General features: G+C 45.8%; 4 protein-coding genes across 4 annotated transcripts; 3 read left to right on the forward strand and 1 right to left on the reverse strand.

Annotated features, from left to right (window-relative positions):
• The first annotated feature begins 5,924 nt into the window (after window positions 1-5,924).
• On the forward strand, window positions 5,925-8,006 carry LOC121557172 (zinc finger BED domain-containing protein 4-like). Its single transcript, XM_041871012.2, has 2 exons — window positions 5,925-7,446; window positions 7,601-8,006. The coding sequence occupies exons 1-2, from the start codon at window positions 6,266-6,268 to the stop codon at window positions 8,004-8,006; spliced, it is 1,587 nt and encodes a 528-aa protein (XP_041726946.2). The 5' UTR covers window positions 5,925-6,265.
• Window positions 8,007-9,504: 1,498 nt separating this feature from the next.
• Window positions 9,505-86,551, reverse strand: LOC121557174 (iron-sulfur clusters transporter ABCB7, mitochondrial-like). Its single transcript, XM_041871013.1, has 16 exons — window positions 86,418-86,551; window positions 73,108-73,185; window positions 72,914-72,988; window positions 69,160-69,279; window positions 57,619-57,751; window positions 56,785-57,053; window positions 51,835-51,923; window positions 51,575-51,662; window positions 50,544-50,718; window positions 44,498-44,655; window positions 44,032-44,195; window positions 22,217-22,346; window positions 20,105-20,276; window positions 17,388-17,491; window positions 16,401-16,508; window positions 9,505-10,262 (listed from the first exon to the last, which is right to left on the reverse strand). Exons 1-16 carry the CDS (start codon window positions 86,544-86,546, stop codon window positions 10,044-10,046), a joined length of 2,211 nt encoding a protein of 736 aa, XP_041726947.1. The 5' UTR covers window positions 86,547-86,551; the 3' UTR covers window positions 9,505-10,043.
• A 1,258-nt stretch (window positions 86,552-87,809) lies between these two features.
• LOC121557175 (E3 SUMO-protein ligase ZBED1) lies at window positions 87,810-89,246 on the forward strand. Its single transcript, XM_041871014.2, has 2 exons — window positions 87,810-88,075; window positions 88,230-89,246. The coding sequence occupies exons 1-2, from the start codon at window positions 87,849-87,851 to the stop codon at window positions 88,894-88,896; spliced, it is 894 nt and encodes a 297-aa protein (XP_041726948.1). The 5' UTR covers window positions 87,810-87,848; the 3' UTR covers window positions 88,897-89,246.
• A 135-nt stretch (window positions 89,247-89,381) lies between these two features.
• Window positions 89,382-103,323, forward strand: LOC121557177 (uracil phosphoribosyltransferase homolog). Its single transcript, XM_041871015.1, has 7 exons — window positions 89,382-89,896; window positions 90,006-90,048; window positions 90,136-90,205; window positions 94,282-94,344; window positions 94,466-94,627; window positions 100,143-100,241; window positions 102,976-103,323. The coding sequence occupies exons 1-7, from the start codon at window positions 89,622-89,624 to the stop codon at window positions 103,080-103,082; spliced, it is 819 nt and encodes a 272-aa protein (XP_041726949.1). The 5' UTR covers window positions 89,382-89,621; the 3' UTR covers window positions 103,083-103,323.
• Window positions 103,324-144,179: the final 40,856 nt, after the last annotated feature.

Genomic DNA, 144,179 nt, shown 5'->3' on the forward strand with positions numbered 1-144,179 from the left:
GGATACGGCCGCTCCGTGGCATCACCAAGCAAACTAGACTGGTAGGGAGGAAGGATACGGCCGCCCCGTGGCATCACCAAGCAAACTAGACTGGTAGGGAGGAAGGATATGGCCGCTCCGTGGCATCACCAAGCAAACTAGACTGGTAGGGAGGAAGGATAGGGCCGCTCCGTGGCATCACCAAGCAAACTAGACTGGTAGGGAGGAAGGATAGGGACGCTCCGTGGCATCACCAAGCAAACTAGACTGGTAGGGAGGAAGGATATGGCCGCTCCGTGGCATCACCAAGCAAACTAGACTGGTAGGGAGGAAGGATATGGCCGCTACGTGGCATCACCAAGCAAACTAGACTGGTAGGGAGGAAGGATAGGGACGCTCCGTGGCATCACCAAGCAAACTAGACTGGTAGGGAGGAAGGATATGGCCGCTCCGTGGCATCACCAAGCAAACTAGACTGGTAGGGAGGAAGGATATGGCCGCTACGTGGCATCACCAAGCAAACTAGACTGGTAGGGAGGAAGGATAGGGCCGCTCCGTGGCATCACCAAGCAAACTAGACTGGTAGGGAGGAAGGATAGGGACGCTCCGTGGCATCACCAAGCAAACTAGACTGGTAGGGAGGAAGGATATGGCCGCTCCGTGGCATCACCAAGCAAACTAGACTGGTAGGGAGGAAGGATATGGCCGCTACGTGGCATCACCAAGCAAACTAGACTGGTAGGGAGGAAGGATATGGCCGCCCCGTGGCATCACCAAGCAAACTAGACTGGTAGGGAGGAAGGATATGGCCGCTCCGTGGCATCACCAAGCAAACTAGACTGGTAGGGAGGAAGGATAGGGCCGCTCCGTGGCATCACCAAGCAAACTAGACTGGTAGGGAGGAAGGATAGGGACGCTCCGTGGCATCACCAAGCAAACTAGACTGGTAGGGAGGAAGGATATGGCCGCTCCGTGGCATCACCAAGCAAACTAGACTGGTAGGGAGGAAGGATAGGGACGCTCCGTGGCATCACCAAGCAAACTAGACTGGTAGGGAGGAAGGATATGGCCGCTCCGTGGCATCACCAAGCAAACTAGACTGGTAGGGAGGAAGGATAGGGACGCTCCGTGGCATCACCAAGCAAACTAGACTGGTAGGGAGGAAGGATATGGCCGCCCGTGGCATCACCAAGCAAACTAGACTGGTAGGGAGGAAGGATATGGCCGCCCCGTGGCATCACCAAGCAAACTAGACTGGTAGGGAGGAAGGATATGGCCGCTCCGTGGCATCACCAAGCAAACTAGACTGGTAGGGAGGAAGGATATGGCCGCTCCGTGGCATCACCAAGCAAACTAGACTGGTAGGGAGGAAGGATATGGACGCTCCGTGGCATCACCAAGCAAACTAGACTGGTAGGGAGGAAGGATATGGCCGCTCCGTGGCATCACCAAGCAAACTAGACTGGTAGGGAGGAAGGATAGGGCCGCCCGTGGCATCACCAAGCAAACTAGACTGGTAGGGAGGAAGGATAGGGACGCCCGTGGCATCACCAAGCAAACTAGACTGGTAGGGAGGAAGGATAGGGACGCTCCGTGGCATCACCAAGCAAACTAGACTGGTAGGGAGGAAGGATAGGGACGCTCCGTGGCATCACCAAGCAAACTAGACTGGTAGGGAGGAAGGATAGGGCCGCTCCGTGGCATCACCAAGCAAACTAGACTGGTAGGGAGGAAGGATATGGCCGCTCCCGTGGCATCACCAAGCAAACTAGACTGGTAGGGAGGAAGGATATGGCCGCTCCGTGGCATCACCAAGCAAACTAGACTGGTAGGGAGGAAGGATATGGCCGCTCCGTGGCATCACCAAGCAAACTAGACTGGTAGGGAGGAAGGATATGGCCGCTCCGTGGCATCACCAAGCAAACTAGACTGGTAGGGAGGAAGGATAGGGACGCTCCGTGGCATCACCAAGTATGTGGCTGCACATCGGACTGGCTGACTTACTGCAAATTGAGAAATGATGTGACTAAACTCAATAAAAAGAAGAAGAAACTGTATTATGAAGCCAAGATCAATTATATAAAGAATGATGGAAAAAAACTTGAGTACTTTAAATGAAATTATGGGCAGAAAGACTAATTCAACTCCATCTTTCATCGAATCAGATGGCTTATTCATCACAAAACCATTTGATGTTGCCAAATATTTTAATGATTACTTCATTGGCAAAGTGGGCAAACTTAGGCAGGAAATGCCACCAATGAACAGTGAGCCAACGTACTCATGTATAGAAAAACAATGAAAGAAAAGCATTGCAAGTTTGAATTTTGTAAAGTTAGTGTGTGAGGTGGAACAATTATTGTTATCGATCAATAATGACAAACCTCCTGGCATTGACAACTTAGATGGAAAGCTACTGAGGATGGTAGCTGACTCTATAGCCACTCCTATCTGTCATATCTTTAATCTGAGCCTAGAGGAAAGTATTTGTCCTCAGGCCTGGAGGGAAGCCAAAGTCATTCCGCTACCCAAGAATAGTAAAGCAGCCTTTACTGGTTCTAACAGCAGACCTATCAGCTTGCTGCCAGCTCTTAGCAAACTGTTGGAAATAATGGTGTTTGACCAAATACAATGCTATTTCTCTTTAAACAAATTAACAACAGCCTTTCAGCATGCTTATAGAGAAGGGCACTCAACATGTACTGCACTGACACAAATGACTGATGATTGGTTGAAATAAATTGATAAGAAGACGATTGTGGGAGCTGTACTGTTAGATTTCAGTGCAGCCTTTGATATTATTGACCATAACCTGTTCTGCAGGCTCTTGTTTAGTCTAATCTTTATTATTGTCCAGTCATGTGGTCCAGTGCTGCAAGGAAAGACCTAGTTAAGCTGCAGCTGGCCCAGAACAGAGCAACACGTCTTGCTCTTCATTGTAATCAGAGGTCTGATATAAATACTATGCATGCCAGTCTCTCTTGGCTAAGAGTTGAGGAGAGACTGACTGCATCACTTCTTCTTTTTATAAGAAACATTGTGTTGAAAATCCCAAATTGTTTGCATAGTCAACTTACACACACACTTACCCCACCAGACATTACATTTCAGTATTTAGCAGACGCTCTTATCCAGAGCGACTTACAGTTAGTGAGGGCATACATTTTCATACTGGCCCCCCGTGGGAATTGAACCCACAACCATGGCGTTGCAAACCAAGTAAACTAAACTGGTGGGGAGGAGGAACCATACAGAATGGATGGTGTGTTATCCATAGAAGACCCAATGTATAATGATCTAGAATATGGTGATTAGCTAGATCCCCCAATGACCACCCAGCAGGGCGGGGGGGTTAGGGATAGTGGGGGGCGCAAACCTCAGCCTGACCTTTCACCTCACAGAGAAGAGCTCATTCAGGGACAGAACATTGGGGGCATGATGTCACCTGACCAAACTGACAGATTGAAATAACAGACTTCTTTCAAAGGGTGGATGACAGAAATCCTACATTGACCCAAATGGTCTTGAATGATCAGTCAACATTAAGACATATCCCCTTTATCAGACTGACAGACAATAGGAACAATCTACTATAGGCACTAGAACATCACTGCTCTTTATTCAGGTTTTCACACAAAAAGCCCATATACTTTCTCCAGTACGTTTATATAATTATACATATTACATTACTGCTGGACATTTACATGTTTGGTAATTTAGCAGGACATGAAAGTGAATTTGTACAACAAGCCCAACCAGTGTTCTAGTCTAACAAACTGTACATGACATCATGCAACATGGGCACTGATCTGACCAATAACAAGGAAATACAATACCTAACCCATGTGAATATCAACATGTAATACCTAACCCATGTGAATATAAACATGTAATACCTAACCCATGTGCATATCAACATGTAATACCTAACCCATGTGAATATAAACATGTACGTGGAGCCCTCAACACCATTGTCAGACATACAATCTTTAAAATAAAACATAGTTGTTAGACAATCCAAAGATACCATAACATGCTTTTAAGTAAAGGTAGAAAATATCAATAGGATGTCCTCAGCTTCTTCAGACCAGCTTTATTCAAAACGCAAAAGGCTGTGATCAATGTAGTATTATACAACGGGTGGGTCTAATCCTGAATGCTGATTGGTTAAAACGGTCTACTCCACAAGTTACCACCGGCTAAATCTATTATGTTAAAATGCCTGTTTACTCGGTTCCATCTGACTGCCCAATCCACTGCCTCTTCAGCCCAGCCAGGCAATTTATAAACTTGATCTCCACTATAAAAAGCATCTAGACATGATCTCAACAGCGGAGATTTGTATAAAACTGTCGGTCTCTCCGACATTTATTCAAATTCGATCTCCAGCTGTCCCATAGTAATGAACGTGTTGGGAGACGGGACGAGACAGACAGGCAGCGTTTCTCAGCCAGTCGAAATCATGAATCAGCTGGCATACTTTTTATGGATATATTCAAACAAATGTCAAATCAAAACAGGTAAAAAGAAACAAAGTGCAGCTGGTTTGCATCTTTCCAGTGATTGTGTTAGCTGGGTAGTTGGTATACCAGGGTGAAATCGCGCCTCATTAGCTAATTGTTATGGATGTATCCAAATAAATGTCACTAGAAAACAGTTTAAACAAACGCAAATGCAGCTACTGTTGTTATTCTGGCTGCACTGTTTGACGTAACTGTGAGTTATCCGTAGCTGGCTAGCTAGCAAGCAAGGGATAAGAATGTTGACAGCCAGTATGGCAATGGAACATTTAGAATGAACGCCTGGGACGCATCCCATAGATACAGAACAAAAAGACTGAACGCCTGGGTCGCGTCTCTGGTGACCGAACCGATAGAACGACCAGCCGGCTTTGGGTAGCAACTCTAGATTTGTGTCGGGACTATATCTTGTGGAAGGATGAAATAGTATGAATAAATTCATTGAAATAACATTTTTAATGAAAATATGCCAATCATTATTTGAATAGGATGGTAACCCGTTGTATAAAAGTGACAATGCCCTCGAAGCCGGTGTTTGGAGGATATATTGGCATGGTTTGGCAGGCCTGAGAAGACACCCATGCCAATATATGAACCAAACACCGGCTTCGAGGGCATTATCACATAAATGTAGTACTGTCATGTTTCCATTCACACAAATAGGACTCTTCAGTCAAGAACTACAATTATAGCCAGCCAGTCTTCAACATACTGTCACTGAAAAGGAGCTTGATGTTCCTGACGGTTCTCTGATGTGCTTATATTTAGAAAGATCTCTACTTTCAATAAAACATACAAAAAGGGCTATTAAGGACAAAGTCTAATATTAATATAATTTGTAATAACTTATCTTTAGGTAGGTGTGTGTTTTGTTCTTGGCGCAACCTTCAAAATGATTGAACCACCCAAGTAAAGAGTATTTTTGAGAAAAGGTCATTTTATAGCAATAGATATACCTGGACAATGTGCATCTAGTTTTAGTCAGAAGCCTTTCAAATCCTGATATAGATGGAGATATATACACAAATCCTTAATATAAAACACCTACCTACACCTCCCAATGATATGGAAGAACTAGTTAAAAATGTATTCAAATCAACATCAAGGCATCCATCTTCCTACAGAAAACGCAGTCAGAAATACTCAAATATCTCAGGCCGCATCCCAAATGGCACCCTATTCCCTATATAGTGCACTACTTTAGACCAGAGAATGGCCCCCTATTCCCTATATAGTGCACTACTTTGACCAGAGAATGGCACCCTATTCCCTATATAGTGCACTACTTTAGACCAGAGAATGACACCCTATTCCCTATATAGTGCACTACTTTAGACCAGAGAATGGCACCCTATTCCCTATATAGTGCACTACTTTGACCACAGCCCATAGTGTACTATAACTATATAGTGCACTACTTTGACCATAGCCCATAGTGTACTATAACTATATAGTAGTGATGGGTCATGCGCACAAGCATCGGCTCTGAGAGCCGGCTCTTTGTAGTGAATCAGAAGAGCCGGCTCGCATCGAGTGAGAGCCGGCTCCCAGTTTTTTGCCCATTCGCTGCTTAGGTTTCACTTTCACAGAGGTCTGTTATGATTGGCCAGCATGGCGACCAGCATGCGGCATTCACGTGAGAATTAAGGATGTGTAAACAGAGAGGGGGCGGGGCAGACACACCACTTGACTCCACTGCAAGTGAAGAGAGAGACAGAGCGGACTGAGGAGCGTGTGTGCGTCTTGCATTGTCGTGTCGTTTAACTATGAGTGACACTAGAAAGCGAAGCAGCATCTGGCTGCAGTTTAAAGATATTGGGAACAAGAAAGCAGAGTGCCTTCACTGCAAAACGAAGGTCACTATAAGAGCAGGTTCCACCACAAACCTGCATAGACATACAAGAACTGTCCATCCTACAGTGCAGTTAGAGGAGAGAGGGCAAGCCAGCTCACCATCTACTGATCCTGGTGTGTCTCATACCAGAACAACAGCTGCTGTAACGTCTACTGCCATCCCCATGCGTGCAAGTATAACCTCTCCTACTGCAACTCAAAGCAAAATAAGTCAGTTTTTACCTAAACTGATGACCCCAGCCAAACAGCACAGTATTGATGATGAGTTGGCTAAAATGGTAGCTTCTGATTTTCAACCCTTTTCCATTGTGGAGGACAAAGGAATGAAAAACTTTGTCAAAGCCCTAAATCCCACATACACTCTACCCAGTAGAAAAACACTTTCCCAAACAATGATCCCAAAACTATATGACACAGAACGTGCATTATGGCAAGAAAGGGTGACAAAAGCTCCATCAGTTTGCCTGACAACTGACTGCTGGACCTCCAGAACAACCTGCTCTTTCATGTCTGTCACTTGCCACTTTATTGAAGATTACAAGATGACATCTTGCCTTCTGGACTGCTTCGAGTTCACCGACAGACACACTGCAGAAAACTTGGCAGTGGAGCTACTAAGAGTGGCAAAAGAGTGGCAAGTAGAGGACAAAGTGGTGTGCTGTGTGAGTGATAATGCTGCAAACATCACCAAAGCCATAAAAGTTTTGAAGTGGACCCATCACCCATGTCTGGCGCATACACTAAACCTGGTGGTTAGAGATGCTCTGAAGGTGATCAAAACAACCGTGGATAAGGTGAAGGCTGTTGTGGAGTTTTTCCACAAAAGCACAGTAGCAGCACAGAAGCTAAAGTCCACACAGCGCCAAATGGGGATTCCTGAACTGAGGCCCAAACAAGAGTGTGCCACCAGGTGGAACTCTACATTTGATATGTTGAAACGAATGCTTGAAATAAAAGATGCCATCATCTCCACCCTGGCCCTCATCAACGCATCTATTGAGCCATTAAGCCAAGAGGAATGGGAGCTGGTGAAAGAGGTCTGCGCCGTCCTGCAACCATTCCAGGAGGTGACTGTGGAGATAAGTGCAGACAGGTACCTAGAACCATTGAAGCATTGTTTTCTCTACTACTATTCAGTCACTATTATACATTGCAAACACAACACATACAGTATAATGCATCACGTATAATATGCCACATACTTTTAAAAAACTAAATTCTAAAAGTTGCTGTTTTCTCTCCTTCAGCTATGTCACAGCCTCGAAAATGCTCCTGCTTTGCAAAGGTCTGCAGCTGGTGACAGCCGAGAACCAATGGACAGTAACTGTGCAGAAAGTGAAGGAATTAGTTGCAGCTCTTTGTTCAGCCATGGACCGCAAATTTCTGCGGATGGAGTACAACACTGTCCTTTCAGAAACTACCTTATTGGATCCAAGGTTTAAAAAACTTGCCTTCAGTGATCGTAGAGCTGTTGATGAAGCTCTTCAGAGGATTAGTGCAGCAGCAGCAGCAAAATGCACCCCCAGCAGCCAGCCAGCTCCACCATTACAGGGCCAAGTGGAGGAGGAGCAGCAAACCTCTGCTGTTTGGAGGCTTTTGATGACAGAGCTACAGGAGATGCTTCAAGGAGAAATCCGACAGCTGATGCTATAATGGAGGTGAGGAGCTACCTTGAGGAGCCCCTCATCCAGAGAGCAGAAGACCCACTGAGCTGGTGGCAGGCCAAGGCCTCAGTCTTTCCACTCCTGGTGAAGGTGATGGAGGGGAGACTATGTATTGTTGCCACATCAGTTCCTTCTGAGAGAATCTTCTCCAAAACAGGGCAGATACTCACGGAGAGGCGAAATCGTATCAGGCCTATCAGCCCATCCAAGCTGAGGCATCTGATCTTCCTGAATGCCAACCTGCCCTGAGGACTAATGCTGTTTGCTGGAGTTTGGTTCTGGTTTTGATTCTGTTCTGTGGATTTGTTTGAAGTTTATTGTTAATTTGTGCAATAAAAAAGTTTAATTGAAATAAACAAATGTAAGAGTGGTTTTGTCACAGAATAAATGCACAGAATTAGGCATTATAAGGTCTCTCATAAAAACACTGAAAGCAAAAGGGTTTTCAACACATAAACCATGATTTTTTTTCAAAGTTAAGGTAAAATATAGGCTACAAAAGATCCTAAATAAAGAGCCGTTCGGGAGTCGAAAGAGCCGGCTCTTCTTTGGGAGCCGAGTCAAAAGAGCCGGCTCTCAGAAAAGAGCCGAACTTCCCATCATTACTATATAGTGCACTACTTTGGCCATAGCCCATAGTGTACTATAACTATATAGTGCACTACTTTGACCACTGCCCATAGTGTACTATAACTATATAGTGCACTACTTTGACCATAGCCCATAGTGTACTATAACTATATAGTGCACTACTTTGACCATAGCCCATAGTGTACTATAACTATATAGTGCACTACTTTGACCACTGCCCATAGTGTACTATAACTATATAGTGCACTACTTTGACCACAGCCCATAGTGTACTATAACTATATAGTGCACTACTTTGACCACTGCCCATAGTGTACTATAACTATATAGTGCACTACTTTGACCATAGCCCATAGTGTACTATAACTATATAGTGCACTACTTTGACCATAGCCCATAGTGTACTATAACTATATAGTGCACTACTTTGACCACAGCCCATAGTGTACTATAACTATATAGTGCACTACTTTGGCCATAGCCCATAGTGTACTATAACTATATAGTGCACTACTTTGACCACTGCCCATAGTGTACTATAACTATATAGTGCACTACTTTGACCATAGCCCATAGTGTACTATAACTATATAGTGCACTACTTTGACCATAGCCCATAGTGTACTATAACTATATAGTGCACTACTTTGACCACTGCCCATAGTGTACTATAACTATATAGTGCACTACTTTGACCACTGCCCATAGTGTACTATAACTATATAGTGCACTACTTTGACCACAGCCCATAGTGTACTATAACTATATAGTGCACTACTTTGACCAGAGCTCACAGGAAATAGGTTGGCATTTGGGACAGAACTTTACATTTTAGTCATTTAGCAGACGCTCTTATCCAGAGAGAGACTTACAGTTAAGTGAGTGCATAAATTTTTCATACTGGCCCCCAGTGGGAATCGAACCCACAACCCTGGCGTGGCAAGCGCCATGCTCTACCAACTGAGCTACACGATCTTCAGAATGAAACTGACTCATGTTGATCAGTAATGTTCTAACAACATGATGTCATCATATACAACACGATGTCATCATATACAACACGATGTCATCATATACAACATGATGTCATCATATCCAACATGCCATCATATACAAGGTCTCTTATGCATGGTTTGGGCTGAGGATTGGCAGACGAACGTTGCCACTCTGTAGACATGAGCCAATGGCAGACAGCCTTGCTCCTCAGTCTCCTCTTCGGCCACCAATCGCCTTCTCAGGAAGAGCAGGGGGAGGGGCAGCCCGCCGGGAGTGGGTTACAGGGTTTGGCGTGGCAGGGGTGAGATGGAGAGAGATGTAGGTGTACCCTCCCCTGAGTGCAGGCTGTGAAGGAAGGAGGAGGGAGGGAGGGAGGAAGGGAGGGAGGACAAGTATTGAAGCAGGTGGGGAAGAGGTGGCCTCCTGTCCTTGTCTCTCCTCAACAGGAGCAGTTCCCACAGCCCTTGACACTGTTCATGATCTCCTCCTGTAGTTTCTTCCTCTCCTGCTCCTTCTGGCTGAGTCTCTCTGGCTGCAGCTCCACTGGGCTGTTCCTACTGTTCAGTATCTTACTGTTCTGAGTGTTCCACAGGTCAGCGTACAGAGACCCTGGAGTAGCCAGCAGAGAGTGGTGGTCTCCTCGCTCTGCTATCTTCCCCTGGAGGGGAGAGGGGAGAGGGGGAGGGGAGAGGGGAGAGGGGGAGGGGAGAGGGGAGACAGATGGGGAGAGGGGGAGAAGGACAGGGGGGAGGAGGAGGAGGAGGAGGATTATGCTACTATAAAGTCTAGTTGAGTCAGACCAAAGTCCATGTAAAAAGGACTGACACAGAATTAAGTATTGAATGGGAGACATACAGAATGAATGGTAATGTAAACTCTACAGTGATGAGGCAACGCTCCCTCTATGAAACCCCCCCTACCTCCCTGATGCCTCTACAGTGATGAGGCAACGCTCCCTCTATGAAACCCCCCCTACCTCCCTGATGCCTCTACAGTGATGAGGCAACGCTCCCTCTATGAAACCCCCCCTACCTCCCTGATGCCTCTACAGTGATGAGGCAACGCTCCCTCTATGAAACCCCCCCTACCTCCCTGATGCCTCTACAGTGATGAGGCAACGCTCCTCTATGAAACCCCCCTACCTCCCTGATGCCTCTACAGTGATGAGGCAACGCTCCTCTATGAAACCCCCCTACCTCCCTGATGCCTCTACAGTGATGAGGCAACGCTCCCTCTATGAAACCCCCCTACCTCCCTGATGCCTCTACAGTGATGAGGCAACGCTCCCTCTATGAAACCCCCCTACCTCCCTGATGCCTCTACAGTGATGAGGCAACGCTCCCTCTATGAAACCCCCCCTACCTCCCTGATGCCTCTCGCACTACTGTTACTGTTCCCTACTGACACCCCCCCACTAATAAAAGTATCCCAACCCCCAGGGAGCTAGGCAGAAGTGTTGGCACCGCGGGCATGCACGTAACTATACCACGCCTATACCAGGCACGTAACTATACCACGCCTATACCAGGCACGTAACTATACCACGCCTATACCAGGCACGTAACTATACCACGCCTATACCAGGCACGTAACTATACCACGCCTATACCAGGCACGTAACTGACGGTTTCTAACTCTGTGACTTAACGAGCCGACACCATGACAACACGGCATAACAGGCCTCCTCGCCACGACGACCTTCTGATCTCTCCATCTGACGCTCTGCCTACGTTCCTGGGGGAACATAGGAAACACCACCAACAGCTTTCAGAGCACTAAGACGCACCACACGACAAGCAAACCAAACCCCCTCTCCTCTCTATCTATTCCTCAGTCCTCTCTCCTCTCCCTCAGTCCTCTCTCCTCTCCCTCAGTCCTCTCTCCTCTCTATCTATTCCTCAGTCCTCTCTCCTCAGTCCTCTCTCCTCAGTCCTCTCTCCACTCCCTCAGTCCTCTCTCCACTCCCTCAGTCCTCTCTCCACTCCCTCAGTCCTCTCTCCTCTCCATCTCTTTCTATTCCTCTCTCCATCTCCTTCTATTCCTCTCTCCATCTCCTTTTATTCCTCTCTCCATCTCCTTCTATTCCTCTCTCCATCTCCTTCTATTCCTCTCTCCATCTCCTTCTATTCCTCTCTCCATCTCCTTCTATTCCTCTCTCCATCTCCTTCTATTCCTCTCTCCATCTAATCCTCAGTCATCTCCATCTAATCCTCAGTCCTCTCCATCTAATCCTCAGTCCTCTCCATCTAATCCTCAGTCCTCTCCATCTAATCCTCAGTCCTCTCCATCTAATCCTCAGTCCTCTCCATCTAATCCTCAGTCCTCTCCATCTAATCCTCAGTCCTCTCCATCTAATCCTCAGTCCTCTCCATCTAATCCTCAGTCCTCTCCATCTAATCCTCAGTCCTCTCCATCTAATCCTCAGTCCTCTCCATCTAATCCTCAGTCCTCTCCATCTAATCCTCAGTCCTCTCCATCTAATCCTCAGTCCTCTCCATCTAATCCTCAGTCCTCTCCATCTATTCCTCAGTCCTCTCCCTCTATTCCTCAGTCCTCTCCCTCTATTCCTCAGTCCTCTCCCTCTATTCCTCAGTCCTCTCCCTCTATTCCTCAGTCCTCTCCCTCTATTCCTCAGTCCTCTCCCCTCTATTCCTCAGTCCTCTCCCTCTATTCCTCAGTCCTCTCCCTCTATTCCTCAGTCCTCTCCCTCTATTCCTCAGTCCTCTCCCTCTATTCCTCAGTCCTCTCCCTCTATTCCTCAGTCCTCTCCCTCTATTCCTCAGTCCTCTCCCTCTATTCCTCAGTCCTCTCCCTCTATTCCTCAGTCCTCTCCCTCTATTCCTCAGTCTTCTCTATTCCTCAGTCTTCTCTATTCCTCAGTCCTCTCTATTCCTCAGTCCTCTCTATTCCTCAGTCCTCTCTATTCCTCAGTCCTCTCTATTCCTCAGTCCTCTCTATTCCTCAGTCCTCTCTATTCCTCAGTCCTCTCTATTCCTCAGTCCTCTCTAATCCTCAGTCCTCTCTACTCCTCAGTCCTCTCTCCATCTCTTTCTATTCCTCAGTCCTCTCTACTCCTACCTAACTAGATTAATGTTGTAAGTGAGAACTCTTCCTCAATAGACGTAAGAGCCTAAAGGAGGTACATAACTAAACAGGGCCCGGTTTCCCCATAGCCATGGTATTTAGGCTAAACAGGGCCCGGTTTCCCCATAGCCATGGTATTTAGGCTAAACAGGGCCCGGTTTCCCCATAGCCATGGTATTTAGGCTAAACAGGGCCCGGTTTCCCCATAGCCATGGTATTTAGGCTAAACAGGGCCCGGTTTCCCCATAGCCATGGTATTTAGGCTAAACAGGGCCCGGTTTCCCCATAGCCATGGCATTTAGGCTAAACAGGGCCCGGTTTCCCCATAGCCATGGCATTTCAGCAAACAGGGCCCGGTTTCCCCATAGCCATGGCATTTCAGGCAAACAGGGCCCGGTTTCCCCATAGCCATGGCAATTAGGCTAAACAGGGCCCGGTTTCCCCATAGCCATGGTATTTAGGCTAAACAGGGCCCGGTTTCCCCATAGCCATGGTATTTAGGCTAAACAGGGCCCGGTTTCCCCATAGCCATGGCATTTAGGCTAAACAGGGCCCGGTTTCCCCATAGCCATGGCATTTCGGCTAAACAGGGCCCGGTTTCCCCATAGCCATGGCATTTAGGCTAAACAGGGCCCGGTTTCCCCATAGCCATGGCAATTAGGCTAAACAGGGCCCGGTTTCCCCATAGCCATGGTATTTAGGCTAAACAGGGCCCGGTTTCCCCATAGCCATGGTATTTAGGCTAAACAGGGCCCGGTTTACCCATAGCCATGGTATTTAGACTAAACAGGGCCCGGTTTCCCCATAGCCATAGTATTTAGGCTAAACAGGGCCCGGTTTCCCCATAGCCATAGTATTTAGGCTAAACAGGGCCCGGTTTCCCCATAGCCATGGCATTTAGGCTAAACAGGGCCCGGTTTCCCCATAGCCATGGCATTTAGGCTAAACAGGGCCCGGTTTCCCCATAGCCATGGTATTTAGACTAAACAGGGCCCGGTTTCCCCATAGCCATGGTATTTAGGCTAAACAGGGCCCGTTTCCCCATAGCCATGGTATTTAGGCTAAACAGGGCCCGGTTACCCCATAGCCATGGTATTTAGGCTAAACAAGGCCCGGTTTCCCCATAGCCATGGTATTTAGGCTAAACAGGGCCCGGTTTCCCCATATCCATGGTATTTAGACTAAACAGGGCCCGGTTTCCCCATAGCCATGGTATTTAGACTAAACAGGGCTCGGTTTCCCCATAGCCATGGTATTTAGACTAAACAGGGCCCGGTTTCCCCATAGCCATGGTATTTAGACTAAACAGGGCCCGGTTTCCCCATAGCCATGGTATTTAGACTAAACAGGGCCCGGTTTCCCCACAGCCATGGTATTTAGACTAAACAGGGCCCGGTTTCCCCATAGCCATGGTATTTAGACTAAACAGGGCCCGGTTTCCCCATAGCCATGGTATTTAGACTAAACAGGGCCCGGTTTCCCCATAGCCATGGTATTTAGACTAAACAGGGCCCGGTTTCCCCATAGCCATGGTATTTAGACTAAACAGGGCCCGGTTTCCCCATAGCCATGGCATTTAGGCTTAGAAGTGTTTTAACGATGCATCTTTCCTATAACGGCCGAAGATGTAACGTGTTTCACAAAACACCACACAGAGAGACGAAGATGTAACGTGTTTGCCAAAACACCACGCAGAGAGAAAGTTCGCCATATGCGTTGTGGCATTTTTCGATAGGATAGAGAGAAAAGGAACCACTGATCTCGGATCAGATTTCGCCATTCAAATCTTTCCATAACATTATAATTATTCCACAATACTGACGACAGATCAGGTCCTAGAGAGACATTAGGCCTACCACCGATAGCAGCTAATATTGAGGCAGCTTATTCTAATACCTAGCCTACCCTATAGGTATGTCCTAAATCATTGTGCACGTTACACATCATGAAATATATTTAGGCAAAAAAATTAGACAGTAGCCTACAATTAGCAAAATAGACCTCAGTTGAATGAACATAAAATGTATTTCAATATGATTTAAATATATAGGCCTATATAGCTATCCTTCAATCATCCTACAGTCATCTTGGTTTCCATTTCAAGCAGATTTTATTCCTCCGCTTGTTTGTAACAACTGCAAAGACATTGGGACTTTGTACGTAGACCTATTTGTAGTCAACTTTGTTCTGAAGTTATCAGCGGTCACATGGAGACAGATAAACATCTTGATTGTGTGTAAAGTGACACGAAGGGGCAAAAAAGCATCTAACGAGGCACTTAGCTGTTCTAGTGGTCTGAGGCAGTCAGTAAATAACGAGTGTTTTCAGGTGCAACTTTACTAACAATGGTTTTAACGATGCTCCTACGATGGTTCTAAAGATGAACATAACATGCTTCTGGGAAACTACCACAGTATGTAGCCATTACACATCTCAGGCTGATACTGTGGAGGTCTCAGGCTGATACTGTGGAGGTCTCAGGCTGATGCTGTGGAGGTCTCAGGCTGATGCTGTGGAGGTCTCAGGCTGATACTGTGGAGGTCTCAGGCTGATACTGTGGAGGTCTCAGGCTGATACTGTGGAGGTCTCAGGCTGATACTGTGGAGGTCTCAGGCTGATACTGTGGAGGTCTCAGGCTGATACTGTGGAGGTCTCAGGCTGATACTGTGGAGGTCTCAGGCTGATACTGTGGAGGTCTCAGGCTGATGCTGTGGAGGTCTCAGGCTGATGCTGTGGAGGTCTCAGGCTGATGCTGTGGAGGTCTCAGGCTGATACTGTGGAGGTCTCAGGCTGATACTGTGGAGGTCTCAGGCTGATACTGTGGAGGTCTCAGGCTGATACTGTGGAGGTCTCAGGGTCTGTTCTGGTGGAGGGAAATTAAGCTAGTGCGCTAGACAAATGGACCAGGCCAGGGACATTTTGGCATGGCCCAGATTTGGGACCTGAATGTTATCCGAGGTAGAAGAAATCGTGGTCTGCTAGCCGAAATCCTTAAACACGTCTTCCAGTGATTTTTGAACTTTGAACTTTTCCTGTTGACAAGTGATATTCCAAAGTATGGAATTACAGTAAAGTAATACTCCTTGTGTGTACTTTACTGTATTTATACTTGGCATATTGCTTTTCAACAGGAAAAGTTTTAAAAAGACAAAACGATCGCTGGAGGACGTCTTTAAGCTCCCTCCCTGGACATATCACTATGAGAAGGTCTTCTTACCCTGGACATATCACTATGAGAAGGTCTTCTTACCCTGGACATATCACTATGAGAAGGTCTTCTTACCCTGGACATATCACTATGAGAAGGTCTTCTTACCCTGGACATATCACTATGAGAAGGTCTTCTTACCCTGGACATATCACTATGAGAAGGTCTTCTTACCCTGGACATATCACTATGAGAAGGTCTTCTTACCCTGGACATATCACTATGAGAAGGTCTTCTTACCCTGGACATATCACTATGAGAAGGTCTTCTTACCCTGGACATATCACTATGAGGTGGTCTTCTTACCCTGGACATATCACTATGAGAAGGTCTTCTTACCCTGGACATATCACTATGAGAAGGTCTTCTTACCCTGGACATATCACTATGAGAAGGTCTTCTTACCCTGGACATATCACTATGAGAAGGTCTTCTTACCCTGGACATATCACTATGAGAAGGTCTTCTTACCCTGGACATATCACTATGAGAAGGTCTTCTTACCTTGTTGAGTACGATGATCTCGTCTGCGTCTACGATGGTGGACAGTCTGTGAGCGATGAACACCGACGTCCGGTCCTGAACCAGACCCTTCATGGAACTAAGAATGTTCTAGAAGTACACAGAATCACCATGAAGTATTCAAAATAGTTCTAAACGTTTTACAACACAGGAACATCAAGTGTTAGAAATAGTTCTAGAATGTTGTAGAGAAACAACACAGGAACATCAAGTATAGATGCGGTTCAGGAGTTAATGGAACACAGACATTCCATTGACTAGATTGGCGCACATTCAACAAATCTGACCTAACAAAGTCGATATGTCAAATCCGTTATGATTTATGTATATAACAGGCCCACAATTTGGTTAATTAAGTCCGAGGTGGATATATTTGGCTGTTACCGAGCATAACACGTAGAAGTGGTCCCTTTTCAGGTTTAGAAGAAGTGGCTGCTAAATGCTAACTCCCATTCGTATAAGCTGGTTAGCATAGCTAGCATACAGAAATCGATGGTGGTAGTCAGTCTTTTTTAACTGTAATGCGGTTGATTGTTAACAATGGCTGAACATGTGTTGGTGTTGACATCCCATACAAGCATTATACTCAGATTTTGACTTCAACAGTGTGAAATTCACAAACAATATCCTAATTTTGCTGAGGGCAATGAGGAGATTTGGGACCTTTCCGCCACACGTTTCCATGGCAATTCCATTGTATTGGTCGAGTTCGATTGACCTCTTTACCGCATGTATTAGAAATAGTTTTAGAATGCTGTAGAGAAACAACACAGGAACATGAAGTATAAAAAACTTTACAATAAGAACGCAATAAAAATGGACATGTATAATATGATGTGGTCTATCCTCTCCAAGTTCAGGGCAGTTACTCTTTCTGTCCCCCTAACATCTACTGAGCTGACAGGTTGGTTGGTACACTGAGTTGAGCTGCAGAAGAGACAACAGGAGATTGTGAAGTGTGTGGGTTACCTCCTCAGTGATCGAGTCCAGTGAGGACGTAGCTTCATCATACAGCAGGATAGGAGGGTTCTTCAGTATGGCCCTGGCTATGGCCACACGCTGCTTCTCCCCACCTGAAACACACCAAGTACATCATGCAGTCTTGACACACCCGGCAACAGAGACAAAACAGGAAGTCAATAATGCAGTCTTGACACACCCGGCAACAGAGACAAAACAGGAAGTCAATAATGCAGTCTTGACACACCCGGCAACAGAGACAGAACAGGAAGTCAATAATGCAGTCTTGACACACCCGGCAACAGAGACAGCACAGGAAGTCAATAATGCAGTATTGACACACCCGGCAACAGAGACAGCACAGGAAGTCAATAATGCAGTCTTGACACACCCGGCAACAGAGACAGCACAGGAAGTCAATAATGCAGTCTTGACACACCCGGCAACAGAGACAGCACAGGAAGTACATAATGCAGTCTTGACACACCCGGCAACAGAGACAGAACAGGAAGTCAATAATGCAGTCTTGACACACCCGGCAACAGACAGGACAGGAAGCATACACATATCTAGAGCCAGGTCAGACTGGTTGATATAAAACACCCCAGTAGTAACAGTAGAACAACAACTAGCTTCAGTCACGTCCTCATCAACACTAGATACCAGGCTGAAGCCCTCTCCAGGCCCTTCTCCACTAGACAACTAGCTTCAGTCACGTCCTCATCAACACTAGATACCAGGCTGGAGCCCTCTCCTGGCCCTTCTCCACTAGACAACTAGCTTCAGTCACGTCCTCATCAACACTAGATACCAGGCTGGAGCCCTCTCCTGGCCCTTCTCCACTAGACAACTAGCTTCAGTCACGTCCTCATCAACACTAGATACCAGGCTGGAGCCCTCTCCTGGCCCTTCTCCACTAGATACCAGGCTGAAGCCCTCTCCTGGCCCTTCTCCACTAGACAACTAGCTTCAGTCACGTCATCATCAACACTAGATACCAGGCTGAAGCCCTCTCCTGGCCCTTCTCCACTAGACAACTAGCTTCAGTCACGTCCTCATCAACACTAGATACCAGGCTGAAGCCCTCTCCTGGCCCTTCTCCACTAGACAACTAGCTTCAGTCACGTCCTCATCAACACTAGATACCAGGCTGAAGCCCTCTCCTGGCCCTTCTCCACTAGACAACTAGCTTCAGTCACGTCCTCATCAACACTAGATACCAGGCTGGAGCCCTCTCCTGGCCCTTCTCCACTAGACAACTAGCTTCAGTCACGTCCTCATCAACACTAGATACCAGGCTGGAGCCCTCTCCTGGCCCTTCTCCACTAGACAACTAGCTTCAGTCACGTCCTCATCAACACTAGATACCAGGCTGGAGCCCTCTCCTGGCCCTTCTCCACTAGATACCAGGCTGAAGCCCTCTCCTGGCCCTTCTCCACTAGACAACTAGCTTCAGTCACGTCATCATCAACACTAGATACCAGGCTGAAGCCCTCTCCCTGGCCCTTCTCCACTAGACAACTAGCTTCAGTCACGTCCTCATCAACACTAGATACCAGGCTGAAGCCCTCTCCTGGCCCTTCTCCACTAGACAACTAGCTTCAGTCACGTCCTCATCAACACTAGATACCAGGCTGGAGCCCTCTCCTGGCCCTTCTCCACTAGACAACTAGCTTCAGTCACGTCCTCATCAACACTAGATACCAGGCTGGAGCCCTCTCCTGGCCCTTCTCCACTATACAAACACTGTCGGTTTTCTCTAAAGCACTGGCTGTAATTCATTGTCTTTGAATGGTGTTAGGAAGATTATCAAGGTTAAAGTTGAATCATTTTAAACAAAGATTATTATGGCTTTACAAGCAGTCTATTACCATGTTATCTGTCCAAAGACAGCGGTGCGCCAAGCATCTCTCCCCGTCCCTACCTGACAGTTTGAGTACCCTCTCCCCGACCCCTACCTGACAGTTTGAGTACCCTCTCCCCGACCCCTACCTGACAGTTTGAGTACCCTCTCCCCGTCCCTACCTGACAGTTTGAGTCCCCTCTCCCCGACCCCTCCCTGACAGTTTGAGTCCCCTCTCCCCGACCCCTACCTGACAGTTTGAGTCCCCTCTCCCCGACCCCTACCTGACAGTTTGAGTCCCCTCTCCCCGACCCCTACCTGACAGTTTGAGTACCCTCTCCCGACCCCTACCTGACAGTTTGAGTCCCCTCTCCTGACCCCTACCTGACAGTTTGAGTCCCTCTCCCGACCCCTACCTGACAGTTTGAGTCCCCTCTCCCCGACCCCTACCTGACAGTTTGAGTCCCCGACCCCTACCTGACAGTTTGAGTACCCTCTCCCCGACCCCTACCTGACAGTTTGAGTCCCCTCTCCCCGACCCCTACCTGACAGATTGAGTACCCTCTCCCCGACCCCTACCTGACAGTTTGAGTACCCTCTCCCCGACCCCTACCTGACAGTTTGAGTCCCCTCTCCCCGACCCCTACCTGACAGATTGAGTACCCTCTCCCCGACCCCTACCTGACAGTTTGAGTCCCCTCTCCCCGACCCCTACCTGACAGATTGAGTCCCCTCTCCCCGACCCCTACCTGACAGTTTGAGTCCCCTCTCCCCGTCCCTACCTGACAGTTTGAGTACCCTCTCCCCGACCCCTACCTGACAGTTTGAGTCCCCTCTCCCCGACCCCTACCTGACAGATTGAGTACCCTCTCCCCGTCCCTACCTGACAGTTTGAGTCCCCTCTCCCCGACCTGAGTGTCGTATCCATGTGGCATCCTGAGGATGGCGTCGTGTATCCCTGCCAGCCGTGCAACCTGGTAAACCTCCTCTGGCGTGGCGTTGATGTTCCCGTACTGAAGGTTGTAGAAGATGGTGTTATGGAAGAGCACTGCATCCTGGGTAGGAAGGAGGGGGGTGGGGAGAGGGGGGGAGAGTGAGAGACAGACAAAGAGACAAGAGAGCGTAATGAGAGAAGAGAGTGTAGAGAGGAAACAGTACAGTCAAATCAATACCTTCAGCTCAACTTGAGGAGAGGAAACAGTACAGTCAAATCAATACCTTCAGCTCAACTTGAGGAGAGGAAACAGTACAGTCAAATCAATACCTTCAGCTCAACTTGAGGAGAGGAAACAGTACAGTCAAATCAATACCTTCAGCTCAACTTGAGGAGAGGAAACAGTACAGTCAAATCAATACCTTCAGCTCAACTTGAGGAGAGGAAACAGTACAGTCAAATCAATACCTTCAGCTCAACTTGAGGAGAGGAAACAGTACAGTCAAATCAATACCTTCAGCTCAACTTGAGGAGAGGAAACAGTACAGTCAAATCAATACCTTCAGCTCAACTTGAGGAAACAGTACAGTCAAATCAATACCTTCAGCTCAACTTGAGGAGAGGAAACAGTACAGTCAAATCAATACCTTCAGCTCAACTTGAGGAGAGGAAACAGTACAGTCAAATCAATACCTTCAGCTCAACTTGAGGAGAGGAAACAGTACAGTCAAATCAATACCTTCAGCTCAACTTGAGGAGAGGAAACAGTACAGTCAAATCAATACCTTCAGCTCAACTTGAGGAGAGGAAACAGTACAGTCAAATCAATACCTTCAGCTCAACTTGAGGAGAGGAAACAGTACAGTCAAATCAATACCTTCAGCTCAACTTGAGGAGAGGAAACAGTACAGTCAAATCAATACCTTCAGCTCAACTTGAGGAGAGGAAACAGTACAGTCAAATCAATACCTTCAGCTCAACTTGAGGAGAGAAAACAGTACAGTCAAATCAATACCTTCAGCTCAACTTGAGGAGAGGAAACAGTACAGTCAAATCAATACCTTCAGCTCAACTTGAGGAGAGGAAACAGTACAGTCAAATCAATACCTTCAGCTCAACTTGAGGAGAGGAAACAGTACAGTCAAATCAATACCTTCAGCTCAACTTGAGGAGAGGAAACAGTACAGTCAAATCAATACCTTCAGCTCAACTTGAGGAGAGGAAACAGTACAGTCAAATCAATACCTTCAGCTCAACTTGAGGAGAGGAAACAGTACAGTCAAATCAATACCTTCAGCTCAACTTGAGGAGAGGAAACAGTACAGTCAAATCAATACCTTCAGCTCAACTTGAGGAAACAGTACAGTCAAATCAATACCTTCAGCTCAACTTGAGGAGAGGAAACAGTACAGTCAAATCAATACCTTCAGCTCAACTTGAGGAGAGGAAACAGTACAGTAAAATCAATACCTTCAGCTCAACTTGAGGAGAGGAAACAGTACAGTCAAATCAATACCTTCAGCTCAACTTGAGGAGAGGAAACAGTACAGTCAAATCAATACCTTCAGCTCAACTTGAGGAGAGGAAACAGTACAGTCAAATCAATACCTTCAGCTCAACTTGAGGAGAGGAAACAGTACAGTCAAATCAATACCTTCAGCTCAACTTGAGGAGAGGAAACAGTACAGTCAAATCAATACCTTCAGCTCAACTTGAGGAGAGGAAACAGTACAGTCAAATCAATACCTTCAGCTCAACTTGAGGAGAGGAAACAGTACAGTCAAATCAATACCTTCAGCTCAACTTGAGGAGAGGAAACAGTACAGTCAAATCAATACCTTCAGCTCAACTTGAGGAGAGGAAACATCAGGAGAGGACAAAATAAAGTGTAGAAACTTGTAGAAACACACTGAACAAAGAAACAAACTGTTCTTTCAACATCTGACGGAAATAACCTGTAGTTTCTATATGTTTCCACTGTGCCCCCTTGTTATGAGAGTTTATTGTCCAAGTCAAATTAATACAGGATCAATAAGTTCAATCAAAATCAAGGTAGTTTACCTGTGGTACCACCCCTATGGCCCGTCGCAGACTGTCCAGTCCAACGTCTCTGATGTTCTGTCCAGCGATGTAGATGTTTCCCTTCTGGGGCTCGTAAAACCGGAACAACATGCGCACTATGGTGCTCTTCCTGAAACACAGAACCATAATTCCTATGGTGCTCTTCCTGAAACAACACCACAGAACCATTATTCCTATGGTGCTCTTCCTGAAACACCACATAACCATTATTCCTATGGTGCTCTTCCTGAAACACCACAGAACCATCATTCCTATGGTGCTCTTCCTGAAACAACACAGAACCATTATTCCTATGGTGCTCTTCCTGAAACAACACAGAACCATAATTCCTATGGTGCTCTTCCTGAAACACCACAGAACCATTATTCCTATGGAGCTCTTCCTGAAACACCACAGAACCATTATTCCTATGGTGCTCGTCCTGAAACACAGAACCATTATTCCTATGATGCTCTTCCTGAAACACAGAACCATTATTCCTATGGTGCTCTTCCTGAAACGCCACATAACCATTATTCCTATGGTGCTCTTCCTGAAACACAGAACCATAATTCATATGGTGCTCTTCCTGAAACACAGAACCATTATTCCTATGGTGCTCTTCCTGAAACACAGAACCATTATTCCTATGATGCTCTTCCTGAAACACAGAACCATTATTCCTATGGTGCTCTTCCTGAAACACAGAACCATTATTCCTATGGTGTGTGAGGGAAAATGTTATGTTTGCGCTTTTCTAATAACCAATTCGACTGGGTTCATGCAAGTGACTGATCGATTGTGCCTGGGAGGAATCCTCACCATCAGTATAAGCAATTTGGCAGTACGCCCAGAACATTGCTTTGAGAACCGAAAGGGGTCTCTCAGTTTCAAGGTCTCAGCTTGAAGAGGAGAAGCCTCATGAGGTATTGGTCGGTCACATGCATGAACCAAACGTTAAATGATGAATAATGTAAATCATGCAAATCTAACTTGTCTGTGTAAGCAGTATAGAAGGGAACTAACGGGACTGCCCCGGCAGAGCTCCCGACCGACGTGTCCTATGGCGCATTAAGTTTGTTGGAACCTCTCCAGCTTGCTGATAATAAAGAATGATTCATTTAAGATTGACTTCAGGTGTCCCTGGTGGTAATTTCCACAACAGGTGCTCTTCCAACAGAACCATCATTCCTATGGAGCTCTTCCTGAAACACAGAACCATCATTCCTATGGAGCTCTTCCTGAAACACAGAACCATCATTCCTATGGAGCTCTTCCTGAAACAACACAGAACCATCATTCCTATGGAGCTCTTCCTGAAACAACACAGAACCATCATTCCTATGGAGCTCTTCCTGAAACAACACAGAACCATCATTCCTATGGTGCTCTTCCTGAAACACAGAACCATCATTCCTATGGTGCTCTTCCTGAAACACAGAACCATCATTCCTATGGAGCTCTTCCTGAAACACCACAGAACCATAATTCCTATGGAGCTCTTCCTGAAACACCACAGAACCATAATTCCTATGGAGCTCTTCCTGAAACACAGAACCATCATTCCTATGGAGCTCTTCCTGAAACACAGAACCATCATTCCTATGGAGCTCTTCCTGAAACAACACAGAACCATCATTCCTATGGAGCTCTTCCTGAAACACAGAACCATCATTCCTATGGAGCTCTTCCTGAAACACAGAACCATCATTCCTATGGAGCTCTTCCTGAAACAACACAGAACCATCATTCCTATGGAGCTCTTCCTGAAACAACACAGAACCATCATTCCTATGGAGCTCTTCCTGAAACAACACAGAACCATCATTCCTATGGAGCTCTTCCTGAAACAACACAGAACCATCATTCCTATGGAGCTCTTCCTGAAACAACACAGAACCATCATTCCTATGGAGCTCTTCCTGAAACAACACAGAACCATCATTCCTATGGAGCTCTTCCTGAAACACAGAACCATCATTCCTATGGTGCTCTTCCTGAATGTGGAACCAATGACTTTTGGGAAATAGGACTGACATTAGAACTATAGTAGAGACTAAACTTGCAGTGCTAAGCTAAATAAGGTTTAAGGTTATAACCACAACCTGCAGATGTAACTGGAGCGGATTATTTTAATACAGGTCAGGACAATAAGAGATACATTTCCACTAGAACAGATTAGTGAAGCAGCCGTCCAACTATTCACCAAGTAGAGCTGGTTTATACACAGACAGATGTCATACCCATTGACCACATTTACATGCATACCAATATCTCGTTCTTGATCGGGACACTCAAGTATTCCGTTTTTGAGTTGACGCATATAAAACATAATATCCTGTTTACAATAACCCCGAAAAAGCTTGTATCCCGGTTATGTGAAACCAGGATAAGATGCCTGGGATATGCTGATCTTAGACGGGATACTGTGGCATGTCAACATCTTATCCCCTTTACTGTTGTTTTTCAGTCTGTGCAGGCTCAGTTGTGCATATCATTGGTGTTGTGTGATGTTTTCATCTCATTGTCAAACAAATCACTCCAAAAAATAGGCTACCTGTGCAGTTCCATCCACATTAATAACTAGGCTACCTGTGCAGTTCCATCCACATTAATAACTAGGCTACCTGTGCAGTTCCATCCACATTAATAACTAGGCTACCTGTGCAGTTCCATCCACTGTAATAACTAGGCTACCTGTGCAGTTCCATCCACATTAATAACTAGGCTACCTGTGCAGTTCCATCCACATTAATAACTAGGCTACCTGTGCAGTTCCATCCACATTAATAACTAGGCTACCTGTGCAGTTCCATCCACATTAATAACTAGGCTACCTGTGCAGTTCCATCCACCGTAATAACTAGGCTACCTGTGCAGTTCCATCCACCGTAATAACTAGGCTACCTGTGCAGTTCCATCCACCATAATAACAAGGCTACCTGTGCAGTTCCATCCACCATAATAACTAGGCTACCTGTGCAGTTCCATCCACATTAATAACTAGGCTACCTGTGCAGTTCCATCCACATTAATAACTAGGCTACCTGTGCAGTTCCATCCACATTAATAACTAGGCTACCTGTGCAGTTCCATCCACCCGTAATAACTAGGCTACCTGTGCAGTTCCATCCACATTAATAACTAGGCTACCTGTGCAGTTCCATCCACATTAATAACTAGGCTACCTGTGCAGTTCCATCCACCGTAATAACTAGGCTACCTGTGCAGTTCCATCCACCGTAATAACTAGGCTACCTTTGCAGTTCCATCCACATTAATAACTAGGGTCCTGTGCAGTTCCATCCACATTAATAACTAGGCTACCTGTGCAGTTCCATCCACATTAATAACTAGGCTACCTGTGCAGTTCCATCCACCGTAATAACTAGGCTACCTGTGCAGTTCCATCCACATTAATAACTAGGCTACCTGTGCAGTTCCATCCACCATAATAACTAGGCTACCTGTGCAGTTCCATCCACCATAATAACTAGGCTACCTGTGCAGTTCCATCCACCATAATAACTAGGCTACCTGTGCAGTTCCATCCACATTAATAACTAGGCTACCTGTGCAGTTCCATCCACCATAATAACTAGGCTACCTGTGCAGTTCCATCCACATTAATAACTAGGCTACCTGTGCAGTTCCATCCACATTAATAACTAGGCTACCTGTGCAGTTCCATCCACATTAATAACTAGGCTACCTGTGCAGTTCCATCCACATTAATAACTAGGCTACCTGTGCAGTTCCATCCACATTAATAACTAGGCTACCTGTGCAGTTCCATCCACCATAATAACTAGGCTACCTGTGCAGTTCCATCCACATTAATAACTAGGCTACCTGTGCAGTTCCATCCACATTAATAACTAGGCTACCTGTGCAGTTCCATCCACATTAATAACTAGGCTACCTGTGCAGTTCCATCCACATTAATAACTAGGCTACCTGTGCAGTTCCATCCACCGTAATAACTAGGCTACCTGTGCAGTTCCATCCACATTAATAACTAGGCTACCTGTGCAGTTCCATCCACATTAATAACTAGGCTACCTGTGCAGTTCCATCCACATTAATAACTAGGCTACCTGTGCAGTTCCATCCACCGTAATAACTAGGCTACCTGTGCAGTTCCATCCACATTAATAACTAGGCTACCTGTGCAGTTCCATCCACCATAATAACTAGGCTACCTGTAGAGTTCCATCCACCATAATAACTAGGCTACCTGTGCAGTTCCATCCACCATAATAACTAGGCTACCTGTGCAGTTCCATCCACATTAATAACTAGGCTACCTGTGCAGTTCCATCCACATTAATAACTAGGCTACCTGTGCAGTTCCATCCACATTAATAACTAGGCTACCTGTGCAGTTCCATCCACCGTAATAACTAGGCTACCTGTGCAGTTCCATCCACATTAATAACTAGGCTACCTGTGCAGTTCCATCCACATTAATAACTAGGCTACCTGTGCAGTTCCATCCACATTAATAACTAGGCTACCTGTGCAGTTCCATCCACATTAATAACTAGGCTACCTGTGCAGTTCCATCCACATTAATAACTAGGCTACCTGTGCAGTTCCATCCACCGTAATAACTAGGCTACCTGTGCAGTTCCATCCACATTAATAACTAGGCTACCTGTGCAGTTCCATCCACATTAATAACTAGGCTACCTGTGCAGTTCCATCCACATTAATAACTAGGCTACCTGTGCAGTTCCATCCACCGTAATAACTAGGCTACCTGTGCAGTTCCATCCACATTAATAACTAGGCTACCTGTGCAGTTCCATCCACCATAATAACTAGGCTACCTGTGCAGTTCCATCCACCATAATAACTAGGCTACCTGTGCAGTTCCATCCACCATAATAACTAGGCTACCTGTGCAGTTCCATCCACCATAATAACTAGGCTACCTGTGCAGTTCCATCCACATTAATAACTAGGCTACCTGTGCAGTTCCATCCACATTAATAACTAGGCTACCTGTGCAGTTCCATCCACATTAATAACTAGGCTACCTGTGCAGTTCCATCCACCGTAATAACTAGGCTACCTGTGCAGTTCCATCCACATTAATAACTAGGCTACCTGTGCAGTTCCATCCACATTAATAACTAGGCTACCTGTGCAGTTCCATCCACATTAATAACTAGGCTACCTGTGCAGTTCCATCCACCGTAATAACTAGGCTACCTGTGCAGTTCCATCCACATTAATAACTAGGCTACCTGTGCAGTTCCATCCACATTAACAACTAGGCTACCTGTGCAGTTCCATCCACATTAATAACTAGGCTACCTGTGCAGTTCCATCCACCGTAATAACTAGGCTACCTGTGCAGTTCCATCCACATTAATAACTAGGCTACCTGTGCAGTTCCATCCACCATAATAACTAGGCTACCTGTGCAGTTCCATCCACCATAATAACTAGGCTACCTGTGCAGTTCCATCCACCATAATAACTAGGCTACCTGTGCAGTTCCATCCACCATAATAACTAGGCTACCTGTGCAGTTCCATCCACATTAATAACTAGGCTACCTGTGCAGTTCCATCCACCATAATAACTAGGCTACCTGTGCAGTTCCATCCACATTAATAACTAGGCTACCTGTGCAGTTCCATCCACATTAATAACTAGGCTACCTGTGCAGTTCCATCCACATTAATAACTAGGCTACCTGTGCAGTTCCATCCACATTAATAACTAGGCTACCTGTGCAGTTCCATCCACATTAATAACTAGGCTACCTGTGCAGTTCCATCCACCATAATAACTAGGCTACCTGTGCAGTTCCATCCACATTAATAACTAGGCTACCTGTGCAGTTCCATCCACATTAATAACTAGGCTACCTGTGCAGTTCCATCCACATTAATAACTAGGCTACCTGTGCAGTTCCATCCACATTAATAACTAGGCTACCTGTGCAGTTCCATCCACCGTAATAACTAGGCTACCTGTGCAGTTCCATCCACATTAATAACTAGGCTACCTGTGCAGTTCCATCCACATTAATAACTAGGCTACCTGTGCAGTTCCATCCACCGTAATAACTAGGCTACCTGTGCAGTTCCATCCACATTAATAACTAGGCTACCTGTGCAGTTCCATCCACCATAATAACTAGGCTACCTGTGCAGTTCCATCCACCATAATAACTAGGCTACCTGTGCAGTTCCATCCACCATAATAACTAGGCTACCTGTGCAGTTCCATCCACATTAATAACTAGGCTACCTGTGCAGTTCCATCCACATTAATAACTAGGCTACCTGTGCAGTTCCATCCACATTAATAACTAGGCTACCTGTGCAGTTCCATCCACCTTAATAACTAGGCTACCTGTGCAGTTCCATCCACATTAATAACTAGGCTACCTGTGCAGTTCCATCCACATTAATAACTAGGCTACCTGTGCAGTTCCATCCACATTAATAACTAGGCTACCTGTGCAGTTCCATCCACATTAATAACTAGGCTACCTGTGCAGTTCCATCCACATTAATAACTAGGCTACCTGTGCAGTTCCATCCACATTAATAACTAGGCTACCTGTGCAGTTCCATCCACATTAATAACTAGGCTACCTGTGCAGTTCCATCCACCGTAATAACTAGGCTACCTGTGCAGTTCCATCCACATTAATAACTAGGCTACCTGTGCAGTTCCATCCACCTTAATAACTAGGCTACCTGTGCAGTTCCATCCACCATAATAACTAGGCTACCTGTGCAGTTCCATCCACCATTAATAACTAGGCTACCTGTGCAGTTCCATCCACATTAATAACTAGGCTACCTGTGCAGTTCCATCCACATTAATAACTAGGCTACCTGTGCAGTTCCATCCACCGTAATAACTAGGCTACCTGTGCAGTTCCATCCACATTAATAACTAGGCTACCTGTGCAGTTCCATCCACATTAATAACTAGGCTACCTGTGCAGTTCCATCCACATTAATAACTAGGCTACCTGTGCAGTTCCATCCACCGTAATAACTCAGGCTACCTGTGCAGTTCCATCCACATTAATAACTAGGCTACCTGTGCAGTTCCATCCACCATAATAACTAGGCTACCTGTAGAGTTCCATCCACCATAATAACTAGGTTACCTGTGCAGTTCCATCCACCATAATAACTAGGCTACCTGTGCAGTTCCATCCACATTAATAACTAGGCTACCTGTGCAGTTCAATCCACATTAATAACTAGGCTACCTGTGCAGTTCCATCCACATTAATAACTAGGCTACCTGTGCAGTTCCATCCACCGTAATAACTAGGCTACCTGTGCAGTTCCATCCACATTAATAACTAGGCTACCTGTGCAGTTCCATCCACATTAATAACTAGGCTACCTGTGCAGTTCCATCCACATTAATAACTAGGCTACCTGTGCAGTTCCATCCACATTAATAACTAGGCTACCTGTGCAGTTCCATCCACATTAATAACTAGGCTACCTGTGCAGTTCCATCCACCGTAATAACTAGGCTACCTGTGCAGTTCCATCCACATTAATAACTAGGCTACCTGTGCAGTTCCATCCACATTAATAACTAGGCTACCTGTGCAGTTCCATCCACATTAATAACTAGGCTACCTGTGCAGTTCCATCCACCGTAATAACTAGGCTACCTGTGCAGTTCCATCCACATTAATAACTAGGCTACCTGTGCAGTTCCATCCACCATAATAACTAGGCTACCTGTGCAGTTCCATCCACCATAATAACTAGGCTACCTGTGCAGTTCCATCCACCATAATAACTAGGCTACCTGTGCAGTTCCATCCACCATAATAACTAGGCTACCTGTGCAGTTCCATCCACATTAATAACTAGGCTACCTGTGCAGTTCCATCCACATTAATAACTAGGCTACCTGTGCAGTTCCATCCACATTAATAACTAGGCTACCTGTGCAGTTCCATCCACCGTAATAACTAGGCTACCTGTGCAGTTCCATCCATATTAATAACTAGGCTACCTGTGCAGTTCCATCCACATTAATAACTAGGCTACCTGTGCAGTTCCATCCACATTAATAACTAGGCTACCTGTGCAGTTCCATCCACCGTAATAACTAGGCTACCTGTGCAGTTCCATCCACATTAATAACTAGGCTACCTGTGCAGTTCCATCCACATTAACAACTAGGCTACCTGTGCAGTTCCATCCACATTAATAACTAGGCTACCTGTGCAGTTCCATCCACCGTAATAACTAGGCTACCTGTGCAGTTCCATCCACATTAATAACTAGGCTACCTGTGCAGTTCCATCCACCATAATAACTAGGCTACCTGTGCAGTTCCATCCACCATAATAACTAGGCTACCTGTGCAGTTCCATCCACCATAATAACTAGGCTACCTGTGCAGTTCCATCCACATTAATAACTAGGCTACCTGTGCAGTTCCATCCACAATAATAACTAGGCTACCTGTGCAGTTCCATCCACATTAATAACTAGGCTACCTGTGCAGTTCCATCCACATTAATAACTAGGCTACCTGTGCAGTTCCATCCACATTAATAACTAGGCTACCTGTGCAGTTCCATCCACATTAATAACTAGGCTACCTGTGCAGTTCCATCCACATTAATAACTAGGCTACCTGTGCAGTTCCATCCACATTAATAACTAGGCTACCTGTGCAGTTCCATCCACCATAATAACTAGGCTACCTGTGCAGTTCCATCCACATTAATAACTAGGCTACCTGTGCAGTTCCATCCACATTAATAACTAGGCTACCTGTGCAGTTCCATCCACATTAATAACTAGGCTACCTGTGCAGTTCCATCCACCGTAATAACTAGGCTACCTGTGCAGTTCCATCCACATTAATAACTAGGCTACCTGTGCAGTTCCATCCACATTAATAACTAGGCTACCTGTGCAGTTCCATCCACATTAATAACTAGGCTACCTGTGCAGTTCCATCCACATTAATAACTAGGCTACCTGTGCAGTTCCATCCACATTAATAACTAGGCTACCTGTGCAGTTCCATCCACAGTAATAACTAGGCTACCTGTGCAGTTCCATCCACATTAATAACTAGGCTACCTGTGCAGTTCCATCCACCATAATAACTAGGCTACCTGTGCAGTTCCATCCACCATAATAACTAGGCTACCTGTGCAGTTCCATCCACCATAATAACTAGGCTACCTGTGCAGTTCCATCCACATTAATAACTAGGCTACCTGTGCAGTTCCATCCACATTAATAACTAGGCTACCTGTGCAGTTCCATCCACATTAATAACTAGGCTACCTGTGCAGTTCCATCCACATTAATAACTAGGCTACCTGTGCAGTTCCATCCACATTAATAACTAGGCTACCTGTGCAGTTCCATCCACATTAATAACTAGGCTACCTGTGCAGTTCCATCCACATTAATAACTAGGCTACCTGTGCAGTTCCATCCACATTAATAACTAGGCTACCTGTGCAGTTCCATCCACATTAATAACTAGGCTACCTGTGCAGTTCCATCCACATTAATAACTAGGCTACCTGTGCAGTTCCATCCACATTAATAACTAGGCTACCTGTGCAGTTCCATCCACCGTAATAACTAGGCTACCTGTGCAGTTCCATCCACATTAATAACTAGGCTACCTGTGCAGTTCCATCCACCATAAATAACTAGGCTACCTGTGCAGTTCCATCCACCATAATAACTAGGCTACCTGTGCAGTTCCATCCACCATAATAACTAGGCTACCTGTGCAGTTCCATCCACATTAATAACTAGGCTACCTGTGCAGTTCCATCCACATTAATAACTAGGCTACCTGTGCAGTTCCATCCACATTAATAACTAGGCTACCTGTGCAGTTCCATCCACCAGTAATAACTAGGCTACCTGTGCAGTTCCATCCACCTTAATAACTAGGCTACCTGTGCAGTTCCATCCACATTAATAACTAGGCTACCTGTGCAGTTCCATCCACATTAATAACTAGGCTACCTGTGCAGTTCCATCCACCATAATAACTAGGCTACCTGTGCAGTTCCATCCACATTAATAACTAGGCTACCTGTGCAGTTCCATCCACATTAATAACTAGGCTACCTGTGCAGTTCCATCCACATTAATAACTAGGCTACCTGTGCAGTTCCATCCACATTAATAACTAGGCTACCTGTGCAGTTCCATCCACCATTAATAACTAGGCTACCTGTGCAGTTCCATCCACCATAATAACTAGGCTACCTGTGCAGTTCCATCCACATTAATAACTAGGCTACCTGTGCAGTTCCATCCACATTAATAACTAGGCTACCTGTGCAGTTCCATCCACATTAATAACTAGGCTACCTGTGCAGTTCCATCCACCATAATAACTAGGCTACCTGTGCAGTTCCATCCACAATAATAACTAGGCTACCTGTGCAGTTCCATCCACCATAATAACTAGGCTACCTGTGCAGTTCCATCCACATTAATAACTAGGCTACCTGTGCAGTTCCATCCACCATAATAACTAGGCTACCTGTGCAGTTCCATCCACATTAATAACTAGGCTACCTGTGCAGTTCCATCCACATTAATAACTAGGCTACCTGTGCAGTTCCATCCACATTAATAACTAGGCTACCTGTGCAGTTCCATCCACATTAATAACTAGGCTACCTGTGCAGTTCCATCCACATTAATAACTAGGCTACCTGTGCAGTTCCATCCACATTAATAACTAGGCTACCTGTGCAGTTCCATCCACATTAATAACTAGGCTACCTGTGCAGTTCCATCCACATTAATAACTAGGCTACCTGTGCAGTTCCATCCACCGTAATAACTAGGCTACCTGTGCAGTTCCATCCACATTAATAACTAGGCTACCTGTGCAGTTCCATCCACATTAATAACTAGGCTACCTGTGCAGTTCCATCCACATTAATAACTAGGCTACCTGTGCAGTTCCATCCACATTAATAACTAGGCTACCTGTGCAGTTCCATCCACATTAATAACTAGGCTACCTGTGCAGTTCCATCCACCGTAATAACTAGGCTACCTGTGCAGTTCCATCCACATTAATAACTAGGCTACCTGTGCAGTTCCATCCACATTAATAACTAGGCTACCTGTGCAGTTCCATCCACATTAATAACTAGGCTACCTGTGCAGTTCCATCCACCGTAATAACTAGGCTACCTGTGCAGTTCCATCCACATTAATAACTAGGCTACCTGTGCAGTTCCATCCACCGTAATAACTAGGCTACCTGTGCAGTTCCATCCACCATAATAACTAGGCTACCTGTGCAGTTCCATCCACCATAATAACTAGGCTACCTGTGCAGTTCCATCCACCATAATAACTAGGCTACCTGTGCAGTTCCATCCACATTAATAACTAGGCTACCTGTGCAGTTCCATCCACATTAATAACTAGGCTACCTGTGCAGTTCCATCCACATTAATAACTAGGCTACCTGTGCAGTTCCATCCACCGTAATAACTAGGCTACCTGTGCAGTTCCATCCACATTAATAACTAGGCTACCTGTGCAGTTCCATCCACATTAATAACTAGGCTACCTGTGCAGTTCCATCCACATTAATAACTAGGCTACCTGTGCAGTTCCATCCACCGTAATAACTAGGCTACCTGTGCAGTTCCATCCACATTAATAACTAGGCTACCTGTGCAGTTCCATCCACATTAATAACTAGGCTACCTGTGCAGTTCCATCCACATTAATAACTAGGCTACCTGTGCAGTTCCATCCACCTTAATAACTAGGCTACCTGTGCAGTTCCATCCACATTAATAACTAGGCTACCTGTGCAGTTCCATCCACAATAATAACTAGGCTACCTGTGCAGTTCCATCCACCATTAATAACTAGGCTACCTGTGCAGTTCCATCCACCATAATAACTAGGCTACCTGTGCAGTTCCATCCACATTAATAACTAGGCTACCTGTGCAGTTCCATCCACCATAATAACTAGGCTACCTGTGCAGTTCCATCCACATTAATAACTAGGCTACCTGTGCAGTTCCATCCACATTAATAACTAGGCTACCTGTGCAGTTCCATCCACATTAATAACTAGGCTACCTGTGCAGTTCCATCCACATTAATAACTAGGCTACCTGTGCAGTTCCATCCACATTAATAACTAGGCTACCTGTGCAGTTCCATCCACATTAATAACTAGGCTACCTGTGCAGTTCCATCCACCATAATAACTAGGCTACCTGTGCAGTTCCATCCACATTAATAACTAGGCTACCTGTGCAGTTCCATCCACATTAATAACTAGGCTACCTGTGCAGTTCCATCCACATTAATAACTAGGCTACCTGTGCAGTTCCATCCACCGTAATAACTAGGCTACCTGTGCAGTTCCATCCACATTAATAACTAGGCTACCTGTGCAGTTCCATCCACATTAATAACTAGGCTACCTGTGCAGTTCCATCCACATTAATAACTAGGCTACCTGTGCAGTTCCATCCACATTAATAACTAGGCTACCTGTGCAGTTCCATCCACATTAATAACTAGGCTACCTGTGCAGTTCCATCCACCGTAATAACTAGGCTACCTGTGCAGTTCCATCCACATTAATAACTAGGCTACCTGTGCAGTTCCATCCACCATAATAACTAGGCTACCTGTGCAGTTCCATCCACCATAATAACTAGGCTACCTGTGCAGTTCCATCCACCATAATAACTAGGCTACCTGTGCAGTTCCATCCACATTAATAACTAGGCTACCTGTGCAGTTCCATCCACATTAATAACTAGGCTACCTGTGCAGTTCCATCCACATTAATAACTAGGCTACCTGTGCAGTTCCATCCACCGTAATAACTAGGCTACCTGTGCAGTTCCATCCACATTAATAACTAGGCTACCTGTGCAGTTCCATCCACATTAATAACTAGGCTACCTGTGCAGTTCCATCCACATTAATAACTAGGCTACCTGTGCAGTTCCATCCACATTAATAACTAGGCTACCTGTGCAGTTCCATCCACATTAATAACTAGGCTACCTGTGCAGTTCCATCCACATTAATAACTAGGCTACCTGTGCAGTTCCATCCACATTAATAACTAGGCTACCTGTGCAGTTCCATCCACAGTAATAACTAGGCTACCTGTGCAGTTCCATCCACCTTAATAACTAGGCTACCTGTGCAGTTCCATCCACCATAATAACTAGGCTACCTGTGCAGTTCCATCCACCATAATAACTAGGCTACCTGTGCAGTTCCATCCACATTAATAACTAGGCTACCTGTGCAGTTCCATCCACATTAATAACTAGGCTACCTGTGCAGTTCCATCCACCGTAATAACTAGGCTACCTGTGCAGTTCCATCCACATTAATAACTAGGCTACCTGTGCAGTTCCATCCACATTAATAACTAGGCTACCTGTGCAGTTCCATCCACCATAATAACTAGGCTACCTGTGCAGTTCCATCCACCTTAATAACTAGGCTACCTGTGCAGTTCCATCCACCATAATAACTAGGCTACCTGTGCAGTTCCATCCACATTAATAACTAGGCTACCTGTGCAGTTCCATCCACCATTAATAACTAGGCTACCTGTGCAGTTCCATCCACATTAATAACTAGGCTACCTGTGCAGTTCCATCCACATTAATAACTAGGCTACCTGTGCAGTTCCATCCACATTAATAACTAGGCTACCTGTGCAGTTCCATCCACATTAATAACTAGGCTACCTGTGCAGTTCCATCCACCATAATAACTAGGCTACCTGTGCAGTTCCATCCACCATAATAACTAGGCTACCTGTGCAGTTCCATCCACATTAATAACTAGGCTACCTGTGCAGTTCCATCCACATTAATAACTAGGCTACCTGTGCAGTTCCATCCACATTAATAACTAGGCTACCTGTGCAGTTCCATCCACCATAATAACTAGGCTACCTGTGCAGTTCCATCCACCATAATAACTAGGCTACCTGTGCAGTTCCATCCACCATAATAACTAGGCTACCTGTGCAGTTCCATCCACATTAATAACTAGGCTACCTGTGCAGTTCCATCCACCATAATAACTAGGCTACCTGTGCAGTTCCATCCACATTAATAACTAGGCTACCTGTGCAGTTCCATCCACATTAATAACTAGGCTACCTGTGCAGTTCCATCCACATTAATAACTAGGCTACCTGTGCAGTTCCATCCACATTAATAACTAGGCTACCTGTGCAGTTCCATCCACATTAATAACTAGGCTACCTGTGCAGTTCCATCCACATTAATAACTAGGCTACCTGTGCAGTTCCATCCACATTAATAACTAGGCTACCTGTGCAGTTCCATCCACATTAATAACTAGGCTACCTGTGCAGTTCCATCCACCTTAATAACTAGGCTACCTGTGCAGTTCCATCCACATTAATAACTAGGCTACCTGTGCAGTTCCATCCACCATAATAACTAGGCTACCTGTGCAGTTCCATCCACATTAATAACTAGGCTACCTGTGCAGTTCCATCCACCGTAATAACTAGGCTACCTGTGCAGTTCCATCCACATTAATAACTAGGCTACCTGTGCAGTTCCATCCACCATAATAACTAGGCTACCTGTGCAGTTCCATCCACATTAATAACTAGGCTACCTGTGCAGTTCCATCCACCATTAATAACTAGGCTACCTGTGCAGTTCCATCCACATTAATAACTAGGCTACCTGTGCAGTTCCATCCACATTAATAACTAGGCTACCTGTGCAGTTCCATCCACATTAATAACTAGGCTACCTGTGCAGTTCCATCCACATTAATAACTAGGCTACCTGTGCAGTTCCATCCACATTAATAACTAGGCTACCTGTGCAGTTCCATCCACATTAATAACTAGGCTACCTGTGCAGTTCCATCCACATTAATAACTAGGCTACCTGTGCAGTTCCATCCACATTAATAACTAGGCTACCTGTGCAGTTCCATCCACATTAATAACTAGGCTACCTGTGCAGTTCCATCCACATTAATAACTAGGCTACCTGTGCAGTTCCATCCACATTAATAACTAGGCTACCTGTGCAGTTCCATCCACATTAATAACTAGGCTACCTGTGCAGTTCCATCCACATTAATAACTAGGCTACCTGTGCAGTTCCATCCACCTTAATAACTAGGCTACCTGTGCAGTTCCATCCACATTAATAACTAGGCTACCTGTGCAGTTCCATCCACATTAATAACTAGGCTACCTGTGCAGTTCCATCCACATTAATAACTAGGCTACCTGTGCAGTTCCATCCACATTAATAACTAGGCTACCTGTGCAGTTCCATCCACATTAATAACTAGGCTACCTGTGCAGTTCCATCCACCATAATAACTAGGCTACCTGTGCAGTTCCATCCACATTAATAACTAGGCTACCTGTGCAGTTCCATCCACCTTAATAACTAGGCTACCTGTGCAGTTCCATCCACATTAATAACTAGGCTACCTGTGCAGTTCCATCCACATTAATAACTAGGCTACCTGTGCAGTTCCATCCACCATAATAACTAGGCTACCTGTGCAGTTCCATCCACCATAATAACTAGGCTACCTGTGCAGTTCCATCCACATTAATAACTAGGCTACCTGTGCAGTTCCATCCACATTAATAACTAGGCTACCTGTGCAGTTCCATCCACATTAATAACTAGGCTACCTGTGCAGTTCCATCCACCATAATAACTAGGCTACCTGTGCAGTTCCATCCACATTAATAACTAGGCTACCTGTGCAGTTCCATCCACATTAATAACTAGGCTACCTGTGCAGTTCCATCCACAGTAATAACTAGGCTACCTGTGCAGTTCCATCCACATTAATAACTAGGCTACCTGTGCAGTTCCATCCACATTAATAACTAGGCTACCTGTGCAGTTCCATCCACATTAATAACTAGGCTACCTGTGCAGTTCCATCCACCTTAATAACTAGGCTACCTGTGCAGTTCCATCCACATTAATAACTAGGGTACCTGTGCAGTTCCATCCACATTAATAACTAGGCTACCTGTGCAGTTCCATCCACATTAATAACTAGGCTACCTGTGCAGTTCCATCCACATTAATAACTAGGCTACCTGTGCAGTTCCATCCACATTAATAACTAGGCTACCTGTGCAGTTCCATCCACCATAATAACTAGGCTACCTGTGCAGTTCCATCCACCATAATAACTAGGCTACCTGTGCAGTTCCATCCACCATAATAACTAGGCTACCTGTGCAGTTCCATCCACATTAATAACTAGGCTACCTGTGCAGTTCCATCCACCTTAATAACTAGGCTACCTGTGCAGTTCCATCCACATTAATAACTAGGCTACCTGTGCAGTTCCATCCACATTAATAACTAGGCTACCTGTGCAGTTCCATCCACATTAATAACTAGGCTACCTGTGCAGTTCCATCCACATTAATAACTAGGCTACCTGTGCAGTTCCATCCACCATAATAACTAGGCTACCTGTGCAGTTCCATCCACATTAATAACTAGGCTACCTGTGCAGTTCCATCCACATTAATAACTAGGCTACCTGTGCAGTTCCATCCACATTAATAACTAGGCTACCTGTGCAGTTCCATCCACATTAATAACTAGGCTACCTGTGCAGTTCCATCCACCGTAATAACTAGGCTACCTGTGCAGTTCCATCCACATTAATAACTAGGCTACCTGTGCAGTTCCATCCACATTAATAACTAGGCTACCTGTGCAGTTCCATCCACATTAATAACTAGGCTACCTGTGCAGTTCCATCCACCATAATAACTAGGCTACCTGTGCAGTTCCATCCACATTAATAACTAGGCTACCTGTGCAGTTCCATCCACCATAATAACTAGGCTACCTGTGCAGTTCCATCCACCATAATAACTAGGCTACCTGTGCAGTTCCATCCACATTAATAACTAGGCTACCTGTGCAGTTCCATCCACATTAATAACTAGGCTACCTGTGCAGTTCCATCCACATTAATAACTAGGCTACCTGTGCAGTTCCATCCACCGTAATAACTAGGCTACCTGTGCAGTTCCATCCACATTAATAACTAGGCTACCTGTGCAGTTCCATCCACATTAATAACTAGGCTACCTGTGCAGTTCCATCCACATTAATAACTAGGCTACCTGTGCAGTTCCATCCACATTAATAACTAGGCTACCTGTGCAGTTCCATCCACATTAATAACTAGGCTACCTGTGCAGTTCCATCCACATTAATAACTAGGCTACCTGTGCAGTTCCATCCACCGTAATAACTAGGCTACCTGTGCAGTTCCATCCACATTAATAACTAGGCTACCTGTGCAGTTCCATCCACATTAATAACTAGGCTACCTGTGCAGTTCCATCCACATTAATAACTAGGCTACCTGTGCAGTTCCATCCACCGTAATAACTAGGCTACCTGTGCAGTTCCATCCACATTAATAACTAGGCTACCTGTGCAGTTCCATCCACCATAATAACTAGGCTACCTGTGCAGTTCCATCCACCATAATAACTAGGCTACCTGTGCAGTTCCATCCACCATAATAACTAGGCTACCTGTGCAGTTCCATCCACCATAATAACTAGGCTACCTGTGCAGTTCCATCCACATTAATAACTAGGCTACCTGTGCAGTTCCATCCACATTAATAACTAGGCTACCTGTGCAGTTCCATCCACATTAATAACTAGGCTACCTGTGCAGTTCCATCCACCGTAATAACTAGGCTACCTGTGCAGTTCCATCCACATTAATAACTAGGCTACCTGTGCAGTTCCATCCACATTAATAACTAGGCTACCTGTGCAGTTCCATCCACATTAATAACTAGGCTACCTGTGCAGTTCCATCCACCGTAATAACTAGGCTACCTGTGCAGTTCCATCCACATTAATAACTAGGCTACCTGTGCAGTTCCATCCACATTAACAACTAGGCTACCTGTGCAGTTCCATCCACATTAATAACTAGGCTACCTGTGCAGTTCCATCCACCGTAATAACTAGGCTACCTGTGCAGTTCCATCCACATTAATAACTAGGCTACCTGTGCAGTTCCATCCACCATAATAACTAGGCTACCTGTGCAGTTCCATCCACCATAATAACTAGGCTACCTGTGCAGTTCCATCCACCATAATAACTAGGCTACCTGTGCAGTTCCATCCACATTAATAACTAGGCTACCTGTGCAGTTCCATCCACCATAATAACTAGGCTACCTGTGCAGTTCCATCCACATTAATAACTAGGCTACCTGTGCAGTTCCATCCACATTAATAACTAGGCTACCTGTGCAGTTCCATCCACATTAATAACTAGGCTACCTGTGCAGTTCCATCCACATTAATAACTAGGCTACCTGTGCAGTTCCATCCACATTAATAACTAGGCTACCTGTGCAGTTCCATCCACCATAATAACTAGGCTACCTGTGCAGTTCCATCCACATTAATAACTAGGCTACCTGTGCAGTTCCATCCACATTAATAACTAGGCTACCTGTGCAGTTCCATCCACATTAATAACTAGGCTACCTGTGCAGTTCCATCCACCGTAATAACTAGGCTACCTGTGCAGTTCCATCCACATTAATAACTAGGCTACCTGTGCAGTTCCATCCACATTAATAACTAGGCTACCTGTGCAGTTCCATCCACATTAATAACTAGGCTACCTGTGCAGTTCCATCCACATTAATAACTAGGCTACCTGTGCAGTTCCATCCACTGTAATAACTAGGCTACCTGTGCAGTTCCATCCACATTAATAACTAGGCTACCTGTGCAGTTCCATCCACAATAATAACTAGGCTACCTGTAGAGTTCCATCCACCATAATAACTAGGCTACCTGTGCAGTTCCATCCACCATAATAACTAGGCTACCTGTGCAGTTCCATCCACATTAATAACTAGGCTACCTGTGCAGTTCCATCCACATTAATAACTAGGCTACCTGTGCAGTTCCATCCACATTAATAACTAGGCTACCTGTGCAGTTCCATCCACCGTAATAACTAGGCTACCTGTGCAGTTCCATCCACATTAATAACTAGGCTACCTGTGCAGTTCCATCCACATTAATAACTAGGCTACCTGTGCAGTTCCATCCACATTAATAACTAGGCTACCTGTGCAGTTCCATCCACATTAATAACTAGGCTACCTGTGCAGTTCCATCCACATTAATAACTAGGCTACCTGTGCAGTTCCATCCACATTAATAACTAGGCTACCTGTGCAGTTCCATCCACATTAATAACTAGGCTACCTGTGCAGTTCCATCCACATTAATAACTAGGCTACCTGTGCAGTTCCATCCACATTAATAACTAGGCTACCTGTGCAGTTCCATCCACCGTAATAACTAGGCTACCTGTGCAGTTCCATCCACATTAATAACTAGGCTACCTGTGCAGTTCCATCCACCATAATAACTAGGCTACCTGTGCAGTTCCATCCACATTAATAACTAGGCTACCTGTGCAGTTCCATCCACATTAATAACTAGGCTACCTGTGCAGTTCCATCCACCGTAATAACTAGGCTACCTGTGCAGTTCCATCCACATTAATAACTAGGCTACCTGTGCAGTTCCATCCACATTAATAACTAGGCTACCTGTGCAGTTCCATCCACATTAATAACTAGGCTACCTGTGCAGTTCCATCCACATTAATAACTAGGCTACCTGTGCAGTTCCATCCACCGTAATAACTAGGCTATCTGCGCAGTTCCATCCACATTAATAATTCCATAATTTATATTGCTGAAACTGTGTACTGGCCCGTATAGCATACTGGCTACTTTAGAAATGTTTCTGCTTAGAATTACTGACATATGGACAATTGGTAAGCCATATTATCATTTCTGACATTTGGTAAACCACATTATAATTTCTGACATTTGGAAGGCCATTTTCTGACATTTGGGTAAGACATATTATAATTTCTGACCTTTGGTAAACCATATTATCATTTCTGACCTTTGGTAAACCATATCATTTCTGACATTTGGTAAACCATATTATCATTTCTGACCTTTGGTAAACCATATTATCATTTCTGACATTTGGTAAACCATATTATCATTTCTGACCTTTGGTAAACCATATGATCATTTCTGACATTTGGTAAACCATATGATCATTTCTGACCTTTGGTAAACCATATGATCATTTCTGACCTTTGGTAAACCATATGATCATTTCTGACCTTTGGTAAACCATATGATCATTTCTGACCTTTGGTAAACCATATGATCATTTCTGACCTTTGGTAAACCATATTATCATTTCTGACATTTGGTAGGCCATATTGTAATTTCTGACCTTTGGTAGGCCATATTGTAATTTCTGACCTTTGGTAGGCCATATTGTAATTTCTGACCTTTGGTGGGCCATTTGTTTGTCAACTATAGTTAGATACATGCAGCTTCTCCTCTGTCATAACGTGAACAGCTAATCATGGCTACCCGGACTATTTGCACTGCCCCCCCACCCCATCCTTTTTACGCTGCTGCTACTCTGTTAAGTATTTATGCATAGTCACTTTAACTCTACCCACATGTACATATTACCTCAACTACCTCAACTAGCCGGTGCCCCCGCACATTGACTATGCAACGGTACCCCCCTGTATATATAGCCTCCCTACTGTCACTTTATTTTACTTCTGCTCTTTTTTTCTCAACACTTTTTGTTGTTGTTGTTTTATTCTTACTTTTTTGTTTAAAATAAATGCACTGTTGGTTAAGGGCTGTAAGTAAGCATTTCACTGTAATGTCTGCACCTGTTGTATTCGGCGCATGTGACCAATAAAATTTGATTTGATTTGATTTGTTGTCTTACCCCATGAGACCAAATAAAGTAGTGCTCACCAGAACAATGTCTTACATTGATCAAATGAATGCATTAATCTAGTTAACACCGGTAAAGTTGTCTGTTTCGTTTAGGGACCGGGAGAAAACGCAACAAATCCAAAACAGTGGAAATATTGGTCCTTTGAAAAATGTCCAATGTCATCAGTTTGACCGGTTTTAAGGAAATTGAAAAGCTGAGAAAACTATTAAATATTTCTGATAAGACTTCAGTTCGTCTTGAGTGCATATTTTCTGTGGTTGAAATACTGTCTACTTGCATAACACGTGCCTTCGCATTTTCTCCAGAGAAGCTGAAAGGAAGAAATCCTATTTCTCCACTCCTGTTGCAGAGATAACATTTACATTTGTTGTATAATTTTACTGCAAGAAATGTATAATTCAGCAGGAGTTAATATTATATTAGGCTACATGTGAGAGGTTATAGGTCTACAGTCAGTGTCCATATTTCAGTTACTATTCCATTGAACCCATATGAACTTCAAATTAGGAATATTCTGTTTATTCAGGGGTACACGGATACTCGTGAACGGGACACCAAAGGTGCATGTAAACAGCTGATCCCGAATTAGACCTTAAGCAGGATATGAGCTACTATCTGGAATACTGTGAGCATGTAGACGTGGTCAATCAGACACAGTCAAGATCCGGATGTTACAGATGAATAATGTTGACTAGGGTTGCAAAACCCTGGTAACATTCCCAAAATTCCATGGTTCTCCAGAAATCCTGCTTGGACGATTCTGGATTTCCTGCTTATTCCCTCCCAATTCCGGGAACTTTGAGAAAGCTACCAGAATTTTCCAACCCTACTGTTGACCAGTGCACTTAATATGACCATTTCAGACAGGTCAAGGCCTCTCTAAACGAGTACCTACCCTGATCCGCTCCCTCCTACGATGGCCACCTTCTTCCCAGCCGGCACCTGGAAGGAGACCCCCTCTAGAACCTTCTGTCCTTCCAGGTACTCAAAGTAGACATCCTCAAACCTGATGGTGGCTTCTTGAGGGGTCACAGAGAGAGGAGGGGCCAGATCTCTCTCCTAGAGTAGAGAGACAGTTAGGATAGACTAGTTACTATATACTAACCCCTGACCCCTAACCTCTAACCCTCCTGGAGGGGGTCACAAGGAGGGCAGGGGCCAGCTCCTTCTCATATAGACAGAGGAGAGACAGGAGAGGAACTGGACTAGAAGTATAGAACCTAACCCTTAGGAATACTGAGTGCAGCTAGTCAGTAATTGGTGTTCTATATAGATATCTTAGCTCTAGACCAGCACAAGGTGGGCTCTGAGCCAAAAGAAGTGCACTACATAGGGAATAGGGTGCAATTAGTGTGTGTTACCTTGATCTTGGTGTCAACACTGAGCAGTGTGAAGAGTGTATTCATGTCGATCAGGGCCTGACGTGTCTCTCTGTACACGGTGCCCAGGAAGTTAAGAGGCAGAGAGAGCTGGAACAGCAGACCGTTCACCATCACCAGGTCTCCTACGGTCATAGAGCCTGTCAACAACATCAACAACACACTGTCAAACTTCCACAGGTACTTCAAGAGATGGAATGTTGATTTTGTAACGTCAGTTGAGTTGGACTCAAACCAATCACAGCACAGATTAAATGGTTCTCTATCTTTCTATTTCTGGGCCCTCTCCTCACATGCCATGATGCCCTTGGTAGGGTTAGACTGACCTGTCATGATGCCCTTGGTAGGATTAGACTGACCTGTCATGATGCCCTTGGTAGGGTTAGACTGACCTGCCATGATGCCCTTGGTAGGATTAGACTGACCTGTCATGATGCCCTTGGTAGGGTTAGACTGACCTGTCATGATGCCCTTGGTAGGATTAGACTGACCTGTCATGATGCCCTTGGTAGGGTTAGACTGACCTGTCATGATGCCCTTGGTAGGGTTAGACTGACCTGTCATGATGCCCTTGGTAGGATTAGACTGACCTGTCATGATGCCCTTGGTAGGGTTAGACTGACCTGCCATGATGCCCTTGGTAGGATTAGGGTTAGACTGACCTGCCATGATGCCCTTGGTAGGGTTAGACTGACCTGTCATGATGCCCTTGGTAGGATTAGACTGACCTGTCATGATGCCCTTGGTAGGATTAGGGTTAGACTGACCTGCCATGATGCCCTTGGTAGGGTTAGACTGACCTGTCATGATGCCCTTGGTAGGATTAGACTGACCTGTCATGATGCCCTTGGTAGGGTTAGACTGACCTGCCATGATGCCCTTGGTAGGGTTAGACTGACCTGTCATGATGCCCTTGGTAGGATTAGGGTTAGACTGACCTGTCATGATGCCCTTGGTAGGATTAGACTGACCTGTCATGATGCCCTTGGTAGGGTTAGACTGACCTGTCATGATGCCCTTGGTAGGATTAGACTGACCTGTCATGATGCCCTTGGTAGGATTAGACTGACCTGTCATGATGCCCTTGGTAGGGTTAGACTGACCTGTCATGATGCCCTTGGTAGGGTTAGACTGACCTGTCATGATGCCCTTGGTAGGGTTAGACTGACCTGTCATGATGCCCTTGGTAGGGTTAGACTGACCTGTCATGATGCCCTTGGTAGGATTAGACTGACCTGCCATGATGCCCTTGGTAGGGTTAGACTGACCTGTCATGATGCCCTTGGTAGGGTTAGACTGACCTGTCATGATGCCCTTGGTAGGGTTAGACTGACCTGTCATGATGCCCTTGGTAGGGTTAGACTGACCTGTCATGATGCCCTTGGTAGGGTTAGACTGACCTGTCATGATGCCCTTGGTAGGATTAGGGTTAGACTGACCTGTCATGATGCCCTTGGTAGGATTAGACTGACCTGTCATGATGCCCTTGGTAGGATTAGACTGACCTGTCATGATGCCCTTGGTAGGGTTAGACTGACCTGCCATGATGCCCTTGGTAGGATTAGACTGACCTGTCATGATGCCCTTGGTAGGGTTAGACTGACCTGTCATGATGCCCTTGGTAGGATTAGACTGACCTGTCATGATGCCCTTGGTAGGATTAGGGTTAGACTGACCTGTCATGATGCCCTTGGTAGGATTAGACTGACCTGTCATGATGCCCTTGGTAGGGTTAGACTGACCTGCCATGATGCCCTTGGTAGGATTAGACTGACCTGCCATGATGCCCTTGGTAGGGTTAGACTGACCTGTCATGATGCCCTTGGTAGGATTAGGGTTAGACTGACCTGTCATGATGCCCTTGGTAGGATTAGACTGACCTGCCATGATGCCCTTGGTAGGATTAGGATTAGACTGACCTGCCATGATGCCCTTGGTAGGATTAGGATTAGACTGACCTGTCATGATGCCCTTGGTAGGGTTAGACTGACCTGTCATGATGCCCTTGGTAGGATTAGACTGACCTGCCATGATGCCCTTGGTAGGGTTAGACTGACCTGTCATGATGCCCTTGGTAGGGTTAGACTGACCTGTCATGATGCCCTTGGTAGGATTAGACTGACCTGTCATGATGCCCTTGGTAGGATTAGACTGACCTGCCATGATGCCCTTGGTAGGGTTAGACTGACCTGTCATGATGCCCTTGGTAGGGTTAGACTGACCTGTCATGATGCCCTTGGTAGGATTAGACTGACCTGTCATGATGCCCTTGGTAGGATTAGACTGACCTGCCATGATGCCCTTGGTAGGGTTAGACTGACCTGCCATGATGCCCTTGGTAGGGTTCGACTGACCTGCCATGATGCCCTTGGTAGGGTTAGACTGACCTGTCATGATGCCCTTGGTAGGGTTAGACTGACCTGCCATGATGCCCTTGGTAGGATTAGACTGACCTGCCATGATGCCCTTGGTAGGATTAGACTGACCTGCCATGATGCCCTTGGTAGGATTAGGGTTAGACTGACCTGTCATGATGCCCTTGGTAGGATTAGACTGACCTGCCATGATGCCCTTGGTAGGATTAGGGTTAGACTGACCTGTCATGATGCCCTTGGTAGGATTAGACTGACCTGCCATGATGCCCTTGGTAGGGTTAGACTGACCTGTCATGATGCCCTTGGTAGGATTAGACTGACCTGTCATGATGCCCTTGGTAGGATTAGACTGACCTGCCATGATGCCCTTGGTAGGATTAGGGTTAGACTGACCTGTCATGATGCCCTTGGTAGGATTAGACTGACCTGTCATGATGCCCTTGGTAGGATTAGACTGACCTGCCATGATGCCCTTGGTAGGGTTAGACTGACCTGTCATGATGCCCTTGGTAGGGTTAGACTGACCTGTCATGATGCCCTTGGTAGGATTAGACTGACCTGTCATGATGCCCTTGGTAGGATTAGACTGACCTGCCATGATGCCCTTGGTAGGGTTAGACTGACCTGCCATGATGCCCTTGGTAGGGTTCGACTGACCTGCCATGATGCCCTTGGTAGGGTTAGACTGACCTGTCATGATGCCCTTGGTAGGGTTAGACTGACCTGCCATGATGCCCTTGGTAGGATTAGACTGACCTGCCATGATGCCCTTGGTAGGATTAGACTGACCTGCCATGATGCCCTTGGTAGGATTAGGGTTAGACTGACCTGTCATGATGCCCTTGGTAGGATTAGACTGACCTGCCATGATGCCCTTGGTAGGATTAGGGTTAGACTGACCTGTCATGATGCCCTTGGTAGGATTAGACTGACCTGCCATGATGCCCTTGGTAGGGTTAGACTGACCTGTCATGATGCCCTTGGTAGGATTAGACTGACCTGTCATGATGCCCTTGGTAGGATTAGACTGACCTGTCATGATGCCCTTGGTAGGATTAGACTGACCTGCCATGATGCCCTTGGTAGGGTTAGACTGACCTGCCATGATGCCCTTGGTAGGGTTCGACTGACCTGTCATGATGCCCTTGGTAGGGTTAGACTGACCTGTCATGATGCCCTTGGTAGGATTAGACTGACCTGTCATGATGCCCTTGGTAGGATTAGGGTTAGACTGACCTGTCATGATGCCCTTGGTAGGATTAGACTGACCTGTCATGATGCCCTTGGTAGGGTTAGACTGACCTGTCATGATGCCCTTGGTAGGGTTAGACTGACCTGTCATGATGCCCTTGGTAGGGTTAGACTGACCTGCCATGATGCCCTTGGTAGGATTAGACTGACCTGCCATGATGCCCTTGGTAGGATTAGACTGACCTGCCATGATGCCCTTGGTAGGGTTAGACTGACCTGTCATGATGCCCTTGGTAGGATTAGGGTTAGACTGACCTGCCATGATGCCCTTGGTAGGATTAGACTGACCTGCCATGATGCCCTTGGTAGGGTTAGACTGACCTGTCATGATGCCCTTGGTAGGATTAGGGTTAGACTGACCTGTCATGATGCCCTTGGTAGGATTAGACTGACCTGCCATGATGCCCTTGGTAGGATTAGGATTAGACTGACCTGCCATGATGCCCTTGGTAGGATTAGGATTAGACTGACCTGTCATGATGCCCTTGGTAGGGTTAGACTGACCTGTCATGATGCCCTTGGTAGGATTAGACTGACCTGCCATGATGCCCTTGGTAGGGTTAGACTGACCTGTCATGATGCCCTTGGTAGGGTTAGACTGACCTGTCATGATGCCCTTGGTAGGATTAGACTGACCTGTCATGATGCCCTTGGTAGGATTAGACTGACCTGCCATGATGCCCTTGGTAGGGTTAGACTGACCTGTCATGATGCCCTTGGTAGGATTAGACTGACCTGTCATGATGCCCTTGGTAGGGTTAGACTGACCTGTCATGATGCCCTTGGTAGGATTAGACTGACCTGTCATGATGCCCTTGGTAGGATTAGACTGACCTGCCATGATGCCCTTGGTAGGGTTAGACTGACCTGCCATGATGCCCTTGGTAGGGTTCGACTGACCTGCCATGATGCCCTTGGTAGGGTTAGACTGACCTGTCATGATGCCCTTGGTAGGGTTAGACTGACCTGCCATGATGCCCTTGGTAGGATTAGACTGACCTGCCATGATGCCCTTGGTAGGATTAGACTGACCTGTCATGATGCCCTTGGTAGGATTAGGGTTAGACTGACCTGTCATGATGCCCTTGGTAGGATTAGACTGACCTGCCATGATGCCCTTGGTAGGATTAGGGTTAGACTGACCTGCCATGATGCCCTTGGTAGGATTAGACTGACCTGCCATGATGCCCTTGGTAGGATTAGACTGACCTGCCATGATGCCCTTGGTAGGATTAGGGTTAGACTGACCTGTCATGATGCCCTTGGTAGGATTAGACTGACCTGCCATGATGCCCTTGGTAGGATTAGGGTTAGACTGACCTGTCATGATGCCCTTGGTAGGGTTAGACTGACCTGTCATGATGCCCTTGGTAGGGTTAGGATTAGACTGACCTGTCATGATGCCCTTGGTAGGGTTAGACTGACCTGTCATGATGCCCTTGGTAGGATTAGGGTTAGACTGACCTGTCATGATGCCCTTGGTAGGGTTAGGATTAGACTGACCTGCCATGATGCCCTTGGTAGGGTTAGACTGACCTGTCATGATGCCCTTGGTAGGGTTAGACTGACCTGTCATGATGCCCTTGGTAGGATTAGGATTAGACTGACCTGCCATGATGCCCTTGGTAGGGTTAGGATTAGACTGACCTGCCATGATGCCCTTGGTAGGGTTAGACTGACCTGTCATGATGCCCTTGGTAGGATTAGACTGACCTGTCATGATGCCCTTGGTAGGGTTAGACTGACCTGCCATGATGCCCTTGGTAGGGTTAGGATTAGACTGACCTGCCATGATGCCCTTGGTAGGGTTAGACTGACCTGTCATGATGCCCTTGGTAGGATTAGACTGACCTGTCATGATGCCCTTGGTAGGATTAGACTGACCTGTCATGATGCCCTTGGTAGGATTAGGGTTAGACTGACCTGTCATGATGCCCTTGGTAGGATTAGGGTTAGACTGACCTGTCATGATGCCCTTGGTAGGGTTAGACTGACCTGTCATGATGCCCTTGGTAGGGTTAGACTGACCTGTCATGATGCCTTTGGTAGGATTAGACTGACCTGTCATGATGCCCTTGGTAGGGTTAGACTGACCTGTCATGATGCCCTTGGTAGCCATCAACTTTAGTTAGGGTTAGTTAGGTTGTAGGGGTTAGGGTTAGTTAGGTTGTAGGGGTTAGGGTTAGTTAGGGTTAGTTAGGTTGTAGGGGTTAGGGTTAGTTAGGGTTAGTTAGGGTTAGTTAGGGTTAGTTAGGGTTAGTTAGGTTGTAGGGGTTAGGGTTAGTTAGGGTTAGTTAGGGTTAGTTAGGTTGTAGGGGTTAGGGTTAGTTAGGGTTAGTTAGGTTGTAGGGGTTAGGGTTAGTTAGGGTTAGTTAGGTTGTAGGGGTTAGGGTTAGACTGACCTGCCATGATGCCCTTGCTAGCTAGCACCATGATACCAGTGAGGCCCACACTAAAGATGACACTCTGTCCAAAGTTGAGCATGGCCAGGGTAGAGGTGGTCTTCAGGGAGGAGGACTCGTAGGTCTTCAGATAACCATCATACTTCTCTGCTTCGTACTTCTCATTGTTGAAATACTGTAACAGAGAGAAGGAGGGAATTCTGATGTGCACTTTGAACATGTCAGAATAATTGTCCACATTTACTTTCCCTCAGCCAACAAGACAAGTAACGAACAGCAAAATCAGTAGCCTGTCAATCTACTACAGTAGAAACGTTTAGGCTACCTATTCTATTGGTCAGCTTGTTGAGAAAGAAACAGCCTATTCCAAACAGACTCTGGGACGATAAGGTAGCTTAGTGGTTAAGAGCGTTGTGCCAGTAACCGAAAGGTCGCTGGTTCTAATCCCTGAGCCAACTAGGTGAAAAATCTGTCGATGTGCCCTTGAGCAAGGCACTTAACCCTAATTGCTCCTGTAAGTCGCTCTGGATAAGAGCGTCTGCTAAATGACTAAAATGTAATAAATCCCAAATTCATCCAACCAGTAGGCCTAAGCTACATAAACCAGTAGGCCTAAGCTACATAAACCAGTAGGCCTAAGCTACATAAACCAGTAGGCCTAAGCTACATAAACCAGTAGGCCTAAGCTACATAAACCAGTAGGCCTAAGCTACATAAACCAGTAGGCCTAAGCTACATAAACCAGTAGGCCTAAGCTACATAAACCAGTAGGCCTAAGCTACATAAACCAGTAGGCCTAAGCTACATAAAAACAACTTTAAAAGCAATATGTCTGGATCAACAGATCAGAACATTTCATTAAATTAATTATTTTCTCCAAATAACATGGACGATGAATATCTATCCATGTCATTGAGCAGCAGACTATTAAGGAGAAGGAGAGGAAAGATGGAGAAGGAGAGAGAAGAGAGAAGAGAGGAGAGAGAAGAGGAGGAGAGAGAGAAGAGAGGAGGAGAGAGAGACGGTCTCACCTTAACGGTCTCATAGTTGAGTAAAGAGTCAATAGCAGCATTTCCTGCCTCGTTGTCTGCCTTGTTCATCTCTATCCTGAAACGAGTCCTAGACAACAAGATGGACGCCAAGGTTACACAGTGGGGAAGAATTCACAGGAAAAAGGTAGCTTGTGCTTTTCTATACTGCTAGCTATAGCAAAGCCAACCACATATATACCAACAGGTAGCTAAGGCGAAAGGTCATCTGTCAACAACAACCACCACCTAGTGGACTGTACCTCCACTGTGTGACAGCAATGGTGAAGGCGGCATACGCTCCCAGAGTACCCAGAGTCACCGCTGCAAATTCCACCCCACATTTATAATACTGAGGAGAGAGACAGATACAGACAGACAGAGACAGTCATTTTAATATTGCAGAAAATAGGAAAACATCATGCTGAGTAAAGAAGGAGAAAGCCATACAACTGGAGATGGATAAAGACATTATCAAGGCATCATTACAACGTAGGGTTAGGGCTAGGGTTAGGGCTAGAACAGAACAGAGCAGATTATCAGGAGAAGTCAACCAACCACGTCTGAATAACAAGACTCACTATTAGTCTTACCAGGTAGGTACAGTGGCTTGTGAAAGTATTCACCCCCCTTGGCATTTTTCCTATTTTGTTGCCTTACAACCTGGAATTTAAATTGATTTTTGGGGGGTTTGTATCATTTGATTTACACAACATGCCTACCACTTTGAAGATGCAAAATATTTTTTCTTGTGAAACAAACAAGAAATAAGAAAAAGAATACAGAAAACTTGAGCGTGCATAACTTTTCACCCCCCCAAAGTCAATACTTTGTAGAGCCACCTTTTGCAGCAATTACAGCTGCAAGTCTCTTGGGGTATGTCTCTATAAGCTTGGCACATCGAGCCACTGGGATTTTTGCCCATTCTTCAAGGCAAAACTGCTCCAGCTCCTTCAAGTTGGATGGGTTCCGCTGGTGTACAGCAATCTTTAAGTCATACCACAGATTCTCAATTGGATTGAGGTCTGGGCTTTAACTAGGCCATTCCAAGACATTTAAATGTTTCCCTTTAAACCACTCAAGTGTTGCTTTAGCCTGGTTCAATGGATCAGTCTGGCCTGGTTCAATGGATCAGTCTGGCCTGGTTCAATGGATCAGTCTGGCCTGGTTCAATGGATCAGTCTGGCCTGGTTCAATGGATCAGTCTGGCCTGGTTCAATGGATCAGTCTGGCCTGGTTCAATGGATCAGTCTGGCCTGGTTCAATGGATCAGTCTGGCCTGGTTCAATGGATCAGTCTGGCCTGGTTCAATGGATCAGTCTGGCCTGGTTCAATGGATCAGTCCACTCAGACAGGCTCCAATCAGACAGGCGTCTTGTACACCAGAAACATGTCTTTTTGTTTGCTACTGCTGGACTAAAGAAATCTGGGTCGACCAACAGCCCATCGACCAACAGCCCATCGACCTAACAATCGACCAGTCGACTAAATGGGGTCAGGCCCTCTGCCCTCCCCATAATATCAGGCCCTCTGCCCTCCCCATAATATCAGGCCCTCTGCCCTCCCCATAATATCTGGCCCTCTGCCCTCCCCATAATATCAGGCCCTCTGCCCTCCCCATAATATCAGGCCCTCTGCCCTCCCCATAATATCAGGCCCTCTGCCCTCCCCATAATATCAGGCCCTCTGCCCTCCCCATAATATCAGGCCCTCTGCCCTCCCCATAATATCAGGCCCTCTGCCCTCCCCATAATATCAGGCCCTCTGCCCTCCCCATAATATCAGGCCCTCTGCCCTCCCCATAATATCTGGCCCTCTGCCCTCCCCATAATATCTGGCCCTCTGCCCTCCCTAAACCGTGGCATTGAACGGTTCAGCAGACTTTTAGCCCTCCATAACTGGCTACGAGACTATTGCAGCTCTGTGGGTGTAACATTTATTGACAATATTGATACCTTCTGGAAACAAAGCTCGTATTATAAGGAGGATGGGATCCACCCAAATCATTTGGGTTCCTGGATCCTTTCACAGCATTATAAGGCTGTGTTGAGACAATGACCCAAGTCCAGCTCATTTAATCCCTAACATTGTGTCGCTGAGTTGTCATAATGATTCAGCAAATGTACATTATCCCAGGGGTGTTGGAAGACAATGTAAATAACCTAATTTATGTCCCTCTTACCTGGATAATGTGTGTGAAATGCTTGACAATATATGTGATATCAATAGAGGTATACTTTCTGGGTGATTTAAATATTGACTGGCGTTCATCAGGCTGCCCACTCAAGAGAAAGCTTCAAACTGTAACCACTGCCTGCAACCTGGTTCAGGTTATCAATCAACCTACCAGGGTAGTTATAAACAGCACAGGAATGAAATCAACATGTATTGATCACATCTTTACTAATGCTGCAGAGATTTGTTTGAAAGCAGTATCCAAATCCATCGGATGTAGTGATCACAATATAGTAGCCATATCTAGGAAAACCAAAGTTCCAAAGGCTGGGCCTAATATTGTGTATAAGAGGTCATACAATACGTTTTGTAGTGATTCCTATGTTGTTCATGTAAATAATATTTGTTGGTCCGTGGTGTGTAATGACGAGCAACCAGACGCTGCACTTGACACATTTATGAAATTGCTTATTCCAGTTACTAATAAGCATGCACTCATTAAGAACATGACTGTAAAAACTGTTAAATCCCCCGTGGATTGATGAGGAATTGAAAAATGGTATTGTTGAGAGGGATGAGGCAAAAGAGATGGCAAATAAGTCTGGCTGCACAACCGATTGGCAAACTTATTGCAAATTGAGAAATCATGTGACTAAACTGAATAAAAAGAAGAAGAAACTACACTATGAAACAAAGATAAATGACAAAGAATGATAGTAAAAAGCTTTGGAGCACCTTCAATTACATTTAGGGGAAAAAGGCAAACTCAGCTCCATCATTCATTGAATCAGGTGGCTCATTCATCACAAAACCCACTGATATTGCCAACTACTTTAATGATTTTTTTATTGGCAAGATTAGCAAACTTAGGCATGACATGCCAGCAACAAACACTGACACTACACATCAAAGTATATCTGACCAAATTATTAAAGACAAGCATTGTAATTTTGAATTCTGTAAAGTAAGTTTGGAAGAGGTGAAAAAATTGTTATTGTCGATCAACAATGACAAGCCACCGGGGTCTGACAACTTGGATGGAAAATTACTGAGGATAATAGCGGACGATATTGCCACTCCTATTTGCCATATCTTCAATTTAAGCCTACTAGAAAGTGTGCGCCCTCAGGCCTGGAGGGAAGCAAAAGTAATTCCGCTACCCAAGAATAGTAAAGCCCCCTTTACTGGCTCAAATAGCCGACCAAACAGCCTGTTACCAACCCTTAGTAAACTTTAGGGAAAAATGGTGTTTGACCAGATAAAATGCTATTTCACAGAAAAACAAATTGACAACAGACTTTCAGCAGGCTTATAGGGAAGGACATTCAACAAGCACAGCACTTACAGAAATGACTGATGATTGGCTGAGAGAAATTGATGATAAAAAGATTGTGGGGGCTGTTTTGTTAGACTTCAGTGCGGCTTTTGACATTATCGATCATAGTCTGTTAATGGAAAAACGTATGTATTATGGCTTTACACCCCCTGCTATATTGTGGATAAAGAGTTACATGTCTAACAGAACACAGACGTTGTTTATAATGGAAGCCTCTCCAACAAAATCCAGGTAGAATCAGGAATTCCCCAGGGCAGCTGTCTAGGCCCCTTACTATTTTCAATTTTTACTAATGATAAGCCAGTGTGTATGTATGCGGATGACTCAACACTATACACGTCAGCTACCTCAGCAACTGAAATGACTGCAACACTTAACAAAGAGCTGGAGTTAGTTTCAGAGTGGAATAAGTTAGTCCTAAATATTTCAAAAATTAAAAGCATTGTATTTGGGACAAATCATTCACTAAACCCTAAACCTCAACTAAATCTCGTAATAAATAATGTGGAATTTGAGCAAGTTGAGATGACTAAACTGCTTGGAGTAACCCAGGATTGTAAACTGTCATGGTCAAAACATATTGATACAACAGCAGCTAAAATGGGGAGAAGTCTGTCCATAATAAAGTGCTGCTCTGCCTTAACACTATCAACAAGGCAGGTCCTACAGGCCCTAGTTTTGTCGCATCTGGACTACTGTTCAGTCGTGTGGTCAGGTGCCACAAAGAGGGACTTAGGAAAATTGCAATCGTCTCAAAACAGGGCAGCACGGCTGGCCCTTGGATTTACACAGAGAGCAAACATTAATAATATGCATGTCAATCTCTCTTGGCTCAAAGCGGAGGAGAGATTGATTTCATCACTACTTGTATTTGTGAGAGGTATTGACATGTTGAATGAACCGAGCTGTCTGTTTAAACTACTAGCACACAGCTCAGACACCAACAAGACATGCCACCAGAGGTCTCTTCACAGTCCCCAAGTCAAGAACAGACAATGGGAGGCGCACACTACTACATAGAGCCATGACTACATGAAACTCTATTCCACATCAAGTATCTCATGACAGCAGTGAAATTAGATTTAAAAAACAGATAAAAATACACCTTATGGAACAGCGGGGACTGTGAAGCAACACAAACATAGACACATGCATACAAACACATGATAACATACGCACTATACACACATGGATGTTGTGTTGTAGATATGTGGTAGTAGAGTAGAGGCCTGAGGGCACACACTTAATATGTTGTGAAATCTGTTATGAATGTATTGTAATGTTTTAAAATGTATAACTGCCTTAAGTTTGCTGGACCCCAGGAAGAGTAGCTGCTGCCTTGGCAGGAACTAATGGGGATCCATAATAAACCCCAGGAAGAGTAGCTGCTGCCTTGGCAGGAACTAATGGGGATCCATAATAAACCCCAGGAAGAGTAGCTGCTGCCTTGGCAGGAACTAATGGGGATCCATAATAAACCCCAGGAAGAGTAGCTGCTGCCTTGGCAGGAACTAATGGGGCTCCATAATAAACCCCAGGAAGAGTAGCTGCTGCCTTGGCAGGAACTAATGGGGATCCATAATAAACCCCAGGAAGAGTAGCTGCTGCCTTGGCAGGAACTAATGGGGATCCATAATAGATACAAATACCATTCACAATAGTGTAGACTATGGACATGTGGAGGCAGGGTGACTCTACCCACCAGGATAGCAGAGACCAGCCCCATCTCCAACACGGTGGGTCCCAGGTTGAAGACAATAGCAGAGAGGACGAAGGAGATGCCCCTGGTGCCCCTGTCAATAGCCTTAGACAGCGCCCCCGTCTGGCGAGACAGGTGGAAGCCCAGGTCCAGGCTGTGGAGATGCAGGAACACGTTCTTGGCGATGCGGCGGATGGAATTCTGGGCCACCTTCCCGAACACGGCGTTACGCAGCTCGTTGAAGAGGGCCGAACCGGCACGGGACACACCGTCTGGGAGAAGAGAAAGAGGATTTCATCAGGGCTTTGGCTGCATCGGGGCGGAGCTCAGCGGAGACAAGGACCAGCCAGCCTTTGTAGTAATCATAGACAGTAACATTGACATCCATTGATTTGCTTTCATCTCAAGGCAGCAGAGGCTATAGTGTGTAGCTAGCTGCTAGGGTGTAGTGAGGGTGAGAGACTGGCTGGAACATTGTTCATTAGAGCTGTTTTCATCAGCAGCCAGAGTTAGGGTTGACTGAGTTCATTAGAGCTGTTTTTATTAGCAGTCGGCGGCAGGGTTAAAGGATGGAGGCACTCTGTGCTGACAGGAAGGACTGTTCACCCAAACCCTGACCTCTAGTCTATTCAAAGAGAGCTTGACATCAACAACTATTCACAAGACACAGAGCAGACAGGAGGAGAGAGAGATCGGGACACATAGCCAACAATAGGTTTGATATACTTGCTGTTTAATGGTTCCCTACCCCAGACAGATTCAATAGTAACTCCTGGACTGTGACAAAGATATTCAAAGAAAATTAATTGTGCCTTTCTGGTTTGTGGTGGGACTTACAACCAATAAGAACAGCAGTTGCCATGGTAGCCACGGTGTTGGGGGCATCGCTCAGGTTCAACATGTGTCCTGAGAGTCCATTCAGCTCGTCCACAGCAAACTTAAACATGAAGGGTACCATCACGTTGGTCATCTAGAGAGCAAGAGAGAGAGAGAGAGAGAGAGAGGGGGATGAGGAGGAGGGAGAGAGAGAGAGGGAGACAGAGAGAGAGAGAGGGGGATGAGGAGGAGGGAGAGAGAGAGAGGGAGACAGAGGGGGATGAGGAGGCGAGAGAGAGAGAGAGAGAGAGAGAGAGGGGATGAGGAGGGAGAGAGAGAGAGAGAGAGAGAGGGGGATGAGGAGGAGAGAGAGAGAGAGCAAGAGAGAGAGAGGGATGAGGAGGAGGGAGAGAGAGAGAGAGAGGGAGAGAGAGATGAGAGAGAGAGAGGGGATGAGAGAGAGAGAGAGAGAGAGCAAGAGAGAGAGAGGGATGAGGAGGAGGGAGAGAGAGAGAGGGGGATGTGGAGGAGGGAGAGAGAGAGAGAGAGAGAGAGAGAGAGAGAGAGAGAGAGAGAGAGAGAGAGAGAGAGAGAGAGAGAGAGAGAGAGAGAGAGAGAGAGAGAGAGAGAGAGAGAGAGAGAGAGAGAGAGAGAGAGAGAGAGAGAGAGAGAGAGAGAGAGAGAGAGAGAGAGAGAGAGAGAGAGAGAGAGAGAGAGAGAGAGAGAGAGAGAGAGGGGGATGTGGAGGAGGGAGAGAGAGAGATGTGGAGGAGGGAGAGAGAGAGAGAGAGAGAGAGAGAGAGAGAGAGAGAGAGAGAGAGAGAGAGAGAGAGAGAGGGGGATGAGGAGGAGGGAGAGCAAAAGATAGCGAGAGACAGGAGAGAGTTGTGAAAACATTCATTTCCACTCTTCTGATGGTAGAAGGGTTAAGGCTGGCTGTGTGTATTAATATCCTTGTGGGGAGATCCCTAAAAAAAAGGGGGGGGGGAAATCAACATTACACAACTAAGCTAACAGTTACAGAAATCAGGAAGGCAGACAGGCTCTATAGACCTCTATATCTACAGTGCATTCTGAAAGTATTCAGACCCCTTGACTTTTTCCACATTTTGTTACGTTACAGCCTTATTCTAAAATGAATTAAATAAAATAGTTTTACTAATCTACAAACAATACCCCATAATGACAACGCGATAATGGGTTTTTAGAAATTTTTGCCAACGTATTAAAAATCTAAAACAGTAATACCTTATTTACGTAAGTATTCAGACCCTTTGCTTTGAGACTCGAAATTGAGCTCAGGTGCATCCTGTTTCCATTGATCATCCTTGAGATGTTTCTACAACTTGATTGGAGTCCACCTGTGGTAAATTCAATTGGTTGGAGGTTGGACATGATTTGGAAAGGCACACACCTATCTATATAAGGTCCCACAGTTGGCAGTGCATGTCAGAGCAAAACCCAAGCCATGAGGTCGAAGAATTTGTCCGTAGAGTTCCGAGACAGGATTGTGTCGAGGCACAAATCTGGTGATGGGATACCAAAACATTTCTACAGCATTGAAGGTCCCCAAGAACACAGTGGCCTCCATCATTCTTAAATGGAATAAGTTTGGAACCACCAAGACTCTTCCTAGAGCTGGCCGCCCGGCCAAAGTGAGCAATCGGGGGAGAAGGGCCTTGGTCAGGTAGGTGACCAAGAACCCGATGGTCACTCTGACAGAGCTCCAGAGTTCCACTGTGGAGATGGGAGAAACTTCCAGAAGGACAACCATCTCTGCAGCACACCACCAATCAGGCCTTTATAGAAGAGTGGCCAGATGGAAGCCACTCCTCAGTAAAAGGCACATGATAGCCCGCTTGGAGTTTGCCAAAAGGCACCTAAAGACTCTCAGACCATGAGAAACAAGATTCTCTGATCTGATGAAACCAAGATTGAACTCTTTGGCCTGAATGCCAAGCGCCATGTCTGGAGGAAACCTGGCACCATCCCTACGGTGAAGCATGGTGGTGGCAGCATCATGCTGTGGGGATGTTTTTCAGCGGCAGGGACTGGGAGACTAAGTCATAACCTACATTTGTGTTTTGTTTTTACATATTGGTAGCTAGAGTCGTTCTAGGAATTCGGGACATGGGTGACTAGTTAACGTTAGCTTGGCTCTCTCTGTGTGTTCGTGCCGTGAAAGGAGGGGTTTCTTCTTTGTCTGAAAGCAATGGCTAGCTAGTATGCTAACTATTCTAGCTAACTAACTGGCTGAATAAGTTGACGACGGACTCGCTCATGCTGTCGGGACTAACTCACAACGTTAGACACGGACGATCTGCTTGGCGTGTTGACACACTGGTGGTTTGTTGTGGCCGAGTATTGGTGCTAAACCGTGTTGTTGGAGTCCGGCATGCTAGCTGGCGGTGGCATCTTATGACTAGGTACCCTGGACGATTTTCACGGAAGAATACTGTACCAAGTTAGCTAGCTGAATAAACTAAGTTAGTCTATTCCTAGAAAACATTGAACCGCTGTAGTTTACAACAATTATAGTTTCTGAGGTGGAAGTTGGGAGAGTTATATTTGGGTGTTGTGGTGAGGGAGACCCCGCTCTCTCCTTTCCCAGATGTTTAGTTCATTTCATTCCGATCTCCTTTGCATTATTGTAGCCATTTTCTGTAGCCTGTCAACTATGCCTCTGCCTATCCCTGTTCTCTCCTCTCCGCACAGGCTATACAAACGCCTCACACCGCGTGGCTGCTGCCTCTCTAACCTGGTGGTCCCTGCACGCACCACCCATGTGGAGTTCCAGGTCTCAGGTAGCCTCTGGAACTGACGTTCTGCTGCCAACAAGGCAGAGTTCATCTCAGCCTATGCTACCCTCCAGTCCCTCGACTTCTTGGCGCTGACAGAAACATGGATTACCACTGAAAACAGTGCTACTCCTACTGCTCTCTCCTCGTCTGACCATGTGTTCTCGCATACCCCGAGAGCATCTGGTCAGAGGGGTGGTGGCACAGGAATCCTCATCTCTCCCAAGTGGACATTCTCTATTTTTCTCCTGACCCATCTGTCTATCTCCTCATTTGAATTCCATGCTGTCACAGTCACTAGCCCATTTAAGCTTAACATCCTTGTCATTTATCGCCCTCCAGGTTCCCTTGGAGAGTTCATTAATGAGCTTGACGCCTTGATAAGTTCCTTTCCTGAGGATGGCTCACCCCTCACAGTTCTGGGGGACTTCAACCTCCCTACCTCTACCTTTGACTCATTTCTCTCTGCCTCCTCCTTTCCACTCCTCTCCTCTCCTCTTTTGACCTCACCCTCTCACCGTCCCCCCCTACTCACAAGGCAGGCAATACGCTTGACCTCATCTTTACTAGATGCTGTTCTTCTACTAATCTCACTGCAACTCCCCTCCATGTCTCCGACCACTACTTTGTATCCTTTTCTCTCTCCTCCAACACTACTAACTCTGCCCCTACTCAGATGGTAATGCGCCGTCGCAACCTTCGCTCTCTCTCCCGCTACTCTCTCCTCTTCCATCCTATCATCTCTTCCCTCTGCTCAATCCTTCTCCCTCCAATCTCCTGATTCTGCCTCCTCAACCCTCCTCTCCTCCCTCTCTGAATCTTTTGACTCTCTGTCCCCTATCCTCCCGGCCGGCTCGGTTTTCCTCTCCAGCTCCGTGGCTTGATGACTCATTGCGAGCTCACAGAACAGAGCTCCGGGCAGCCGAGCGGAAATTGAGGAAAACTAGACTCCCTGCGGACCTGGCATCTTTTCACTCCCTCCTCTCTACATTTTCTTCATCTGTTTCTGCTGCTAAGGCCACTTTCTACCACTCTAAATTCCAAGCATCTGCCTCTAACCCTAGGAAGCTCTTTTCCACCTTCTCCTCCCTGCTGACGGACTGCCCGTTCCATGATCTCGCCATCACGGTTGACAACTCCGTTGTGTCCTCCTCCCAGAGTGCGAAGAGCCTTGGCGTGACCCTGGACAACACCTTGTTGTTCTCCGCTAACATCAAGGCGGTGACCCGATCCTGTAGGTTTATGCTCTACAACATTCGGAGAGTACGACCCTGCCTTACACAGGAAGCGGCACAGGTCCTAATCCAGGCACTTGTCATCTCCCGTCTGGATTACTGCAACTCGCTGTTGGCTGGGCTCCCTGCCTGTGCCATTAAACCCCTACAACTCATCCAGAATGCCGCAGCCCGTCTGGTGTTCAACCTTCCCAAGTTCTCACACGTCACCCCCTCCTCCGCACACTCCACTGGAGCTGTGAGGGGAACGGCACCTCCGTACCTTCAGGCTCTGATCAGTCCCTACGCCCAAACGAGGGCATTGCGTTCATCCACCTCTGGCCTGCTGGCTCCCCTACCTCTGCGGAAGCACAGTTCCCGCTCAGCCCAGTCAAAACTGTTCGCTGCTCTGGCACCCCAATGGTGGAACAAGGTCCCTCACCGCATGCCAGGACAGGGGAGTCACTCACCACCTTCTGGAGACATTTGAAACCCCACCTCTTTAAGGAATACCTGGGATAGGATAAAGTAATCCTTCTACCCCCCCTTACCCCACTCCCCCAAAAAAAGAAAAAACATTGTAAAGTGGTTGTCCCACTGGCTATAAGGTGAATGCACCAATTTGTAAGTCGCTCTGGATAAGAGCGTCTGCTAAATGACGTAAATGTTAATGAAACATCCTGGGATTTTTTAAAATAAATATGCAAAAATGTCTGAAAACCTGTTTTTGCTTTGTCACTATGGGGAATTGTGTGTATATTGATGAGGGAAAAAACCATTTAATCCATTTTAGAATAAGGCTGTAACGTAAAAAACTGTGGAAAAAGTCAAGCGGTCTGAATACTTTCCGAATGCACTGTATATGAGTGACTGTCAAAGCTGGGATCGAGAGACTGAAAAACAGCCATCACTAGCACATTAGAGGCTGCTGCCTATAGACAGACTAGAAATCACTTTAAGAAATGTCAAACTAGTCACTTTAATAATGTTTACATATCTTGCACTACTCATCTCATATGTATATACTGCATTCTATTCTATAATATTCTACTGTATCTTAGTCCATGCTGCTCTGTCATTGCTTGTCCATATATGTATATATTCTTAATTCCACTCCTTATTGAGTATATGTTGGAAAATTGTTAGATATTACTTGTTAGATATTACTGCACTGTCGGAGCTAGAAACAAGCATTTCGCTACACCCGCTATAACATCTGCTAAACACGTGTATGTGACCAATACACCACCTCCTGCTGTTATGTTGGGTACCTACGGTCTAAAAAATATATGTTACGAAATATACACTGCTCAAAAAAATAAAGGGAACACTTAAACAACACATCCTAGATTTGAATGAATGAAATAATCTTAAATACATTTTTCTTTACATAGTTGAATATGCTGACAACAAAATCACACAAAAATTATCAATGGAAATCAAATGTACCAACCCATGGAGGTCTGGATTTGGAGTCACCCTCAAAATTAAAGTGGAAAACCACACTACAGGCTGATCCAACTTTGATGTAATGTCCTTAAAACAAGTCAAAATGAGGCTCAGTAGTGTGTGTGGCCTCCACGTGCCTGTATGATCTCCCTACAACGCCTGGGCATGCTCCTGATGAGGTGGCGAATGGTCTCCTGAGGGATCTCCTCCCAGACCTGGACTAAAGCATCCGCCAACTCCTGGACAGTCTGTGGTGCAACGTGGCGTTGGTGGATGGAGCGAGACATGATGTCCCAGATGTGCTCAATTGGATTCAGGTCTGGTGAACGGGCGGGCCAGTCCATAGCATCAATGCCTTCCTCTTGCAGGAACTGCTGACACACTCCAGCCACATGAGGTCTAGCATCGTCTTGCATTAGGAGGAACCCAGGGCCAACCGCACCAGCATATGGTCTCACAAGGGGTCTGAGGATCTCATCTCGGTACCTAATGGCAGTCAGGCTACCTCTGGCGAGCACATGGAGGGCTGTGCGGCCCCCCAAAGAAATGCCACCCCACACCATGACTGACCCACTGCCAAACCGGTCATGCTGGAGGATGTTGCAGGCAGCAGAACGCTCTCCATGGCGTCTCCAGACTCTGTCACGTCTGTCACATGTGCTCTGTGTGAACCTGCTTTCATCTGTGAAGAGCACAGGGCGCCAATGGCGAATTTGCCAATCTGGTGTTCTCTGGCAAATGCCAAACGTCCTGCACGGTGTTGGGCTGTAAGCACAACCCCCACCTGTGGACGTCGGGCCCTCATACCACCCTCATGGAGTCTGTTTCTGACCGTTTGAGCAGACACATGCACATTTGTGGCCTGCTGGAGGTCATTTTGCAGGGCTCTGGCAGTGCTCCTCCTGCTCCTCCTTGCACAAAGGCGGAGGTAGCAGTCCTGCTGCTTGGTTGTTGCCCTCCTACGGCCTCCTCCACGTCTCCTGATGTACTGGCCTGTCTCCTGGTAGCGCCTCCATGCTCTGGACACTACGCTGACAGACACAGCAAACCTTCTTGCCACAGCTCGCATTGATGTTCCATCCTGGATGAGCTGCACTACCTGAGCCACTTGTGTGGGTTGTAGACTCCGTCTCATGCTACCACTAGAGTGAAAGCACCGCCAGCATTCAAAAGTGACCAAAAAGTGACCAAAACATCAGCCAGGAAGCATAGGAACTGAGAAGTGGTCTGTGGTCACCACCTGCAGAACCACTTCTTTATTGGGGGTGTCTTGCTAATTGCCTATAATTTCCACCTGTTGTCTATTCCATTTGCACAACAGCATGTGACATTTATTGTCAATCAGTGTTGCTTCCTAAGTGGACAGTTTGATTTCGCAGAAGTGTGATTGACTTGGAGTTACATTGTGTCGTTTAAGTGTTCCCTTTATTTTTTTGAGCAGTGTATATTTGAAACAATTCAATGACATTGCTAAAATAAAGGTTTAAGGAAATAGTCAGGCACCACATTACTACAAGACGAAACAGCTCAATCAAGCATGATGGTCTTGTAAGTATAAAAGCAAAACTTGCTTTCATATAATAAAAAATAATTTTAAAAAACTTGAAGGATTGGCAATGTCTTAGTGTGGGAAGACATTGTGACTCCTCCTCTAAGAGTATGAATTATATACCTACCTGCTTACACATTGTTGAGGATCATGGAGGGGACTATGGTGACGAGTGATGTAGTGCATTCTTACATAGCGGCTTGCGAAAGTATTCACCCCGCTTGGTATTTTTCCTATTTTGTTGCCTTACAACCTGGAATTTAAATTGATTTTTGGGGGGTTTGTATCATTTCATTTCCACAACAAGCCTACCACTTTGAAGATGAAAAATGTTTTATTGTGAAACAAACAAGAAATAAGACAAAGGAAAGAGAAAACTTGAGCATGCGTGACTATTCACCCCCCCAAAGTCAATACTTTGTAGAGCCACCTTTTGCAGCAATTACAGCTGCATGTATCTATAAGCTTGGCACATCTAGCCACTGAGATTTTTGTCCATTCTTCAAGGCAAAACTGCTCCAGCTCCTTCAAGTTGGATGGGTTCCGCTGGTGTACAGCAATCTTTAAGTCATACCACAGATTCTCAATTGGATTGAGGTCTGGGGTTTGACTAGGCCATTCCAAGACATTTAAATGTTTCTTAAACCACTCAAGTGTTGCTTTAGCAGTATGCTTAGGGTAATTGTCCTGCTGGAAGGTGAACCTCCGTCCCAGTCTCAAATCTCTGGAAGACTGAAACAGGTTTCCCTCAAGAATTTCACTGTATTTAGCGCCATCCACCATTCCTTCAATTCTGACCAGTTTCCCAGTCCCTGCTGATTTAAAATCATCCCCACAGCATGATGCTGCCACCACCATGCTTCACTGTGGAGAGGGTATTCTCGGGGTGATGAGGTGTTGGGTTTGCACCAGACATAGCGTTTTCTTGATGGCCAAAAAGCTCGATTTTAGTCTCATCTGACCAGAGTACCTTCTTCCATATGTTTGGGGAGTCTCCCACATGCCTTTTGGTGAACACCAAACGTGTTTGCTTATTTTTTTATTTAAGCAATGACTTTTTTTCTGGCCACTCTTCCGTAAAGCCCAGCTCTGTGGAGTGTACGGCTTAAAGTGGTCCTATGGACAGATACTCCAATCTCCGCTGTGGAGCTTTGCAGCTCCTTCAGGGTTATCTTTGGTCTCTTTGTTGCCTCTCTGATTAATACCCTCCTTGCCTGGTCCGTGAGTTTTGGTGGGCGGCCCTCTCTTGGCAGGTTTGTGGTGGTGCCATATTCTTTCAATTTTTTAATAATGGATTTTTAAATGGTGCTCCGTGGGATGTTCAAAGTTTCTGATATTTTTTTATAACCCAACCCTGATCTGTACTTCTCCACAACTTTGTCCCTGACCTGTTTGGAGAGCTCCTTGGTCTTCATGGTGCCGCTTGCTGTGTGGTGTCCCTTGCTTAGTGGTGTTGCAGACTGTGGGGCCTTTCAGAACAGAGATATATATATATATATATATATATATATACATACATACACACACACACACTGAGATCATGTGACACTTAGATTGCACACAGGTGGACTATATTTAACGAATGATGTGAATTCTGAAGGTAATTACTTTTTGCAAGGCACTGTAGGTATTCCTTTGGCCCAAGTGGGTGAGGGCAGTGTGGAGGGCAGTAGAGATCGCTTTATCTGTGGATCTGTTGGGGCAGTATGTAAGTAAGCCCTGCCACATTCGATGAGCATCAGAGGCGGTGTAATAGGATTCGATCTTAGTCCTGTATTGACGCTTTGCCTGTTTGATGGCTCGTCTTTCTAAAATCGGGCACACAACAATACAGCCCAATAGTCAATGAACGAACGACACTTTACATTTTCCAGCTTTAACCCTCTCAAACTGGGGGCTGAGTGACCCTCTGCTGCCTGGACAACAGAAACAGCCAAAACAACCCAACTTCTGCTACGACTGATACGATGGATGGGGTCTTTTACAATTATAAAAAGGTGAAAATAATCCTTGTTTAAACACACCTTGCCAATCTAGACATGGCATCTGGTGAAATAGACAGAGGTTGAGATAGAGACATCTGGTCAGCGAGACGGGGATACTCTGTGCTAGCCCTCAGGCTATGGCAGGACAGGGGCCGATACAGATACCTACACTAAAACAAGCTTGAAAACCAGACAGACAACACCGTAATAGAGGATTTAAGGAGAATATAAGGATTACAATGCAAAGATCGGAGGAGCGGTCAATGTGTCATGCTGTGTTGTATCAGGATATGATCATGTGACTTGTTGTTCAGGGTGTAAATTAGAGAGTCAATGAGGAAACAGATGTAATATGAACTGAATGTTATGTTGTAGCCTCAAAATAGTAGGCTTGGGCGGTATACTGAAAGTATGATTTTAAATACCTTAGTAACCTTCTAGTTTATAAGCAGTTGCTGTGGCATGACCTCAAGAGAGCGGTTCACAATAGAAATCCCAAGAATATTGCTGAACTAAAACAGTTTTGTAATAATAATAATAATAATAATAATAATAATAATAATAATATGCCATTCAGCAGACGCTTTTATCCAAAGCGACTTACAGTCATATGCGCATACATTTTTGTGTATAGGTGGTCCCGGGGATCGAACCCACTACCTTGGCGTTACAAGCGCCGTGCTCTACCAGCTGAGCAATTGTCCATAATTGGAATGGTCCAGAATTCCTCCTGACCGTTGGTCTGATCCGCAACTACAGAATACATTTGGTTGAGGTTATTGCTGCCAAAGGAGGGTCAACCAGTTATTAAATCCAAGGGTTCACATACTTTTCCCACCCTGCACGGTGAATGTTTACATGGTGTGTTCAATAAATACATGAAAACGCATAATTCTTTGTGTTATTAGTTTAAGCAGACTGTGTTTTGTCTATTGTTGAGACTTAGATGATCAGATCAAATTTTATGACCAATTTATGCAGAAATCCAGGTAATTCCAAAGGGTTCACATACTTTTTCTTGCCGCTGTACCTTAATTAGGTAAGTATTCACCCGAGTCAATACGTATTAGAAACACCATTGGCAGCGATTCCAGCTGTGAGTCTTAGGTGAGTCTCTAAAAGCGTTCCACAGCTGGATTGTACAATATCTGCCCACTATTCTTCAAGCTCTGCCAAGATGTTAGGGATCATGGGCTAGACAGCAATGTTCAAGTCTTACCATAGATTTTCAATCAGATTTAAGTCAAAACTGTAATTTGGCCACTCAGGAACATTCACTTTCTTCTTGGTAAGCAATTCCAGTGTAGATTTCGCTTTGTGTTGTAGGTTATTGTCCGGCTGAAAGGTGAATTCCTCTCCCAGTGTCTGGTGTAAAGCAGACTGAAGCAGGCTTTGCTCTGGGTAAAGCAGACTGAAGCAGGCTTTGCTCTAGGATTTTGCCTGTGCTTAGCTCCATCCCATTTTCATCCTGAAAAACTCCCCAGTCTTCGCCAATGTCAAGAATACCCATACCATGAAGCAGCCACCACCATGGTTGAAAATAAGTTACTCAGTGATGTGTTGTGTTGGATTTGCCCCAAACATAAAGTGTATTAATTTGCTGTGTTTTGTTGCAGTATTACTTTAGTGCCTTGTTGCATGTTTTGGAATATGCTTTATTCATTTAGATCATTATTGTGGAATCACCACAATATTGTTGATCCATCCTCAGTTCTCTCCCATCACAGCCAATGAAATCTGTAGCCATTTTAAAAATCACCAATGGCCTCATGATGACATCCCTAAGCAGTTTCCTTCCTGTCCTGCAGCTCAGTTCAGAAGGTCGAGTGCATCTGATGTGTCCGAGGTGGCTTACAGGGTTTTCCTGGTCGGCTATACAGACAATATTTCAGCTGGGTACTAGCGCCCCTAGTCAGAAAAAAGTCTGCAGAGCCCTCTCCCGCTAGAATTAACCTAACATAGCAGGCGTAAAAGAAAAACCTGAGCGGAGTTCCCACATCCGGTTTTCAGCGTGCCGTTTCCCCCAGAAAACTAGAAGAATACGGTTGTTGGCAACTCCGATAAGGGTGCGCTAGAATGAATTATACCACTTTTTCTATTTGGCTCCAAAAACAGTTTAATACATCATCCACAGCGTCATTATTAACTTGACCATGCTTAAAGAGATATTCAATGTCTGATTTGTTATTGTTAACCATCTACCAATCACTGCCCTTCTTTATGAGGGTTTCAAAAAGCTCCCTGGTCTTTGTAGTTGAATCTGTGCTTGAAATTCAATACTTGACTGAGGGACCTTAGAGATGTTGTATGTACGGGGGACAGAGCCCTATTATTTCACACAGAGTGAGTCCATATAATTTAAGTGATTTGTTAAGCCACATTTTACTCCTGAACTACATTTTAATTATTTAATTGTTATTCATTTGTAGAAATGTGTAGAATTTTATTTTCACTTTAACATTATGGAGTATTGTGTAAATCAATTACAAAAAAAATGACAAATATATTTCAATCCCACATCGTAACGCAACAAAATGTGAAAGGTGTTTGAGGTGTAGGCTTTCTACCTTGGCTCCAGCCAGCAGCCCCAGGGCGATGGCTACTCTAGCCCGTAGATCAGGCCGGTCCTTGGGCCACACGTAGGACAACATGTTAGACAGGATGGTCCTGGAATTCACCTCCTTCAACTGCCACCAGGACACAACAAGGAAAAAAAACACTGTTAGATGACATAACATTGCTTATTCACATGGCTCAGGTTGGAAGAGCATGGAGGTTGCAAAGACAGGGATTGTGGGTTCGATTCCCGCTGGGGCCTCCCACACACGAAAAATGTATGCACACATGACTATAAGTCGCAACGGATAAAAGTGCCTGCTAAATGGCATCAATGATTATTTATATGTTTTCCTCCTAACTGTGACCACGTATCCTCTAACTTGACAAGACGTTGGAAAAAGCTTCACTTGTCCAAAACACAGACAAATAATACTCAGAGGAAACATGTGCCTGAAGCAGTAGCTCATTTATTTTAACCATTGATGACGAAGGCTGCTTTTATAACAATATGGCAAGACATTGTGCACTGGTAGTCCAATATGATCCTGTAGTTCTCTCTTTCCAAATTGGTTTGACAGACAGGGAAGAGAAAACTAGAGGCCCCTGGCCTGTGGCTGCTGCCCAGCCCCCCCAGGGGACCCACTCTGACACCTGATGCTTGTTGTGGGGGTGTGTGTAAACCCAGAGGATGGGGATCAGACCGGCCATCTGTCTCCAGGTGGACACGGAGAGCCTGCCTGACACTACATCTCCCAGGGGGCCGTGGGGCTGGGCAGCAGCAGCCCATAGAGATAGAAAGAGGGCTCTAGATGGACATTGTCATCAAGGGCTTCCACTATTTTAAAGTAGTCATCCGAGTGGGGATTCCAATGGGATGGGAGCGTTCAGCCAATGATCAGAGCTTTGTCTTCAAGTAGCGTTGCCTATGATTTGTAAATGGCTTTAAGCAATCTCTGCCATCTAGTGGCCACAATAAATGAATGACAACATTTGGTTCAGGACACCAGCACTGCAGGTGCCGGTAAATAATCAATTTTAGCTTTGCACTTAATAACAAAATAGACTACTTTAAAATGGAGATAGCCTCGAAGGTGCTGCCCATGTCGCAGACGCCATAATGACATAGATACAAAGATGAGTCCTCTATATATCTCTATGCTACAGACCTGACTCCAGGAAGACCAAGAGAGCCTCTCCGACATCACATCCCCCAGGGGGCCGTGGGGCTGCCAGCCAAGCTGAGGGGGCAGCACAACATGGCTGTCATCTCATCTGAGGAGCCAAGATGGTTGTTTACCTGCTCTGTCAGCCAGCTGCCACAGGGGCCTGGACTGGCGACTGGCTAGGGGGGTCTGACTCTGGGGGGTCTGAGCAGCAACACCAAGCTGATTATAGTAATATATATATATATAATAATAATAATAATAATAATGTGTATACCGAAACTTCTGTACTTTCTATACAAAAAATAATGGTTTGGTACTAGAATTTTTGTTATGTTCAGTACTTCTGTCAAACGCATCTGACGTGATTGAAAGGGTCAAGACTGTCGATCAGATCTCCACTTCCGCATCCATTACTACTGTCTGGCTGCATGTACAGTGGGGGAAAAAAGTATTTAGTCAGCCACCAATTTTGTGCAAGTTCTCCCACTTAAAAAGATGAGAGAGGCCTGTAATTTATCATCATAGGTACACGTCAACTAGATTTTCTATGGGGTTGAGATCTGGAGACTGGCTAGGCCACTCCAGGACCTTGAAATGCTTCTTACGAAGCCACTCCTTCGTTGCCCGGGCGGTGTGTTTGGGATCATTGTCATGCTGAAAGACCCAGCCACGTTTCATCTTCAATGCCCTTGCTGATGGAAGGAGGTTTTCACTCAAAATCTCACGATACATGGCCCCATTCATTCTTTCCTTTACACAGATCAGTCGTCCTGGTCCCTTTGCAGAAAAACAGCCCCAAAGCATGATGTTTCCACCCCCATGCTTCACAGTAGGTATGGTGTTCTTTGGATGCAACTCAGCATTCTTTGTCCTCCAAACACGACGAGTTGAGTTTTTACCAAAAAGTTCCATTTTGGTTTCATCTGACCATTCTCCCAATCCTCTTCTGGATCATCCAAATGCACTCTAGCAAACTTCAGACGGGCCTGGACATGTACTGGCTTAAGCAGGGGGAAACATCTAGCACTGCAGGATTTGAATCCCTGGCGGCGTAGTGTGTTACTGATGGTAGGCTTTGTTACTTTGGTCCCAGCTCTCTGCAGGTCATTCACTATGTCCCCCGTGTGGTTCTGGGATTTTTGCTCACCGTTCTTGTGATCATTTTGACCCCACGGGGTGAGATCTTGCGTGGAGCCCCAGATCGAGGGAGATTATCAGTGGTCTTGTATGTCTTCCATTTCCTAATAATTGCTCCCACAGTTGATTTCTTCAAACCAAGCTGCTTACCTATTGCAGATTCAGTCTTCCCAGCCTGGTGCAGGTCTACAATTTTGTTTCTGGTGTCCTTTGACAGCTCTTTGGTCTTGGCCATAGTGGAGTTTGGAGTGTGACTGTTTGAGGTTGTGGACAGGTGTCTTTTATACTGATAACAAGTTCAAACAGGTGCCATTAATACAGGTAACGAGTGGAGGACAGAGGAGCCTCTTAAAGAAGAAGTTACAGGTCTGTGAGAGCCAGAAATCTTGCTTGTTTGTAGGTGACCATATACTTATTTTCCACCATCATTTGCAAATAAATTCATAAAAAATCCTACAATGTGATTTTCTGGAAATATTTTTCTCAATTTGTCTGTCATAGTTGACGTGTACCTATGATGAAAATTACAGGCCTCTCTCATCTTTTTAAGTGGGAGAACTTGCACAATTGGTGGCTGACTAAATACTTTTTTCCCCCACTGTATATACATACATATCCCTCTGGTCCTATCCTGCCCTCTGGTCCTATCCTGCCCTCTGGTCCTATCCTGCCCTCTGGTCCTATCCTGCCCTCTGGTCCTATCCTGCCCTCTGGTCCTATCCTGCCCTCTGGTCCTATCCTGCCCTCTGGTCCTATCCTGCCCTCTGGTCCTATCCTGCCCTCTGGTCCTATCCTGCCCTCTGGTCCTATCCTGCCCTCTGGTCCTATCCTGCCCTCTGGTCCTATCCTGCCCTCTGGTCCGCTGTGAAATTATTTATACTTTTACTTTTGGTACTTAAATATATTTAAAACCAAAAACTTTTACTCAAGTAGTATTTTGCTTGGTGACTTCCATTTGAGTCATTTTCTATTAAGGTATCTTTAAATTTTACTCAAGTATGATAATTGGGTACTTTTTCCACCACTGCTTTAAATCACAGGATCTCAGAAAATATGACAATCGGTTGTTTTGAATTAATTAACACAATTAGTTGGCTATGAAAATAAAGGTGACCCTTTCCCTGCAGAATTGAGTTAGGAACAAAATTAATGATCAACTATTTTCTCTCTGTTTACATGCTGATCGTGGAGCAAATGTTTTTTGTATGTTCTGTTTTCTGTGAATTAACCAATGATATCAGGCCACACCTGGCCATGATTACAGACACCTGTGCGTGTCCTTTGACACTATATAAACTAGTGACCCTCAGTGTTTGTCATTATACCCTGATGAAGACAGCTTGTCTGTGGAAACGTTGGTTATTAAATGATTGCATCTGAGCTCCTAGAGTGTGAGACGTGGAGCTAATAAAAGAAAATGCTTCTGTTATAAGACGTTTGGAAGTTCTATTTTTCTTACCACATTTTTGGGGTCTGCGTTAAGTCTTCCACCTGCATTACCGTGCCAACATGTCCGCTCTGTCACCTGCAAATGCTGTGAGCAAGCACAGACATACACACACCATTACAACTAGTGTCTTGAGAGTTCATATTCAAGCGTAATCGTTTCTGATATCGTAAATGGCAAAGGCTACAATAACAATCAAAATGTACCTTTGCAGCTTCCAGTATACGTCTGCTGTTGTCACTCCTGTTGACTGTCCATGTGGCTGTCCTCAGGTTGGGGCTCAGCTACAGAACAGGAGAGGAGAACAGCGGGGAGGAGAACAGCGGGGAGGAGAACAGTAGAGGAGAACAGCGGGGAGGAGAACAGTAGAGGAGAACAGCGGGGAGGAGAACAGTAGAGGAGAACAGCGGGGAGGAGAACAGTAGAGGAGAACAGCGGGGAGGAGAACAGTAGAGGAGAACAGCGGGGAGGAGAACAGTAGAGGAGAACAGCGGGGAGGAGAACAGCGGGGAGGAGAACAGTAGAGGAGAACAGCGGGGAGGAGAACAGTAGAGGAGAACAGTAGAGGAGAACAGCGGGGAGGAGAACAGCGGGGAGGAGAACAGCGGGGAGGAGAACAGCGGGGAGGAGAACAGCGGGGAGGAGAACAGCGGGGGAGGAGAACAGCGGGGAGGAGAACAGCGGGGAGGAGAACAGCGGGGAGGAGAACAGCAGGGAGGAGAACAGTAGAGGAGAACAGCAGGGAGGAGAACAGTAGAGGAGAACAGCGGGGAGGAGAACAGTAGAGGAGAACAGTAGAGGAGAACAGTAGAGGAGAACAGCGGGGAGGAGAACAGTAGAGGAGAACAGCGGGGAGGAGAACAGTAGAGGAGAACAGCGGGGAGGAGAACAGCGGGGAGGAGAACAGTAGAGGAGAACAGCGGGGAGGAGAACAGTAGAGGAGAACAGCGGGGAGGAGAACAGTAGAGGAGAACAGCGGGGAGGAGAACAGCGGGGAGGAGAACAGCGGGGAGGAGAACAGCGGGGAGGAGAACAGTAGAGGAGAACAGCGGGGAGGAGAACAGTAGAGGAGAACAGCGGGGAGGAGAACAGTAGAGGAGAACAGCGGGGAGGAGAACAGTAGAGGAGAACAGCGGGGAGGAGAACAGCGGGGAGGAGAACAGCGGGGAGGAGAACAGCGGGGAGGAGAACAGTAGAGGAGAACAGCGGGGAGGAGAACAGCGGGGAGGAGAACAGTAGAGGAGAACAGCGGGGAGGAGAACAGCGGGGAGGAGCTTGTTTCAGTAAACATTTACAGATCCAGACGGAACAGAAACAGAACCATTCCTTGTTGAAAGATTCCCCTCAGGGCTGAGAGATAAAACAGTGGGCCAAAGAGCATGTTAGTTCAAACACAGCCCGTTTCAGTTGAGGTCACAATGTACAGATAATATTTAACAGATCGTCTTTAGGAGACCGAGGTTAGGTGTTTGTGGTGGTGGTAACCCTTATTGATGACCTGTGGGTCGTTCCGTGTCCTTTCAGCCAGCCATGACACCCACCATATCAGAATGTTCTGAAATCCTTTCTGTAGTTAGAAACAGATCAAATTCCTACAACATTTTTGTTGTAATATAATTTGATTTGAGAAATTACGCTAATTGATTACACCCATATTGGCCATTTTAATTCATAGGATTCATATAATATTCAATAAATATTTAGTACCTAACATCTGATTTGGACCAAACTTTTTTTCTAACAATGAGTAAGACATGAGGAATCCAAAGAAATGGTAAAAAGCCAGTTACGGACCCCCCACACCATCCCACCCAAACAACCCGTACCAGTTCTGTCTAACAAGTAGTATGGCGCTGCGGCTCGGAGTATTGTTCCTTCATCCTATGTAAGCACCCTCTAATTATTATTTATTAAATTGGTTGTTGATCATTGCTAAACCATTTAAGTCGTGCCATACATTTTCAAGTAGATTTAGGTCAAAACTATAACTAGTGCACTCAGGAACATTTGCTCTCTTCTTGGTGAGCAACGCCAGCGTAGATTTGGCCTTGTGTTTTAGGTTATTGTCCTGCTGAAAGATGAATTCATCTCCCAGTGTCTGGAATGAAGCAGACAACCAGGTTTTCCTCTAGTCTCCCAGTGTCTGGTGGAAAGCAGACTGAACCAGGTTTTCCTCTAGGATTTTGCCTGTGGTTACCTCCATTCCATTTCTTATTTTTTTATCCTAAAAAAACTCCAGTCTTTAACAATTACAAGCATACCCATAACATGATGCAGCCACCACTATGCTATGGAGTGGTAGTCAGTAATGTGTTGTATTGGATTTGCCCCAAACATAACTCTGTATGCAGGACAAAAAGTGAATTGCTTTGTCACGTCTTTGTAGTATTACTTCAGTTCCAAGTTGCACAGGATGCATGTTTTGTTCTGTACAGGCTTCTTTTTCATTCCGTCAATTAGGTTAGTATTATGGAGTAACTACAATGTTAATCCATACTCAGTTTTCTCCTATCACAGCCATTAAACTTTGCAACTGTTTTAAAGTCACCATTGGCCTCATGGTGAAATCCCTGAGCGTTTTCCTTCCTCTCCGTCAACTAAGTTAAGAAGGGCGCCTGTATCTTTGTAGTGACTGGGTGTATTGATACACCATCTAAAGTGTAATTAATAACTTCACCATGCTCAAAGGGATAGTAAATGTCTGCTTTTTAATTTATTTATACCCATTTACCAATAGCTGCCCTTCTTTGCAAGGCGTTGGAAAACCTACCTGGTCTTTGTGGTTGAATCTGTGTTTGAAATTCACTGCTCGACTGAGGGACCTTACAGATAATTGTATGTGTGGGGTACAGAGACGATGTAGTCATTCAAAAATCATGTTAAACACTATTATTGCACACGGAGTGAGTCCATGTAACTTATTATGTGACTTGTTAAGCAAATTTGTACTCCTGAAGTTATTTAGGCCAAAACAAAGGGGTTGAATACTTACTGACTCAAGACATTTCCGCTTTTCATTTACTATTTTTCCAACTTGCATCAAGGCAAAGTGTGGAACAGCAGTCATAAAAAATTTGATATTTTGAAAACAGAGCCCAAGACAAGACCATGCATTTTTTATCCACATGTCATCTCTTCCCTACCCTCACTCCCCTCTGTTTGGTAGCAGGAATAGGGTCTTACATTGAAAGTAGGCCCATCTCCATAATGATACCAATAGAAAATAATAGCGGCAGGTAGCTTAGTGGGTAAGAGCGTTGTGCCAGTAACCGAAAGGTCACTGGTTCTAATCCCTGAGCCGACTAGGTGAAAAATCTGTCAATGTGCCCTTGAGCAAGGCACTTAACCCTTATTGCTCCTGTAAGTCGCTCTGGATAAGAGCGTCTGCTAAATGACAACAACAAAAAAATTAGCAATCTATATTTCCAAAAGCATGTGAGTCTCGTGTTCATATTTCACCACATCAAGGCTTTTGTAGCGGTCTATACGTGATCGAGCTAAATAAGGCTTACACTTCATTTAGGCTACATTATAGCATCCTAAATGTTTCTGATCAGTGATTGATCAGCGAACAAATAGATTAGCTAAACCACCTCCACTTAGCATATTTTCCCAGCCAGAGAATTAACCAAATATACAGACTGAGATTCAGTGAAACAAAATCATGTTGATCAAGACAAGTCAAAGGCTTTTGGTCGGGATTAGGCTACTAGGCTACTATGCTACTAAGATACTAAGCTACTAAGATACTAGGCTACTAAAATACTAGGCTACTAGGCTACTAAAATACTAGGCTACTAAGATACTAGGCTACTAGGCTACTAAGCTACTAGGCTACTAAGCTACTAGGCTACTAAGATACTAGGCTACTAAGATACTAGGCTACTAAGATACTAGGCTACTAGGCTACTAAAATACTAGGCTACTAAGATACTAGGCAACTAAGATACTAGGCTACTAGGCTACTAAGATAGTAGGCTACTAAGCTACTAGGCTACTAAGATACTAAGCTACTAGGCTACTAAGCTACTAGGCTACTAGGCTACTAAAATACTAGGCAACTAGGCTACTAAGCTACTAAGATACTAGGCTACTAGGCTACTAAGCTACTAGGCTACTAAGCTACTAGGCTACTAAGCTACTAGGCTACTAGGCTACTAAGATACTAAGCTACTAGGCTACTAAGATACTAGGCTACTAGGCTACTAAAATACTAGGCTACTAAGATACTAGGCAACTAGGCTACTAAGCTACTAAGATACTAGGCTACTAAGATAGTAGGCTACTAAGCTACTAGGCTACTAGGCTACTAAGCTACTAGGCTACTAAGCTACTAGGCTACTAAGATACTAGGCTACTAAGCTACTAAGATACTAGGCTACTAAGATACTAGGCTACTAAGATACTAGGCTACTAGGCTACTAAGCTACTAAGATACTAGGCTACTAGGCTACTAAGCTACTAAGATACTAGGCTACTAAGCTACTAGGCTACTAAGATACTAGGCTACTAAGATACTAGGCTACTAGGCTACTAAGCTACTAAGATACTAGGCTACTAAGCTACTAGGCTACTAAAATACTAGGCAACTAGGCTACTAAGATACTAAGCTACTAGGCTACTAAGCTACTAGGCTACTAAGCTACTAAGATACTAGGCTACTAGGCTACTAAAATACTAGGCTACTAAGATACTAGGCAACTAGGCTACTAAGCTACTAAGATACTAGGCTACTAGGCTACTAAGATACTAGGCTACTAAGATACTAGGCTACTAAGCTACTAGGCTACTAAGATACTAGGCTACTAAGATACTAGGCTACTAGGCTACTAAGCTACTAAGCTACTAAGCTACTAGGCTACTAGGCTACTAAGATACTAGGCTACTAAGCTACTAGGCTACTAAGATACTAGGCTACTAAGATACTAGGCTACTAGGCTACTAAGCTACTAGGCTACTAAGATACTAGGCTACTAAGCTACTAGGCTACTAAGATACTAGGCAACTAGGCTACTAAGCTACTAGGCTACTAGGCTACTAAGATAGTAGGCTACTAAGCTACTAGGCTACTAGGCTACTAAGCTACGAGGCTACTAAGCTACTAGGCTACTAGGCTACTAAGATACTAGGCTACTAAGATACTAGGCTACTAAGATACTAGGCTACTAAGATACTAGGCTACTAAGATACTAGGCTACTAAGATACTAGGCTACTAAGCTACTAAGATACTAGGCTACTAGGCTACTAAGCTACTAGGCTACTAGGCTACTAAGCTACTAAGATACTAGGCTACTAAGATACTAGGCTACTAAGCTACTAAGATACTAGGCTACTAAGCTACTAGGCTACTAAGATACTAGGCTACTAGGCTACTAAGCTACTAAGATACTAGGCTACTAGGCTACTAAGATACTAGGCTACTAAGATACTAGGCTACTAAAATACTAAGCAACAGCGAGTGAAGATCAAAATAATCCAGTTGTTTAGCAACATAACATGCTGAACAAATGTTCTGATCCAACTAGACAAGATGATCATGACTCACCTCAACTTAGTTAACATTTCCACAGCCTATTTGTAGCCTAACCAATATCCAAACGGTGATTCAGTGAAAATAAAAATCGGACATTAATTGTCTCAAAGCAGTGTGAAACGGTGCTGAAATAGTTGACCACACGCGGGTAGGCTATTGCTTCAAATGTATTATAACAAAATTGATGACTTTGGGAGTCTCAGTAAGCAACAATGTGATACCTTCAATTGCATTAGTCTACTTGATTCCAATATTTCCATCATTCAGTGATATTTATTCCCACAGCAATGATTTACCATCCAGTTGTAGTTAGAGAATATGTGCATGTGGTGGGTTATGTGAAGAGATGGGTGAAGAGACATGCCTCCCAAAGTTCACAGCTGGCGCTGCCTAGAAACCACCAAGAGCTTAAGCGCGTAGTGCTCTCCAACTCATCTCTGGACCTCCAAGCCAGTTCCACTGCATTGTTCCCCTCTAATCAGGGTCCAACTCATCTCTGGACCTCCAAGCCAGTTCCACTGCATTGTTCCCCTCTAATCAGGGTCCAACTCATCTCTGGACCTCCAAGCCAGTTCCACTGCATTGTTTCATTGTTCCCCTCTAATCAGGGTCCAACTCATCTCTGGACCTCCAAGCCAGTTCCACTGCATTGTTTCATTGTTCCCCTCTAATCAGGGTCCAACTCATCTCTGGACCTCCAAGCCAGTTCCACTGCATTGTTCCCCTCTAATCAGGGTCCAACTCATCTCTGGACCTCCAAGCCAGTTCCACTGCATTGTTTCATTGTTCCCCTCTAATCAGGGTCCAACTCATCTCTGGACCTCCAAGCCAGTTCCACTGCATTGTTCCCCTCTAATCAGGGTCAAACTCATCTCTGGACCTCCAAGCCAGTTCCACTGCATTGTTCCCCTCTAATCAGGGTCCAACTCATCTCTGGACCTCCAAGCCAGTTCCACTGCATTGTTTCATTGTTCCCCTCTAATCAGGGTCCAACTCATCTCTGGACCTCCAAGCCAGTTCCACTGCATTGTTCCCCTCTAATCAGGGTCCAACTCATCTCTGGACCTCCAAGCCAGTTCCACTGCATTGTTCCCCTCTAATCAGGGTCCAACTCATCTCTGGACCTCCAAGCCAGTTCCACTGCATTGTTTCATTGTTCCCCTCTAATCAGGGTCCAACTCATCTCTGGACCTCCAAGCCAGTTCCACTGCATTGTTTCATTGTTCCCCTCTAATCAGGGTCCAACTCATCTCTGGACCTCCAAGCCAGTTCCACTGCATTGTTTCATTGTTCCCCTCTAATCAGGGTCCAACTCATCTCTGGACCTCCAAGCCAGTTCCACTGCATTGTTCCCCTCTAATCAGGGTCCAACTCATCTCTGGACCTCCAAGCCAGTTCCACTGCATTGTTTCATTGTTCCCCTCTAATCAGGGTCCAACTCATCTCTGGACCTCCAAGCCAGTTCCACTGCATTGTTTCATTGTTCCCCTCTAATCAGGGTCCAACTCATCTCTGGACCTCCAAGCCAGTTCCACTGCATTGTTTCATTGTTCCCCTCTAATCAGGGTCCAACTCATCTCTGGACCTCCAAGCCAGTTCCACTGCAGTGTTTCATTGTTCCCCTCTAATCAGGGTCCAACTCATCTCTGGACCTCCAAGCCAGTTCCACTGCAGTGTTTCATTGTTCCCCTCTAATCAGGGTCCAACTCATCTCTGGACCTCCAAGCCAGTTCCACTGCAGTGTTTCATTGTTCCCCTCTAATCAGGGTCCAACTCATCTCTGGACCTCCAAGCCAGTTCCACTGCATTGTTTCATTGTTCCCCTCTAATCAGGGTCCAACTCATCTCTGGACCTCCAAGCCAGTTCCACTGCATTGTTCCCCTCTAATCAGGGTCCAACTCATCTCTGGACCTCCAAGCCAGTTCCACTGCATTGTTTCATTGTTCCCCTCTAATCAGGGTCCAACTCATCTCTGGACCTCCAAGCCAGTTCCACTGCATTGTTTCATTGTTCCCCTCTAATCAGGGTCCAACTCATCTCTGGACCTCCAAGCCAGTTCCACTGCATTGTTTCATTGTTCCCCTCTAATCAGGGTCCAACTCATCTCTGGACCTCCAAGCCAGTTCCACTGCAGTGTTTCATTGTTCCCCTCTAATCAGGGTCCAACTCATCTCTGGACCTCCAAGCCAGTTCCACTGCAGTGTTTCATTGTTCCCCTCTAATCAGGGTCCAACTCATCTCTGGACCTCCAAGCCAGTTCCACTGCAGTGTTTCATTGTTCCCCTCTAATCAGGGTCCAACTCATCTCTGGACCTCCAAGCCAGTTCCACTGCAGTGTTTCATTGTTCCCCTCTAATCAGGGTCCAACTCATCTCTGGACCTCCAAGCCAGTTCCACTGCAGTGTTTCATTGTTCCCCTCTAAACTGATTTAGACCTGGGGCAGCAGGTGTGTGTAATTAATGATCAGGTAGAACAGAAAACCATCGGGCTCCGGACCTCGTAGGGTCAGAGTTGAATTATTTATATTATTAATGCCCCTTGCGTAGTGCATGCCAATGCCACCTCAGCATTTCATACTAAGCAGTAGGCAGAACTCTACCGCAATCATGACTAGGTCGGTTTGGCGGAAATAAAAGTAGCGGCTTTGTCGTCTGCAATATCTTTCATATATAAAATGTTAAGCGGAAAAAACGAATTGGTTTGAAAGGTGTACAAGTAGCATTGAGTTACACAACCAATTTGTAGATACTTTAGGGTGATATGAAAATGCTAATATAGGTACCTTGTCGATAGACTGCTTACAGGAAAGCAACGTCATTTTGTAATTTGATGAACTATCCCTTTAGCATTGAGGGAGGAGGGGGTCTTCAAACTTTTATCACCATCAACTTTTAATAGCAGGAACAGCACCACCTAGTGGTCAGAACCTGGTATTATCAGGATGTAGGATGGGACATAAACCTAACAACTTCAATGACTATTGGGACAACTTCACTTATGTGTATTAAAATAGTACAAAGTTTAGTATTTGGTCCCATATTCATAGCACGCAATGACTACATCAAGCTTGTGACTACAAATTTGTTGATGCATTTGAGGTTTGTTTTGGTTGTGTTAAGATTATTTTGTGCCCAATAGAAATGAATGGTAAATAACGTATTGTGTCATTTTGGAGTCACTTTTATTGTAAATAAGAATAGAACGTTTCTAAACACATCTACATTAATGTGGATGTTACCATGGTTACGGTAATCCTGAATAAATTGTGAATAATGATGAGTGAGAAAGTCACAGATATCTCACTGCAGCACTTTAGCACAGATACAGTTGAAGTCGGAAGTTTACATACACTTAGGTTGGAATCATTAAAACTTGTTTTTCAACTACTCCACAAGTTTCTTGTTAACAAACTATAGTTTTGGCAAGTCGGTTAGGACATCTACTTTGTGCATGACACAAGTAATTTTTCCAACAATTGTTTAGAAGCTTCTGATAGGCTAATTGACATAATTTGAGTAAATTGGAGGTGTACCTGTGGATGTATTTCAAGGCCTACCTTAAACGCAGTGCCTCTTCGCTTGACATCATGGGAAAATCAAAAGAAATCAGCCAAGACCTCCGAAAAAAAATTGTAGACCTCCACAAGTCTGGTACATCCTTGGGAGAAATTTCCAAACGCCTGAAGGTACCACGTTCATCTGTACAAACAATAGTACTCAAGTATAAACACCATGGGACCACGCAGCCATCATACCGCTCAGGAAGGAGATGCGTTCTGTCTCCTAGAGATGAACGTACTTTGGTGCGAAAAGTGCAAATCAATCCCAGAACAGCAGCAAAGGACCTCGTGAAGATGCTGGAGGAAACAAGAACAAAAGTATCTATATCCACAGTAAAACGAGTCCTATATCGACATAACCTGAAAGGCCGCTCAGCAAGGAAGAAGCCACTGCTCCAAAACCACCATAAAAAAGGCAGACTACGGTTTGCAACTGCACATGGGGACAAAGATCGTACTTTTTGGAGAAAAGTTATCTGGTCTGATGAAACAAAAATAGAACTGTTTGGCCATAATGACCATCGTTATGTTTTGAGGAAAAAGGGGAACGCTTGCAAGCCGAAGAACACCATCCCAACCTTGAAGCATGGGGGTGGCAGCATCATACTGTGGGGGTGCTTTGCCGCAGGAGTGACTGGTGCACTTCACAAAATAGATGGCATCATGAGGAAGGAAAATAATGTGGTTATATTGAAGTCAGGAAGTTTAAGCTTGGTCGCAAATGGGTCTTCCAAATGGACAATGACCCCAAGCATACTTCCAAAGTTGTGGCAAAATGGCTTAAGGACAACAAAGTCAAGGTATTGGAGTGGCCATCACAAAGCCCTGACCTCAATCCTATAGAAAATGTGTGGGCAGAACTGAAAAAGCGTGTGCGAGCAAGGAGGCCTACAAACCTGACTCCGTTACATCAGCTCTGTCAGGAGGAATGGGCCAAAATTCACCCACCTTATTGTGGGAAGCTTGTGGAAGGCTACCCGAAACGTTTGACCCAAGTTAAACAATTTAAAGGCAATGCTACTAAATACTAATTGAGTGTATTTAAACTTCTGACCCACTGGGAATGTGATGAAAGAAATAAAAGCTGAAATAAATCATTCTCTCTACTATTATTCTGACATTTCACATTCTTAAAATAAAGCAGTGATCCTAACTGACCTGAGACAGGGAATTTTTAGTAGGATTAAATGTCATGAATTGTGAAAAACTGAGTTTAAATGTCTTTGCTAAGGTGTATGTAAACTTCTGACTTCAACTGTACATACAGCTATGGTGCCTCCATCCTACTAAACTACACTGTAGCAGTTACAGATCCATACAGCTATGGGGCCTCCATCCTACTAAACTACACTGTAGCAGGTACAGATCCATACAGCTATGGGGCCTCCATCCTACTAAACTACACTGTAGCAGTTACAGATCCATACAGCTATGGTGCCTCCATCCTACTAAACTACACTGTAGCAGTTACAGATCCATACAGCTATGGTGCCTCCATCCTACTAAACTACACAGCAGTTACAGATCCATACAGCTATGGGGCCTCCATCCTACTAAACTACACTGTAGCAGTTACAGATCCATACAGCTATGGTGCCTCCATCCTACTAAACTACACTGTAGCAGTTACAGATCCATACAGCTATGGGGCCTCCATCCTACTAAACTACACTGTAGCAGTTACAGATCCATACAGCTATGGGGCCTCCATCCTACTAAACTACACTGTAGCAGTTACAGATCCATACAGCTATGGGGCCTCCATCCTACTAAACTACACTGTAGCAGTTACAGATCCATACAGCTATGGGGCCTCCATCCTACTAAACTACACTGTAGCAGTTACAGATCCATACAGCTATGGGGCCTCCATCCTACTAAACTACACTGTAGCAGTTACAGATCCATACAGCTATGGTGCCTCCATCCTACTAAACTACACTGTAGCAGTTACAGATCCATACAGCTATGGGGCCTCCATCCTACTAAACTACACTGTAGCAGTTACAGATCCATACAGCTATGGGGCCTCCATCCTACTAAACTACACTGTAGCAGTTACAGATCCATACAGCTATGGAGCCTCCATCCTACTAAACTACACTGTAGCAGTTACAGATCCATACAGCTATGGTTCCTCCATCCTACTAAACTACACTGTAGCAGTTACAGATCCATACAGCTATGGTGCCTCCATCCTACTAAACTACACTGTAGCAGTTACAGATCCATACAGCTATGGAGCCTCCATCCTACTAAACTACACTGTAGCAGTTACAGATCCATACAGCTATGGGGCCTCCATCCTACTAAACTACACTGTAGCAGTTCCAGATCCATACAGCTATGGAGCCTCCATCCTACTAAACTACACCGTAGCAGTTACAGATCCATACAGCTATGGTGCCTCCATCCTACTAAACTACACTGTAGCAGTTACAGATCCATACAGCTATGGTGCCTCCATCCTACTAAACTACACAGTAGCAGTTACAGATCCATACAGCTATGGTGCCTCCATCCTACTAAACTACACTGTAGCAGTTACAGATCCATACAGCTATGGGGCCTCCATCCTACTAAACAGTAGCAGTTACAGATCCATACAGCTATGGTGCCTCCATCCTACTAAACTACACTGTAGCAGGTACAGATCCATACAGCTATGGGGCCTCCATCCTACTAAACAGTAGCAGTTACAGATCCATACAGCTATGGAGCCTCCATCCTACTAAACTACACTGTAGCAGTTACAGATCCATACAGCTATGGGGCCTCCATCCTACTAAACTACACTGTAGCAGTTACAGATCCATACAGCTATGGGGCCTCCATCCTACTAAACTACACTGTAGCAGTTACAGATCCATACAGCTATGGAGCCTCCATCCTACTAAACTACACTGTAGCAGTTACAGATCCATACAGCTATGGGGCCTCCATCCTACTAAACAGTAGCAGTTACAGATCCATACAGCTATGGGGCCTCCATCCTACTAAACAGTAGCAGTTACAGATCCATACAGCTATGGGGCCTCCATCCTACTAAACTCCACTTCCGCTACGCTTCCCGAGTTCCGCTTACACACAAGAGTTCAGAGCCATGCTAGATAGCTAATTAGCACAGGTGGTTGCCTCGTCCTCTGTCTGTTTTCCGTAAACAAGCGCTGTGACATGGAGACATGGTCGTGTGGGAAGCCTAACATGGCATTTATCCATTGAATCAGTTCTCGCTAATATGGAAGATAAGGTCCTTTTGCTTCCAAAACCATACCACGAACAATGCATGTTAATGTTCAGACCGAGTGTCGGGGATCTTAAAATTCCCCCCTACAGAAGACGCCTTCGTCCAATGACTTATAAATAATAAATAAATATGACTTATGGAACTGAGAGTCATGATCAAGGGCTAGAACAAACCCTGTGTCAGGATCAAATTGAGACAGTGCTGGAGGTGGAAAATATTTTTACTATAGATTAGATTTTAGGCATCAAGAGCTAGCTATGTGCCAGAACACCCAGGATCATGGCAACTTTTATATCCGTTTTATATCACCACAGTGACGTCCAACAACAGTGAGTAAAGCGTGTCATCATACCAGTAGTATTAGCTGGTTTACAAGCAGTTACACCTGGGGTGTAATCATTAGTCCAAACAGTTGCATAACGGAACGTTTCTAGAGTTCCTATTGGACAAATTCAGGTAGGTCCCTCCCCGTTTCGTTTCGCTTCCGTTTAAGAAACGTTTTGCAACACAATCGGCCCTAATGAATACGCCAATGGTGTCTGCCGAGTGAAGCCAATATCAGTCGGTCCAAGGGTGGGCTGCCCAGTCTTATCTCACGGGACATACTGTGTACTGACACTTTCCTCTGTTAGTTCCAAAGTAGGCATGTAGCCTAGCGGTTAAGAGCGTTGGGCCGAATCCCTGAACCGACTAGGTTTAAAATCTGTCGATGTGCACTTCAGCAAGGCACTTAACCCTAATTACTCCTTTAGTTTCTGCTAAATGACAAAAAAGGTCAACACGCTACTCACTAACTGGGGCCCACAACCTATATATCTCGGTGCCCACAATTAACCAAACTAGCTACGTATGAGGTGTAACTTTAGTTAGTTAGTAATGTGTCGAAATAACTTTCACCTCAACTTGCCGGCTACGTCCTGTAGCAAGCAAAGCTACTTAACGTTTGCTAGCTAGCTAGCAAAACATCGACAGCCATGGCAATCTTGTGAAAACATGCACCACAAGCTTGGTTAACTTAGCTGTTCTGGTAACTGACACATATTACTTTAATATAACTTGTCAAACACACACGGCCATCCCAAACTGGCTAGCTAACTTTATAACATTTTGATGTGTCCTCGTCAGCTTGTGTCGAAAGTGTGACTCTCAGAACAGTGTCCTTCTCCCCCCTCACCAAATAAGTCCGTTGCTTCCCATTCGGTGTGTTACCTCCTCTCCAAACATGATAAAAACGTGTCTGTTGAAGTAAAATAACACATTTTCTTGTTTGCGAGCGGAATCCGCCTACCAGCGGGACCAACATCGGCGCCATCTTGTCGAATAACGGCGGGTTTCGATTAGTGATGGGTCATGCGCACAAGCATCGGCTCTGAGAGCCGGCTCTTTGTAGTGAATCAGAAGAGCCGGCTCGCATCGAGTGAGAGCCGGCTCCCAGTTTTTTGCCCATTCGCTGCTTAGGTTTCACTTTCACAGAGGTCTGTTATGATTGGCCAGCATGGCGACCAGCATGCGGCATTCACGTGAGAATTAAGGATGTGTAAACAGAGAGGGGGCGGGGCAGACACACCACTTGACTCCACTGCAAGTGAAGAGAGAGACAGAGCGGACTGAGGAGCGTGTGTGCGTCTTGCATTGTCGTGTCGTTTAACTATGAGTGACACTAGAAAGCGAAGCAGCATCTGGCTGCAGTTTAAAGATATTGGGAACAAGAAAGCAGAGTGCCTTCACTGCAAAACGAAGGTCACTATAAGAGCAGGTTCCACCACAAACCTGCATAGACATACAAGAACTGTCCATCCTACAGTGCAGTTAGAGGAGAGAGGGCAAGCCAGCTCACCATCTACTGATCCTGGTGTGTCTCATACCAGAACAACAGCTGCTGTAACGTCTACTGCCATCCCCATGCGTGCAAGTATAACCTCTCCTACTGCAACTCAAAGCAAAATAAGTCAGTTTTTACCTAAACTGATGACCCCAGCCAAACAGCACAGTATTGATGATGAGTTGGCTAAAATGGTAGCTTCTGATTTTCAACCCTTTTCCATTGTGGAGGACAAAGGAATGAAAAACTTTGTCAAAGCCCTAAATCCCACATACACTCTACCCAGTAGAAAAACACTTTCCCAAACAATGATCCCAAAACTATATGACACAGAACGTGCATTATGGCAAGAAAGGGTGACAAAAGCTCCATCAGTTTGCCTGACAACTGACTGCTGGACCTCCAGAACAACCTGCTCTTTCATGTCTGTCACTTGCCACTTTATTGAAGATTACAAGATGACATCTTGCCTTCTGGACTGCTTCGAGTTCACCGACAGACACACTGCAGAAAACTTGGCAGTGGAGCTACTAAGAGTGGCAAAAGAGTGGCAAGTAGAGGACAAAGTGGTGTGCTGTGTGAGTGATAATGCTGCAAACATCACCAAAGCCATAAAAGTTTTGAAGTGGACCCATCACCCATGTCTGGCGCATACACTAAACCTGGTGGTTAGAGATGCTCTGAAGGTGATCAAAACAACCGTGGATAAGGTGAAGGCTGTTGTGGAGTTTTTCCACAAAAAGCACAGTAGCAGCACAGAAGCTAAAGTCCACACAGCGCCAAATGGGGATTCCTGAACTGAGGCCCAAACAAGAGTGTGCCACCAGGTGGAACTCTACATTTGATATGTTGAAACGAATGCTTGAAATAAAAGATGCCATCATCTCCACCCTGGCCCTCATCAACGCATCTATTGAGCCATTAAGCCAAGAGGAATGGGAGCTGGTGAAAGAGGTCTGCGCCGTCCTGCAACCATTCCAGGAGGTGACTGTGGAGATAAGTGCAGACAGGTACCTAGAACCATTGAAGCATTGTTTTCTCTACTACTATTCAGTCACTATTATACATTGCAAACACAACACATACAGTATAATGCATCACGTATAATATGCCACATACTTTTAAAAAACTAAATTCTAAAAGTTGCTGTTTTCTCTCCTTCAGCTATGTCACAGCCTCGAAAATGCTCCTGCTTTGCAAAGGTCTGCAGCTGGTGACAGCCGAGAACCAATGGACAGTAACTGTGCAGAAAGTGAAGGAATTAGTTGCAGCTCTTTGTTCAGCCATGGACCGCAAATTTCTGCGGATGGAGTACAACACTGTCCTTTCAGAAACTACCTTATTGGATCCAAGGTTTAAAAAACTTGCCTTCAGTGATCGTAGAGCTGTTGATGAAGCTCTTCAGAGGATTAGTGCAGCAGCAGCAGCAAAATGCACCCCCAGCAGCCAGCCAGCTCCACCATTACAGGGCCAAGTGGAGGAGGAGCAGCAAACCTCTGCTGTTTGGAGGCTTTTTGATGACAGAGCTACAGGAGATGCTTCAAGGAGAAATCCGACAGCTGATGCTATAATGGAGGTGAGGAGCTACCTTGAGGAGCCCCTCATCCAGAGAGCAGAAGACCCACTGAGCTGGTGGCAGGCCAAGGCCTCAGTCTTTCCACTCCTGGTGAAGGTGATGGAGGGGAGACTATGTATTGTTGCCACATCAGTTCCTTCTGAGAGAATCTTCTCCAAAACAGGGCAGATACTCACGGAGAGGCGAAATCGTATCAGGCCTATCAGCCCATCCAAGCTGAGGCATCTGATCTTCCTGAATGCCAACCTGCCCTGAGGACTAATGCTGTTTGCTGGAGTTTGGTTCTGGTTTTGATTCTGTTCTGTGGATTTGTTTGAAGTTTATTGTTAATTTGTGCAATAAAAAAGTTTAATTGAAATAAACAAATGTAAGAGTGGTTTTGTCACAGAATAAATGCACAGAATTAGGCATTATAAGGTCTCTCATAAAAACACTGAAAGCAAAAGGGTTTTCAACACATAAACCATGATTTTTTTTCAAAGTTAAGGTAAAATATAGGCTACAAAAGATCCTAAATAAAGAGCCGTTCGGGAGTCGAAAGAGCCGGCTCTTCTTTGGGAGCCGAGTCAAAAGAGCCGGCTCTCAGAAAAGAGCCGAACTTCCCATCATTAGTTTCGATCATCAACCAAGTTACGTTATTTCCGATTACAACGAACTTTGGCCCCGTCGTCATTCATTACTTTTTTAAGGAATAAAATCATAATAGCTATCTATGTGGTTATTTCGCAACATTTGGCTCATTATATGCCTAATTAAATAACATAACGTTTATTTCGACGTTTTGCTTGCAATTTAGGTTTTACTCTTCTTGATTGGATACGATTTCTAAACAATGACGTGCTTGTGACCTTCCTAGGTGTTGTTATTTCCTGAAACCGGGCCGAGGTGCTGAAGTCACCCACATTGCGACGCGTGTGGCTCATTGTCAGCAAATAGCTACCTTTATTCGGTTTCAACAATATACAGTGAGTACAGAAAACATGCCCTGCCACAACCAGCCGTTAAATAACGTTACTACCGGCCAAGAACTGAATTTAACTAAGCATGTTCGGTTCGCCGCGAGCAGTAACAACAGCAGCGGCGTTCCGGTGGCGGTGGTACCGAGTTCTGAAGCGGTAGATGATGTAAATAAACAGTGTGTGAACGGGCCGAATGGTGGTGGGCTCGGCACAGACGTTTTAAACCTTGGACCTCAACTGAAACTGCTTCCTCTCAACAGCCAGATACTAGAATTACAGACCATCATCAGAGACAAGTGAGTGCTTGTCTTGGTGATCATGTGTGTGTGCGCTTACTCAACTCAGAGGTGGGAGGAAGAGACTGTCGCATCAACAGGGCACATTATGTTTGTTCGTGTTTTGCAGGACAACCAGCAGAGGGGATTTTGTGTTCTGTGCTGACCGACTGGTAAGATTATTTTAGAAGTCATCAGCTAGCTAGAAACTACAGTAGTTAATTGCATGATGAGTTGAACTGTTGGATCTTAATCCTCAGATCAGACTGGTGGTGGAAGAAGGACTGAACCAGCTGCCCTACTCAGAGTGCACTGTGACCACTCCTACAGGTACTGACACCTACCCCCGACCCCTACCCCCTACTCAGAGTGCACTGTGACCACTCCTACAGGTAATGACCCCTACTCCCTACTCCCTACCCCCTACTCCCTACCCCCGACCCCTACTCCGACCCCCGACCCCTACTCCGACCCCCGACCCCCTACTCAGAGTGCACTGTGACCACTCCTACAGGTACTGACCCCTACCCCCGACCCCTACCCCCGACCCCTACTCCCTACCCCCGACCCCTACCCCCGACCCCTACTCCCTACCCCGACCCCCTACTCAGAGTGCACTTTGACCACTCCTACAGGTACTGACCTTGCTTCATCAGCGCTTCACACACTACTTTGCAATGAGCTGGAGGCAGTATGCATTTTGAAAACATATACTTAATTGTTTGAAACCTGAACGTTTTAATACATATAATGAGGCATGTCTTACCTTGTCATGAAACCGCTTGCATGTGCAGTCTCCTTTTGACAATGGTGTTTTCCTGCTGTTTGCATTATGGAATGAACATTCGCGCGTAGCCTACTGCCTTGTGTGCTTATAATGGGAATAGATAATAGCTGATCAACATTTTAATCTAAACGTTCTGATCTGTTGATTCAGACATATTGCTTTTAAAGTTGTTTTTATGTAGCTTAGGCCTACTGGTTTATGTAGCTTAGGCCTACTGGTTTATGTAGCTTAGGCCTACTGGTTTATGTAGCTTAGGCCTACTGGTTTATGTAGCTTAGGCCTACTGGTTTATGTAGCTTAGGCCTACTGGTTTATGTAGCTTAGGCCTACTGGTTTATGTAGCTTAGGCCTACTGGTTTATGTAGCTTAGGCCTACTGGTTTATGTAGCTTAGGCCTACTGGTTTATGTAGCTTAGGCCTACTGGTTTATGTAGCTTAGGCCTACTGGTTTATGTAGCTTAGGCCTACTGGTTTATGTAGCTTAGGCCTACTGGTTGGATGAATTTGGGATTTATTACATTTTAGTCATTTAGCAGACGCTCTTATCCAGAGCGACTTACAGGAGCAATTAGGGTTAAGTGCCTTGCTCAAGGGCACATCGACAGATTTTTCACCTAGTTGGCTCAGGGATTAGAACCAGCGACCTTTCGGTTACTGGCACAACACTCTTAACCACTAAGCTACCTTATCGTCCCAGAGTCTGTTTGGAATAGGCTGTTTCTTTCTCAACAAGCTGACCAATAGAATAGGTAGCCTAAACGTTTCTACTGTAGTAGATTGACAGGCTACTGATTTTGCTGTTCGTTACTTGTCTTGTTGGCTGAGGGAAAGTAAATGTGGACAATTATTCTGACATGTTCAAAGTGCACATCAGAATTTGGTAAGAAGGACCTCATATCTCTGTTAATATGAATTACCATATTCTAAATGATTTCTGTCATTCTGAGAACTGTGGGTGGACGCCCTAATCAGGTTAGTCCCAATGCATATGGGTCCGGTACATGCACTGTGAATACTCCCAGGTTAGTCCCAATGCATATGGGTCCGGTACATGCACTGTGAATACTCCACCAGGTTAGTCCCAATGCATATGGGTCCGGTACATGCACTGTGAATACTCCCAGGTTAGTCCCAATGCATATGGGTCCGGTACATGCACTGTGAATACTCCACCAGGTTAGTCCCAATGCATATGGGTCCGGTACATGCACTGTGAATACTCCACCAGGTTAGTCCCAATGCATATGGGTCCGGTACATGCACTGTGAATACTTCACCAGGTTAGTCCCAATGCATATGGGTCCGGTACATGCACTGTGAATACTCCACCAGGTTAGTCCCAATGCATATGGGTCCGGTACATGCACTGTGAATACTTCACCAGGTTAGTCCCAATGCATATGGGTCCGGTACATGCACTGTGAATACTCCACCAGGTTAGTCCCAATGCATATGGGTCCGGTACATGCACTGTGAATACTCCACCAGGTTAGTCCCAATGCATATGGGTCCGGTACATGCACTGTGAATACTCCACCAGGTTAGTCCCAATGCATATGGGTCCGGTACATGCACTGTGAATACTCCACCAGGTTAGTCCCAATGCATATGGGTCCGGTACATGCACTGTGAATACTCCACCAGGTTAGTCCCTTACTATAACATTACATTTGCATTTACGTCATTTAGCAGACGCTCTTATCCAGAGCGACTTACAAATTGGTGCATTCACCTTATAGCCAGTGGGATAACCACTTTACAATTATTATTATTATTATTATTATTATTATTATTATTATTTGGGGGGGGTTAGAAGGATTACTTTATCCTATCCCAGGTATTCCTTAAAGAGGTGGGGTTTCAAATGTCTCCGGAAGTTGGTGAGTGACTCCGCTGTCCTGGCGTCGTGAGGGAGCTTGTTCCACCATTGGGGTGCCAGAGCAGCGAACAGTTTTGACTGGGCTGAGCGGGAACTGTGCTTCCGCAGAGGAAGGGGAGCCAGCAGGCCAGAGGTGGATGAACGCAATGCCCTCGTTTGGGTGTAGGGACTGATCAGAGCCTGAAGGTACGGAGGTGCCGTTCCCCTCACAGCTCCGTAGGCAAGCACCATGGTCTTGTAGCAGATGCGAGCTTCAACTGGAAGCCAGTGGAGTGTGCGGAGGAGCGGGGTGACGTGAGAGAACTTGGGAAGGTTGAACACCAGACGGGCTGCGGCATTCTGGATGAGTTGTAGGGGTTTAATGGCACAGGCAGGGAGCCCAGCCAACAGCGAGTTGCAGTAATCCAGACAGGAGATGATAACCCCTACCCCCTATCCCCTAACCCCTACCCCCTACTGTGACCACTCCTACAGGCACTGACCCCTAACTCCTACTCCCTATCCCCTAACCCCTACTTTGAGTGCATTGTGACCCCTAGCCTCTACATGCTGACCCCTAGCCTCTACATGCTGACCTCCAGCCTCTACATGCTGACCCCTAGCCTCTACATGCTGACCCCTGACCCCTACCCTCTACATGCTGACCCCTAGCCTCTACATGCTGACCCCTAGTCTCTACATGCTGACCCCTAGTCTCTACATGCTGACCCCTGACCCCTAGCCTCTACATGCTGACCCCTAGCCTCTACATGCTGACCCCTAACCTCTACATGCTGACCTCTAGCCTCTACATGCTGACCCCTAACCTCTACATGCTGACCCCTAGCCTCTACATGCTGACCCCTAGCCTCTACATGCTGACCCCTAGCCTCTACATGCTGACCCCTAGCCTCTACATGCTGACCCCTAGCCTCTACATGCTGACCCCTGACCCCTAGTCTCTACATGCTGACCCCTATCCTCTACATGCTGACCCCTGACCCCTAACCTCTACATGCTGACCCCTGACCCCTAACCTCTACATGCTGACCCCTAGTCTCTACATGCTGACCCCTAGCCTCTACATGCTGACCCCTAGCCTCTACATGCTGACCCCTAGCCTCTACATGCTGACCCCTAGCCTCTACATGCTGACCCCTGACCCCTAACCTCTACATGCTGACCCCTAGTCTCTACATGCTGACCCCTAGCCTCTACATGCTGACCCCTAGCCTCTACATGCTGACCCCTAGCCTCTACATGCTGACCCCTGACCCCTAACCTCTACATGCTGACCCCTGACCCCTAGCCTCTACATGCTGACCCCTGACCCCTAGCCTCTACATGCTGACCCCTGACCCCTGACCTCTACATGCTGACCCCTAGCCTCTACATGCTGACCCCTGACCCCTAACCTCTACATGCTGACCCCTGACCCCTAGCCTCTACATGCTGACCCCTGACCCCTGACCTCTACATGCTGACCCCTAGCCTCTACATGCTGATCCCTAGCCTCTACATGCTGACCCCTGACCCCTAACCTCTACATGCTGACCCCTAGCCTCTACATGCTGACCCCTAGCCTCTACATGCTGACCCCTGACCCCTAACCTCTACATGCTGACCCCTAGCCTCTACATGCTGACCCCTAGCCTCTACATGCTGACCCCTGACCCCTAACCTCTACATGCTGACCCCTAACCTCTACACACCTACATGCTGCTGCTTCTGATGATAACATTCAGCTTCATCTCTCTCCAGGACACATGTATGAAGGTGTAAAGTTTGAAAGAGGTAACTGTGGAGTCAGCATCATGAGGAGTGGTGAGTCAATGACAAGCAACCTTTCTGGTATCCTCTCTACTGAAACAGATGATGTTCTGCTTCTTTCAAGTTCTTTCACATAACTAACCTCTGCAGGGACCTGTGTCTGTCCATCCTTCAGGTGAGGCCATGGAGCAGGGTCTGAGGGACTGCTGTAGGTCCATCCGCATCGGGAAGATCCTGATCCAGAGTGATGAAGAGACCCAGGAGGCTAAGGTCTACTATGCTAAGTTCCCCCCAGACATAAACAGGAGGAAGGTGCTGCTCATGTACCCCATACTGAGTAAGTAAAAAGATCCTGCTCTGTCAAAGGGGAAGATATTACAGATGTCTTGAATGTTAGGGGCATTTCTCCTAATCTTGGAGTATTTTTAGCCAAGCAAATAGTGAAAATTGTGAAAAAGTAGCATGTCCTGTTGTTAACATGTCGTCATTAACTTTAGACAAATACAGTCAGCTGATCAAATTCAGTCAGTCAGTCAGTCCACCCCCTCATTGCCCCAGAAGGTTATGACAGCTTCTGGTCCCATAACAGACAAAAATGACATTTGTGGTGGTTTTAATAACCGTTTGCCCTCAGCTGGCCCACCTACTTGAAATAATGGTTTCTGAAAATACCTCAAGTTCCACTAGAGGGAGTCCTTTATTCACCTCTAAACATACAACAGAGAACCACTAGAGGGAGTCCTTTATTCACCTCTAAACATACAGCAGAGAATGATGCCCCTCTAGGCACTCCCCAAAAAATAATTTCAACCATTTTATGTCAATGATGTACTAAGTGCCTTGAGCTGATCTGCTTGATCCCTTTTTACTGTAGATTTAACATTGCTTCTGGTGCCTCTGGTCTCTACCGTCCAATCCCTACGCTCTGGTCTCTACCGCCCAATCCCTACGCTCTGGTCTCTACCGCCCAATCCCTACGCTCTGGTCTCTACCGCCCAATCCCTACGCTCTGGTCTCTACCGTCCAATCCCCACGCTCTGGTCTCTACCGCCCAATCCCTACGCTCTGATCTCTACCGCCCAATCCCTACGCTCTGGTCTCTACCGTCCAATCCCTACGCTCTGGTCTCTACCGCCCAATCCCTACGCTCTGCTCTCTTCCGCCCAATCCCTACGCTCTGGTCTCTACCGCCCAATCCCTACGCTCTGGTCTCTACCGCCCAATCCCTACGCTCTGGTCTCTACCGTCCAATCCCTACGCTCTGGTCTCTACCGCCCAATCCCTACGCTCTGGTCTCTACCGCCCAATCCCTACGCTCTGGTCTCTACCGCCCAATCCCTACGCTCTGGTCTCTACCGCCCAATCCCTACGCTCTGGTCTCTACCGCCCAATCCCTACGCTCTGATCTCTACCGCCCAATCCCTACGCTCTGCTCTCTTCCGCCCAATCCCTACGCTCTGGTCTCTACCGCCCAATCCCTACGCTCTGGTCTCTACCGCCCAATCCCTACGCTCTGGTCTCTACCGTCCAATCCCTACGCTCTGGTCTCTACCGCCCAATCCCTACGCTCTGGTCTCTACCGCCCAATCCCTACGCTCTGGTCTCTACCGCCCAATCCCTACGCTCTGGTCTCTACCGCCCAATCCCTACGCTCTGGTCTCTACCGCCCAATCCCTACGCTCTGGTCTCTACCGCCCAATCCCTACGCTCTGGTCTCTACCGCCCAATCCCTACGCTCTGGTCTCTACCATCCAATCCCTACGCTCTGGTCTCTACCGTCCAATCCCTACGCTCTGGTCTCTACCGCCCAATCCCTACGCTCTGGTCTCTACCGCCCAATCCCTACGCTCTGGTCTCTACCGCCCAATCCCTACGCTCTGATCTCTACCGCCCAATTTCTAAACTCTCTTGCCTTGCAAACATATTAGAATCACTGGCAAACTCTCAGCTAATAACTTTTTAAACTTCGAATTATATTCTTAAAGTGCACCAGTCTAGTTTTAGACCTGCACATACAGTGCATTCAGAAAGTATTCAGACCCCTTGACTTTTCCCACATTTTGTTACATTACAGCCTTATTCTAAGATGGATTAAATAGTTTTTTCCCCTCATCAATCTACACACAATACCCCATAATGACAAAGTAAAAACAGGTTTTTAGAAATTGTTGCAAATGTATAAAAAAAAACCCTGAAATATCACATTTACATAAGTATTCAGACCCTTTACTCAGTACTTTGTTGTAGCACCTTTGGCAGCGATTACAGCCTTGAGTCTTCTTGGGTATGACGCTACAAGCTTGGCACACCTGTATTTGGGGAGTTTCTCCCATTCTTCTCTGCAGATCCTCTCAAGCTCTGTCAGGTTGGAAGGGGAGCGTCGCTGCACAGCTATTTTCAGGTCTCTCCAGAGATGTTCGATCGGGTTCAAGTCTGGGCTCTGGCTGGGCCACTCCATAAGAGCGGCACTACAGTCTGAAGGCAGCCATGGTTTGGTTCAGTGAGAAACATGCAATCAACTTGCTCTAACATTTAAAAGTGCCATATTCTCTGCCTAGAGGTAACCAATGGAATAACAACCAAATTATTAACGTTACAACCACGTTTTCTGACAGTCTCCCAATCTATCAGAATGGTAGATGAGTTTGTATAAACTCACTAGAAGGCTGAGTTAAAGGAACATAAATGAGGTTACTCACAATTACCATAGTGCCATTTCTACAGGAGTTGATATGGTTTCCGAGTCCTCTGTTGGTTATTCTGACAGGGAGAACTGGAGCGCTACCAGACCCTGTCCATCAGTCTCTAAAACCGTTTGAGATGTTGCTGGAAATAATCCTGGAACCCCCTGCGGTTAGGGAGAATCCCGTCTCTTGTATGCTGTTTTCTAATTCTCATAGAAATATTTCAGATGGCTTATACATTTATTAATTGGATGGTTCTCTCACCAAGCAGGTTCCCGCCTATAAATATCTGGGCTTTTGGATTGATAATAATTTGACTTTTAAACAACAAATGGATGAGCTAGTTAAAAAGCCAATATTTAAAGTAGGCTTATTTATAGAAATAGATCTTGCTTCTCCCTGAACAGCAGGAAGCAGATTGTACAGTCAACTTTCCTGCCAGTTCTTGACTATGGTGACTCCATTTACCAGAATGCAGCAGCCACTACTCTTAAACCATTGGATGCTGTCTACCATAGCGCCCTTTGCTTTATCACAGGTGACAGTTTTAATCCTCATCACTGCATCAGAAGGTTGGCTGGACCTCTCTAAAGTCCCATAGATCACTTCATTACTCCCTTTTTGTTTACAAATCCCTGCTATACAAGCTTCCAACATATTCAACTTCTCTGTTAAAGTAGAAAAATACAAGGCACCAAACCTGCTCACAGTTAACTCTTGAGGTCCCTAGGTGTCTCTACCAACCTACGTAAATCAGCCTTTAGTTTTAACACCCCCCATGTTTGGTATCATTTACAAACCTCATTACATCTTGAATCCCTGGTGCCAATAGGGCACTTTAGAACGCTAATGAGGAATGAACTCACTGAGGTTTGCGTGTGTTTTAGTTGATTGTGATAATTTGTGTTGTTGAAACTTAGTGTATCTTGTGGTTTCTTTTTTGCTGTTTTATTGATTATCATGTTGATTTAGGAATTGTTTGTTCTCAGGGCACCATTGAGAATGAGACCCTGGTCTCGATTGGGCTCCCCTGAATAAATAAAAGTTACATTTAAAAGTCAGTCAGCTAGTCAGTCAACCAGTTTAACACGTTGCTTTCGGTTGGAAAACAGCACTGGGGGTGCGGGGTTTGTGAAAATGACCTTTTCCTCCTCATCTCTGTATGGTTCAGTCCCCTTCATTCAGCCTCCGTCTAGAATTACAGTCCTCTAGGCTAAATTAGTTAGTACTGATGCTAGATCCAGACATCATGCTACCAGATATACAGTGGGGAAAAAAAGTATTTAGTCAGCCACCAATTGTGCAAGTTCTCCCACTTAAAAAGATGAGAGAGGCCTGTAATTTTCATCATAGGTACACGTCAACTATGACAGACAAATTGAGAAAAAATAATCCAGAAAATCACATTGTAGGATTTTTAATGAATTTATTTGCAAATGATGGTGGAAAATAAGTATTTGGTCACCTACAAACAAGCAAGATTTCTGGCTCTCACAGACCTGTAACTTCTTCTTTAAGAGGCTCCTCTGTCCTCCACTTGTTCCCTGTATTAATGGCACCTGTTTGAACTTGTTATCAGTATAAAAGACACCTGTCCACAACCTCAAACAGTCACACTCCAAACTCCACTATGGCCAAGACCAAAGAGCTGTCAAAGCACACCAGAAACAAAATTGTAGACCTGCACCAGGCTGGGAAGACTGAATCTGCAATAGGTAAGCAGCTTGGTTTGAAGAAATCAACTGTGGGAGCAATTATTAGGAAATGGAAGACATACAAGACCACTGATAATCTCCCTCGATCTGGGGCTCCACGCAAGATCTCACCCCGTGGGGTCAAAATGATCACAAGAACGGTGAGCAAAAATCCCAGAACCACACGGGGGGACCTAGTGAATGACCTGCAGAGAGCTGGGACCAAAGTAACAAAGCCTACCATCAGTAACACACTACGCCGCCAGGGACTCAAATCCTGCAGTGCCAGACGTGTCCCCCTGCTTAAGCCAGTACATGTCCAGGCCCATCTGAAGTTTGCTAGAGTGCATTTGGATGATCCAGAAGAGGATTGGGAGAATGTCATATGGTCAGATGAAACCAAAATAGAACTTTTTAGTAAAAACTCAACTCGTTGTGTTTGGAGGACAAAGAATGCTGAGTTGCATCCAAAGAACACCATACCTACTGTGAAGCATGGGGGTGGAAACATCATGTTTTGGGGCTGTATTTCTGCAAAGGGACCAGGACGACTGATCCGTGTAAAGGAAAGAATGAATGGGGCCATGTATCGTGAGATTTTGAGTGAAAACCTCCTTCCATCAGCAAGGGCATTGAAGATGAAACGTGGCTGGGTCTTTCAGCATGACAATGATCCCAAACACACCGCCCGGGCAACGAAGGAGTGGCTTCGTAGAAGCATTTCAAGGTCCTGGAGTGGCCTAGCCAGTCTCCAGATCTCAACCCCCATAGAAAATCTTTGGAGGGAGTTGAAAGTCCGTGTTGCCCAGCGACAGCCCCAAAACATCACTGCTCTAGAGGAGATCTGCATGGAGGAATGGGCCAAAATACCAGCAACAGTGTGTGAAAACCTTGTGAAGACTTACAGAAAACGTTTGACCTGTGTCATTGCCAACAAAGGGTATATAACAAAGTATTGAGAAACTTTTGTTATTGACCAAATACTTATTTTCCACCATAATTTGCAAATAAATTCATAAAAAATCCTACAATGTGATTTTCTGGAGAAAAAAAAATCTCATTTTGTCTGTCATAGTTGACGTGTACCTATGATGAAAATTACAGGCCTCTCTCATCTTTTTAAGTGGGAGAACTTGCACAATTGGTGGCTGACTAAATCCTTTTTCCCCCCCACTGTAGATGTAGATCAGACATGGTGTTATAATGGCCACACGGTAACGACCTACTTCTGTCTGTCACCATGCCAACCAGCAGGTCACTTGCAAGCCACAGGACTAGGCATTAGCTCAGGGAGCTTACACGCCAGGGTTGTGGGTTCGATTCCCACGGGGGCCAGTATGAAAAAAATTATGTATGCACTCACTAACTGTAAGTCGCTCTGGATAAGAGCGTCTGCTAAATGACTAAAATGTAACAAGTCTTCAGGTCTCAGACAAGGTTACTCATCATGCAAACAACGTGTGTGTGTGTCCAGGTACAGGTAACACGGTGATCGAGGCGGTGCAGGTGTTGATAGAACATGGACTCCAACCCAAACACATCATCCTCCTCTCTCTCTTCTCCACCCCACACGGTAGGTAACACTCTCCTCCTCTCCATCCCTCCTCCTCTCCATCTCTCCTCCTCTCCTCCTCTCCATCCCTCCTCCTCTCCATCTCTCCTCCTCTCCTCCTCTCCATCCCTCCTCCTCTCCATCTCTCCTCCTCTCCTCCTCTCCATCTCTCCTCCTCTCCTCCTCTCCATCCCTCCTCCTCTCCTCCTCCTCTCCATCCCTCCTCCTCTCCTCCTCTCCATCCCTCCTCCTCTCCATCCCTCCTCCTCTCCATCCCTCCTCCTCTCCTCCTCTCCATCCCTCCTCCTCTCCATCCCTCCTCCTCTCCTCCTCTCCTCCTCTCCATCTCTCCTCCTCTCCATCTCTCCTCCTCTCCATCCCTCCTCCTCTCCATCCCTCCTCCTCTCCATCTCTCCTCCTCTCCATCCCTCCTCCTCTCTATCCCTCCTCCTCTCCTCCTCTCCATCTCTCCTCCTCTCCATCCCTCCTCCTCTCCATCCCTCCTCCTCTCCTCTCCATCCCTCCTCCTCTCCTCTCCATCCCTCCTCCTCTCCATCCCTCCTCCTCTCCTCCTCTCCATCCCTCCTCCTCTCCATCCCTCCTCCTCTCCTCTCCATCCCTCCTCCTCTCCTCTCCATCCCTCCTCCTCTCCATCCCTCCTCCTCTCCTCCTCTCCATCCCTCCTCCTCTCCTCCTCTCCATCCCTCCTCCTCTCCATCCCTCCTCCTCTCCATCCCTCCTCCTCTCCTCCTCTCCTCCTCTCCATCTCTCCTCCTCTCCATCTCTCCTCCTCTCCATCCCTCCTCCTCTCTATCCCTCCTCCTCTCCTCCTCTCCATCCCTCCTCCTCTCCTCCTCTCCATCTCTCCTCCTCTCCATCCCTCCTCCTCTCCATCCCTCCTCCTCTCCTCTCCATCCCTCCTCCTCTCCTCTCCATCCCTCCTCCTCTCCATCCCTCCTCCTCTCCTCTCCATCCCTCCTCCTCTCCATCCCTCCTCCTCTCCTCCTCTCCATCTCTCCTCCTCTCCATCCCTCCTCCTCTCCATCCCTCCTCCTCTCCTCTCCATCCCTCCTCCTCTCCTCTCCATCCCTCCTCCTCTCCATCCCTCCTCCTCTCCTCTCCATCTCTCCTCCTCTCCATCCCTCCTCCTCTCCATCCCTCCTCCTCTCCTCTCCATCCCTCCTCCTCTCCATCCCTCCTCCTCTCCTCTCCATCCCTCCTCCTCTCCATCCCTCCTCCTCTCCTCTCCATCCCTCCTCCTCTCCATCCCTCCTCCTCTCCTCTCCATCCCTCCTCCTCTCTATCCCTCCTCCTCTCCTCCTCTCCATCCCTCCTCCTCTCCATCCCTCCTCCTCTCCTCTCCATCCCTCCTCCTCTCCATCCCTCCTCCTCTCTATCCCTCCTCCTCTCCTCCTCTCCTCCTCTCCACCCCTCCTCCTCTCCATCCCTCCTCCTCTCTATCCCTCCTCCTCTCCTCCTCTCCATCCCTCCTCCTCTCCATCCCTCCTCCTCTCCTCTCCATCTCTCCTCCTCTCCATCCCTCCTCCTCTCCTCTCCATCCCTCCTCCTCTCCATCCCTCCTCCTCTCTATCCCTCCTCCTCTCCTCCTCTCCATCCCTCCTCCTCTCCATCCCTCCTCCTCTCCTCTCCATCCCTCCTCCTCTCCATCCCTCCTCCTCTCTATCCCTCCTCCTCTCCTCCTCTCCTCCTCTCCATCCCTCCTCCTCTCCATCCCTCCTCCTCTCTATCCCTCCTCCTCTCCTCCTCTCCATCCCTCCTCCTCTCCATCCCTCCTCCTCTCCTCTCCATCCCTCCTCCTCTCCATCCCTCCTCCTCTCTATCCCTCCTCCTCTCCTCCTCTCCTCCTCTCCATCCCTCCTCCTCTCCATCCCTCCTCCTCTCCTCTCCATCCCTCCTCCTCTCCATCCCTCCTCCTCTCTATCCCTCCTCCTCTCCTCCTCTCCATCCCTCCTCCTCTCCATCCCTCCTCCTCTCCTCTCCATCCCTCCTCCTCTCTATCCCTCCTCCTCTCTATCCCTCCTCCTCTCCATCCCTCCTCCTCTCCATCCCTCCTCCTCTCTATCCCTCCTCCTCTCCTCCTCTCCATCCCTCCTCCTCTCCATCTCTCCTCCTCTCCATCCCTCCTCCTCTCTATCCCTCCTCCTCTCCTCCTCTCCATCCCTCCTCCTCTCCATCCCTCCTCCTCTCCTCCTCTCCATCCCTCCTCCTCTCCATCTCTCCTCCTCTCCATCCCTCCTCCTCTCCTCCTCTCCATCCCTCCTCCTCTCCATCCCTCCTCCTCTCCATCCCTCCTCCTCACCTCCTCTCCATCCCTCCTCCTCTCCATCCCTCCTCCTCTCCTCCTCTCCTCCTCTCCATCCCTCCTCCTCTCCTCCTCTCCATCCCTCCTCCTCTCCTCCTCTCCTCCTCTCCATCCCTCCTCCTCTCCTCCTCTCCATCCCTCCTCCTCTCCTCCTCTCCATCCCTCCTCCTCTCCATCTCTCCTCCTCTCCATCTCTCCATCCCTCCTCCTCTCCTCCTCTCCATCCCTCCTCCTCTCCTCCTCTCCATCCCTCCTCCTCTCCTCCTCTCCATCCCTCCTCCTCTCCTCCTCTCCATCTCTCCTCCTCTCCATCCCTCCTCCTCTCCTCCTCTCCATCCCTCCTCCTCTCCATCCCTCCTCCTCTCCTCTCCATCTCTCCATCCCTCCACTGTCTCTCACTAGAACCCCTCCTTTCTCTACTCCTCTCTCTAGGAGCCAAGGCCATCCTCCAAGAGTTCCCAGACATCACCCTGCTCACCACAGAGCTGCACCCCGTCGCCCCCACTCACTTTGGACAGAAGTACTTCGGCACAGAATGACAAACCCACACCAGACAAGACCACACCACACATCCCTAAGACAGTCAGATAATCACTGTGATCATTTTTTACAAACGCTAAACTGTTTAGATGTGATGCTAGTGACAGTCATATAACACCATTATCTACAGTATGTGTTATTATCTGATGTGATGCTAGTGTACATCTCCCACTGTTCCTCCCCCTCTACTCTCTCCCTCCCATTGTTCCTCCCCCTCTACTCTCTCCCTCCCATTGTTCCTCCCCCTCTACTCTCTCCCACTGTTCCTCCCCCTCTACTCTCTCCCACTGTTCCTCCCCCTCTACTCTCTCCCACTGTTCCTCCCCCTCTACTCTCTCCCACTGTTCCTCCCCCTCTACTCTCTCCCACTGTCCCTCCCCGTCTACTCTCTCCCACTGTTCCTCCCCCTCTACTCTCTCCCTCCCATTGTTCCTCCCCCTCTACTCTCTCCCTCCCATTGTTCCTCCCCCTCTACTCTCTCCCACTGTTCCTCCCCCTCTACTCTCTCCCACTGTTCCTCCCCCTCTACTCTCTCCCACTGTTCCTCCCCCTCTACTCTCTCCCACTGTTCCTCCCCTCTACTCTCTCCCACTGTCCCTCCCCGTCTACTCTCTCCCACTGTTCCTCCCCCTCTACTCTCTCCCACTGTTCCTCCCCCTCTACTCTCTCCCACTGTCCCTCCCCCTCTACTCTCTCCCACTGTTCCTCCCCCTCTACTCTCTCCCTCCCACTGTTCCTCCCCCTCTACTCTCTCCCTCCCACTGTTCCTCCCCCTCTACTCTCTCTCTACCACTGTTCCTCCCCCTCTACTCTCTCCCTCCCACTGTCCCTCCCCCTCTACTCTCTCCCACTGTCCCTCCCCCTCTACTCCCTCCCACTGTTCCTCCCCCCTCTACTCTCTCTCTCCCACTGTTCCTCCCCCCTCTACTCTCTCCCACTGTTCCTCCCCCTCTACTCTCTCTCTCCCACCGTCCCTCCCCCTCTACTCTCTCTCTCCCTCCCACTGTTCCTCCCCCTCTACTCTCTCTCTCCCACTGTCCCTCCCCCTCTACTCTCTCCCACTGTTCCTCCCCCTCTACTCTCTCCCCTGTTCCTCCCCCTCTACTCTCTCCCATTGTTCCTCCCCCTCTACTCTCTCTCTCCCTCCCACTGTTCCTCCCCCTCTACTCTCTCCCACTGTCCCTCCCCCTCTACTCTCTCCCACTGTCCCTCCCCCTCTACTCTCTCCCACTGTTCCTCCCCCTCTACTCTCTCTCTCCCTCCCACTGTTCCTCCCCTCTACTCTCTCCCACTGTCCCTCCCCCTCTACTCTCTCCCACTGTTCCTCCCCCTCTACTCTCTCCCTCCCACTGTTCCTCCCCCTCTACTCTCTCCCTCCCACTGTTCCTCCCCCTCTACTCTCTCCCTCCCACTGTCCCTCCCCCTCTACTCTCTCCCACTGTTCCTCCCCTCTACTCTCTCCCACTGTTCCTCCCCCTCTACTCTCTCCCTCCCACTGTTCCTCCCCCTCTACTCTCTCCCTCCCACTGTTCCTCCCCCTCTACTCTCTCTCTCCCACTGTTCCTCCCCCTCTACTCTCTCCCTCCCACTGTTCCTCCCCCTCTACTCTCTCTCTCCCACTGTTCCTCCCCCTCTACTCTCTCCCTCCCACTGTTCCTCCCCCTCTACTCTCTCCCTCCCACTGTTCCTCCCCCTCTACTCTCTCTCTACCACTGTTCCTCCCCCTCTACTCTCTCCCTCCCACTGTCCCTCCCCCTCTACTCTCTCCCACTGTCCCTCCCCCTCTACTCTCTCCCTCCCACTGTTCCTCCCCCTCTACTCTCTCTCTCCCACTGTTCCTCCCCCTCTACTCTCTCCCACTGTTCCTCCCCCTCTACTCTCTCTCTCCCACCGTCCCTCCCCCTCTACTCTCTCTCTCCCTCCCACTGTTCCTCCCCCTCTACTCTCTCTCTCCCACTGTTCCTCCCCCTCTACTCTCTCCCTCCCACTGTTCCTCCCCCTCTACTCTCTCCCACTGTCCCTCCCCCTCTACTCTCTCCCACTGTCCCTCCCCCTCTCCTCTCTCCCACTGTTCCTCCCCTCTACTCTCTCCCACTGTTCCTCCCCCTCTACTCTCTCCCTCCCACTGTTCCTCCCCCTCTACTCTCTCCCTCCCACTGTTCCTCCCCCTCTACTCTCTCTCTCCCACTGTTCCTCCCCCTCTACTCTCTCCCTCCCACTGTTCCTCCCCCTCTACTCTCTCTCTCCCACTGTTCCTCCCCCTCTACTCTCTCCCTCCCACTGTTCCTCCCCCCTCTACTCTCTCTCTCTACCACTGTTCCTCCCCCTCTACTCTCTCCCACTGTTCCTCCCCCCTCTCCTCTCTCTCTCCCACTGTTCCTCCCCCTCTACTCTCTCTCTCCCACTGTTCCTCCCCCTCTACTCTCTCCCTCCCACTGTTCCTCCCCCTCTACTCTCTCTCTCCCACTGTTCCTCCCCCTCTACTCTCTCCCTCCCACTGTCCCTCCCCCTCTACTCTCTCTCTCCCACTGTTCCTCCCCCTCTACTCTCTCCCACTGTACCTCCCCCTCTACTCTCTCCCTCCCACTGTCCCTCCCCCTCTACTCTCTCCCACTGTCCCTCCCCCTCTACTCTCTCCCACTGTTCCTCCCCCTCTACTCTCTCCCTCCCACTGTTCCTCCCCCTCTACTCTCTCTCTTCCACTGTTCCTCCCCCTCTACTCTCTCCCACTGTTCCTCCCCCTCTACTCTCTCCCACTGTTCCTCCCCCTCTACTCTCTCCCACTGTCCCTCCCCCTCTACTCTCTCCCACTGTCCCTCCCCCTCTACTCTCTCTCTCCCACTGTTCCTCCCCTCTACTCTCTCCCACTGTACCTCCCCCCTCTACTCTCTCCCTCCCACTGTCCCTCCCCCTCTACTCTCTCCCACTGTCCCTCCCCCTCTACTCTCTCCCACTGTTCCTCCCCTCTACTCTCTCCCTCCCACTGTTCCTCCCCCTCTACTCTCTCTCTCCCACTGTTCCTCCCCCTCTACTCTCTCCCACTGTTCCTCCCCCTCTACTCTCTCTCTCCCACTGTTCCTCCCCCTCTACTCTCTCCCACCGTCCCTCCCCCTCTACTCTCTCTCCCACTGTGCCTCCCCCTCTACTCTCTCTCTCCCACCGTCCCTCCCCCTCTACTCTCTCTCTCCCTCCCACTGTTTCCTCCCCCTACTCTCTCTCTCCCACCGTCCCTCCCCTCTACTCTCTCTCCCACCGTCCCTCCCCCTCTACTCTCTCTCTCCCTCCCACTGTTCCTCCCCACTACTCTCTCTCTCCCACCGTCCCTCCCCCTCTACTCTCTCTCTCCCTCCCACTGTTCCTCCCCCTACTCTCTCTCCCACCGTCCCTCCCCCCTCTACTCTCTCTACCACTTTTCCTCCCCCTACTCTCTCTCTCCCTCCCACTGTTCCTCCCCCTCTACTCTCTCTCTCTCTCTCCCACCGTTCCTCCCCCTCTACTCTCTCTCTCCCTCCCACCGTCCCTCCCCCTCTACTCTCTCTCTCTCTCCCACTGTGCCTCCCCTCCTCTCCTTCTCTCCCACTGTTCCTAATGCCCCCCTCTCTCCAAAATGTCCTTCACATGGTCAGTAACTATTCTGACAGATTGTCGAAATACTGCCCAAAACATCGCCTTAATGGGATAATGAAGGATTCAGAGCTCTATTCAATCTGGATCACTGAAACAGGTACAGGGATAATGAAGGATTCAGAGCTCTATTCAATCTGGATCACTGAAACAGGTACAGGGTTAATGAAGGATTCAGAGCTCTATTCAATCTGGATCACTGAAACAGGGTGCAATCTCCGCCAACATGGGAACATTGCCTTTAAATTTCAATGAGGCATTAGTGCTGAACTTCCGCGATACGGATTGAATAGAGCCCTTACGCCAACAGTTTAGATATGAAACCTTGTATCGGTTTATTTGACAGATTTATCCACAATCATGTGTGTACGACTCAGGTAAACAGAGAGTGATTGTGTTGATTTATTTTACTCCTGTTGGAATGATGAATAAAACAGGAACCAGAAGTGATCAGGCGTAAAAGTTAATTTCAGTATCAGTCAGTATGATGATCAGCAACATAGTACTGTACATGGATCAGTCAGTATGATGATCAGCAACATAGTACTGTACATGGATCAGTCAGTATGATGATCAGCAACATAGTACTGTACATGGATCAGTCAGTATGATGATCAGCAACATAGTACTGTACATGGATCAGTCAGTATGATGATCAGCAACATAGTACTGTACATGGATCAGTCAGTATGATGATCAGCAACATAGTACTGTACATGGATCAGTCAGTATGATGATCAGCAACATAGTACTGTACATGGATCTGTTGGAGTCGGTCAGATTAACACCAGTTAACTCCTGAGACAAACACCACCTCCTCTCACAGTGATGGGAAGAAACACCACCTCCTCTCACAGTGGTGGGAAGAAACACCACCACCTCTCACAGTGGTGGGAAGAAACACCACCACCTCTCACAGTGATGGGAAGAAACACCACCACCTCTCACAGTGATGGGAAGAAACACCACCACCTCTCACAGTGGTGGGAAGAAACACCACCACCTCTCACAGTGGTGGGAAGAAACACCACCTCCTCTCACAGTGATGGGAAGAAACACCACCACCTCTCACAGTGGTGGGAAGAAACACCACCACCTCTCACAGTGGTGGGAAGAAACACCACCACCTCTCACAGTGATGGGAAGAAACACCACCTCCTCTCACAGTGATGGGAAGAAGTAACACCAGTAAACTCCTGAGCCAAACACCACCTCCTCTCACAGTGGTGGGAAGAAACACCACCACCTCTCACAGTGGTGGGAAGAAACACCACCACCTCTCACAGTGGTGGGAAGAAACACCACCACCTCTCACAGTGGTGGGAAGAAACACCACCACCTCTCACAGTGGTGGGAAGAAACACCACCACCTCTCACAGTGGTGGGAAGAAACACCACCTCCTCTCACAGTGGTGGGAAGAAACACCACCACCTCTCACAGTGATGGGAAGAAACACCACCACCTCTCACAGTGATGGGAAGAAACACCACCACCTCTCACAGTGATGGGAAGAAACACCACCACCTCTCACAGTGGTGGGAAGAAGACATGACACTCAACATCATGATGATCCATCCGCTCTTCTCTCTCCCACACAGTCACATACAACAATCAAACACTGAATCATTCACACAACTCATATATACAGATATGATTGTAAATTAACATTGACAGAATAAGGAACATTTTGATGAATAGAAGATATGAAATAATCTCTTTATCAATAACTTGTTTTGTCTGTACAGAGTAGATGGCTCATCTTAGTTATTAACAACAGCCATATTGAATTATTTGATCATGATGTTAAACCAATGTAAGTCCACATTTAAGGGCTGGTTTCCTGGACAAAGATTAAGCAGAGTCCGGACTAAACTGCTCTTTCAAGGTAGATTCCCATTGACCTTGGATCAAGGTGATTGACCTTTCCCATTGACCTTGGATCAAGGTGATTGACCTTTCCCATTGACCTTGGATCAAGGTGATTGACCTTTCCCGTTGACCTTGGATCAAGGTGATTGACCTTTCCCATTGACCTTGGATCAAGGTGATTGACCTTTCCCATTGACCTTGGATCTTTGTCCAGGACTAGGGTTAATCTGTGTCTGGGAAACAGGAAGAGAGCTGTTTTATATATAATTTGTAATTAAGAACATCTATAAAAATAAAACACTAAATATTCTCACAGTAGCATTCAGACGACCTACCTCTACCAGCCAGTGGTGAGGACCTGCCCCGATACCTCCGCTCTGTAATTCACTAGGGGCCGTGTGTATCATCTCAGAGTGGGAGCGATACCTCCGCTCTGTAATTCACTAGGGGCCGTATGTATCATCTCAGAGTGGGAGCGATACCTCCGCCCTGTAATTCACTAGGGGCCGTATGTATCATCTCAGAGTGGGAGCGATACCTCCGCTCTGTAATTCACTAGGGGCCGTATGTATCATCTCAGAGTGGGAGCGATACCTCCGCTCTGTAATTCACTAGGGGCCGTATGTATCATCTCAGAGTGGGAGCGATACCTCCGCTCTGTAATTCACTAGGGGCCGTATGTATCATCTCAGAGTGGGAGCGATACCTCCGCCCTGTAATTCACTAGGGGCCGTATGTATCATCTCAGAGTGGGAGCGATACCTCCGCTCTGTAATTCACTAGGGGCCGTGTGTATCATCTCAGAGTGGGAGCGATACCTCCGCTCTGTAATTCACTAGGGGCCGTATGTATCATCTCAGAGTGGGAGCGATACCTCCGCTCTGTAATTCACTAGGGGCCGTATGTATCATCTCAGAGTGGGAGCGATACCTCCGCTCTGTAATTCACTAGGGGCCGTATGTATCATCTCAGAGTGGGAGCGATACCTCCGCTCTGTAATTCACTAGGGGCCGTATGTATCATCTCAGAGTGGGAGCGATACCTCCGCTCTGTAATTCACTAGGGGCCGTGTGTATCATCTCAGAGTGGGAGCGATACCTCCGCTCTGTAATTCACTAGGGGCCGTATGTATCATCTCAGAGTGGGAGCGATACCTCCGCTCTGTAATTCACTAGGGGCCGTATGTATCATCTCAGAGTGGGAGCGATACCTCCGCTCTGTAATTCACTAGGGGCCGATGTATCATCTCAGAGTGGGAGCGATACCTCCGCTCTGTAATTCACTAGGGGCCGTATGTATCATCTCAGAGTGGGAGCGATACCTCCGCTCTGTAATTCACTAGGGGCCGTATGTATCATCTCAGAGTGGGAGCGATACCTCCGCTCTGTAAATCACTAGGGGCCGTGTGTATCATCTCAGAGTGGGAGCGATACCTCCGCTCTGTAATTCACTAGGGGCCGTGTGTATCATCTCAGAGTGGGAGCGATACCTCCGCTCTGTAATTCACTAGGGGCCGTGTGTATCATCTCAGAGTGGGAGCGATACCTCCGCTCTGTAATTCACTAGGGGCCGTATGTATCATCTCAGAGTGGGAGCGATACCTCCGCCCTGTAATTCACTAGGGGCCGTGTGTATCATCTCAGAGTGGGAGCGATACCTCCGCCCTGTAATTCACTAGGGGCCGTATGTATCATCTCAGAGTGGGAGCGATACCTCCGCTCTGTAATTCACTAGGGGCCGTGTGTATCATCTCAGAGTGGGAGCGATACCTCCGCTCTGTAATTCACTAGGGGCCGTATGTATCATCTCTCAGAGTGGGAGCGATACCTCCGCTCTGTAATTCACTAGGGCCGTGTGTATCATCTCAGAGTGGGAGCGATACCTCCGCTCTGTAATTCACTAGGGCCGTGTGTATCATCTCAGAGTGGGAGCGATACCTCCGCTCTGTAATTCACTAGGGGCCGTATGTATCATCTCAGAGTGGGAGCGATACCTCCGCTCTGTAATTCACTAGGGGCCGTGTGTATCATCTCAGAGTGGGAGCGATACCTCCGCTCTCTAATTCACTAGGGGCCGATGTATCATCTCAGAGTGGGAGCGATACCTCCGCTCTGTAATTCACTAGGGGCCGTGTGTATCATCTCAGAGTGGGAGCGATACCTCCGCTCTGTAATTCACTAGGGGCCGTGTGTATCATCTCAGAGTGGGAGCGATACCCTCCGCTCTGTAATTCACTAGGGGCCGTATGTATCATCTCAGAGTGGGAGCGATACCTCCGCTCTGTAATTCACTAGGGGCCGTGTGTATCATCTCAGAGTGGGAGCGATACCTCCGCTCTGTAATTCACTAGGGGCCGTATGTATCATCTCAGAGTGGGAGCGATACCTCCGCTCTGTAATTCACTAGGGGCCGTATGTATCATCTCAGAGTGGGGAGCGTACCTCCGCTCTGTAATTCACTAGGGCCGTATGTATCATCTCAGAGTGGGAGCGATACCTCCGCCCCTGTAATTCACTAGGGGCCGTGTGTATCATCTCAGAGTGGGAGCGATACCTCCGCTCTGTAATTCACTAGGGGCCGTGGTGTATCATCTCAGAGTGGGAGCGATACCTCCGCTCTGTAATTCACTAGGGGCCGTGTGTATCATCTCAGAGTGGGAGCGATACCTCCGCTCTGTAATTCACTAGGGGCCGTGTGTATCATCTCAGAGTGGGAGCGATACCTCCGCTCTGTAATTCACTAGGGGCCGTGTGTATCATCTCAGAGTGGGAGCGATACCTCCGCTCTGTAATTCACTAGGGGCCGTGTGTATCATCTCAGAGTGGGAGCGATACCTCCGCTCTGTAATTCACTAGGGGCCGTGTGTATCATCTCAGAGTGGGAGCGATACCTCCGCTCTGTAATTCACTAGGGGCCGTGTGTATCATCTCAGAGTGGGAGCGATACCTCCGCTCTGTAATTCACTAGGGGCCGTGTGTATCATCTCAGAGTGGGAGTGCTGATCTAAGGTCAGTTCTGCCTTAGAACATACGATTACATGGACAGGAGCCTGATCCTAGATCCCACTCTGAAAGGCTTGATACAGACGGCACCTACCTTTATAACTTTATCCCTGTCCAGACACGGCCCTTAGCCCCTGCCTAAGGCTGTATCCCAAATGGCACCCTATTCCCTATAGAGGGCTCACACGTTGACCAGGGCCCTATGGGGAATAGGGTGCAACCAAGGACTGACTGCCTAAGCTAAGGAGTAGGAACTAGGGTCTGTTTCTTGACAGGGCAGCATCTTTACAATACAAAGGAATGACAAGGCAGCATCTTTACAATACAAAGGAATGACAGGGCAGCATCTTTACAATACAAAGGAATGACAGGGCAGCATCTTTACACACAAAGGAATGACAGGGCAGCATCTTTACACACAAAGGAATGACAGGGCAGCATCTTTACAATACAAAGGAATGAAAGGGCAGCATCTTTACAATACAAAGGAACGACAGGGCAGCATCTTTACACACAAAGGAATGACAGGGCAGCATCTTTACAATACAAAGGAATGACAGGGCAGCATCTTTACAATACAAAGGAATGACAGGGCAGCATCTTTACAATACCAAGGAATGACAGGGCAGCATCTTTACAATACAAAGGAATGACAGGGCAGCATCTTTACACACAAAGGAATGACAAGGCAGCATCTTTACAATACAAAGGAATGACAGGGCAGCATCTTTACAATACAAAGGAATGACAGGGCAGCATCTTTACAATACAAAGGAATGACAGGGCAGCATCTTTACAATACAAAGGAATGACAGGGCAGCATCTTTACAATACAAAGGAATGACAGGGCAGCATCTTTACAATACAAAGGAATGACAGGGCAGCATCTTTACAATACAAAGGAATGACAGGGCTGCATCTTTACAATACAAAGGAATGACAGGGCAGCATCTTTACACACAAAGGAATGACAGGGATGCATCTTTACAATACAAAGGAAAGAAAGGGCAGCATCTTTACAATACAAAGGAATGACAGGGCAGCATCTTTACAATACAAAGGAATGACAGGGCAGCATCTTTACAATACAAAGGAATGACAGGGCAGCATCTTTACACACAAAGGAATTACAGGGCTGCATCTTTACAATACAAAGGAATGACAGGGCAGCATCTTTACACACAAAGGAATGACAGGGATGCATCTTTACAATACAAAGGAAAGAAAGGGCAGCATCTTTACAATACAAAGGAACTACAGGGCAGCATCTTTACACACAAAGGAATGACAGGGCTGCATCTTTACAATACAAAGGAATGACAGGGCAGCATCTTTACAATACAAAGGAATGACAGGGCAGCATCTTTACAATACAAAGGAACGACAGGGCAGCATCTTTACAATACAAAGGAATGACAGGGCAGCATCTTTACAATACAAAGGAACGACAGGGCAGCATCTTTACAATACAAAGGAATGACAGGGCAGCATCTTTACAATACAAAGGAACGAAAGGGCAGCATCTTTACAATACAAAGGAATGACAGGGCAGCATCTTTACAATACAAAGGAATGACAGGGCAGCATCTTTACAATACAAAGGAATGACAGGGCAGCATCTTTACAATACAAAGGAATGACAGGGCAGCATCTTTACAATACAAAGGAACGACAGGGCAGCATCTTTACAATACAAAGGAATGACAGGGCAGCATCTTTAAAATAAAAAAGGAATGACAGGGCAGCATCTTTACAATACAAAGGAATGACAGGGCAGCATCTTTACAATATAAAGGAACGACAGGGCAGCATCTTTACAATACAAAGGAATGAAAGGGCAGCATCTTTAAAATAAAAAAGGAATGACAGGGCAGCATCTTTAAAATAAAAAAGGAATGACAGGGCAGCATCTTTACAATACAAAGGAATGACAGGGCAGCATCTTTAAAATAAAAAAGGAATGACAGGGCAGCATCTTTACAATACAAAGGAATGACAGGGCAGCATCTTTACAATACAAAGGAATGAAAGGGCAGCATCTTTACAATACAAAGGAATGACAGGTGCATGACCCTAAGATGGCAACAAATACATGAAGTGGTTTTAATGAGCTTTCTCCATTCTGACTGGGCCTTATGGACCCTGGTCAAAAGCAGTACACTGCATAGGGAATACTAATACAGTACATTTGTAGAGAGCCTTTCATTTAAAGACGTAAATCACAAAGCTATTTACATTGACAACAACCATTAAAAGAAAAATATTTAACAAACAAGCAAAAAAAACAGGCGAGAAATGAAAAGCTAGCTAGCAGGCTAGAACTATACAATATACATAATACAGGAGAGCGGTAGAGAGACAGAGACAACAGAAGTAGAGAGACAACAGAAGTAGAGAGACAACAGAAGTAGAGAGACAGAGACAACAGAAGTAGAGCGACAACAGAAGTAGAGAGACAGAGACAACAGAAGTAGAGAGACAACAGAAGTAGAGAGACAGAGAGACAACAGAAGTAGAGAGACAACAGAAGTAGAGCGACAACAGAAGTAGAGAGACAACAGAAGTAGAGAGACAACAGAAGTAGAGAGACAGAGAGACAACAGAAGTAGAGCGACAACAGAAGTAGAGAGACAACAGAAGTAGAGCGACAACAGAAGTAGAGAGACAACAGAAGTAGAGAGACAACAGAAGTAGAGCGACAACAGAAGTAGAGAGACAGAGAGAACAGAAGTAGAGAGACAACAGAAGTAGAGCGACAACAGAAGTAGAGAGACAACAGAAGTAGAGAGACAGAGACAACAGAAGTAGAGAGACAACAGAAGTAGAGAGACAGAGACAACAGAAGTAGAGAGACAACAGAAGTAGAGAGACAGAGACAACAGAAGTAGAGAGACAACAGAAGTAGAGAGACGGAGACAACAGAAGTAGAGAGACAACAGAAGTAGAGAGACAACAGAAGTAGAGAGACAGAGCCAACAGAAGTAGAGACACAGAGAGACAACAGAAGTAGAGAGACAACAGAAGTAGAGAGACAGAGACAACAGAAGTAGAGAGACAACAGAAGTAGAGAGACAGAGACAACAGAAGTAGAGAGACAGAGACAACAGAAGTAGAGAGACAACAGAAGTAGAGAGACAGAGCCAACAGAAGTAGAGACACAGAGAGACAACAGAAGTAGAGAGACAACAGAAGTAGAGAGACAGAGACAACAGAAGTAGAGAGACAACAGAAGTAGAGAGACAGAGACAACAGAAGTAGAGAGACAACAGAAGTAGAGAGACAACAGAAGTAGAGAGACAACAGAAGTAGAGAGACAACAGAAGTAGAGAGACAGAGACAACAGAAGTAGAGAGACAACAGAAGTAGAGAGACAACAGAAGTAGAGAGACAACAGAAGTAGAGAGACAGAGAGACAACAGAAGTAGAGAGACAGAGACAACAGAAGTAGAGAGACAACAGAAGTAGAGAGACAGAGCCAACAGAAGTAGAGAGACAACAGAAGTAGAGAGACAACAGAAGTAGAGAGACAGAGACAACAGAAGTAGAGAGACAACAGAAGTAGAGAGACAGAGACAACAGAAGTAGAGAGACAACAGAAGTAGAGAGACAACAGAAGTAGAGAGACAACAGAAGTAGAGAGACAACAGAAGTAGAGAGACAACAGAAGTAGAGAGACAGAGAGACAACAGAAGTAGAGAGACAGAGACAACAGAAGTAGAGAGACAGAGACAACAGAAGTAGAGAGACAACAGAAGTAGAGAGACAGAGAGACAACAGAAGTAGAGAGACAGAGACAACAGAAGTAGAGAGACAACAGAAGTAGAGAGACAACAGAAGTAGAGAGACAACAGAAGTAGAGAGACAACAGAAGTAGAGAGACAACAGAAGTAGAGAGACAGAGACAACAGAAGTAGAGACACAGAGAGACAACAGAAGTAGAGAGACAGAGACAACAGAAGTAGAGAGACAACAGAAGTAGAGAGACAACAGAAGTAGAGAGACAACAGAAGTAGAGAGACAACAGAAGTAGAGAGATAACAGAAGTAGAGACACAGAGAGACAACAGAAGTAGAGAGACAACAGAAGTAGAGCGACAACAGAAGTAGAGAGACAACAGAAGTAGAGAGACAGAGACAACAGAAGTAGAGACACAGAGAGACAACAGAAGTAGAGAGACAGAGACAACAGAAGTAGAGAGACAACAGAAGTAGAGAGACAGAGACAACAGAAGTAGAGAGACAACAGAAGTAGAGAGACAACAGAAGTAGAGAGATAACAGAAGTAGAGACACAGAGAGACAACAGAAGTAGAGACACAGAGACAACAGAAGTAGAGAGACAACAGAAGTAGAGAGACAGAGACAACAGAAGTAGAGAGACAACAGAAGTAGAGAGACAGAGAGACAACAGAAGTAGAGAGACAACAGAAGTAGAGAGACAACAGAAGTAGAGAGACAACAGAAGTAGAGAGACAGAGACAACAGAAGTAGAGAGACAGAGACAACAGAAGTAGAGAGACAGAGACAACAGAAGTAGAGAGACAGAGACAACAGAAGTAGAGAGACAACAGAAGTAGAGAGACAACAGAAGTAGAGAGACAACAGAAGTAGAGAGACAACAGAAGTAGAGAGACAGAGACAACAGAAGTAGAGAGACAGAGACAACAGAAGTAGAGAGACAACAGAAGTAGAGAGACAGAGACAACAGAAGTAGAGAGACAACAGAAGTAGAGAGACAACAGAAGTAGAGAGACAGAGACAACAGAAGTAGAGAGACAACAGAAGTAGAGAGACAGAGACAACAGAAGTAGAGAGACAACAGAAGTAGAGAGACAACAGAAGTAGAGAGACAGAGACAACAGAAGTAGGGAGACAACAGAAGTAGAGAGACAACAGAAGTAGAGAGACAGAGACAACAGAAGTAGAGAGACAACAGAAGTAGAGAGACAGAGACAACAGAAGTAGGGAGACAACAGAAGTAGAGAGACAACAGAAGTAGAGAGACAACAGAAGTAGAGAGACATCAGAAGTAGAGACACAGAGACAACAGAAGTAGGGAGACAACAGAAGTAGAGAGACAACAGAAGTAGAGAGACATCAGAAGTAGAGACACAGAGACAACAGAAGTAGGGAGACAACAGAAGTAGAGAGACAACAGAAGTAGAGAGACAACAGAAGTAGAGAGACAGAGACAACAGCAATAGAGACACAGAGAGACAACAGAAGTAGAGAGACAACAGAAGTAGAGACACAGAGACAACAGAAGTAGAGACACAGAGAGACAACAGAAGTAGAGACACAGAGACAACAGAAGTAGAGAGCCAGAGAGACAACAGAATTGGAGTGACAGAGACACAGTGCTACATATGGTCTTCCTCTTAAAACATTGATGTAGTGTGATATACAGTATAACACAGGTTGACTTCTAATCCTAAAATTGTCCTCCATGGTGAATTGAAACTATACATGATATTTAACGATGAGATAAAACATGAGATGGCGACGTCTAAGAACGTTTTGGCCTCGTGGAGTTCTTCAGTTCTTCAGTGTGTCTGATGGTTCCACCGGGTTCTGTCTGCCTCCTCAGGGACCCACTGTACCGTTTATAAAGTCCAGAAAGATATCCTCCTACTCCTCTTCGTCCATATCCATGGTAACAGAGGGATCCCTGTCACCACCTGAAAAAGACAATGTTTCATACAGGAAAATAGTTTAATTTAATACATTCAAACAAAGTTCAACCCCCCCAATAAACGCAACATGCAACAATTTCTACGATTTTACTGAGTTACAGTTCATATGAGTAAATCAGTAAATTGAAATAAATTAACTAGGCTTTAATCTATGGATTTCACATGACTGGGAATACAGATATGCATCTGTTGACCACAGATACCTTTAAAAAAAGGCAGGGCCGTGGATCAGAAAACCAGTCAGTATCTGGTGTGACCATTTGCCTCATGCAGCGCGACACATCTCCTTCGCATAGAGTTGATCAGGCTGTTGATTGTGGCCTGTGGAATGTTGTCCCACTCCTCTTCAATGGCTGTGCCAAGTTGCTGGATATTGGCGGGAACTGTAACACGCTGTCGTACACGTCAATCCAGAGCATCCCAAACATGCTCAATGGGTGACATGTCTGGTGAGTATGCAGGCCATGGAAGAACTGGGACATTTTCAGCTTCCAGGAATTGTGCACAGATCCTTGCAACATGGGACAGTGCATTATCATGCTGAAACATGAGGTGATGGCGGCGGATGAATGGCACGACAATGGGCCTCAGGATCTCGTCACGGTATCTCTGTTCATTCAAATTGCCATTGATAAAATGCAATTGCGTTCGTTGTCCGTAGCTTATGCCTGCCCATACCATAACCCCACCGCCACCATGGGGCACTCTGTTCACAACGTTGACATCAGCAAACCACTCGCCCACACAACGCCATACACGTGGTCTGCGGTTGAGGCCGGTTGGACGTACTGCCAAATTCTCAAAAAACAACGTTGGATGCGACTTATGGTAGAGAAATTAACATTCAATTCTCTGGAAACAGCTCTGGTTCTACGCTGTTTGCCATCTGCCCGGTACAGTTGAAACTGAGATTCATCCGTGAAGAGCACACTTCTCCAGAGTGCCACTGGCCATCGAAAGTGATCATTTACCCATTGAAGTCGGTTACGACGCGGAACCGCAGTCAGGTCAAGACCCTGGTGAGGATGACGAGCACGCAGATGAGCTTCCCTGAGACGGTTTCTGACAGTTTGTTCAGAAATTATTCGGTTGTGCAAACCCACAGTTTCATCAGCTGTCCGCGTGGCTGGTCTCAGATGGTCCCGCAGGTGAAGAAGCCGGATGTGGAGGTCCTGGGATGGCGTGGTTACACGTGGTCTGCGGTTGTGAGACCGGTTGGACATACTGCCAAATTCTCTAAAACGACGTTGGAGGCGGTTTATGGTAGAGAAATGAACATTCAATTCTCTGGCAACAGCTCTGGTGGACATTCCTGTAGTCAGCATGCCAATTGCACGCTCCCTCAAAACTTGAGACATCTTGATATTCCACACCTGTCAGATGGTTTCTCTTGGCAAAGGAGAAATGCTCACTAACAGGGATGTAAACAAATGTGTACAACATTTGAGAGAAATAAGCTTTTTGTGCTTACGGAACATGAAACATGGAACCAACACATTACATGTTGCCTTGATATTTTTGTTCATTCAACAACCCAAACAAAGTTCAAGAATTTGTAATGTAACGCCATCAAGTGGCTTTCTTCAGGATTATATCAGGGATCACATTTTCTCAATAATCCCATTTAGAAAGCAACACCATGTCTGTCCACCAGATGGTAGTAGAGAACCAATAGTAGAGGTTTTGAACCACTATGCAACCTTTTCAGTAGCAAGTAGGGAAACCACCACATCATATATTCTTCCCTGATAGATATTCATCTAAGAATCAGTCCTATTGGCCTCCTTACCCATGTTGTCATCCTCTGACTCCTCCTTGTCCTACTCCCATTTCAAATCATTGGCTAACAGAGAGGTCGAGGACTCACTCAGGCTCTTCAGCGGGAAGCAGTGGCCGTCTCCTTGACTGGGCAAAACAGAAACACAGACAGGATGGGGTTAAATATCCATAGTCAGGGGGAAGCAGCGGCCGTCTCCTTGGCTGGGCAAAACAGAAACACAGACAGGATGGGGTTAAATATCCATAGTCAGGGGGAAGCAGCGGCCGTCTCCTTGGCTGGGCAAAACAGAAACACAGACAGGATGGGGTTAAATATCCATAGTCAGGGGGAAGCAGCGGCCGTCTCCTTGGCTGGGCAAAACAGAAACACAGACAGGATGGGGTTAAATATCCATAGTCAGGGGGAAGCAGTGGCCGTCTCCTTGGCTGGGCAAAACAGAAACACAGACAGGATGGGGTTAAATATCCATAGTCAGGGGGAAGCAGTGGCCGTCTCCTTGGCTGGGCAAAACAGAAACACAGACAGGATGGGGTTAAATATCCATAGTCAGGGGGAAGCAGTGGCCGTCTCCTTGGCTGGGAAACACGCATTAAACAAATCAACGCAATAAACAAATCAAATCGTATTGGTCCATACACATATTTAACAGATGTTATTGGTCCATACACATATTTAACAGATGTTATTGGTCCATACACATATTTAACAGATGTTATTGGTCCATACACATATTTAACATTTACATTTTACATTTACGTCATTTAGCAGACGCTCTTATCCAGAGCGACTTACAAATAGGTGCATTCACCTTATAGCCAGTGGGATAACCACTTTACAATGTTTTTTTTTTTTTGTTTTTTTTGTGGGTGGGTTGGAGTAAAGGGGGGGGGTAGAAGGATTACTTTATCCTATCCCAGGTATTCCTTAAAGAGGTGGGGTTTCAAATGTCTCCGGAAGGTGGTGAGTGACTCCGCTGTCCTGGCGTCGTGAGGGAGCTTGTTCCACCATTGGGGTGCCAGAGCAGCGAACAGTTTTGACTGGGCTGAGCGGGAGCTATGCTTCCGCAGAGGAAGGGGAGCCAGCAGGCCAGAGGTGGATGAACGCAGTGCCCTCGTTTGGGTGTAGGGACTGATCAGAGCCTGAAGGTACGGAGGTGCCGTTCCCCTCACTGCTCCATAGGCAAGCACCATGGTCTTGTAGCAGATGCGAGCTTCAACTGGAAGCCAGTGGAGTGTGCGGAGGAGCGGGGTGACGTGAGAGAACTTGGGAAGGTTGAACACCAGACGGGCTGCGGCATTCTGGATGAGTTGTAGGGGTTTAATGGCACAGCCAGGGAGCCCAGCCAACAGCGAGTTGCAGTAATCCAGACGGGAGATGACAAGTGCCTGGATTAGGACCTGTGCCGCTTCCTGTGTAAGGCAGGGTCGTACTCTCCGAATGTTGTAGAGCATGAACCTACAGGATCGGGAAACCGCCTTGATGTTAGCGGATGTTAACAGATGTTATTGGTCCATACACATATTTAACAGATGATAACGGTCAGAAACAAATACAGTGCATTCGGAAAGTATTCAGACCCCTTTACTTTTTCCAAATTTTTTACGTTACAGCCTTATTCTAAAATGGATTAAATAAAACAATTTCCTCAATCTACACACAATACCCCATAATGACAAAGCGAAAACAGGTTTTTAGAAATGTTTGGAAATGTATAAAAAACACAAGTATTCAGGCCCTTTGCTATGAAACTCGAAATTGAGCTCAGGTGCATCCTGTTTCCATTGATCATCCTTGAGATGTTTCTACAACTTGATTGGAGTCCACCTGGGGTAAATTCAATTGATTGGACATGATTTGGAAAGGCACACACCTGTCTATATAAGGTTACACAGTTGACAGTGCATGTCAGAGCAAAAATCAAGCCATGAGGTCGAAGGAATTGTGCGTAGAGCTCCAAGACAGGATTGTGTCGAGGCACAGATCTGGGGAAGGACACCAAAACATTTCTGCAGCATTGAAGGTCCCCAAGAACACAGTGGCCTCCATCATTCTTAAATGGAAGAAGTTTGAAACCACCAAGACTCTTCCTAGAGCTGGCTGCCCAGCCAAACTGATCAATCGGAGGAGAAGGGCCTTGGTTAGGGAGGTGACCAAGAACCCGATGGTCACTCTGACAGAGCTCCAGAGTTCCTCTGTGGAGATGGGAGAACCTTTCAGAAGGACAATGATCTCTGCAGCACTCCACCAATCAGGCCTTTATGGTAGAGTGGCCAGACGGAAGCCACTCCTCAGTAAAAGGCACATGACAGCCCACCTGGAGTTTGCCAAAAGGCACCTAAAGACTCTCAGACCATGAGAAACAAGATTCTCTGGTCTGATGAAACCAAGATTGAACTCTTTGGCCTGAATGCCAAGCGTCATGTCTGGAGGAAACCTGGCACCATCCCTACGGTGTAGCATGGTGGTGGCAGCATCATGCTGTGGGGATGTTTTTCAGCGGCAGGGACTGGGAGACTAGTCAGGATCAAGGGAAAGATGAACGGAGCAAAGTACAGAGAGATCCTTCATGAAAACCTGCTCCAGAGCGCTCAGGACCTCAGACTGGGGCGAAGGTTCACCTTCCAACAGGACAACGACCCTAAGCACACAGCCAATACACATATTTAGCAGAGGTTATTGCGGTATCTAACAATTCACAACAATACACACAAATCTAAAAGTAAAAGAATGGAATTAAGAAATATATAAATATTAGGATGAGCAATGTCAGAGTGGCATTGACTAAAATACAGTAGAATAGAATACAGTATATACATATTAAATGAGTAAAACAGTATGTAAACATTATTAAAGTGACCAGTGTTCCATGTCTATGTACATAGGGCAGCAGCCTCTAAGGTGCAGGGTTGAGTAACCGGGTGACAGCCGGCTAGTGACAGTGACTAAGTTCAGGGCAGGGTACTGGGTGGAGGCCGGCTAGTGATGGCTATTTAACAGTCTGATGGCCTTGAGATAGAAGTTGTTTTTCAGTCTCTCCGTCCCAGCTTTGATGTACCTGTACTGACCTCGCCTTCTGGATGATAGCGGGATAAACAAGCCATGGCTCGGTTGGTTGATGTCCTTAATTATCTGTTTGGCCTTCCTGTAACATCGGGTGCTGTAGGTGTCTTGGAGGGCGGGTAGTTTGCCCCCTGTGATGCGTTGGGCAGACCACACCACCCTCTGGAGAGCCCTGCGGTTGCGGGCGGTGCAGTTGCCGTACCAGGCGGTGATACAGCCCGACAGGATGCTCTCAATGGTGCATCTGTAAAAGTTTGTGAGGGTTTTAGGTGCCAAGCCAAATTTCTTCAGCCTCCTGAGGTTGAAGAGACGCTGTTGCACCTTCTTCACCACACTGTCTGTGTGGGTGGACCATTTCAGTTTGTCAGTGATGTGTACGCAGAGGAACTTGAAGCTTTCCACCTTCTCCACTGCGGTCCCGTCGATGTGGATAGGGGGGTGCACCCTCTGCTGTTTCCTGAAGTCCACGATCATCTCCTTTGTTTTGTTGACGTTGAGGGAGAGGTTATTTTCCTGGCACCACTCCGCCAGGGCCCTCACCTCCTCCCTGTAGGCTCTCATAATTGTTGGTAATCAAGCCTACTGCTGTTGTGTCGTCTGCAAACTTGATGATTGAGTTGGAGGCGTGCTTGGCCACGCAGTCATGGGTGAACAGGGAGTACAGGAGGGGGCTGAGCATGCACCCTTATGGAGCCCCAGTGTTGAGGATCAGCGAAGTGGAGGTGTTGTTTCCTACCTTCACCACCTGGGGGCGGCCCATCAGGAAGTCCAGGACCCAGTTGCACAGGGCGGGGTTCAGACCCAGGGCCCTGAGCTTAATGATGAGCTTGGAGGGTACTATGGTGTTGAATGCTGAGCTATAGTCAATGAACAGCATTCTTACATGGGTATTCCTCTTGTCCAGATGGGATAGGGCAGTGTGCAGTGTGATGGCGATTGCATCGTCTGTGGATCTATTGGGGCGGTAAGGAAATTGAAGTGGGTCTAGGGTGACAGGTAAGGTAGAGGTGATATGATCCTTGACGAGTCTCTCAAAGCACTTCATGATGACAGATGTGAGTGCTACGGGGCGATAGTCATTTAGTTCAGTTACCTTTGCTTCCTTGGGTACAGGAACAATGGTGGACATCTTGAAGCAAGTGGGGACAGCAGACTGGGAAAGGGAGAGATTGAATATGTCCATGAACACTCCAGCCAGCTGGTCTGCGCATGCTCTGAGGACACGGCTAGGGATGCCGTCTGGGCCGGCAGCCTTGCGGGGGTTAACATGCTTAAATGTCTTAATCACGTCGGCCATGGAGGAGAGGCCACAGTCCTTGGTAGTGGGCCGCGTCGGTGGCACTGTGTTATCCTCAAAGCGGGTGAAGAAGGTGTTTACCTTGTCCGGGAGCAAGACGTCGGTGTCCGCAACTTGTCTGGAGACCCTCCCACATACGTCTTGTGTCTGAGCCGCTGAATTGTGACTCCACTTTGTCTCTGTACTGACGTTTTGTCTGTTTGATTGCCTTACGGAGGGAATAACTGCACTGTTTGTATTCGAGCACATTCCCAGTCACCTTGCCATGGTTCTGCTACGCTACGCTACATAAAAAAATAACATTTTAGTCATTTAGCAGACGCTCTTATCCAGAGCGCCTTACATTTAGTGAGTGCATACAATATTTTTCATACCCCCCGTGAGAATCAAACCCACAACCCTGGCGTTGCAAACGCCATGCTCTACCAACTGAGCTACATCCCTGCCGGCCATTCCCTCCCCTACCCTGGACGAATTGTGCGGCGCCCTATGAGTCTCCCGATCGCGGCCGGCTACGACAGAGCCTGGATTGGAACCAGGATCTCTAGTGGCACAGCTAGCACTGCGATGCAGTGCCTTAGACCACTGCGCCACTCGGGAGACACGACACTACACTACCCTACCCTACACTACCCTATACTACACTACCCTATACTACACTACCCTATACTACACTACACTACACTACACTACACTACCCTATACTACACTACCCTATACTACACTACCCTATACTACACTACACTACACTACACTACACTACACTACACTACACTACACTACACTACCCTACACTACCCTACCCTACACTACACTACACTACACTACCCTACCCTACCCTACACTACACTACACTACCCTACACTACACTACCCTACACTACACTACACTACCCTACACTACACTACCCTACACTACCCTACCCTACACTACCCTACCCTACACTACACTACACTACACTACCCTACCCTACCCTACCCTACCCTACCCTACCCTACCCTACACTACACTACCCTACACTACACTACACTACCCTACACTACACTACCCTATACTACACTACACTACCCTACACTACCCTACACTACACTACACTACACTACACTACACTACACTACTACTACACTACACTACCCTACACTCCTACACTACACTACACTACACTACACTCCCTACACTACACTACCCTACACTACACTACACTACACTACACTACACTACACTACCCTACACTACACTACACTACACTACACTACCCTACACTACACTACACTACACTACACTACACTACCCTACACTACACTACACTACCCTACACTACACTGCCCTACACTCACCCTACACTACACCTACACTACACTACACTACCCTACACTACACTACCCTACACTACCCACCCTACACTACACTACCCTACACTACACTACCCTACACTACCCTACACTACACTACCCTACACTACCCTACCCTACACTACACTACCCTACACTACACTACCCTACACTACCCTACACTACACTACACTACCCTACACTACACTCCCTACCCTACACTACACTACCCTACACTACACTACACTACACTACACTACCCTACACTACACTACCCTACACTACACTACACTACACTACACTACCCTACACTACCCTACCCTACACTACACTACCCTACACTACACTACCCTACACTACCCTACACTACACTACACTACCCTACACTACACTACCCTACACTACACTACCCTACACTACACTACACTACACTACACTACACTACACTACCCTACCCTACACTACACTACACTACACTACACTACACTACCCTACACTACACTACACTACACTACACTACACTACCCTACCCTACACTACACTACACTACACTACACTACACTACACTACCCTACACTACACTACACTACACTACACTACACTACCCTACACTACACTACCCTACACTACCCTACACTACACTACACTACCCTACACTACCCTACCCTACACTACACTACCCTACACTACACTACACTACACTACACTACACTACCCTACACTACACTACCCTACACTACACTACACTACACTACACTACCCTACCCTACACTACACTACACTACACTACACTACACTACCCTACACTACACTACACTACACTACACTACACTACCCTACCCTACACTACACTACACTACACTACCCTACACTACACTAGCCTACACTACCCTACACTACACTACACTACACTACCCTACCCTACACTACTACACTACACTACACTACACTACCCTACTCTACACTACACTACACTACACTACCCTACACTACACTACACTACACTACACTACCCTACTCTACACTACACTACACTACACTACACTACCCTACCCTACACTACCCTACACTACACTACCCTACACTACCCTACACTACACTACACTACACTACACTACCCTACTCTACACTACCCTATACTACACTACACTACACTACCCTACCCTACACTACCCTACACTACCCTACACTACACTACCCTACACTACTCTACACTACACTACCCTACACTACTCTACACTACACTACACTACACTACCCTACACTACACTACACTACCCTACTCTACACTACCCTATACTACCCTATACTACACTAGCAGCTGAATTTCTCATTGGATGTGGTTTACATCATGGGCTGCCTATTCCCTACATAGTACACTAATTTGACCAAACCCCATAGGGAATAGGCAGCCTACCTATTCTACAGTAAACCAAGTCACTGGGGCCCCTGATAACTAGTGACAAACCAAGTCACTGGGGTCCCCTGATAACTAGTGACAAACCAAGTCACTGGGCCCCCTGATAACTAGTGACAAACCAAGTCACTGGGCCCCCCTGATAACTAGTGACAAACCAAGTCACTGGGCCCCCTGATAACTAGTGACAAACCAAGTCACTGGGGCCCCTGATAACTAGTGACAAACCAAGTCACTGGGGCCCCCTGATAACTAGTGACAAACCAAGTCACTGGGGTCCCTGATAACTAGTGACAAACCAAGTCACTGGGGTCCCTGATAACTAGTGACAAACCAAGTCACTGGGGCCCCCTGATAACTAGTGACAAACCAAGTTACTGGGCCCCCTGATAACTAGTGACAAACCAAGTCACTGGGCCCCCTGATAACTAGTGACAAACCAAGTCACTGGGCCCCCCTGATAACTAGTGACAAACCAAGTCACTGGGCCCCCTGATAACTAGTGACAAACCAAGTCACTGGGCCCCCTGATAACTAGTGACAAACCAAGTCACTGGGGCCCCTGATAACTAGTGACAAACCAAGTCACTGGGGCCCCCTGATAACTAGTGACAAACCAAGTCACTGGGGTCCCTGATAACTAGTGACAAACCAAGTCACTGGGCCCCCCTGATAACTAGTGACAAACCAAGTCACTGGGGCCCCTGATAACTAGTGACAAACTAAGTCACTGGGGTCCCATGCTACTGTCTAGTGACAAACCAAGAGCTGCCTGCTTTTTACTGTGTTTGACAGCTAGCGCTCTGCTCCGTTCTGTTCATACCTTACATGTTACTGTGTTTGACAGCTAGCGCTCTGCTCCGTTCTGTTCATACCTTACATGTTACTGTGTTTGACAGCTAGCGCTCTGCTCCGTTCTGTTCATACCTTACATGTTACTGTGTTTTACAGCTAGCGCTCCGTTCTGTTCTGTTCATACCTTACATGTTACTGTGTTTGACAGCTAGCGCTCTGCTCCGTTCTGTTCATACCTTACATGTTACTGTGTTTTACAGCTAGCGCTCTGCTCTGTTCAGCTCATACCTTACATGTTACTGTGTTTGACAGCTAGCGCTCTGCTCTGTTCAGCTCATACCTTACATGTTACTGTGTTTGACAGCTAGCACTCTGCTCCGTTCTTACAGTTGAAGTCGGAAGTTCACATACACCTTAGCCAAATCAGTTTTTCACAATTCCTGACATGTAATCCTAGTAAAAATTCCCTGTCTTAGGTCAGTTAGGATCACCACAGAACATGTAAGGCATGAACAGAAGAGAACAGAGCAGAGCACTAGCTCTCAAACACAGTAACATGTAATTTATGAAACCGTGATGGCTCTCCTCCAGAATCCATGTGTGTGCATCCCAAATGGCACCCTATTCCTTATATAGTGCACTACTTTTGAACAGGGCCCATGGGGCTTATAGGCATTACTTCATACATACTTACATAGGGATTATAGGGCTCTGGTCAAAAGCAGTGGACTATAAAGGGAACAGGGTGCTATTTAGGAGGTGGCATTACTTCCCTGGGCTGGCCGTGGTTATGTCACCAAAGCTCTGTGATCACTTAAAACCAAGCTAAGCTGAGGCCACATTTCTTGGACTATACTAAAAAAACAACACTACCCTATCGTATCCACCGTGTGTAGCTGTTACACCTGGTCACCAGCAGTGGGCGCTGCAGGACCAAACTAAAGCCAAAGACCCTAGCAGCTGAACTCCCCTTTTCACTGAGCACGTTTACGTGCTCAACAATATCCCGTTATTACTTGTGATACCCAAGTATTATGTTTTTGAGTTGACGCAAATGAACATCATATCCCGTTTACAATCACCTGAATAAGCTCCTATCAGGGTTTTAAGAAACCCGAATAAGATGCCTGGGATATGCTGATATTAGACTGGATACTGTGTCATGTCAACGGATTATAACCCTTTACTGTTGTTTTTCATGGTTCTGCCGGGCTCAGTTTCGCATATTATTTATTTATTTTTTATTTTATTTAACCTTTTATTTAACTAGGCAAGTCAGTTAAGAACAAATTCTTATTTACAATGATGGCCTACACCGTACTCACCATTATCACCATAGTAACATACAGTACCAGTCAAAAGTTTGGACACACCTACTCATTTCAGGGTTTTTCTTTATTTTTACTATTTTTTACATTGTAGAACAATAGTGAAGACATCAAAACTATGAAATAACACATATGGAATCATGTAGTAACCAAAAAAGTGTTAAACAAATAAGAATATATTTGAGATTCTTCAAAGTAATTTTTAATTATTAAATGCCATTTAGCAGACGCTTTTATCCAAAGCGACTTACAGTCATGCGTGCATACATTTTTTTGTGTACGTGTGGTCCCGGGGATCGAACCCACTACCTTGGCGTTACAAGCGCCGTGCTCTACCAGCTGAGCTACAGAGGACCACAAAGTAGCCACCCTTTGCCTTGATGACAGCTTTGCACACTCTTGGCATTCTCTCAACCAGCTTCATGAGGTAGTCACCTGGAATGCATTTCAATTAACATATGTGCCTTCTCAAAAGTTAATTTGTAGGAATTTCTTTCCTTCTTAATGCGTTTGAGCCAATCAGGTGTGTTGTGACAAGGTAGGGGGGTATACAGAAGATAGCCCTATTTGGTAAAAGACCAAGTCCATATTATGGCAAGAACAGCTCAAATAAGCAAAGAAAAATTACAGGCCATCACTACTTTAAGACATGAGGGTGAGTCAATCCAGAAAATCTCAAGAACTTGGAAAGTTTCTTCAAGTGCAGTTGCAAAAACCATCAAGCGCTATGATGAAACTAGCTCTCATGAGGACCGCCACAGGAAAGGAAGACCCAGAGTTACCTCTGCTGCAGAGGATACGTTCATTAGAGTTAACTATACTTCAGATTGCAGCTCAAATAAATGCTTCAGAGTTCAAGTAACAGACACATCTCAACATCAACTGTTCAGAGGAGACTGCGTGAATCAGGCCTACTAAACCACTACTAAAGGACACCAATAAGAAGAAGAAACTTGCTTGGGCCAAGAAACACGAACAATGGACATTAGACCGGTGGAAATCTGTCCTTTGGTCTGATGAGTCCAAATGTGAGATTTTTGGTTCCAACCGCCTTGTCTTTCTGAGACGTGGTGTGGGTGAACGGATGATCTCCGCATGTGCGGTTCCCACCGTGAAGCATGGAGGAGGAGGTGGGATGGTGTTATGGTGTGGGGGTGCTTTGCTGGTGACACTGTCTGTGATTTATTTAGAATTCAAGGCACACTTAACCATCATGGCTACCGCAGCGTTTTGCAGCGATACGCCATCCCATCTGGTTTGTGCTTAGTGGGACTATCATTTGTTTTTCAACAGGACAATGACCCAACACACCTCCAGGCTGTGTAAGGGCTATTTGATCAAGAAGGAGAGTGATGGAGTGCTGCATCAGATGACCTGGCCTCCACAATCTCCCGACCTCAACCCAATTAAGATGGTTTGGGATGAGTTGGACCGCAGAGTGAAGGAAAAGCAGCCAACAAGTGCTCAGCATATGTGGGCTCCTTCAAGACTGTTGGAAAAGCATTCCTCATGAAGCTGGTTGAGAGAATGCCAAGAGTGTGCAAAGCTGTCATCAAGGCAAAGGGTGGCTACTTTGAAGAATCTCAAATATAAAATATATTTTGATTTGTTCAACACTTTTTTGGTTACTACATGATTCCATATGTGTTATTATTTCAGTTTTGATGTCTTCACTGTTATTCTACAACGTAGAAAATAGTAAAAATAAAGAAAAACCCTTGAATAAGTAGATGTGTCCAAACTTTTGACTGGTACTGTATATACTGAACAAAAATATAAACGCAACGTTTAAATTGTTGGTCCCATGTTTCATGAGCTGAAATAAAATCTCCTAGACATTTTCCATACGCACAAAAAGCTTATTTCTCTCAAACTTTGTGAACAAATTTGTTTACCTCCCTGTTAGTGAGCATTTCTCCTTTGCCAAGATAATCCATCCACCTGACAGTTGTGGCATATCAAGAAGCTGATTAAACAGCATGATCATTACACAGGTGCACCTTGTGCTGGGGACAATAAAAGGTCACTCTAAAATGTGCAGTTTTGTCACACAACACAATGCCACAGATGTCTCAAGTTTTGATGGAGTCCACGACCTTCACATCCGGCTTCTTCACCTGAGGGATCGTCTGAGACCAGCCACCCGGACAGCTGATGAAACTGAGGAGTATTTCTGTCCGTAATAAAGTCATTTTGTGGGGAAAGACTCATTCTGATTGGCTGGGCCTGGCTCCCCAGTGGGTGGACCTATGCCCTCCCAGGCCCACCCATGGCTGTGCCCCTGCCCAGTCATGTGAAATCCATAGATTACGGCCTAATGAATTTATTTCAACTGACTGATTTCCTGATATGAACTGGAACTCAGTAAAATCGTTGAAATTGTTGCAAGTTGCGTTTCTATTTTTGTTCAGTATAATATAACAATAGTATACAGTATCACCATAGTACCACCATAGTATCACCATAGTATCACAATATGATATAGTATACCCATAGTATATAGTATCACCATAGTACCACCATAGTATCACAATATGATATAGTATACCCATAGTATATAGTACCACCACAGTATATAGTACCACCATAGTATCACCATAGTATCACAATATGATATAGTATACCCATAGTATATAGTACCACCATAGTACCACCATAGTATCACAATATGATATAGTATACCCATAGTATATAGTATCACCATAGTACCACCATAGTATCACAATATGATATAGTATACCCATAGTATATAGTACCACCATAGTACCACCATAGTATCACAATATGATATAGTATACCCATAGTATATAGTATCACCACAGTATATAGTACCACCATAGTATCACCATAGTATCACAATATGATATAGTATACCCATAGTATATAGTATCACCATAGTACCACCATAGTATATAGTGCCACCATAGTATATAGTATCACCATAGTACCACCATAGTATATAGTATCACCATAGTATATAGTATACCCATAGTATATAGTACCACCATAGTATATAGTATCACCATAGTACCACCATAGTATATAGTATCACCATAGTATATAGTATCACCATAGTACCACCATAGTATCACAATATGATATAGTATACCAATAGTATATAGTATCACCACAGTATATAGTACCACCATAGTATCACCATAGTATCACAATATGATATAGTATACCCATAGTATATAGTATCACCATAGTACCACCATAGTATATAGTACCACCATAGTATATAGTATCACCATAGTACCACCATAGTATATAGTATCACCATAGTATATAGTATACCCATAGTATATAGTACCACCATAGTATATAGTATCACCATAGTACCACCATAGTATATAGTATCACCATAGTATATCCATAGTATATAGTATCACCATAGTACCACCATAGTATCACAATATGATATAGTATACCCATAGTATATAGTATCACCATAGTATCACCATAGTATCACAATATGATATAGTATACCAATAGTATATAGTATCACCATAGTACCACCATAGTATCACAATATGATATAGTATACCCATAGTATATAGTATCACCATAGTACCACCATAGTATATAGTATCACCATAGTACCACCATAGTATCACAATATGATATAGTATACCCATAGTATATAGTTTCACCATAGTATCACCATAGTATATAGTATCACCATAGTACCACCATAGTATCACAATATGATATAGTATACCCATAGTATATAGTATCACCATAGTATCACCATAGTATATAGTATCACCATAGTACCACCATAGTAGCACAATATGATATAGTATACCCATAGTATATAGTATCACCATAGTATCACCATAGTATATAGTATCACCATAGTACCACCATAGTATCACAATATGATATAGTATACCCATAGTATATAGTATCACCACAGTATATAGTATCACCATAGTATACCCATAGTATATAGTATCACCATAGTATATAGTACCACCATAGTATCACAATATGATATAGTATACCCATAGTATATAGTATCACCACAGTATATAGTATCACCATAGTATATAGTATCACCACAGTATATAGTATCACCATAGTATACCCATAGTATATAGTATCACCATAGTATACCCATAGTATATAGTATCACCACAGTATCACCACAGTATATAGTATCACCATAGTATACCCATAGTATATAGTATCACCATAGTATATAGTATCACCACAGTATATAGTATCACCATAGTATATAGTATCACCATAGTATCACCACAGTATATAGTATCACCATAGTATATCCATAGTATATAGTATCACCATAGTATATCCATAGTATATAGTATCACCATAGTACCGCCATAGTATATAGTATCACCATAGTACCGCCATAGTATATAGTATCACCATAGTACCGCCATAATATATAGTATCACCATAGTATCACAATATGATATAGTATACCCATAGTATATAGTATCACCACAGTATATAGTATCACCACAGTATATAGTATCACCATAGTATACCCATAGTATATAGTATCACCATAGTATATAGTATCACCATAGTATATCCATAGTATATAGTATCACCATAGTATATAGTATCACCATAGTATCACAATATGATATAGTATACCCATAGTATATAGTATCACCACAGTATATAGTATCACCACAGTATATAGTATCACCATAGTATATCCATAGTATATAGTATCACCATAGTATATAGTATCACCATAGTATACCCATAGTATATAGTATCACCATAGTATATAGTATCACCATAGTATATAGTATCACCATAGTATATCCACAGTATATAGTACCACCATATTATTACCATAGTGTATAGTATCGCCATCGTATCACCATAGTATATAGTATCACCATAGTACCACCATAGTATCACCATAGTATCACCATAGTATATAGTATCACCATAGTACCACCATTGTATCACCATCGTATATAGTATCACCATAGTACCACCATTGTATCACCATCGTATATAGTATCATCATAGTATATCCACAGTATATAGTACCACCATAGTATTACCATAGTATATAGTATCACCATCGTATCACCATAGTATATAGTATCACCATATTACCACCATAGTATCACCATAGTATCACCATAGTACCACCATAGTATATAGTATCACCATAGTACAACCATAGTATATAGTATCACCATAGTATATAGTATCACCATAGTATCACCATAGTATATAGTATCACCATAGTACCACCATAGTATATAGTATCACCATAGTACAACCATAGTATATAGTATCACCATAGTATATCCATAGTATATAGTATCACCATAGTACCACCATAGTATCACAATATGATATAGTATACCCATAGTATATAGTATCACCATAGTATCACCATAGTATCACAATATGATATAGTATACCAATAGTATATAGTATCACCATAGTACCACCATAGTATCACAATATGATATAGTATACCCATAGTATATAGTATCACCATAGTACCACCATAGTATATAGTATCACCATAGTACCACCATAGTATCACAATATGATATAGTATACCCATAGTATATAGTTTCACCATAGTATCACCATAGTATATAGTATCACCATAGTACCACCATAGTATCACAATATGATATAGTATACCCATAGTATATAGTATCACCATAGTATCACCATAGTATATAGTATCACCATAGTACCACCATAGTAGCACAATATGATATAGTATACCCATAGTATATAGTATCACCATAGTATCACCATAGTATATAGTATCACCATAGTACCACCATAGTATCACAATATGATATAGTATACCCATAGTATATAGTATCACCACAGTATATAGTATCACCATAGTATACCCATAGTATATAGTATCACCATAGTATATAGTACCACCATAGTATCACAATATGATATAGTATACCCATAGTATATAGTATCACCACAGTATATAGTATCACCATAGTATATAGTATCACCACAGTATATAGTATCACCATAGTATACCCATAGTATATAGTATCACCATAGTATACCCATAGTATATAGTATCACCACAGTATCACCACAGTATATAGTATCACCATAGTATACCCATAGTATATAGTATCACCATAGTATATAGTATCACCACAGTATATAGTATCACCATAGTATATAGTATCACCATAGTATCACCACAGTATATAGTATCACCATAGTATATCCATAGTATATAGTATCACCATAGTATATCCATAGTATATAGTATCACCATAGTACCGCCATAGTATATAGTATCACCATAGTACCGCCATAGTATATAGTATCACCATAGTACCGCCATAATATATAGTATCACCATAGTATCACAATATGATATAGTATACCCATAGTATATAGTATCACCACAGTATATAGTATCACCACAGTATATAGTATCACCATAGTATACCCATAGTATATATTATCACCATAGTATATAGTATCACCATAGTATATCCATAGTATATAGTATCACCATAGTATATAGTATCACCATAGTATCACAATATGATATAGTATACCCATAGTATATAGTATCACCACAGTATATAGTATCACCACAGTATATAGTATCACCATAGTATATCCATAGTATATAGTATCACCATAGTATATAGTATCACCATAGTATACCCATAGTATATAGTATCACCATAGTATATAGTATCACCATAGTATATAGTATCACCATAGTATATCCACAGTATATAGTACCACCATATTATTACCATAGTGTATAGTATCGCCATCGTATCACCATAGTATATAGTATCACCATAGTACCACCATAGTATCACCATAGTATCACCATAGTATATAGTATCACCATAGTACCACCATTGTATCACCATCGTATATAGTATCACCATAGTACCACCATTGTATCACCATCGGTATATAGTATCATCATAGTATATCCACAGTATATAGTACCACCATAGTATTACCATAGTATATAGTATCACCATCGTATCACCATAGTATATAGTATCACCATATTACCACCATAGTATCACCATAGTATCACCATAGTACCACCATAGTATATAGTATCACCATAGTACAACCATAGTATATAGTATCACCATAGTATATAGTATCACCATAGTATCACCATAGTATATAGTATCACCATAGTACCACCATAGTATATAGTATCACCATAGTACAACCATAGTATATAGTATCACCATAGTACCACCATAGTATATAGTCTCACCATAGTTACAACAAAGTATCACCATAGTATCACCATAGTAACATCATAGTAACATCATAGTATCACCATAGTACCACCATAGTATATAGTATCACCATAGTTACAACAAAGTATCACCATAGTATCACCATAGTATTACCATAGTACAGTTGAATTCGGAAGTTTACATAACCTTAGCCAAATACATTTAAACTCAGTTTTTCACAATTCCTGATATTTTATCCTAGTAAAAATGCCCTGTCTTAGGTCAGTTAGGATCACCACTTTATTTTAAGAATGTGAAATGTCAGAATAATAGTAGAGAGAATGATTTATTTCAGCTTTTATTTCTTTAATCACATTCCCAGTGGGTCAGAAGTTTACATACACTCAATTAGTATTTGGTAGCATTGCATTTAAATTGTTTAACTTGGGTCAAACGTTTCGGGTAGCCTTCCACAAGCTTCCCACAATAAGTTGGGTGAATTTTGGCCCATTCCTCCTGACAGAGCTGGTGTAACTGAGTCAGGTTTGTAGGCCTCCTTGCTCGCACACGCTTTTTCAGTTCTGCCCACAAATGTTCTATAGGATTGAGGTCAGGGCTTTGTGATGGCCACTCCAATACCTTGACTTTGTTGTCCTTAAGCCATTTTGCCACAACTTTGGAAGTAAGCTTGGGGTCATTGTCCATTTGGAAGACCCATTTGCGACCAAGCTTAAACTTCCTGACTGATGTCTTGAGATGTTGCTTCAATATATCCACATCATTTTCCTTCCTCATGATGCCATGTATTTTGTGAAGTGCACCAGTCCCTCCTGCAGCAAAGCACCCCCAAAGCATGATGCTGCCACCCCCGTGATTCACGGTTGAGATGGGGTTCTTCGGCTTGCAAGCAACCCCCTTCTTCCTCCAAACATAACGATGGTCATTATGGCCAAACAGTTCTATTTTTGTTTCATTAGACCAGAGGACATTTTTCCAAAAATAAGGATATTTGTCCCCATGTGTAGTTGCAAACCGTAGTCTGGCTTTTTTATGGTGGTTTTGGAGCAGTGGCTTCTTCCTTGCTGAGCGGCCTTTAAGGTTATGTCGATATAGGACTCGTTTTACTGTGGATATAGATACTTTTGTACTTGTTTCCTCCAGCATCTTCACAAGGTCCTTTGCTGTTGTTCTGGGATTTATTTGCACTTTTCGCACCAAAGTACATGAATCTCTAGGAGACAGAACTCGCCTCCTTCCTGAGCGGAATGACGGCTGCGTGGTCCCATGGTGTTTATACTTGCGTACTATTGTTTGCACAGATGAACGTGGTACCTTCAGGCGTTTGGAAATTGCTCCCAAGGATGAACCAGACTTGTGGAGATCTACAATCTTTTTTCTGAGGTCTTGGCTGATTACTTTTGATTTTCCTATAATGTCAAGCAAAGAGGCACTGAGTTTGAAGGTAGGCCTTGAAATACATCCACAGGTACACCTCCAATTGACTCAAATTATGTCGATTAGCCTATCAGAAGCTTCTAAAGCCATGACATCATTTTCTGGAATTTTCCAAGCTGTTTAAAGGCACAGTCAACTTAGTGTATGTAAACTTCTGACCCACTGGAATTGTGATACAGTGAATTATAAGTGAAATAATCTGTCTGTAAACAATTGTTGGAAAAATTACTTGTGTCATGCACAAAGTAGATGTCCTAACCGACTTGTTAACAAGAAATATGTGGAGTGTTTGAAAAATGAGTTTTATTGACTCCAACCTAAGTGTATGTACTGTAAACTTCCGACTTCAACTGTAGATAGTATCACCATAGTATATAGTTTCACCATAGTATCACCATAGTATATAGTATCACCATAGTATATAGTATCACCATAGTATATAGTATCGCCATAGTATATAGTTTCACCATAGTATCACCATAGTATATAGTATCACCATAGTATATAGTATCACCATAGTATATAGTATCACCATAGTATATAGTTTCACCATAGTATCACCATAGTATCACCATAGTATTATCATAGTACCACCATAGTATTACCATAGTATCACCCTAATATTACCATAGTATTACCATAGTATATAGTTTCACCATAGTATCACCATAGTATCACCATAGTATCACCATAGTATTACCATAGTATCACCATAGTATCACCATAGTATTACCATAGTATCACCCTAATATTACCATAGTATTACCATAGTATATAGTTTCACCATAGTATCACCATAGTATCACCCTAATATTACCATAGTACCACCATAGTATCACCATAGTATCACCATAGTATTACCATAGTATCACCCTAATATTACCATAGTATTACCATAGTATTACCATAGTATTACAATAGTATCACCCTAATATTACCATAGTACCACCATAGTATCACCATAGTATTACCATAGTATCACCCTAATATTACCATAGTATTACCATAGTATATAGTTTCACCATAGTATCACCATAGTATCACCCTAATATTACCATAGTATCACCATAGTATCACCCTAATATTACCATAGTATCACCATAGTATTACCATTGTATATAGTTTCACCATAGTATTACCATAGTATCACCCTAATATTACCATAGTATCACCATAGTATTACCATTGTATATAGTTTCACCATAGTATTACCATAGTATCACCCTAATATTACCATAATATTGCCATAGTATCACCCTAATATTACCATAGTATCACCATAGTATTACCATAGTATTACCATAGTATCACCATAGTACCACCATAGTATCACCATAGTATCACCATAGTACCGCCATAGTATCACCCTAATATTACCATAGTATCACCATTGTATCACCCTAATATTACCATAGTATCACCCTAATATTACCATAGTATCACCCTAATAATACCATAGTATTACAATAGTATCACCATAGTATCACCATAGTACCGCCATAGTATCACCCTAATATTACCATAGTTTCACCATTGTATCCCCCTAATATTACCATAGTATCACCCTAAAATTACCATAGTATCACCCTAATAATACCATAGTATTACCATAGTATCACCATAGTATCACCATAGTATCACCATAGTATTACCATAGTATTACCATAGTATCACCATAGTATCACCATAGTATTACCATAGTATCACCATAGTATCACCGTAGTATTACCATAGTATCACCATAGTATTACCATAGTATTACCATAGTATCACCATAGTATCACCATAGTATTACCATAGTATCACCATAGTATCACCATAGTACCACCATAGTATCACCCTAATATTACCAGAGTATTACCATAGTATCACCCTAATATTACCATAGTATTACCATAGTATCACCCTAATATTACCATAGTATTACCATAGTATTACCATAGTATCACCATAGTATCACCTTTGACGTTCAGATGGGAGCAGTAATAGTTGGAATAGTAACTGAAGTCTGGACACTGACTGTAGCGTCGCGTAGCGTTTTATAATATTAACCCCAACAGAATGAATTGGTTCCTGCATTAAACAGGAGAAATATGATTTATTTCATCTGGAGAAAATGTGTGTAACCTAAACGTCAGTGAAAAGCTCTTTTAACTTTCAACCACATGAAATATGTGTAACCTAAACGTCAGTGACATAAATATGCATCCATGACGAACCGTACTACGTTTGGAAACATGTTGGACTGTTTTCACAGCTTTCCATTTCCTTAAAACCGATAAACAAAGTGTCATTTGGAAGTTTTGCTGGGAAAATCTCCCTGGTCCCTAAACGTCGGCCTCTGTGAGAGAAGCAGAAATGGAAGAGAAAACGTTACCGATGTCAACTTCATTGTTGATGATGCATTCATTCTATTGATTAAAAAAAAAATTTTTTTTACATTATTTGTCATTTAGCAGACGCTCTTATCCAGAGCGACTTACAGTTAGTGAGTGCATACATTTTTTATATTTTTTATCTTTAAAAAAAAAATACATTTATGACATTATTCTGGTGAGCTAGGCTTTATTTAGTATTCTAGAGCATGAAGTAATGACAGAAGACAAGTTGCATGTATCTAATTATAGACAATTTGACCTACAAATAGTCTACAAAATGTCAGAAATTATATCTAAATAAGGTTTTAAACTTTTTTCCCGCACCCCATGTAAAAAAATATTTCCGCCGTCCCTGGGAAAATTAGGAATATTCAGTTTATACATGGATACAGGTATACTTGTGAGAAGGATATGAAAGGTACAGGTAAACAGCTTAATCTGAAAAACACCTTAAGGGGGATGTGCAGAATACTGTGCGCATGTAAACGTGATCACTGCTAACTCAACCTGCGTCCCTATTGATACTCTGTTCCCTATAAACACCCTAATGATACCCTGTTCCCTATAAACACCCTAATGATACCCTGTTCCCTATAAACACCCTAATGATACCCTGTTCCCTATAAACACCCTAATGATACCCTGTTCCCTATAAACACCCTAATGATACCCTGTTCCCTATAAACACCCTAATGATACCCTGTTCCCTATAAACACCCTAATGATACCCTGTTCCCTATAAACACCCTAATGATACCCTGTTCCCTATAAACACCCTAATGATACCCTGTTCCCTATAAACACCACTACCGTCGACCAGAGCCCGGGGACTTTGGAGACGCAACTTCAAACTGCTTCCCAACCATTTCCTGTCCAGTCCTCCATCTGAGATGAACTGGATTCTGGTCATACATGTACACAGGTGTGTTTCTGCTCTTATACAGGTGTGGAAGAACAACCATTCTATCCATCATGTCTAGCTTTTTGCATGCAATTTTAAGTTGCTTCATGTATCATCAAAGCTGCTTGAAGTGATGACACATGCAACCTGCAACTGCAACTAAAATGGTTGCTTTGTGTAACCTCAACCTAAAATGATTTGGGTTTGTAAAATAGTTGTCACTGGCCAGTATGGAGACCAGATCAGACCAGCTAAACGGTTCTGATGTGACTTTGGAAACAAAACAAGCCCAACAAAGGAATCCCTAATAAATGATCTCTGCTATTCCAGTCATTGGAAACTCAGTGGAAAGGCTGAGTGTTCTGTTCTGTTCAGGCCTGCAATTCTCATCTTTACTGTGTTCATCTCTCCCCTCTCTCTCTCTCTCTCTCTCCCCTCTCTCTCTCTCTCTCTCTTCTCTCTCTCTCTCTCTCCTTCTCTCTCTCTCTCTCTCTCTCTCTCTCTCTCTCTCTCTCTCTCTCTCTCTCTCTCTCTCTCTCTCTCTCTCTCCCCCACCCTCTCTCCCTCCCTCTCTCTCCCTCCCTCCCTCCATTCTCCCTCTCTCTATCTCCCCCTCTCTCTCTCTCAACCATCTCTCCCTCTCTTTCTCTCTCTCAACCATATCTCCCTCTCTCCCCCCACCCTCTCTCTCTCCCTCTCTCTCCTCTCTCCCTCCCTCTCTCTCTCTCTCTCTCTCTCTCTCTCTCTCTCTCTCTCTCTCTCTCTCTCTCTCTCTCTCCCTCCATCTCCCCCTCTCTCTCTCTCTCCTTCTCTCCATCTCTCTCCCTCCATCTCTCCCTCTCTCTCTCCCTCCATCTCTCTCTCTCTCTCTCTCTCTCTCTCCATCTCTCCCTCTATCTCTCTCTCTCCCTCCATCTCTCCCTCTCTATCTCTCTCCCTGAATCTCTCTCTCTCTCTCCCCCCTCCCTCTCTCTCTTGCTCTCTCCCTCCATCTCTCTCTCTCTCTCTCTCTCTCTCTCTCTCTCTCTCTCTCTCTCTCTCTCCCTCCCTCCATCTATCCCTCTCTCCAGAGTGATGTCTCTTTTATTCCTTTTGTTGTGGTAGATTTATGATCTTCCGTCATCTTCCGTCGTTGCCGTCCAACACGGTGCATAGCAACCGCAGTAACAGCCGTCCTATTACAGAGGGCTGTGAAAGTGTTCATCATGTCTAGGGACCCCAGAGTCACTGGAGCATTTAACCATGGAGCTATAGCTGAGACCCAGCCCTTCCTCTACCCCAGCCCAGACTCTATCTCAACCCAGCCCAGCCTCTACCCCAACCCAGACTCTATCTCAACCCAGCCCAGGCTCTACCCCAAACCAGACTCTATCTCAACCCAGCCCAGGCTCTACCCCAAACCAGCCCAGCCTCTACCCCAACCCAGACTCTATCTCAACCCAGCCCAGCCTCTACCCCAAACCAGCCCAGCCTCTACCCCAACCCAGACTCTACCCCAACCCAGCCAAGGCTCTACTCCAACCCAGGCTCTACCCCAACCCCAGCCCAGCCTCTAACCCAGCCCCAACACAACCCATCCTCTACCCCAGCCTCCACCCCACCTCTACCCCAGCCCCAGCCTCTACCTCAGCCCCAGCCTCTACCCCAGCCTCCACCCCACCTCTACCTCAGCCCCAGTCTCTACCCCAGCCTCCACCCCACCTCTACCTCAGCCCCAGGCTCTACCCCAGCCCCAGACTCTACCCCAGCCCCAGTCTCTACCTCAGCCCCATCCTCTACCCCAGCCTCCACCCCATCCTCTACCCCAGCCCCAGTCTCTACCTCAGCCCCATCCTCTACCCCAGCCTCCACCCCATCCTCTACCTCAGCCCCAGTCTCTACCTCAGCCCCATCCTCTACCCCAGCCTCCACCCCATCCTCTACCCCAGCCCCATCCTCTACCCCAGCCTCCACCCCATCCTCTACCCCAGCCCCATCCTCTACCCCAGCCCCATCCTCTACCCCAGCCCCAGTCTCTACCCCAGCCCCATCCTCTACCTCAGCCCCAGTCTCTACCCCCAGCCCCAGTCTCTACCCCAGCCTCCACCCCACCTCTACCTCAGCCCCATCCTCTACCTCAGCCCCAGTCTCTACCTCAGCCCCAGTCTCTACCCCAGCCCCATCCTCTACCCCAGCCCCAGCCTCTACCCCAGCCCCAGTCTCTACCCCAGCCCCAGTCTCTACCCCAGCCTCCACCCCATCCTCTACCTCAGCCCCAGTCTCTACCTCAGCCCCAGTCTCTACCCCAGCCCCAGTCTCTACCCCAGCCCCAGTCTCTACCTCAGCCCCAGACTCTACCCCAGCCCCAGCCTCTACCCCAGCCCCAGTCTCTACCCCAGCCCCAGTCTCTACCCCAGCCCCAGTCTCTACCCCAGCCCCAGCCTCTACCCCAGCCCCAGTCTCTACCCCAGCCCCAGCCTCTACCCCAGCCCCAGTCTCTACCCCAGCCCCAGCCTCTACCCCAGCCCCAGCCTCTACCTCAGCCTGACGGCCTGGAGCGTTTAACCATGGAGGTATAGCCCCAGCCTCTACCCCAGCCCCAGCCCTATATCCCAGACCCAACCCAGGCTCTACTCCAGACTCTACCCCAACCCAGCCTCTACTCCAGACTCTACCCCAACCCAGCCTCTACCCCAGACTTAATCCTAACCCAGGCTCTACCCAGACCTAATCCTAACCCAGGCTCTACGCCAACCCAGCCTCTACTCCAGCCTCTACCCCAACCCAGCCTCTACCCCAACCCAGCCTCTACCCCAGACCTAATCCTAACCCAGGCTCTACCCCAACCCAGTCTCTACTCCAGACTCTACCCCAAACCAACCTCTACCCCAGACCTAATCCTAACCCAGCCTCTACCCCAGACCTAATCCTAACCCAGCCTCTACCCCAGACCTAATCCTAACCCAGGCTCTACCCCAACCCAGCCTCTACTCCAGGCTCTACCCCAACCCAGCCTCTACTCCAGCCTCTACGCCAACCCAGCCTCTACTCCAGACTCTACCCCAAACCAACCTCTACCCCAGACCTAATCCTAACCCAGCCTCTACCCCAGACCTAATCCTAACCCAGGCTCTACCCAGACCTAATCCTAACCCAGGCTCTACCCCAACCCAGCCTCTACTCCAGCCTCTACGCCAACCCAGCCTCTACTCCAGACTCTACCCCAAACCAACCTCTACCCCAGACCTAATCCTAACCCAGGCTCTACCCAGACCTAATCCTAACCCAGGCTCTACCCCAACCCAGCCTCTACTCCAGCCTCTACGCCAACCCAGACTCTACTCCAGACTCTACCCCAAACCAACCTCTACCCCAACCCAGCCTCTACCCCAGACCTAATCCTAACCCAGGTTCTACCCCAACCCAGGCTCTACCCTAGACCCAATCCAGGCTCTACCCCACCCCCAGCCTGATGGTCCTGGAGCATTTAACTATGGATCTACAAACAGTGGCAAAATTAGGGAGTTGGGAGGGTTAAACCAAGGGGCTGTAACGACCCCAGCCCAGCATGATGGCCACAACCCAGGCCTGGTGAACAGAGGGGAGGGTTAGAGAGGATATGGAGGGGTGGATATGGAGGGGGGATATGAGGCGGTGGTGGCAAATGTAGTAGGGTGATGACAGTTTCTCTCTCTTTGAGGCGATGGTGGCAGCTGTAGTAGGGTGATGACAGTTTCTCTCTCTCTGAGGCGGTGTTGCAGCTGTAGTAGGGTGATGACAGTTTCTCTCTCTTTGAGGCGATGGTGGCAGCTGTAGTAGGGTGATGACAGTTTCTCTCTCTCTGAGGCGGTGTTGCAACTGTAGCAGGGTGATGACAGTTTCTCTCTCTCTGAGGTGGTGGTGGCAGCTGTAGCAGGGTGATGACAGCTTCTCTCTCTGAGGCGGTGGTGGCAGCTGTAGCA

The sequence above is a fragment of the Coregonus clupeaformis genome, unplaced genomic scaffold, assembly GCF_020615455.1.
Source record: "Coregonus clupeaformis isolate EN_2021a unplaced genomic scaffold, ASM2061545v1 scaf0022, whole genome shotgun sequence".
NCBI classification, from domain to species: Eukaryota; Metazoa; Chordata; class Actinopteri; order Salmoniformes; family Salmonidae; genus Coregonus; species Coregonus clupeaformis.

Bases quoted from the DNA above. Each gene is read 5' to 3' on its own strand.
- LOC121557175 (XM_041871014.2), top strand. From the start codon at position 87,849: ATGGGGATTCCTGAACTGAGGCCCAAACAAGAGTGTGCCACCAGGTGG. The intron at 88,076-88,229 runs GTACCTAGAACC...TCTCTCCTTCAG, and splicing joins GTGGAGATAAGTGCAGACAG to CTATGTCACAGCCTCGAAAA.
- LOC121557177 (XM_041871015.1), top strand. From the start codon at position 89,622: ATGCCCTGCCACAACCAGCCGTTAAATAACGTTACTACCGGCCAAGAA. The intron at 90,206-94,281 runs GTACTGACACCT...ATCTCTCTCCAG, and splicing joins CACTGTGACCACTCCTACAG to GACACATGTATGAAGGTGTA. The intron at 94,628-100,142 runs GTAAGTAAAAAG...GTGTGTGTCCAG, and splicing joins GCTCATGTACCCCATACTGA to GTACAGGTAACACGGTGATC.
- LOC121557174 (XM_041871013.1), bottom strand. From the start codon at position 86,546: ATGTTGGTCCCGCTGGTAGGCGGATTCCGCTCGCAAACAAGAAAATGT. The intron at 44,196-44,497 runs GTAACACACACT...TCTCTACTCTAG, and splicing joins GTGTTGACACCAAGATCAAG to GAGAGAGATCTGGCCCCTCC. The intron at 20,277-22,216 runs GTAAACTACCTT...CTTCCTACCCAG, and splicing joins CCATAGGGGTGGTACCACAG to GATGCAGTGCTCTTCCATAA.
- LOC121557172 (XM_041871012.2), top strand. From the start codon at position 6,266: ATGAGTGACACTAGAAAGCGAAGCAGCATCTGGCTGCAGTTTAAAGAT. The intron at 7,447-7,600 runs GTACCTAGAACC...TCTCTCCTTCAG, and splicing joins GTGGAGATAAGTGCAGACAG to CTATGTCACAGCCTCGAAAA.